The following is a 143,324-nucleotide window of genomic DNA, read 5'->3' on the forward strand; positions in this document are numbered from 1 at the left end:
GGCTCGATCAATGGATCAATGACTCTCTCATCATTGATGTTTCTCTCTCTCTCTCCCTCTCCTTTCCTCTCTCTGAAATCAATAAAGATATATTAAAAAAAAACACAAAAAAACAAAAAAAACCCCCAAAAAACCGTCTCTGCCCATCGCTGGGAGAGGTTGGCAACATACTGACAGTATTTAAATTTCTGTAGTTGAGATAAATGCTTGTGTGCAGACAGATGATGTTAGCACTTGCAGTGGGACAGTGAAAGAATGTCCTGGGCTTGGTAGGTGGGGGCAGGCTGTGCTCGAAGGGTCCCCCAGGAGTGGCCTCTGAATTCACTCACCCTGCAAACCTGGGCATTTCTTTCCTATTCCCACACATGTTGTGAAGATCCCAGGCTTGCTCCCTTGTCACCGAGCCTCAGTAAAGTCTGCTACTTATGACGTAATGAGACCTTTAAAAGGAAAACTGAATTTTTAGCAACTTTTCCTTTGTATTTTTCACTTGTTTCATTTACATTCAGAATCCCTGTAACCTGTCGCTTGCTAAATTATGACTCGATAAGTTATGTGTGGAAAACAAGAGCCACCTACGCGCGCTAACGTGAATGCCATTCGCTTCATCAGGTAAGTGCTAAGTTTAATTCCTTTTCTATTTTTTAACTTATTTTACCAGTGAATTCGATGACTGGGTTCTTTTTCCTTCCTTATCTACACTGACGTGAGGACACGTGGGACAGAACCGGGTAGCTTTTGGGACAATTAATTGGCATCAGTGTGCCGGGTGCAAGGCCCAGGGTCGTCCTTTCCTCAGCAGCATTGACGGAGGCCGCGGCCCCTCCTAGGACCTGACAGCTGAACCAGTAAACAGCCCCTCAGCCCCCCTCTTTCCGAGCGTCTGCCTTGGGCTGGGAGAGGCGAGTTACAGCTCTGACCCCTGGCTGCCGCCTCTCAGGGGCTCCCTGAGCCAGAGACCCGGCCCGGCCAGCGCGGCCACAGGCCAGCTCTGCTGTGGTCCCCAGGGAGTGGCTTATTTATGTGGCTCTCGTTGTTTTCCTCGGCTTAGTCGCCACACCCTTTGGGAGCCCTGGCCCCCGTGGCCACTGTTGTCCCAGGCGCTCACCTGGAGCCCTGCGGCTTCGCTGGTTGGGCCCCATTGTGAATGCCTGGCTTTCTGCGATTCGGGGGCGGGTAGGTCTCAGCCGCCTCTGTCTTTGGAACCATTGTAAACGCGGCTGGGAGGCGATGCATCGAGCACGCTCTCGGGGCGGAGGCCAGGTCTGCAATAAACCCAGGAAACCTACTGCTGCGACTCAGCTTTGAGGGGGACCAACGTGCTGTCCTTTCCAGAGGGTCGAATACACTAGATACCGGCTATAAAGTTTTATTGCAGAAGTTGAATTATAAAGGCAACCAGGAAGGAGGGTGTGGTGGCAAGTGGGATGTCATGTGGTGAGAATAAAATGCTATAGACAAAATAAAGGTATTTATTCACAGCTTTTAGGAGTGAGACAGCGTGACAAGGACACTGGCACTGTGTTCCCAGTGACAATGTCTTTCGGGCATGCTGGCTGCGTCTGTATTGTTGCAACGTGTGTACACTTGTATATGGATGTGTTTTCTTTACATAGAATGCAATGTATGGAATATGTAATATGTATAACATGCTTGTTCTCTTGACAAGGGCAGAGGATTGACCTGGAAATGTAGACAAGGCTTGTCTACAGAAGTTTGGGGGAGATATGTCCCTGCTCATGAGTCTTCCTGAATGAGAACGACCTGTTTAGCTGCATTATTAAATTAAAGAATTAAATATATGAACCAATAGAAAACTTTCTACAAGACGACCAGTTACCCAACATTGGCTGTGGTCCCCATCAGCCGTCAGAATCCTCTCTGCAGAGTTGGACAGCAAGGCAGCCGCGGGTAGGCCGAATGTGTGACGTCCTTTGCGGTTTCAGTTCCGTCTGTTCTTAAACCTGAATCACGTGAACGTTTCTCTCCTCCAACAACTCATGCCAATCGCAGCACTTACTAGAAAATATTTTTCTAATATTTATCTACCTAGTAATAGAAATGCTATTTATTGATCTAATAAGAGGAACGATGGAAAGGAGGTTTACCTTCCATAACTTCTACCTCCTTTTGCGACAGTTTCTTCAGACAGATTAGTTCCCAAACCCTGTTCTTACTCCTGCCCACCCTCCCTTTTCCTTGTGTCTTCCCAGCTCCTGTTAAACATCCTCGGCTTTATGTGCTCTTCCCGGGTTAGGGTTTATGTTTCTTCACCGTCTTTGTTTCTCTTTAAATCATTTTGTACTAATGTTTATCGAGGGTCTAATACAAAGTTCCCTAGAGCCACAGGCACACAGAGAACCACAGAGAACACAGGCCTTCCAGGGAGTTAGGCTGTGGTTCGGAGGCACCTGGGGGAGCAGGGGGTGGGTCCCAGGGAGGCAGAGGGGACAGAGGGCGCTGCTGTGGGAGCCTGATGGCCCATCAGAGGACAGCGAGGGGCTGGTGGGGACCGAAGACCAGGGCAGGGGGAGGGGAGAGTGCGCCCAGGACTGGGCCTGGCTGATGAGGGGAACAGGCCACGGAACCCGGTTTGTAGGTACGAAACAGGGTTCCCTTCAACAGGAGAGTGGGGTTGGCCAGGGCACCCAGTGGAAGGGAACTGGGAGAGTGGGGTTGGCCAGGGCATCCAGTGGAAGGAACTGGGAGAGTGGGGTTGGCCAGGGCACCCAGTGGAAGGGAACTGGGAGAGTGGGGTTGGCCAGGGTGTATGGACGTTCCTGGGGTCTGAATTGTTGGAGGTAACGGAACTGGGTTGTCAATAAGGGAGGCTTATGGGAGGGACGGGTCGGGGCTCACTGCAGGTTTCAGACCGAGTGGGGAACTTACCTTTCTCAGGAAGGGAAGTGGCCCAGTGGCCACAGTGTCCCCCACGCTGCCCTCCCAGTGTGACTCTCACTGGGGCCGTCCAGTCCTGGGTGTGGTCAGTTTGGCATAAAGTCAGCAAAAAAGCTGACTCCAAGTCTGGACGGCTGTTGTTCTCTCTGGGGACCTGGGCGAACATCCTTAACGGGCACCAGTTCTGCCCCAGCCCCGGGGGCTGACTTCATGGAGCAGTCACGGGGTGTCCTTCAGGTCCAGGGACATGCGCAGGATTTCAAAGTCCTGTTTACAACTTGTAAAGGCCCTGGGGCAGGAGTGTGGAGCAGGACTCAGCGAGACATGGATGCTGCGATCTGAGCTTGGGACAGAATTCCAGAGACATGTGAGGCCCATGGTGTGCTATGAGGTGGAAATTAAGACCTGGTATCTGTGCTGCTGTGACATCTGGTGGCATGGGTAGGCTCCAACCAACTGCTCCCTTCCACTCTGTGCCTGTGGGGAAGGGCCCCAGCCAGTAACTGTCCCCATCTGCTTCTCCCTGAGCAGTGGCTCCAGGTCCCAGGAGCCCAGACATGTTGAGTGGGGACCGGCACCTCCCGTCCTGGTGCTGCACAGCCCTGACTCCCGGCCCTGTGGCCGCCCTTTCTCAGGGCAGCCCGTGTGGCCTGGCCAGTGGGTGGGGTCCTTGTCCCAGAGGGAAACAACGGCTGTTGCTCCCACGTATCGGGCTGGGTCGGGTGTGGCGCGTCCAGCTGCCCCCTCAGGACGGACGTGGGAGGAGGTGCCGACCAGCAGGTGGGGGAGCCCGCAGACAGGGCTGTCCGAGCTGTTATGGGCGGTTAGGGTGAGAGACACACTTCTCACAGGCAGGGATATAAAATCCCACTCATAATTCTTCATTGATTGCATGTTGAAGCAATGTTTGGGATATATTATATTATATAAAATATTAAAATTATTCCATCTTTTCATAGCTTTCTAAAGTGGTTGCCAGAAAATTTAAAAGTGCCCTTGAGCCCCACAGTGCATTTGTCTCAGGCCTTCTTGGGCTAGTGCAGACACATGCGAGGTGTGAGATGGGGTGGGCCAGGGGCTCCCAGGGGACCAAGCACTGGGTCTGGGGGGGTGTTCTGAACAGAAGGGGGCTTGAGGGGCAGCAGGAGCTCCACCTGAGTGAGAAGAGCTCCACCGAGGACACGGGTTCAGGGTCGGCAGGTGTCTAGATGGGCTGCACAGAGTCAGATGGATGGGACTCAGGAATGGATTTGGGGCTAGGACACAGATTTTGATGTCACTGGTTCTGCCATCCTGAGCAATGGATACAAGTTCTAGAGCTGGAATGGAGAGTGAGTGGAGACGGTGGAGGACCCATTTCACTGAGCACAACACGGGCCAGGCTTTGGTGTTATATAAGATTTTTAGACAACAGTCAAATTTTTTTAATGGAAATTATTTGTACAAATGTGTTACCTCAGGCTGGAAGTACTGTGCATTTGCAATGATAAATGCAAGAAAAATAATGTTTGATATCAGTAGATAAAATAGAAAACCGTATATTGAAATATAATAAGATGTTTCATTTGTGGAAAGGAGATCTTACTAGAAAGTAGGTGAATTCAGAGATAAAGACCTGTGGGGAATTCAGAGAAATTTTCTTGTGGTTCTTACATATGTTGGGTCTTCAGGTGTGGATTTGTCATCAGATGCAGGGGTTCGTCAAGTTTCGTGACTTCCCTCTGGTTTGAGGAAGTTGCACGTTCACCCAACGGCCCCCATGCAGTCAGCTGGGTTGTGAGGCGAGGGAGAGAGAGCTCTGCGGAGAAGGTGCCCGGGAGGTCTAGGAATGGACGGGGTGGAGGGGACAGAGACCCCACAGAGCGATGGTGGCACTGCCTGCTGTGGCCTGAGCAACAGCAGGGGCAGAAGTTTACTTCTGGATAGTGACAGGAAGACAGTTTCCCATTTTGATCATGATTAGCTGTGGTTTAAGATCCACAGGAAGGGACAGTGGTGTGTGCCTTATACGTTGTTTCTGCAGAGAACATGACTCAGCAGGACCACACCGGCCCTGCTGAGTCATCTAAATAGGTCGCCTGACGACGGACACTTTATAGTCTCTATGTTATTAGATAAGGGCACTGGTTCCGCAAGTCCCACAAACTGCCCACGGCCGCACAGCTGGTGAGAGGCAGAGCCAATGAGACCCGACCCCCCGAGTCCCCTGCCGGTGACACGAGCCATGTGTGTGGGATTCATGGAGCATTTGCACAATGAACAAAGGGGAAGGAGAGGAAAACATCCACCTGCCAAGCAAAGCCTTGGGTGCAGAGGAGAAACCATCCCTCCAGCGGCCAGGCTGGCAGCAGCGTTTATTCTGAATACGTGAGAACCGACGACCCAGGTGCCGCAGCTCTCTCTGCCCTTCCTGCCCGCCCACTGCCCCACGGAAAACGCCCACGGGCGCGTGTGAGCAGAATTCCTCAGGCACGTCCCTGCGCTGAGCTGTGCCCCTGCCGCCCAGACAAGGCCACGGGCAGGCGGCCAGGCTTTCCTTTTTGAAATCATTGGCCAGCGAGCTGTTGCAGGACCTCCAGTGAGCAGGTGGCCGATACGGGATCTAAGCGCCGCAAACAGGCTTTGAGGACAGCATTCCAGTGACAGTTGTTGGTGTAATTAAAAAGTCAGTACTCATGGTGAACAGGCCTCTCATATCCTGGTAGAAGCACGAAACGACGTGAGCTCATGGAAGCGGGTTTGTTGAAACTGAGGAGAGTCGGCTCTTAGTGAATGAAGAGCTCTGACTGCTCTGTATTTTGTAGGAGAATACATTTTCTCACTAGCGTTCCTCCTCGGTGCTTACCTCATTTTCTTTGGGTCATTGTTTTAATACAAATAAAATTTGGTTCTGAGAGAGATTTGTAATATAATTTTTATTTATTTATTTATTAAATATATCTTTATTGATTTCAGAGAGAGGAAGGGAGAGGGAGAGGGAGAAAAACATCAATGAGAGAGTCATTGCCTGGCTGCCTCCTGCGCGCCCCTTACTGGGGATCGAGCCCAACACCGGGGCATGTGCCCTGACCAGGAATCGAACCTGTGACCTCCTGGTTCATAAGTTGATGCTCCATCAACCACTGATCCACCCCAGCTGGGCAAAGTTTTAGAGGCTGGTGTTTGATAAACAAATACTATATTACGATGTCGGCTTATCATTAAACGCCGCCCCTGTCTGTCAGCGTGGAGTAACAGTGACTAGATTTGTGAGACAACTGGAACAAGGGAGGGAAGGAAAAAGGAGAAGACACTGGCTTGCTTAAAGATTTTAGGAAGCTCTTTAAAATTTAGAGAAGTATGTCATTGCTGACGGGGAGATGGAATTTATTTAGAATTTTAAAGAACTACATACATTGATCTGTGAGTTTGTAATTCTGAAGTAGCCAGTGGGTAAACATTGAGAAAAATCAGGATATTCTTACAACTGAAAAATTTCCTGATTTATCATGTTTTCTCAGAGCCCAGCATCCCTCTAAGCAGTTTACTGTGAGATGAAGGTGAATTATATGGTTAGAGTTTATTTTGTTGTGTCCGCTGTTGGTCTTAGTAAGAAAAACGCACTCACTGATTCACATGAACAGGGAACAGAGCGGTTGAACTTGGGGGACTTGTGCTCTCAGGTACTGTGTGTGGGTGAAGGCCACTGTTACACCCTTTAGAAAAGGAAATGAGAAAGTATGTAAAATGAGTCATAATCTTTAAAAATCTGGTGATGAGCTGCACTTTGAATTCGGTGAATGTTGCTTAACATGGACAATATCTCTCATCTCATATAAATATATCTGATGTCCATCCCATTTGGAAAGAAAAACCACCTTAACTTCTAGCTCCAGAAAGAAAGAAATTAGAACATAAACTGGAGAAACTAGTGAAGCAATAAACGCAACGTCAGAGCTGTGAGCTGCGTGGAAGGCGCGAGGGCCCCTGGACCTGTAAACACATGGTGCTTCATCCCATAGCTTTTCAATAGCGTCGTTCCCCATGGACAGTGACGCAGTACACAGGTCCTGCGTCACTGTCGAGGTGGAGATGCCTGCATTGATGGGAGGGGTGGTGGGCTGGGACCCACGTGGAGACAGCCTTGCACACACTAGCTAAGGTTACAGTCTGCACTCTCCTCACTTTCCCCAAATCTCAGACAGATGTTGTTGGAACCACAGTGCACCCAGGATGCCATGCGCTGCGGGGACTCGCAGCTGGTCCCTCCCACAGAGGAAGACAGACAGACAGACACGGGAGGCTACAGCTTTACTTTTCAGCAAGCCAAGGGCGCCGATGGAGAGGCGTGGCTGGGAAATGCCCGTGGGCTCACACGATCACGACGGCCGCTCGGGGCAGAGCACGAACGGTCAGTCTCTCCCACAACAGAGGAAGGAGGGGAGATGGAAGCCCTTGATTGAGACCCTGCCTCACCACTGACCTCTTTACAACCTCGGGCCTATCTCTCTCCAAGACGCTGACTTGTCACTTGCACAGACTCAGGTTCTTGGTCACAAAGATTTCTGAAACCTCGTGGTTAACAGAGGAACAGGGTGGTGCGGGGATCCCCACCCTGGAACTAGGAAATGCCCCACAGTGTTCCCTGAAGCGCCCCCAGGGCCGATGCTGGCAGCTCCACTGCGTGCACATAGAGGTTTCCTTTCATGAAAAGACAGGGGGTTATTCACACAGTCCTCTCCGACACGCACGCGCTGAGGAACACGGGCGGTGCGGCTCACGGTCTGGTTTCACGGCGACGGGCGCGTGGCGGGCCTGGTCTGTGCCGGCCCTACCTCACCTTCTGCAGCTCTTGCCGCAGCCAGGCCGGCAGGGGCTGCCCGAGCTTGTGCAGCAGCTTGGAGAGCTCCACGTTGTGGTCTCGGTAGTAGCTGGACAGGAAGGTTCTAGACTGAGAAGCAGAGGGAGAGAGGACACTGAAGGAGTCACTGCTGGCTCGACGGGATTGTGCAATCTATTCCTCAAGAAGCTTTACAGTTCAGGCAGCTGTCAGTATGTGATTCTTTCTACATCGCCTCAGATTTCACTCATTTCTACCTTTTGAAAACATCTGGCAGAAGTGTAGCTTGGCCGTGGCTCAGACACCAAGAGGCCTCGTGTAGTGCGGGGTTGGTGATGTCCAGGCGGGGGAGACACTGAGAGATGGGGTCTGGTACTAAAGGAAGCGGGGTATGGGCCAGGTTTGGTACCAACTCTATAGACGTCAGCTAGGCAGACACACGTTTCCATTAAATGTGGTCACTTTCTGTAAAACTGGGCCGTAGCATAAAAACCAAAATTCACGATTAAAGAATTAACATGTAACATCACAAAAATATTGTCTATCTATATTCAGGACCAAAACAGATTTTGGAAAAATCATCACGAGCATTCTACTTCAAAACATTATAGGGTCTCGTGGAAAAGGTCATTATATGATGCTCCTCGAGGCTCTGCTCTTCCTGGTCAGGCCAGGGGCTTGGTCCTCACTCGGTGACTGGTGATAGCATAAGCAAGGATGACCACATACACCCATGGCCTTAGTGTATGTTTTCTTTTATTTCTGGAAAACAGTAAGTCTGCACTTGGGTTTCTCTCTGGCGGCACTCACCTCGCACTACACCCCAGTCGGCTGTGATGGAAGCCTGGCGATCCGCATTCTCGTTAAGTACAGGGACCACCCACCCACAGCTTGTTGCTGCCTGTCGAAGGTACATCACCCCTCTTAAGCCCTTCCCAAGATTTTAGCACAAATGAGTCTCTCTTCATAAAACTCCCTGAGCGGCTTGTGTGTCTCCTGTGGAAAGCTCCAGCCACCAGGTAATTCTCACGTCTCTTCCCCGGACCAGACTGTAAACACTTCACTTTCCTAATGGATGCTCAGAAGTAGTGGGGACCTTATGCTGATGTCTTATGGGTTAAAGTGATTTCAGAAACCCTTTTGAAATTCTCCAGTTCAAAGTTCTAGCTTGAGGACCTCGTGGTCCCCGTTTCCATAGCAATGCCCCCATCGCTCTGTCCCTCCCTTGCCGCCTTGCAGCGGGAGAGGTGCGCATGGCCTGGCTCGCCCGCCCGCTGCTTCCCAATCCCAGCGAAGCCTCCTCAGACCTGCTCTCCCACCGAGACACTCACTTCCCTGCCCCTCTGTAGATTGTATGGCTTTGTGTGTCTTATACGCCAGTGGTCAGCCCGGCTGGCGTGGCTCGGTGGCTGAGCACTGACCTAGGATCCAGGAGATCGCGTTTGATTCCCGGTCAGGGCACAGGCCTGGGTTGCGGGCTCCATCCCCAGTTGAGGGTGTGCAGGAGGCAGCCGGTCAGTGACGACCTTCTCGTCTTTGATGTTTCTCTCTCTCCCCCTCTCCCTTCCTCCCTCTGATATCAATAAAGACATATTTAAAACAAAACAAACAAACAAGAAACTGGTCATAGCCAGTTTACCCTCCCCCAGTAAAGCTGGGGCTTGACGGTTCCGTCCTGGCCCCTCTCTGATACTGCGACAGAATAAGAAACATACAGTATGTGTGGTCTTAGTCCTATTTATGCGCAGAGCTCCTGAAACTCTTGGAATTTCCCGGGTGAGAGAGACAAAGTTGTCTTTTGTTATGTTATGAGGTGGCTTTTGGTTGACACCCAAGGGTGGGGCTGGTGGCTGGGAGAACCACCCATGTGATTAGAAAGCAGGAACTTCCAGGCCCACCCCTGCCATCTGGGAGGGCAGAGGGGTGGGGGGCGATCGCCACAGCCAGTGAGTTAATCGGTCCTGCCTGCGGAATGGAGCCGCCACGGATCCCAAAGGAGGGGTCCCGGGAGCTTCCGGCTCGTGAGCGCGGGAGGTGAGGAGGGGTGGGGCACCTGGGGGGCACGGGAGCTCTGTGCCCCTTCCCCCCCGCTGCCTGGGCTCCTCTCCCATCCGGCCATTCCTGAGTGACATCCTTTGATAAAAAACTGGTGAGCTAGTGAGTAGCGGGTTTCTCTGATTTCTGTGAGCCACTCTAGTGAATTAATCAAACCCAAGGAAGGGTCGTGGGAACCTGACTTACAGCCAGGGGCCAGAAGCACAGGTGACAATCGGACTATGCAGGCCTCCGAAGTGGGGCTCGGGGGAGGGCGCCTTGTGGGACCGAGCCCTCTACCTGTGGGATGATGGTGCCACAGTGGGTGGATGTGGGACATCCGAGCACTGCCTGGTGTATGGGAGAAGCCCCCCGTCCTGTGCTGTAGGCTCAGCCCCACGCACGGCCTCGGCACTCGGTACATGCGTCTCATATGTAACTATAACGCTCACACATTTATCCACAGCTCCTGGCCAGTGACCATGTGAGTACTTTACACGTCTGGGAAGCGTTACTGTCCAGGGGTACTTATGCTCTAATTGCACCTGGATGGCAAACAGTGTCTACAGATATCTGTAGATCACGGTCTTGTCTGTCTGTCTGTCTTCTAAATACATGAATCTGCTGCCAGCAAAGGGGGGCGGAGGAGGGAGGCGGGTGGCTCTCCCTCGCTCTGCTCGGACAGGGCTGCGGGGGCTGTTCCACACTATTCCAAAACCAGGACCCCTTACCTCGGGGTCCATGGGGGGGTACTTCCGTCCTTTGCTCTTTCCAAGGCATTTGGTCTTTCCTCCTTCCAGCAGCTGACACCAAAAGCCCTTTTGGGGATCAAACCTACAAAAGACCAAGCATAGAAGCGAGAGTGAAGAATGAAAGGTTGCAGGCGACACAGGGCCTGGGTGAGAAAGCCTCGCCAGCGGGGCCAACGCCCCAGCACGCTCATTGCCTCCAGGTATTTAATTCACGTCTGTACATGTTTATTGAACTGACTTCAGAGTCTGAGATAAAAATAAACTGCTATTACATATTCTAGAATATTTGTACTGTGGTGAAAAAACATGATTATTCAGTCCAATCTTATGTTAAAATTATTAAGTTTCATGTTTTACTTATTCAGCCATAAATGACGAAGGCAAGATCATCAAAACTACAACCATCGCGAAGGACCTTCGGAATATTTATTTACTATTACCGTGATTTTCCTGCCTAAATGTATTAATAGGTTTCTCTGCAATCACTCAGGATATGCAGGGTGGAGCAAAAGGAGGTTTACAGTAGTGAGTACTCGAAACACAGATTATTCTTTTATCAGTATTTATTAGTGATTGTGTTATTTTCCATACAGACAGCTGTAAACCTACTTTTGTCTCATCCAGTATATTAAAGTGACTGAATGTAATATAAATACAGTTCTGTGAATATAAACATGAACTAAACAGTCTAATTTGGAAAATATTATTTTTTTTATAGTTCAAAATGTTTGTAGCTTTCAAGGAGAAAATTAAAAGTGTAAAATATACTGTGTTCTAGTTTGGGGACAGCGTGGGGCGCGGGTTGTACAGAGGGCGAGTGGAAGGCTAGAGAACTTCCCTTCTTTTGCCGAAGGCGGGTGATCCCCGCAGGTAGCTCGGGTCCCTGCGCTCTTAAAACTGTAGCATGGTTTTGCCCCGCGCTGCGCAAAGTTACAAAAGAAAAGAGGTGTGTCCACTTCATTTGTTTAAACTCAGAGCTGAGGCGATTCAAAATGAGTGTCTGTTTAGGGCTAACAAGACAGGAAAAATGAAAGCAAGAACCAAACAGGACGGGAATTTTAAATTTGTGGCTCTGGGACTTGCCGCACGCACGAACACCGGGAAGCCGTGCATTTTGTTGCTCAGCAGCTGTTTCAGAGGACGGGGCATAATTGGCTGGGACGTAAGTCCATTAGCTGCCGAGCGTTTCGTTGCCCTGGGCCCACCGCGTGACACTGGCGCACCTGCGCTCGCCCCACGCCCGTGAGCGCGTTTGGGGGAGAGGGAAATTCTCCTCACAGTTCCCTGCCCAGCCCGTTACTGGGACGTGATCCTTGCGGTCCAGCTTGTCCTGGTCCGTGTCATCAATTAAAATTAAATACTTCAAGGAACACAAGAGAAGACAGAGCCATTTCGCACCTGGGCTTTTCAGGGCGCTCCTTGCCTGTGCCAGTCCCGCCCGAGTCTCCTTAACCTCCCAGGGGCATCACTTGGGGCGGCCGTGCGGAGCGAGGGGGGAGCGGCTGCCGCCTGGGTGCCCCCAGAGCACCTCTGCAGCAGGGTGGGGCCCTTGAACTGCATTAAGGCAAAGGCAGCTCTGGCAGCAAAGCCTCGCATCTGAGGCCAGAGCGCCCCCGCTCTCAGGCGTGCGGGTCCCTTGCCGCCACAGCAGCTGCTGAGACGGAGCTCGCACCACCCGCGGAAGGAGAACCTTCTGGAATCGACGGGCCTTCTTCAGATCGGGTGTCATAACCTGGAGCCACGGTGTTCGCTGTCCTGGTCTCGGTTGTTGCAGCGGCGACGCCCTGCAGCCTGAGTCTGAGGAGGGCATATTCCTCCAGGTGACGGGCGCGCGGCCCCCGGCTGGGTTCGGTGGGCACGGGGCTGTGAATGAGATGCCGGCCTCTCGCAGATGGTCAGGCAGCTGTTAGGACAGGAACCGTTTGCCACGCGCGTTCTCTCGTTACATGGAACATCGCCGTGGTTATTAATTTTTTTGAGGGTGGGATGTGCTAGAAACCATATATTTTGTACTTGTTTGTAATCTCTTCTTTCAAAGCAGAACTTTGGCGGTTTATTGAACCATAAACAAGTACTTGTAGCATTTAGGAACCATTCCCTAAGTTATGCTGGGAGGCAGGGGGCCGCGCCCGCATCAGTGATGATTTCGGGCCAGGAGTCAGCGGCGCTCGGTGCCCTCGGTGCCCTCAGTCCCAGGGCTGCCTTGCGGTGGGGGCTCCATGCGCAGGTGGAAACTTCGTTAGGGCTGTTTCCCAGCACGAGGAACAGCCCGATCTTATCGCTGCTTCTGCTGCCCATCTGCTGCCCTCTCTAATGGCCTAATTGCCGACTCCCAGCGGCCGGGGACTGGGAAATCGTATCATCAGGCTTGTTAGAACTTTGTCTAATCGAATAGGCTCCGTTTCAGCCTGCGTGGGGGAGTTAAGTACACACACTTTCCAAACGTGTCCTGGCTTCCTGAAGGTTTGTTTCTGTGCGTTGTTTTGCTTGTTTACATTTTTTCCATCTTTAATTATGCAAGGACATGGTTTTAGTTTCCCAAGGTGACTGCGGTGATGTCTCCCACAGTCCTTTTGAGTGGAGCGCACCTTCCTCCCCTGGATCCGGTCTGTGTGGCTTGGGTGCAATCAACAGAGTGTGGCGTCAGTGACGCCCCGTGACCTGCAAGGTGAGGTCAGAGGAGGCCCTGGCTCCCTTGGACCACTCCCCCGACATGTCACTCCTCTCAGAACACAGCCAGCGTGCCGTGAGGAAGCCTCACGGTGAGGTGTCCTCCTGCTGAACTCGGCCTCTGATCTGTCCCCAACCAGGAGGCAGAGGTGAGGGAGACGTGAAGGAGGAGTTGGGTTCAAGGTGGCCAAGGTCCTGGACTCACCTCCTCCCAGAGTCACGTCCCTCTGCAAGGGACCTGGAAATGGTGAACGGAGCCTCCACCAACGGGAAGGGCAGGCAGACGGCCTCCTAGGGAAGGAAAACGCACCCTGGCCATCGCCCTGAGGTGACCGGAGGGGCGCCCAGCAGACAGGGGAGCAGGAGAAAGGGCTGATGATCAGGAGACAGAGCAGTGAGCTCACACGAGAGGGCAGCACACGAAAAAGAACTGAAAAAAGTGAAGGTGCCTAGGGGACCTCAGGGACCTCGAGTGGACTTAATTCACAGCAGAAAGGCCCCGGGCCAGGCGGCTTCTCTGACGCACTCTGCCCGCATTGAAAGAAGACACCGATCCTTCTCAAACTCTCCCAAGCCCTGAGAGGAGGGAAGGCTTCGGAACACACTATAAAGCCAGCGTCATCCTGGTACCAAGACCAGAAAGGGCTCCACCAAGAGAAACAAAATTCCAGGCCAATGTCCCTGGAGAACGCGGATGCAGAAATTCCCCCAAATCCTGCAAGACATGAAGGATCACACACCCGGGTCGAGTGGGATTTGCTCCAGGGATGCAGGCTGGTCTGACACTCGCGAATTAATATGACTACAAAGCACCACGAAGTTGCAGGATAGAAGCCTGTGGCATTTCTATACACAAACGATGGACCGCTGGAAAGAGCTCAAGAAAACAATCCCATTTACAATTGTATCAAAAGGAGTGAAATGATTAGGAATAAATTTAACCAAGGAGGAGAAAGACCTGTGCATTGAAAAAGTAGCCTCCAGAAGACTCCAGTCCCCAGACATTCAGGTCACACCCACATGCCCACGTCTTCCCAGTTGTGGCCCCAGGTATTATGAGACAAGCTGTCTCAACTCCCAGCCCACAGAATCCACGAGTCAATAAAGTGGCCGTGGTTATTGGCTGGTAGGTCTGGGGATGGCCCGTCACCCAACAACAGATTGCTGGACATTACGCCTGATTATATCTGATCTGGTTACCTAATTACATTAATACAGAATAAACAGAATGTAACCCTTTCCCCACTCTGCCCAAAATCATGCTCACTGTCACGGACCTCATGATGCCACCAGAGCTGTATCCGGACCCGTAATCCGCTCGGGGGAAGAGACTAGATCTTTTCGCTTTTGCAACCTGCATTCCTGGGACACCTTCTGCATGGGGTGGGCATGTGAAAAGTGGACTTAACCAAACCTCTGCTGGGAAAAGCTCACAAAAAGGCACCTTGGGATACACAGTGCCGCAGGGGAAGCTCTGTGAGCAATGAGGATGCGCCCTGAGTGCTCCTGAGTCGCATGGTGATGTAAATTCATAGCTGGTTAATGATGCTGTATACATGCCACCGGGGATAATTTATGATGGCAAGTAATGGAGATGCAGGCAGGCATGGGAACAGACTCACGTAAGTGCTTCGGAGTAATTATAATGAGGAGTCACTCCCAGAAACTTCTGGACTTCATCCATCACAGTAGCTGGGTCAGATCTCAGCTGCTGTCCATCAACAATGAGCAACTGCAAAGTCAGAAATAGTCGCTGCATGAAGAACAGAGCTAGAAAGTAGGCTGTGCTGTCTCCCCTGACCCTGGATGACACCAGTAAGAAAATATGCGCTACACAGAATACAATGAATGTTTACTATTCTGGTGTCTCCAAACGAACAACAGTTAAGATTTGCTAGAGGCATTACCTATAACCCTTAAGTAACTTGATTGTAAATCCGAAATAAACAGACACTCTCTTGATTTAGTGGTTCAGTAGAAACGTGATTCTCCGTCTGCTGTGCATTCAGACAATGATCCAGCCTGAGAGCCTCCATGCGCTAACCTGGAGCCCAGGGCTTAGCCGCAGTGGGTGTGTGGGTGGAAGCCACCCTCTGTTCTCCTTATAAACCCTGACAGGGAGCTCAGGTCCCGGTCCTGCCCAGACCTGGAATGAGGAGCATTTCTGCTCTGTCCCACGTTCCTAGAGCAGCTAGAACACCTCCCGCTGTGACGATCTAGTGCAGAGCTGCTGCTTCCCAGCTCTGGGGACAGGCGCGCTCGGGTAGGAGCATGTGTTTGCATGCCATCAGCCTGGTGTCGGGCTGGCCACTCTGCTCACAGTTGGGAGTGGTTGCCCGTGACCCATGGAGTCCCCTGTGTGAGGACCGACCCTTTGGGACCAGCCACTGTCAATAGGAAGATCCCAAGAACGTGTTTTATGCTGCTGACCCCATTTTAATGCTTTGATTGACCTTAAACCTGCAAAAACCCACCTTTCTGCCTTAGGCGCAATTTTCTCTGGTTATGAATCACTGTCTGTGGCCATGCTAATTCCCATTTTCTGTTTGTCAGTGCAACACAATTATGACATAATATATAAAAAGAGCAATCATTTCAGGACCTTACCTGAGAGGTCGCAAAGTGAGCCAGCCACCGTTCTATGTGGACTGCGTACCACCCCGGCACTAGGCATCGTCTCTGCAGAGTCTTCAGGTCGGGTGGGGCCCACTGCCCCATTGTAATCACTTCATAGAAATTGAACCTCAGGGCGGCTGGGTCTTCATGTGACCGCTGATGCTTCAATAGAGAAGTCGGTTGTACAATTAGTCTCCTCTGAGGCGGCACAGTTGACATGCGTGCATGCCTGATGTGTGTATGTGTGTGTGCCTCCTTCATTTCATAGAAGTAATAAAAACTATGGAGAAAGTGCTGAAACCCGGGTCATGGTGCTGATTCAAAGCAACGCCTTCCACATGCACCAGGCAGTGTGCAGACAAGCTCTGGCTGTCTGCAAATCTAAAATGTTTGGGTGCGGGGCAAGGAGCTGAGCGCAGGAGTTTGCTTATGGATCTGATGAGGATGTCGGGGGCCAGACAGAGCACCCTGTTGAGAAGGATTTAGGTTGGCAGGAGGAGGCTCACATGTCACTGAACTCGTGGTTTTGTCGCAGCTGCCTCTGTGGGTTCTGGCACTTGTCCCACATCCCTGTGTGGCAGGGCAACGCGGACAGAGGGGCAGACACCTGTCCCTGATGCTTGTCCAGGTGTCGAGTTCCTGTCCATGCTCCCACGGTCCTTCCTTTATCTATTAAGGGTCTCCACCTACGCCTGCTAATTCCCAGCACTGCTGCACGACTGTGTCTCAGCACCAATCTCTCCTCCAGCCATCCGGCCACTGCTGCTCAAGCTCAGGAGCCACAGGACGGTGAATGAGCGAGTGCAATTCACAAGCATCAGAGAACCGCGCAGAACTGGGAGGTCAGAAAGCTGGACACGGGCCCTGTCTTCAAAGGGGTTGACATTCCTCAGGGAGACAATAGACCAACAGGTGTCCTAATGTCCACATTTGACTAGAGGTACGTGGTATTTGCCAGGGATCTGGGTCAGTGGTTGAAGCTTTTGAGCTAACACCTAATGAGCGAGGTTTCGGTAAGCAGGAAAAAATCACCACCACGGAACTAAGAGAACGAGGGTGCTGCCGTAGGTGTGCGTGGGGGGCTGAGGGCGGGCGAGGGTGTGTTCATTCCGCGAGGTGTCCAATGGAGAAGACTTGCTGCGGTAGAAGGGGGGAAGCACATTGGGACGCAACACAACTGTGATAGCAGGTGTCATACGTGAGCTCAAAACACAGGCAAAGTGAAGGGGCTTAGGGAGCGGCCAGTGTTAGAGAGGCTGCCGAGGGTCTGCGCAGACGCTGTGCCGAGTGCAGAGGCCGCGCTTACTTAACAGAACGTGTGGAAACTACACAGCTCGGCAGAGAAACACAAGCACACTGCGTGCACGTCAATGCTGTGCTTAACCTGCTCCGCAGATTTATACCAGTTCAGCACCAGCTGTCCTTCATTTCCTGCAACTAAGAAGATTAGCATAAAATATGGCCAGAAGTCACAAAGGGACATGTTTTATAGAAAAATATCAGGATGCTCCTCTGCGAAGCCCATTATAAGAACGTGGGGCGCAAACTGCAGGGGCAGATGAGACTCAAGGGGCTTCTGAATTACGCCGCTTAGGGTCGGGCTCACGGCATCCACTGAGTGGACAGGACCAGCTGAGAAACGTGGGGAGTCTGGGAACCCTACTCTTAGCAGTGTGGCAACAGAAAGGGTTATGACAAAAATAATTCCTTTCAAACGTGTTTGTGTACTGAATTTACTTGAGGAGCAGGTGCAGGTTCTCTTCCACTGAGATGGTGTAACCTGTGAGAAAGACGTTCCTTGGACCCGGTGTGAGTGGTGACCCCATCTCCCGCTAGCAGCGTGTGCCCCACTGGCTCCGCCTTTGCACTCGGAACTTTTCCTGAGGGCTGAGTGTCGGTGCTTTTAAGGAGCAAGTTTCTCTTGCTTTGCCATATGAATTTTCATGAAGTGAGACCAGCACATTATTGTATTTTGAAGGAGACACTGACTCCCAGGTTCTAATTCTAAATTTTGCATCTTCCCCCACATCCAGCGTGTTACCTGGGCCCCAACCACTCACAACCCCAACTGGCAGTGCAGTTCTCTTCTGAGACTGTCCCTCGTTATTTGTTCTGGGTGATATGTGTTTATTGAAAATAATGAAAAGCTAAGAAAAGAATGAAGCGAAAAGTTACGTGAACAATTATCTTGCTATGTTCTTTAAAAATTCCCTGTCTTCATTTGGGCATTGCTCCCTGCACCCATAAACATACGAAACGCACTGCGGCGTGGGGATCCTGGTTCGTACGCAGCGCGTTACCACAGTCAACGCAACACCCCGACTTCGCGAGGCCTCGTCGCTGCCGGCAGCTCCGCGCTCCTCTGGCAACTCCATCTCCCCTTCCTCTCAAACAGCTGCCCCCCAAATTGTCCTCTTTTGCATCAGGCGAACTCACCCTCAGCTTCTTAAAGCAAGGAGAGGCCACCGCAGTCGCGGCAGTTTCTCTGTCCCAGACCTTCCCATCTCCTGGCTTCTGCCTCTGATCCCGACTCTGTCTCCAGTGGGGACTGTCCCAGCTCTACCGGCTCCACTCAGTATGACGCCGACTGTGATTCCTTATCACCATCTCCATCTGGCCACACGGGGGCCTCCCCACCCCACACCGTGACTCTCTCTTCACAGGGACACAGAAAGTGACAACCAATAGGTTTTGGAACTGTGGCCACACAACATAGGAAGAACTGGTGTCCCGCAGGCTGACGCACACAAGTTAGGCCCCGCTCATCGCGTCCACGCGCCAATGAAGAGACACCGAGCAAAGCCACCTGGCCGAGGACCTGCTGCATCGAGTCCCCGTCGGTGGCCCGGGTGGGGGATCTCACTCACCCGACCCTGTTTGCACCAGGGTTCTGTTGATTTCAGTCCTGGGCATTTCCTGGTATTTCCTACCCCCCGTATTCCACCTGCTGTCACTGCGCCACCTCCACCGCTCACGTTGAAACCGTGACCACCGCTTCCACCGCCCTCCTGCCTCTTACCTGGTACCAGGAGTATGCCCTGTCAGAGGGGTCGATGAGGATGGTGATGATCTTGGCCTTGGGGACCAGGGAGGCAGCTCGCCTGGGTGCCTCTTCTGAGTGGAAGTAGTTAGCGCTCTTTTCAAACAGAAAGTCGCTGGTGATGTTGGATGGCGTTGGGAAAAAGTCCATATACCTGAAGGCAGAGAAAGGCAACCTGAAGTGTAATATTCCCCTGCCTCACTAGGGCTATAAAATAACTTGTACACTTTTACATTCACTTCGACCAGCTTCTGATCCTTGGTGTTATAACTTCAAATACTGGCTATTCTACACACTCGGCCTTGTTCGATGAACCTTCCAGGGGAAGGAGTAGGGCGGGCAGGTGGGCTGTTAGGAGCAGAGGAAAATCCATTAGATTTAGATGCTGTTCTGTGCTATCAAATGCCAAATCCAGAAACATCAAGCTTACCCTTGGCAGACAGCAAAGGACACCAGGTTGCCTAGCAAATATTTTAAAACAGAAAATTTATGTTTGCAAACTCCTTACACTCAGGTTAAAGCCCACAAGAGGGAGACGTGAGTCAGGAGCTATAGGCGCCGAGCAGAAGGGGCCGGCTCCTCCGCAACCCCTGAGTGTCTGTGTCCCGTGGTGGGCCCTGCACTGTGAGCGTGGGAGCCGCTGTCTGTCTGGGTAACCAAGGAGTGTCCTGCCCATGGATCGGTGGCCCTGGGAGCGTTCCCCTGCCTGTACATCACGGAATCAGTGTTTTCAGAGGTTAATTCAGGCTTTAATTACGGAGCAACCCTCCCCAGCTCAGCACTGCCTTCCCCTGCATGTGCTGGAATGAAACGGAGCAGTGGGGAATGTGAAGGTGCCTGGAGGACTCCTGTCCCTCTCTGACGTTTGTTACGTTTCCCCAGCGTGAAGGGATGAAAGCTTCCCCCACATTGCTGCTAACACCCTGCGTTCCATTTAGGTCACAGACACAGTCGCAGCTCTGCTTTTAGTAACTTGCCTGCAATTCCAAATCCACACAGTCTTTTACAGCAGGATGGATAGTGTGGGCCTAGGTGTGAGGGGACGCGTCTCCACTGAGGGGGAGGCGGATCCGTTCCCCCCCGGCCCCACTCTAGTCCCAGATGCTCCGACAGGACAGGTTCCTGGGTGACAGTGACGGCAATTCCACGCCACAGGGGAGCACTGAGGAGACTGTTCCCAGGGGACAGGTGCCCTGAACACCAGCACCGTAATCTCTAGAAAATTGGGACAGAGCTAGGAAAAGCCCCAGAGAGCAGACCCGTTCCAATGCCAGGTTTACTCTATTTCAGTTCAGGAAAAATATTGTGATTTGATATATTTTCACAGTTTATTAAATGCAAAGTAATATTCCTTTTACACACTTGTGTGACTAGCATTAATATGGCTTTGGGACTGCTCTGTTACTGCCATGACAAATGTCAGCTTACATCATAGTACAACCTTCACAGTCCCTGTGGCTAATGAAGATACATGTCACAGCGTGCAAAATAAAACCACCTCCTGGCTTATGTGTTTCCTCAGGCATCACTCTGAAGACAAATTATGTATCTAGTTAAAAAAATTCTAGGCACAATGGAATAATAATATGCTTAAGGAGAATTTTAAATATCCTTATGAATAATTCTCATGAAAAATATTCCACAATCCTCTTTATTCTACTATATTAATTTACCAGAAAAGTATAATCATGGCACCATCCAAATCCAACTCCAGGCCACACTGATTAGGCACATCCCTGCCTTGTAGTAAAGGTCGTCCTAGAAGTTAATTTCTAATCCACTGCGGTGGACTGGAGCATAAGATGTGGTGTGTGGTGTGGATGCCACGTGCGCCCCGTGGCCACTCGGCTGCGTGTGTGCGCGCGCTGAAGGGTGTGCTGGGGGCTCCTCACCAGTCTATCCCCTTGTGGTAGTTGTTTCCATTAAAAAACTGCACCTCCTCAAAGGTCCGGGGGCTGGGCAGGCTGCCGACGATGGACGGGTGCATCAGGAGAAACAGGTACAGGGCCGTTGTTCCTGGCCGGGAAAGGGGGCGATGAAAGGAGAGAGGAATATTATTTCAGCAGGATTTCTGCCCCAAAAGAAATATTCAATTCTTTAAAGAGTCAAAGTAATTTCCTTCAAATCAGAGATATTTTTCATGTGATGACAACCTAAGTGTTTTTTATTAGTCTTCACGACTCTATCGGCCTCAACCCTCGATCTAATGTCAGTACTGGGCAAAGTGAACAGGCCGATGTACAGCCCAGGGAGCACGTCAGAAATTGGGAGCTCAGCTCCCTCCTGGGCCGGGCGAGGGGCTACAGCATATGGGCGTCCAGCACTGCACCCGACCCTGCTGGGTCCCCGGTGAATATTACGTTCAGGCCGATTAAATAAAATCAGACTATTCAGCAGGTGTGACTGCTTCTACTCTGTGCACATCCCTGCAGTAAAGACGGGTGACAAGTCGTGATCAGAAACACCTTCACTGGCCTCCCTGAGCTGGAAGAGTGTGGACGTGGGTCGCTTACAGCACAGGGAGGCAGCCCCATGATGAGAGAAGAGCAGAGAGCTTTCAACACGCGAGGAAGCGGGTGATGTGGGAAGTCAGGGAGGGCTCTCGGGAGGAAGTGCTTTTCCTAAGGTTGTACCTTAGAAACATAAGTGTTTCCAAAAGGTTAAAACGGGGAAAAGTTCTGGAAAGATGGCCACTTGAGCACCCTGCCTTGGCAGGATGGGGCAATCAGTCTGATGACGGAGCTGGACAGACTGGCCAATGGGCCCCTGAGAGGACACGGGGCAGGAGGCAGTCTCTGAACCTCAGCTGCATCTGACTGAGGTGAGACAGGCTACGGCAGAAAGGATCACGGAGTGCCAGTCCGCACGGCTCTCCAGACCAAGCTGCCCACTGGAGGAGGCTGTCCCTTGGTAACACGTGGGATCTGGAGACTTTGCTGGATTCACAGTCCCAGGAGAGCCGAGATGGGCTACATGGCTGGGCTGGCAGGACCACAAGGATGGCAGCTGAGGGCCTGGGAGCAAGAGGGGCACAAGAGAATTGGCATTTTTGTTCTAATACATCCCAGCTCATAGGGGCCAAGGCTATTGGGCCTCAGTGTTAATGAGCTCGGCCCCCATCTCAAGCCTCCCAGCTCTGTGCACCCACCCAGGTGGACAGGAGGCGGGAATAGTTAAATCAGGGTAACCATGGGTCTAAGGGGACTGGCCGCCAAGGAGGGAAGACAGTAAGACATGCAGGTGGGTGGCTCCTGGTGGCACAGGAGAGCACCAATTAATGAATGCCCTTGAGGAGATCTAATTACAATTCAAAATGACTTTTAAAAAGGAACAAATATGAAATAAAATCATATAAACTTAATATAAAGGCATCTAAGGAGTCCGAACAAGCTAAGAGCTGAATTAGTGGCCCGGAGGACCGAGCGGGAGGGCTTTCTTGAACATGCTGACAGATGCAGACATGAAGGTTGTGAGGGTAACAGCAGCGTGGAGAACTGATCTGGCTCGTGACTGAAAATAACAGGCGTCCAGCAAGGAGAGCAGGTGAGAGGACGGCTGCTCCAGGGAGAGGCCGAGTGGCAGCTGGGAGGGAACAGGGACTCCAGGCAGGTTCTTTCGAAGGATGTTTTAGGATGAAAGCTACATTAAAAGGTTTACCTGGTGATGAGAATGAAGCACGTGTGTGTGCATGTGTGCTACACGTGTGACTGTGTGCATTTGTCCTGTGTGTGTCTGTGCATGGGCTTCTGTGTGTGCATGTGCATGCATGTGTGTCCGTGCATGTGAATGTGAGAGAAAGGTTGATTGATTTTTGAGACACACAAGAGAGCTGAGAGTAGTGAAAGTTTAATATCCCTGAGATGTTGAGAATAGATAGATCTAGGGCAAAGACAAGGAAATATTTTTGAATTCTTGCTGAATATAGCAAGATGAGCACTTTTATAACTTCTCCCCATAGCAGGTACAAATGTTCCGTCACCCTGATGGTCACAGGACTGTGCCCAGGTCTCCCTTATACCCAGAAAGCCAAAGCCTGTGTGTTCTAAGCCCCTTGAATGCTCCAGGAACAGGAGGGACATCGAGGCTATGACAGAAGCAGAGACGTGAATGTGGCTGGACACTCAGACATCACCGTCCACCCCGGTCCCGGCCTCAGCATGTGGCCTGTGCAGTCACCCACTGGGTTTCCACCTGTCCTGACATCCACTATCATCCAGTGTCTGGTGTAAACACTTTGCGGAGGAAATGGTAAATCCTCAGGCCTCGGAAGATGTTGTAAACTTTACTCTACACACAATCAACCTCCTTTTAGTCTTGTCAGGTGAGCCGGTCGTCCTGAGAAATTGTTTCTGACCAGGGAGACACAGCCAACCTCCTGGAGGAGCTCGGGCCAGCGAGCTGTGCTTAGAATCACTGCGCTAACTTCAGCCCTTCAGGAAAGAAATCCTCTCCCACCCTGGTCACATCACAGTCTGGCCCGGAATCGGGAAGGGGCCTCTCTGTGCAAGGACCTCAGCGGACTAGAACCTCACTGAGCCCAGCCCGGAGCACCTTCCGCTGCCAGGCCCCTCCCATGGCCCAGCCACGGAGAAGCAGGGTGCTCCTCTGGCCAGTGTCACCTCACGACTCAGCAACAGCGGCCAGACGACAGCTTCACGTCTCATGTTTATGGCAACGTGCGCAGGAGCCACGGCAAGCGGTTTAAGGGCTCTGGGTGGAGGCTAGGCCCTTGGCCTTTACGTGCGCCCGCGCTCCGGGTGACCCACGGCCTCAGCAGAGCAGGATTCTGCTACTGAGCAGCAAGGAGGACGGGGACCGGGAGGCTGTGCCTGAGGCCTTGACATCATCACGGCCACATCCACGCAGCATGGAGGGCATCGCTGTCCTGTTTCACTTTGTCTGTCTCGGGAAAGTCACACCCCAGCTAAAACCTTTATCGTTTCCATCCTGGTAGGTCAAATATTAAAATCTAAATATTTAAGCTACTGTCTTCACGAACACAAACAGGAGGGAGGAAACCTCGCTGACCAGCTTTCCAGCGGACTAGCCAGTAACAGCGCTCGGTGACAAATGGGAGGAGACGCGCCTTTAAATCAAATCCGTAACAATGCTGCAGCACGGGGCTGTTTATTTTCTCAGTAGTCATTCCCGAGTTAGCACCACTGCAAGGGAGTGGGTAGAAAATTAATGCATTTCTAAAAAATTTATTGATTTGAGAGAGGAGGGAGAGAGAAGCACCGATTTGTTGTTTCAACTACTCAGGGATTCAATTGTTGATTCCTGCATGTGCCCTGACCGGGGTTGAACCTGCGACCTTGGTGCATCAGGATGACGCTCTAATCAACTGAGCTACCCGGCCAGGGACATAATGCACATTTTAAACAACAGCAAAGGTGACAGGTCTGGGAATGTGAGCTGCAGGTGCAACTTACTCTTGTGACACAATTTATGTTTCTGGAGGAAGAGACTTCAACACCAATACCTAACAGTCCGGAAATTCCCCGCAGCCTTTAGGGGGTCTGCTCGCTCGGGCCACCGGCGCCTCCGCCTGGGCCGGGCTTGTCTGATGAAAATTCTTCTCGTTGAAGCAGTGAATTCTGAATACAGCCCCTCAATAAAAACTTTAATTAATCAGGACGTGAGCACCATGTATAAAGCTGTCATATCACGAAGAGTATAAAATATTCTAATTGAAAGTGTCATCTAGTTGCTGAAATAGGTTCTCTCTCACACACCCTTGTCCTTCGGCGCAAGAGGGAAACGAGGAGACCCAGCGGGAAAGCGGTCGGGTGCACCTCAGGGGCCTCAGAAAGCAAGCCAGGCCGCCTGTCCACCTCGCGGCAAGGACAGCGGCTGACAAGGATCGCCTCAGCACTCGCACGCAGTGTAGCACCCTTTGAATCAAGCTCTTTTTAAAATACTTGAATCCAGGAATTAATTAGGCAAAGCCATAAAAAGCAGAAATTCAAAATCAGATACCAGAACATAAATTCAAACTTGTCAAAAATCTGACCTCTGTGCAAAGTTTTAAAACCGATCGTTAAAACTCCAGTCCCTGAGCTGGTTCCCAGGCAGCACCCGGGCCTCGGCGTAAAGCCGGCGGCGGGCAGGAGGCGCAGCGGCCGGGGGCCTGGGCGTCGGCTCCTTCACGGCGCAGAGCCGGCCCCGCACCGCACGGAGAGCACGGCCCATGGCAGAGAAGATGCCAGCAGCGCAGGGGCGCGTCTCACCTGTTTTCTGTGGCCCGATGACGAGGAATTTTGGTAAGTGGTCGCACGTCTTCTCCCTGGACCAGATGTCCTTGTGCCGCCTGTCGTCACAGGGGTTCTGCAAAGAGGAAGAGTGATGAAGCTCCGGAGCAAGACCGCCTGGCCCATCGTCGGGATGCTCAGAGGACAGGAGGGACGCAGCCTGGACCCCGGCCTGGGATCAGACCCCGTTCCCATCCTGCTTCTCCGATTCCCGGCCTCCCTTCCAGCAGGTGCGCCCGTGGGCACCCGCCTCTGGCGTGGCCGGGCTCCCGCCGCCGGGCCCAGCCCTCAGGTCTGTTCCCGCCTGGGTACCGCGCCCGCCCTCGCCTGCACCTGGCTTGGCCGCACTTTCTGGGATATCCACACTCTGCCCTAATCTTTCCCCTTCCCCCGGAGGCTGGGGGGCAGCCCTGAACTCCAGGCTTGGTCTCCTCTCCTCTCCTCACACTTGCGAACTTGACGCTGACCCTGCTGGTCCACGGTGTCACCCAGCCTGCGAGCCGATGGCCCCTGGAGTGATGGCGGAGCTGCCGTGCCCCTCCCTCCTGTGCCGCTGCGGGCGGTGATGGCGAGGAAGCGCCAACCCCGCGTCTCCATGGGCCAGCTTTCTACCTCGACCTTCCCTCCTGCTCCACCCCATTCCGTGGCAGGACCCACGGCCATCACCCGACCACGACACTCCTGAGAATTACAGGGGCCCTTAAATGACGAGAGCTCAGTGTTGAAATAGTCAGTGACGGGCACACGGGCTTCATTCTACCGGCAACTCAAAAATAATCATATTCAAAGCTCAGGTTCACACAATTCTTCTCAAAACCGTATGCCGGGCATTAAAACAATCCCATTTTTTAGTCCACATATTTAATGTGACGTTAAGTGACCCACGGTTCACACTGGCTTCCTTTACTTGGTTGCTCAGCCGGGCCTCCCTGCCGTCCCACGTCCGGAGACCTCAAAGAGTGACCGTGTTCAGTGTGACCTGACTCTGACTTTTCCATGAAGGTGCCAGCAGTCCTTTCCAGAGGTGCTTCGTGGCTCGTGAGCGTGCAGGGCTGACACCAGCCGCGAGTCCTCTGGCCACTGTGCTTCTAGCAGGGGGAGAGCTTTCTCTAAGTGGTGCTAAGCTCAGAGTAAATTCTGTCAAAGGGGAATATTTCAGTTCAATTTTTTTCATACTGAAATGTCTAGATATTAGAGATCAAATATTCTCACATTAATTTTCCACTTATCAAGTGTATTTTTTGAACAAACTTTTTTGTGTTTTTTGACAAATATTTTTTCAAGGTAAAACTTGTCAAATCAGTTTTAATTATGATTTTTTTGACCATTTTTGTCAAACGCAGGTTCTGCAGACCAGAGGCTTCTGGGTCACAGTCCATTCCCACTCCCAGCATAACTCCCTTAATGAAAGTGGGGGCTGAGGGAAGAAAGGCTCACGACGGTGACCTTCCACGGCTCAGCGAAACAGTGCCTGCCAACCCTCGTGTCCTTCGAATCGCCATTACTTCATTTGTTTAGTCTCTTCCCTTCTTGTTTTAAAGCTTTGTCTTATTTTTTAAAGATGGCAAGAAGCACCAAAGGGAAAATTGTTATTTAAATATATTTTTTCCTTAAAATAATATTTTTTCAAGAACAATTTTTCAAGCTAATTCTTGTCCATGTCCTTAAATAGCCTGAAAGGTCCTGGGTCACCTTCACACCCGGGAAGTTCCTGGCCTGCGTGTCGGCGAGGTGATGCTAGCTGGACACAGTGGGTAATGCGTGGAGATTACTCGGCTGCCTCAGTGGACACAAGCCCTCGGAGGTGGAGGCCCACCAGCGAAGTTCCAGAGCCCAGCACCTCGGCGTCCTCAGTGGTGCAGTGTCCGGCACAGGCTGGGGCATCCTCTCCAAAGTGAAGGCTGCGTCCTGTGCTTTGAGCTGAGAAAGCGTGGGCTCCACAGGCCTCCGGGTTTGGGCAGCATTTTATTCCTCTAGGGAATGCGCTGTGTCGCTGGCTGGACGATGCAGAGCTGCTAGTTTGAGTGGAACCCAGAACAAGGACCTGCCCACAGGAGGCAGCACTGAGGTGCAGGGCAGCCCTCCCGGGCCACACGTCACAGGGACCCAGGGTACCCCAGCTCTCTGGTGTAAACAGGAGTTTTGGTCAATCTTCAGGGGAGACTAACCGTGTGCACCCCTGGGTGCTGCAGCAGGGGTGCCGCCAGACCACTTGGCATTCTCCTGGGCCTGGAACACAGGCCACCTGTATGCTGAGCACCTGCCAACTTGAGGCCTGGATGACCTTGTGGACGGAGCTGGCCTCTGCCCACTTGTAGACAGTTGTGAGTGAGAACTACACCTGTTTTATTCAGCCGCCGTGTTCCTGGAAAGCCCTCATCACAGCAACCTTGCCTGCACCCTACCTAGTATTTCAAAGCATTTGTCTTGACAAGATGAGGAACTGCTGTCAGAGGAGAACAGCCACCGCGCATCAGGGAGAACATCCTGCTGCAGGGGAAATAACCCCAGCCCGGCGGGTGCCTGCTCCGCGGCGGGACAGATCCCGCAGGCACGGTCACGGCAGGTCACTAGGAGCCCGCTCACGGGCCTCACTTGGGGCATCCCTGCTCTGAACCAGCAACTGCCACCTGCCATCAGGGCTGCCACTAGATGTGCCCCCTGCCCCCCTGCCGCAGACACATGCAACCTGCCCTTCAGTCTGGAAATAATCTATTTTTCTGTGCAATGCTCTATATTTTTTCCAATTCAATGAAACTTCGCCAATTCTTCTAGCATAAGCTAATATCTACCCTAAACCTTCCCTATTTATTTTGTTGTTAAGAGTATGAGCTCAAGAGGAAGACTGCCCGTCTTAAGCAATTTTCCTAAATTCTCTGGGCTTGGGTTTCCTTCTAATGATTGCTAGTATCTGCTCATGACTGTTGAGGGGCTGAATGGGTTAAAATGATGAAACTGCTCTATGAGAGAGGTGCTTATTGTGAGGTCCCACGTTACCCCCCTTCTTTGTCCAGGTGAGGTAAGCTATTGGAGAAACAGAAAGACCCCACTCTTACTGATGGACAGGTTTGTTGCTGATGTGTCCTGAGGGCAGATGTCCATCTGGTCCACGTCAGAATGCACACACCTTGGGTGGCTGCCCCCCCAGGAGAAATATCCGTCATTGTCAGATGACTAGACTTCTGGGATGTATGAGTCCTGGGCGGGGAGGAGCAGGAGGCTTCTGCAGGTGACCCGAGGGCAGGGGTTGCCCTACAGGTACCCAAATACCTCTATAGGTTACTGATCCCATTTACTTCTCGATACACTTGCTGCCCGGCTCCTGCAACTCATCCAACTAACTGACATAGGACTTGTCATCCTTCAGGTCTCAACTTGAATGTCACCCTGTGCGAGGCCCTCCCCTGACTCCTGCGTCTATGACATTTCCCGTCATATCTTCACCGCATCTCAGTACCTGGGATTGTTTACCCAAGGATATGCTTATAGTATTTTACATAATACACGTAAGTAGTACAGTTAGAGTGACAATAATTCTGTCTCAACTAGAGTGAAGCTCTCTGACCGGGAGACCTCTTGTTGCTACAGTGTCACACAGGACAGGGCAGGCAAGTGAGGACGAGTGACTCATGGGCCGATGGGACAGACACAGTGAGCAGCTCCTACCAGATGGAGCATGTGCCAGCCCTGACAGACGCTGGCACATGCTCCAAAGCTAAGGTAATGTGGACCGTGGAGATGTTCCATTTCCCCACCTCCCACAGAGAACCGCTCGGCCTCCAGCGCCGTCTCGCAAGGCGGCCCGAAGCTGGTTCCCGCGCTATTCGCCCCGTCACTGCCTTGGACTGTTTTCCTCACACAGCACCTGCTTCCTTTGTGCAGAACCTTACTCCTCGGTGCATTTTAGATGTTAAGCAATAGAAAGGCAGTTGCCATGAGCTATGCTTATTGGGTTTCTTCCCATAGAACTCAACACAGAAGACACGGGCAGAGTCCAGGCGCTTGCTCAGGTGGTCTTCCTGCCTCATGAGGCAGGTGAGCCAGGCGCGGATGGTCGGAGCCCCTGGAAAGCCAGTCTTTTGTGGGTTCTTGGCTCCACGCGTGCAGCAGGCCACGCGTCTCCTCCACCGCCATCCACGTGTCTCCTCCACTGCCGCCCACGTGTCTGCCATTCAAAGTTGTGCTTGGAAGAAGTAAAGCATCCCCAGACCTGGGAGGCTTGACATCAGATGAGGGAAGACTTTCCTGTGACTGTCACACTCAGGACATTGCTAAACAGCCTTGTGTGCTGGCAGGTGTGACCTATCAGGTAGAGTCACCAGGATGCTAGGCTGTTATGACACTTCTTGAAAGCAAGCAACTAGGCTGATGCCCCTGACTTGTGCTCTCACATCTCTAATTCTCTGCTCCTCCCGCAGGCACACAGTGACAGACCTGCATTGTGTCTGTCACCAGCCCTGTGACTCGTGTATGTCATGTGTGTTCAAATCTCAGCCTTCTGAGCTGGTGTGGTAACTCACAGCCACAGTCAACAGTGGTGTGACCCTCCCAAGGTTGGCCCCCAGCTCTCTGTCCCACTGTGATGCTGTAGACAGGCAGGGAGGAGAGGGCCCAGTCCCTGCAAGCCCGTGGCCCCGTGCCAGGGTGCTTGGTGACAGTGAGGCCGTGTGACTGAGTGGAGACTGAGACGGCGCTACTCTGACAGCTTGAGAGCTTAAAGCATTGATCTGCGGACGTGTAGGCATCGACCTTCTGCCTGTCTCCATGTTGTGCTTTTGGTTTCTGTAATGAGAGTTTAAAAAAAGAGGAAACCCTATTCCTTCATGATTCTTTCATGATTGTTCTATCAAAACCAAGGGGGAGGTGAATTAACAGGAACCCGAGAACATAATTTTAAGAACCCCACACCCCAGGGGTCCATGGAAGGGGGTATACACTTGGAAACAGAGTCCTGTGTGTCATGGGTACCTATCCCCAGGTGACAGCTTTGAGGGTCTCAGCCTCCCTCAAAGTGAGCACAGACACGCTCCGATGGTCCTGCCGCGCTGTGGACGGACACTCCCGTGGCAATTTTTAATTAGGTGACAAAGCAGTTTCACATATGTGGCAGTTGGTGCTAATGAAAATTTACATAAGGAACTGAAGGAAATTAAATAGATGCGAAGTGTCGACAATAAAAATAAAGTAAAAAATAGATGCAAAAATTATCATTTTGCACTTTTTCTTTTTATTTGTGGTAATAAAAAAGTGTGAATTGAAAATCTAAAGAAAAATGACAGCTGACTTAGTTGTCAAGAGTGACGCGCGCTCAGTGAGATGCATGCTGACGGAGTCAGAGAGGGCCCAGGCATCGGACTGTGGGCCGACAGCAGACCCTCGCCGCCTCGTCTGTCCTGCTAGCTGTGCGTCTGTGTTTTCCACGACACTGCCTCGCTGTGCAAAGGGCGGGACGGCATGCTCGCAGCTGGGCTTGTCTGCGGTGTAACGTGGACAGGAGAGAAGGGGCCCGGGAGGGGCTGGCGAGCACTGCTCCCTGATCTCAGCCGCGCGCAGCCCGCCTCACTCACCACCGACGGTCTGCGGCATTTCCCTCCACCCGGCGGCGTGCCCGTGGCTGGGGCTGAGTGACGCCCCGTGACCCTCAGCCCCACCCGCTTCCTGTTCCTTCTGAAACACGTTTGAGGACCTGTGGCGTTTTCGTTACTGTGAGACGTTTGCAACCTTCTCTGCAGTCACGGGAAACCCCACAAACGACATAGTTCACGTAATAAAACGAGAGTCTTTAACTAATCATTTACCCCTGAGTGACTGAAATACTCTTATAATAAGCTGTTTTATTATGTGAAAATTTCTAAACTTATAAAAATGACAGCACAACAGCAGGAGGCTGCGAGCTCTCTGAAGCCCTTTCTGGTGCATCTTCCATTTGCCAGGCGCTTCCCGGGAACTTCCTCTATGACACTAGTCAAGAGCAAAGCTCTCGGGCCTGCAGATGTTTGATATCTGTGTCTGTGTCTGTCCCAATGTTTTCCGCAGCGACGCGGGTCCCTGAAAACAGCTCTGTTTCCTGTTTCTAACCTTCCTCTCCATCCCCAGTAAACGAGCGCCCTACTTCAGGCCTAACCGACATGCAGCAGCATCCTGGGGACCAGCTCCCACAGGAGCTGGTGCCTCTTTGATCGCATTCACTCCCGCACAAATAAACAGCGTCACTGATATCGAAACAATATCAACAAAACAACTCTCTAGTTCACAAAACTCATGCAACATTAACGAATACAAATTCTTCATTAAAACAGCATTTTCTCTATATGAAAAGAATCAAGCTTGGAACGTGGGCTCATTTTTATGTGTCCGCTGTCTGCAGCTGCTTTGAAGGCGGCTGCTGTTTCTTCTTGTGCCATGAGTTACAGACATCCCACAAATGAACATGTGTGGGAAATGAATGATTTCTCTCATGACTTGTCAATTTTTGAAGTGCGTGTGCACCTCTGAGGAACTGCCATCCAGGGGACACGAGGCTTCTCCTTATGAAATTCAGCATCGACTTGGCGGACTCTATGCACCATAACAACTGTGACTTTATCTATTTATCCATCTCTCTATACACCAAACGCAGATGGGCAAGTAAGGTATTGGAGGGGCGGAACGCCTGGTGGGAGGACGCGCTGGCAGGAGGCGGGCAGGGCCTAACCCTGCGGCGGTCGCCTGAACACGCACCTAGAGACATGCGGCAGTGAACCAGGCTGACAAGGAAAGCCCCCCGGGCGTGGACAGGAAACTCTCTTTGGCTCTTCTTTGCGTTCCCTAGAGCAGCTGCCCTGCCTCCCACAGAAGGATGCTCAGTCCACACCTGTTGGACGGATCCCCGGCTGTACAGACGGTGACATGTAGCAGGAACCGTGGAGTAAAGAGCAACACAGGCCTGAGGTTTTGTTTGTTGGTCCGGTTGGTTGGGGACCTTCGCGTCAAGGGTGTTGTTTGTGGTTTGTGTCTGTTTCTCAGTGACTTCTCAGGAGCGATGCTGCTGCTCCACTGCCCGCCGCTTGGCGGGGACCGTCCGACCGGCTCCCTGCAGCCCACTCAGCGATGCCGAGGTCTGTGCAGCCGGAGGCATAAAGAGCCGGGGGGGAGGCAGCCTTTCCTGACAACGGCTGGAAAGCGGGGAGCTTGCATCTCCGTGCACTGAGGGTGAGCTCCTGGGTGAGGCTGGGCTGTGTGAGAGCAACCCTAACGCTGGTGATTCTTTCTCTTATCCACAGAGCTGTGCCCAGTGAAGGATCGGTTAGATTTACAGGAATGTGAGGCATGGTGAAGACAGACTATGCTGAGCACGAGGCAAAAAAGCCTCTTCCCTTTTAATTTTTACCTTCCGGGCCTGCGCATCCAGGTCGAGGTCTAGTTACAGGGTCTGAGATTATGGCGCTTCAGTATCTGTTCCTCTAGACCCCCAGGTCTGGCCATTTTGGGGCGAGATGTACTCACCCTGAGAAGACACGAACCACAAACAACACCCTTGATGCAAAAGTCCCCAACCAACCGGACCAACAAAGGAAACCTCAGAAACACCCACCACAGAAAAATACAAACACTTAACCCATCAAACAAACAAAACATATCGCTGAAGAGAATAAAACCATTGGATGAGAAGTCTGTTCAGTGCTGGCTTTACTCTCTGCAGCAAAGCTCCTACAGCGACCAGGCTCTCAGTGTCTCACCCCCTCCCATGCCTGGCGCCCTGAGAGATGTGCCCTACCTGCCAGAGAGGGTCTCTCTGCTCCGGGAAGAGCTCAAAGTACTTGCGGGCCAGCTGCACAGGGGGCAGAGTCTGCAGCCGCAGGTTGGTCCAGCTCTGCACGAAGTTGGCCAGGTTCACGAAGGTGTATGACCCTAGGCGGTCATTCCCATAGTTTGATAAGTGGGTCATGAAAATGCTGATCTGAAAGATAAATAAGAATGGCCATAAAATAGCAGGTGCAAAAGCTCAAAAGTAGCAAAGGAGCTCTAGGCAGTGCCTCCCTAACCTTGGGATTTCAGGAGAAGTACAATCGTCATTTTAGCTGGTGCTATAGAATGAATTGCATCCCCTCAAATTCATATGTAACTGTATTCAATTCAATGTGACTGTATTCAGAGATTAGGACCCAAAGGAGGTAACAAAGGTTAAGTGAGGTCATCAGGGTGGGGCCCTAATCTGATAGGTCTGGTGCCCTTATAAGAAGAGGGTTCTCTCTCTCTTTGCCCCCCTCCACCCCCATCAGTGCACAGAGAAGAGCCCAGTGAGGACACAGCCAGCTGTCTGTAGTCAGGAAGAGAGGTCTCATTGGAAATCAGAACTGGGTTAGCAGGGCCTCAATTCTGGCCTCCAGCCTCCGGAGCTGGGAGCTGGAAGAAAATAAATGTCTGTGTTTAAGCCCCCCAGTCTGTGGTACCTGTTTGGGCAGCTTATGCAGACAAATGCTGGTGGGAAGCCACAATTTGATTAAAACTTCAAAAATCACTCTTAAACTCACTCTTTAAGATTGAAGTTGGGCTTGTCATTCCCTCACTCCTCATTAATTGTGTAGTATCACTTTCCATGTCAGTTTTTCCCCATTGTGGAATCAAGACCGTCAAACCCAATAACCTAATAACTTGCAGACCAGTGAGGACGCAGCATCACCGAGTTCTGAATCAGATAGCTCTTCCAGGCCTCTCCTGCTGTGGGCTGCACAGAGCCTCAAGGAGACCTGTCCCTCCGGTGTAATGAGGAACTTTTACTGCAGTAAAGAAACTGTGAATGTTTGCATGAAACAGACCACATTTAGCCAAAAACTCTTCCATACTCATTAATCCTCTTATAATTTTTCCTACCTCAATACTACTAGTTGTAAAAGCACATGATTTCAGTATTGTGCTTTTGTGGATGAGAGACCAGGGAGGAGTGGAACCTAGATTGGCTGCTGCTGAAAGAACATCAGAGACTGATTTGGATCTGGATATAATCCAGTATATAGACCATCGGGGGCCACAGAGCAGTGCTAATAAAGACAGAGTTCTATGCGACTAAAAAACCCCACACTATATAGAGAGAACTTGCACAATCTTGATCTAAATGGAAGAAGTGACTGCCCTAGTGGTGTGGCTCTGTTGTTTGGAGCTTTGTCCTGTGCACCAGAAGTTCTCGGGTTCCATTCCCAGTTAGGGCATGGGTTTGATTCCTGGCTGGGGCATGGACAGGAGGCAACAGATGAATGTATCTCTCTCACATCAATGTTCCTCTCTCTCTCTCTCTCTCTCTCTCTTCCTTCCTCCCTCTCTAAAATCAATAAAAATAAATAATAAATAAATGGCAGTCATCATCTTCTGCCATAATCATTATATGCGCTTGTTCCTCAGTCTCATATTGTATTTACATAGAAGTGCTGTTAAGATTCATTTTATTACATATTATTTATATCTATAAATAGTTCAGAGCAATTAAAATATTATAACTAAGGACTTTATTAACTTCATTAGAAAAGCAAAAGTAATATAATGTTACAAGAATAACATTAAAACAGATATAATCTGTGAAATTAACCAGAAAATAATCCTTCAGGTCAGTATGTAGAAGAAGGTGCCGTGTAATAAGCCTGTTTTTGTAGGAACGCTTCCTAACTCTCTCCAAAGGGCTTTGTGAGCTTATTTGGGTTATTTGGGAAATAAAAGTGGGTTTTCAGTAACCACAGCAATATGATGTCATTACGACATGATAGGAATGGTCAGCTGTGTAGTAATGATTGTGCACATGAAAGTTCTGTTCCCAAGACCTAGCATGTCATTGGATAGTTGCAGATGCCCAAAGAGTACACCATTGTCTTAATAAATAAAGCTCCTACCAGAATTTAGAACCAGTGCTCTGGCTGGGTCCTACAAGATGCAAGTTAGAGATGTCAGGGAGATTCTAAGATGGCTGTGGACTGAGTGGAAGCTACACTGACACTCTCCCAGGACCAAACTAGAATTACAACTAAAATAGAGAAAAACCATCCTGAATAATCAACTGCTACTGAAGACGAGCTGGAGAGCACCCTCATAACCAAGGAGGAAAAGAGGAGACCACATAGAGACTGGTAGGAAGTGCGGAAGCACCAGAGGGCTGGCTGGGCTCCCACAGGTAGCAGCTGAAGGTCAGGAAGAAGATCTCAGCTGTGGGGGGTTCCCACTGAGGACTCTGGGGCCTCAACCCCAAGCTGGGCTCCCCAGCCCAGAGCACCAGACCTGAGAAAGGTGCCCAAATAACATCAGACTTTGAAAAGCAGCAGGATTTCTGTCTTCCAGGGAGAGACGGCTAGAAACACAGGCACCTTCTTTTTTTTTTTTTTTTTAATATATCTTTATTGATTTCAGAGAGAGGAAAGGAGAGGGAGAGAGAGCGATAGAAACATCAATGATGAGAGATTCATTGATCGAGCCGGCAACCCGGGCATGTGCCCCGACCGGGAATCGAACCCCGATCACCTAGATCCCAGGTTGATGCTCAACCGCTGAGCCATGCCTGGCCAGGCAACACAGGCACCTTCTTAAAGAGCCAACACAGAAAGTTTTGTGTGCAGCCACTCATCTTGGGTTCAAGCAGAGGGAAGGCAGAGTGGACTGAAGCTGTGTGAGGACAACCTAGGGTTGTGGGCCCTGGAAATAGAGCTCAGAGGGCACTCCTCTGGATTCCTATGCCCAGTCATCATTACCCCACACTGCAGAGGAAGACATTTACCTTCCAAGCAGCTTTGACCTGAGGGGGAAGCAATTGCCCCACCCTGCTGAAAAACCTCTGGCTCCACCCTGTGGAGTTTCTACAGTCCGAGGCTCATTAAAAGACTGAATAACAACCTCTGGGTGCTTTGAATTTTTACCTGATCTTCTTCTGGACCCGGACCTTGGAAAAGCAGACCTTGGTGGACATCTTGGCCATGTCCAAACACACGCAGCCCCAGCAAAGGGAACCACAAGCTGTGGAGTGTGGAAAACTTCAAACAAGGTACTCAAGGCCAGTCACAGTGTCTGACATTGGCCTGCACCAGAAACCATCCAAAAGACTAGGAGTCCTAGCAGATCCACTTAATACATAGAAACAAACCCAAACAGACAGCCAAAATGAGGAGGAAAAAAAACAAGTCCCAAATGAAAGAACAAGAGAAATCTCCAGATGAAGAGCTACATGAAATAGAGATAGGCAACCTCTCAGATATAGAGTTCAGAATACTGATCATAAGGATGCTCAACAGCATGAGAAAAGATATGGAAACTATGAAGGAAATTAAGAATGACATAGTAGAAAGTTACAAAAAACAACACTGGAAGGAATGAACAGCAGATTAGAGGAAGCTGAGGATCGGATCAGCAAATCAGAAGACAAAGTAGAAAAAATCATGCAATCAGAAAACCAAAAAGAAAAAACAATTAAAAAACAGGAGGACAGTCTAAGGCAGCTGTGGGGCAACATGAAACATGACAATATTCACATCACAGGAGTGCCAGAAGAGGTCCAAAGTAAGTAAGGGTTAGAGAACCTATTTGAAGAAATAATGGCAGAAAACTTCCCTAACCTGGTCAAGGAAAAAGGCACACAAGTTCAGAAGGCACAGAGAGTCCCAAGCAAGAAGAATCCAAAGAGGCCCATGCCCAGACACATCATAATTAAAATGCCAAGAATTCAAGACAAAGAAAATATTAAAGGCAGCAAGAGAAAAGCAATCTGTTACCTACAAAGGAGCTTCCATAAGGCTGTCAGCTGATTTCTCATCAGAAACTCTACAGGCCAGAAGGGAATGGCATGAAGTATTCAAGATAATGAAAAGCAAGGATCTGAAACCAAGACTACTCTATCCAGCAAGGCTATCAAAATAAATGGTGAAATAAAGAGCTTCCCAGAAAAGAAAAGCTGAAAGGAGTTTATCACCACCAAACCAGCACTTTAAGAAATGTTGAAGGGACTGCTGTAATTAGAAGTTGAAATAGAGAGAAACATAGGCATAAAGAAATAAAATGGCAATAGATAAGTACCTATAAATAATAACCTTAAATATAAATGAATTAAAGGTTCCAATCAAAAGACATAGGGTAGCTGAATGGATAAGAAAACATGACCCAAATATATCCTGTCTACAAGAGACCCACCTCAGAAAAAAAAGACTCACACAGGCTGGAAAACAACAACAACAACAACTTCTGGAGAACTTTAAGGGGGAGGTCAACAGCAATACAGTCACAGTAGGGGACTTTAACACCCCACTGACTTTACTGGATAGATTTTCCAGACAAAAAATCAATAAGAAAATGGTGACTCTAAATGACACACTAGATCAGATGGATTTAATTGACATTTACAGAACATGCCATCGCAAAGCTGCTGAATATACATTCTCCTCAAGTGCACATGGGGCATTCTGAAAGACAGACCACATGTCAGGGCACAAAACAAGTCTCTACAAGTTCAAGAAGATTGAAATCATATCAAGCATCTTCTAGGACATTTACACCATGGAATACTATGCAGCTGTAAAAAAGAAGGATCCCTTACCCTTTGAGACAACATAGAGGGACCTGGAGAATATTATGCTGAGTGAAACAAGCCAGTCAGAGAAAGACAAGTATGACATGATCTCACTCATATGTGGAATCTAATGAACACCATAAACTAAAGAACAAAATAGATCCAGAGACATAGAAGCATGGGACAGACTGACGAATCCCAGAGGGAAGGAGGCGTGGGTGGGTGGGGAGAGATCAACATAATGTATTTGCATATATGCATAACCCATGGACACAGACAATAGTGGGGTGAAGGCCTGGAGGGGGGGTGTAGGGTGGAGGGGATCAATGGGTGGAAAAAGGGGACACTTGTAATACTTTCAACAATAAAGATAAAACAAAAAAAAAGACATTGGGTTCACCAAATGCCCTTTTAACTGAGGAAAGCACATCTCTTCTCTCCATATCCCACAGGAATGCTGACCGCACTCCAGGCAAAGCCTGTGAGAATGACTGGACACACTCCTGACCGCGGATGGGGGGAGCAGACACACTCCTCGCCTTGGATGAAGGAGGGAAAGTGGACATAAAATAATAAATAAAAGGTACATGGTGCTTAGCACATGGAGGCGCGAATCTAAGCCCTTTGCAGGATGAAATGATGAAACCCTCACAGCACCCAGCATGTGGTACAGATCCGGCCACGCTCACTGGTAAAGAAACTGAGGCACAGTTAAGTAACCTGTGCAGGTCCCGCATCCAGCCAGTGACAGGGCAGAATTAAAACCGTGCAGCTGGGGTTCCACATCTGATACCCGGACACTGTCGCCCAAACAGTTTATAGGGTTTGACTGCTCTCACTTTTTCCTTTTGCCATTTTGAAAATAAAAGACAAAGGGTATCTGTCTGCAGAAGAAAATGTAAAATCGATGTAAGTTTTTTCTTGTTAACTTGAAGGTTTTCTTGTTTTCTTTTAAATTGGAATGACAGAAGATAAATTATTTTCTGAGTCTTACATGAAAACTTCCAAGACCGTGAGTTACCATATCCGAGAAGAATATGCGGACAGGCTATAAATTTATCCCGAAGGCAGAGTCACTGCCATTGTCCTTTCCGTCCCTCTGTCCCCCTGGGATGCATTCAAAGCTTTTCCTTCCAAAGGTCAAAAGAGAAAGGCCATTTTCAAAAATAGTCTTTACATAGTGTGTGCAGATAGAAATTTAAATTAAATCCCCAAATGCTAGCTGATACAACTGTTCTCACTTGAGATTCATGTGGAATCACTGAACAGGCTCTGGGCACCTTGTCCAATGGCTGTCTGTCTGTCTCAGGAAATGCCCTTTCCGCAGGACTTAATTCCAGAGTTTCCAGAACACAACCTAGTGTCAGGACAAGTTGATGACCATGTAATTGCGATTGTTCTCATGAGAACTTTATAATCAGCACAAGACAGTGCTCATTTGATCCCAGTAACTAGGCATTTATCTCATGTCACGACTGTAATGAAGAAATAAGACCGTGCATGTGGTGAGGCTCGCGATGATTACAGTGTCTCAGGGCTGAAATTATTATGAAAAACCAGGCTGCAGGCGGAACGCCGAGTCATGCGATAAAGTCCTAGAAAGCTCCCATCTGCCTTCTCGTGTGTTATTTTAAGATGGAAATTTAAGGCACCTGTGAGCATCTAAAATCTGAGAAGAGAATAAATAAAGATTCTACCTGGAGCGAATTGTAAAGCTTACTTCTACACCATGGGCAGATACATATTAAGGCTTCATTAGGATGTTAACATAGTGCTTCTAAAGGGTTTCTGGCAGACAAGTTCTCAGTCCTCACATCCAGAACCCCTTCGGTGAGCTGCGTGCTGGAGGCAAAACAGACTTAGTGCAGGGCCAGTGGAGACCCCCCAGTCCAAGGGCCAGTCTGGGCGTTAGGAGGTTCTCAGCTGAGCAGTGTCTCATTCAAACATCCCCTGGCTGACAGAATCAGGTACTGTGGCCTGGACGGTGCCATCGCTGCTGCACGGGCACCGTGGCCCGGACGGCGCCATCGCTGCTGCACGGGCACCGTGGCCCGGACGGCGCCATGGCTGCTGCACGGGCACCGTGGCCCGGACGGTGACGGCGCTGCTGCACAGGCACCGTGGCCCGGGCGGCGCCATCGCTGCTGCACGGGCACCGTGGCCCGGACGGCGCCATCGCTGCTGCACGGGCACCGTGGCCCGGACGGCGCCATCGCTGCTGCACGGGCACCGTGGCCCGGACGGCGCCATCGCTGCTGCACGGGCACCGTGGCCCGGACGGTGACGGCGCTGCTGCACGGGCACCGTGGCCCGGACGGCGCCATCGCTGCTGCACGGGCACCGTGGCCCGGACGGTGACGGCGCTGCTGCACGGGCACCGTGGCCCGGACGGCGCCATCGCTGCTGCACGGGCACCGTGGCCCGGACGGCGCCATCGCTGCTGCACGGGCACCGTGGCCCGGACGGCGCCATCGCTGCTGCACGGGCACCGTGGCCCGGACGGCGCCATCGCTGCTGCACGGGCACCGTGGCCCGGACGGTGACAGCGCTGCTGCACGGGCACCGTGGCCCGGACGGTGACAGCGCTGCTGCACGGGCACCGTGGCCCGGACGGTGACAGCGCTGCTGCACGGGCACCGTGGCCCGGACGGCGCCATCGCTGCTGCACGGGCACCGTGGCCCGGGCGGCGCCATCGCTGCTGCACGGGCACCGTGGCCCGGACGGCGCCATCGCTGCTGCACGGGCACCGTGGCCCGGACGGTGCCATCGCTGCTGCACGGGCACTGTGTGGGCGCCCTCCTGGCTACAAACCTGCCAGTGCTGGTGTGTGGCCCGCTGACCGCCCTTGACCGTGGACTCTGAGTGGCTCAGCTGCACACGTCGGCTGCTAGAAGCCCTCTGGTGCAGACCGAGCCCTTCGCATCGGTGTTTCTGGACGAGAGGCTTGTTTAGAAGCCACGAGGCCTTTCAGAGAGTGCAGGGGGGGAAGACCGATTAGGAGTGGATGTGGTCTGAGTCATAAATAAGGGCAGTGCAAGGACAAGCAGTGTGAAAAAGTAGCAATTAATGTCTCATGAGCTCATGTGTCCCTAGTTTTTACAGGACCACGAGGCCCCTCCACTATCCAGCCCCTTTATTTACTTGGATTCTTATCATCCCTAAAGCACCGTCTAGAACAGGTGTCAACGTGCGACGTGGGCGCCTCTGTTTACAGACACAGCTCACGGGACCTGGAATTACAGGCAGAGCATTATCTCTCCTGTGACCCAAACCCGCAGGACTTCATGCCCAACGGACAGGCTCAGGACTGAGACATCAGGCTAATATCAGCAGGCCACCTGCAGGGCCATCCAGAGGGCCCCAAGCTCGGTCATCCCAGGCTGGGCTGCCCCCCCTCGCCCCAGCATCTACCTACGACCCTCCCACAACCCTCAACACTCTCTACTCTGTTATAACCAAACAGGAAACGAGTCTGAATTCTCCCTCTTGTCTGTCATGAAAACAGAAAACCAAACATGAAGGCTCTATAGTGAATTCTTGGTGAGAAACATAAAACGTTGTTTCTGAATGCCGGACGCAGTGTGCATGCACCAGATTTGGGAAGCTCATTACCTGTGGAATGACCTCATTAATGATGAATCCTAGACAAAATGTATTATTATAACAAATACAGACAGAAACCCTAGCTCTGCAGAGCGAGGGGGGACGCGCCCACATCAGGGCCGCTGGCCGTGCGCAGCCGCCGCCAGGGCCTCAAGATCAGCATTAAATATTAGCAGCTGGTTTCCAATGTCTCCTCTGTAGCTCTGCCAGTGCGCCCTGTTCAGACTAAGTCCACTGTGTTTAAAAGTATGTCCATTAGCTTGTTAAATTATTGATTAGGCTTTTAGTTCTCATAAAATGTGAAGCTAAGTGGAATACGGGGCGGCTCTGGCTTTCTCCTCATAGTTTCCCTATAAAAGGCAATTTTGCGTCTTTATGTCATTCTGGATAGAGGCTGGGAGCACAGGCGAGATACCGAGTCTGCGGGGCTTAACTTCCAGTTTGAATGCAGGTACACGTCCACGTTTCAGCACGAGGTGACCTTGCGGGAAACAAGGGCGCCCAAGGAGCCCCGTCTCAGTCCTGGGCAACCGAGGCCTCGGTTAACGCCGCGTCTGTGTTCTCAGTTCCCAAGGGGGAGGCTGTCTGCCCGAGCCTGACACTCTGCTAGCCGCTCTGAAAGGCGAGCGTTGGCTTGGATCCGCCATCGAGAGGAACCAGGTCCTGTTTCAGGAAAGTAACACGAGTTGAACGGTCAGCGGATGGTCGATCTTTTCTCAGCACGTTAGCCGTGGCACCCTAGTGTTACTTTATTTATAGAGCTCTGCCGAGTGGCTTCATGCTCGCTCCGGTTGTGTTGCTTGATTAGCTACTAAGAAGCCTCCCTGTTTTCGAGAACAGGAGTGAGAAGCACAGGGCCCAGGGGCTCTTTCCGAGGCTGAGCAGGGAGCCCAGGGAGCCCAGGGCGCTAAGTCGGGGTGTGAGACATGGAATCAGGGACCTCACAGCCCCGGTCCTGCCGAGACTCCGGCAACAGGCTCCTCCAGCTCCCTCTGGGTTCCCCTTGCTCTCCCTGGACCACCTTAACTACCTGGCAGGTTTTATCTGTAAGGACCTTAAGTTAAAACCAACAGCATTTCATTGTGTACTTTTTGTAGACTCTGTTCAATGTAAAATTTCATTTACATGTCTTAATTTTTTTTAGTAATGGAGAAAATAAAAATCGATATTTCAATAATGATATCTCTACACATAAACATTTCAACTGATTATAATGAACATTTCATATAATGAAGCGAGAAATGGTTTACATTTGGGAAGATTAAGGTGTTGCTTAATAGAAACGTGTCCTACAAACAGAAGCATCCCCAATCTTAAAGAACTATGTTTCATGGAGAGTAACAGAGCTTTCAAGACATAACCTTCTAAGAATTACTCTTAGATGGAGAAAGAAAATGAAGAGAAGGCAAGGAAGGGGGGAGAGGGAGGGAGGGGGGAAGAGCATAGAAGATTTTCCCGGGAGTCTACTTACTGCACAAGTCAGAAAGCACAGAGAAACGGCTTTGGGCTGCTGTCGTTAGTGATGCGGGTTGGTTTGCACGCAGACGGACAGTGCAAATAGGGAACCTGAAGCCAGAAGTCAGGGACTGAGGGCAGTCCCGCAGTCAGCTCCCAGAATCTCAGCCTTTTCTACCGTAAGTGAAGACAGGTCGTTTCCAGGCCTGTGCGATGCTCAGAGGGGCTGGGGAACAAAGCAGCCTGTACAGGACAACACGGCACAGCCGTCACCCTCCCGATGCACATTCAGCTGAAGGAGCCACCAGTGCTCACATAACAGATATCACTTAAAGTTATTTGACTCGTATCTCAGAGGTAATGTTTTTGTAAGCAAAGTCCTTTCCTTGTTCTACTGAAATCAGCAGCATACACCCAGCTTGTGATAAGGTGACTTCCAGGCCAACCAGGGAAACTGATCCTTGGATACCAGAGTAAAAAGCACGAGTTTTGATGCCCAATCCATGGAGCTCTGTTGCAGTCCTCATGTTATTTCTTAATAAATGCAAGTTTTGTCCACCAGGCTCACACGGGCACTGCAGTGAACAATCAGTGCAGGAGGAGGCTGTTATATGATCATTTCAGAAGGTGCCCCGAGTAGACTTTAGAAACAGATGCTGCTCCAGGGCACACTGCCTCATCTGCCCGCCCCAGCCCCCTCCCTCCCCAAGTCAGAGAGCCTCCCGCCCGGCCTCTTCCCCTGCACCAGCGCCTGGCAGGGTACGGATGTGCCCGTCACTCACTGCCCATTCCCACTCCCAGGTCAGAGGCAGCTCCGGGTCCGGCTGCGTGTCCACTGCCGTGGTTTCCCGAGACACCGGGCCCAGAGAGGACGCTCTGTGATTACAACTTACAAGCGCCGTGGTCCCTTGTTGGCACAAACACTGACCCTGTGGACCAAATCCTGTCTGAGTCAGGAGAGCAGGACTCATGGAGGGGAGGTCTCAGGAGAGGCCGGAGTTGTCCTCCAGCCTCATCCCCACCAGCATTTTCACTAAGTGTGGGGGGACACGATGCAGGAGCGTCCCCCAGGGAACAGCAGCGGCGGTTCCAATCCTAGAGCAGAAGCAGTGCTCAGGGACGGCTGGGATTCAGCCACTTCAGCCTGGCGTCTGAACAGCTCTCACGCGGTGCTCTCTCCCCTCTGCTACCCCGAGGGCGACCGGCCGGCTGGCCCTCGGTCCTCACTCTGAGCGGCACCCTCGCGGGCCCTGTCTCTGCTCTCCCGGGATCGACTCTTGCGGACTTGTCCTCCCAGCCCCCACTGAGGCGTTTCCCCCATCCGCCAGTCTCTTCGTTCTAAAGGAGCTTTCAGTTCACTGGCGCCTGGAGATGCTACACAGACTTCCACCCCCTCCCCACACCAAATTCTCTAAATCCCTTCATTTTCCCAGGCCCTGAGGCATCAGCTCCTTTATATTTGGCTTTGGTTTTGACCTTTATACCAAAGCTCTCTTCTGAGAGTCACTAATAACTTCCACATCCAGAGGTGCTCACGCCCTCGGAGGCTCAGCCCTGTGTGCAGGAAGGACTTCTCCTTTGACACGTTCTTTCTCTCCTGACGCCTTCCTGCCTGCACTGCCAAGTCCCAGGGCTCGGCGTCCACGTGCCCACCTCTGTCTCTGCACGATGCCCTCCTAGCGTCCCAGCCGCAGTTGCAGCCCGAGGAGTCGAGCCTTCCACTGAATGTCTTTAGGTCATCTCACAGGCTTCTCAACTCAGTTTTCTCTGCAAACCAGCTCCCCGTTCCCATCAGCTTGGGAGCTTATCTTTGGCTCACTGTCGCCCTGGTTCTCTGGGCCTGTCCATCAAGGCCTGTGGCCGCAGTTGTGGCACTTCCTTGCTGCAGCCCCGTCCTCCTGCTTGCTTGCCTCTCATTCTAATCTGCTCTCTTCGTGTCTCCTTAGCTTTACTATAAAATCTCCTGGCTGGTCTCAGCTTCGTCTTTCCCTCTGTAAAAAGTGATGTAAATGCAGCCACTTCCAAATGGCGCTGGAGCTGCCAACCCAGAGGAGCTGCCTTGCTCCTCAAGCTTCTGGATGTTAAACTGGGCAAAATGACCCGTGGGCGGGGGTGGAAGCAGCACTGTACTCGAACAAGCGTTTCCGCGGCCAGTGCTGAAATCAAGGGCATCCTCGGTTAGCCTGTCAGCTTCCCCGCCCCGCAGGACTGCCTTCCTCGTGGCATCAGCACCAACAGCACCCCCGTCCTACCGACACTGTCATTGCCACGTCCCTTCTCACAATACCCCGTCTCCTCCTATTCGGGACCCTGGGCTTCTGCCTCTCACTCTGGCCTTTTATTCTGAGGTGAACAACCCATCATTCATTCAGCACCAACTACCCCAGTATTCTCCGTGCTCAAGGACCTCTGCGTGTGTGCATGTGTGTGTGTGTGTGTTGTGAACTAAAGAGGGTTCTGTAATAAATGTGACAAGTTCAGTGGTGAAGGAAAGTAACCTCCCAGGCCGATCTGATCATAAATCCCTAACTGGGCAGGTCGTGGTGTGTGGTCACGCCCAGGCCTCTCACGTCCTCAGTGGAACTTTCATCTTTGCCCTAAGCCAGCCCTGCCCATTGTTCTTGTGCATCTAGCTTAATACACCTTTGAAAAGCCTCTTCTCCATGCCCCGCAGAGGGGCAACCACCCTCGGGGAGCACATGGCCTTGGTCACCACCTGTCTTCCGGTCACAGGGATTTCCCTGCCTGGTTCTCTCCCACCACCATGAATTTTTCCTTACTTTCCTTCCCTGACTCCAAAAGCATGAAGGGAACTGTGAAACTCATTCTCTGGAGCATCTGAGATCTTGCTCCCTGGCATGTGGTCAGTTTGGCTCAGACGAACTTAAATAAACTCTTATAAAGATTCTGTGCAGGTCTAGATGTTCTCAGCTGACTGTCCTGAGGGAGCAACGGGTGCGTGAGGGGCCAGAGGAGGCCTAGCCAGGGGCTGGGAAGCTGGAGTCAGGCCTGCGTCTCCTTCTCGTTTTTAAAGGGTCAAATCCCCTAATGGATAGTCGTCAAGAATCCAGTGTCTGGGATTTGATCTAACAGCGCTCAGTGAGTGTCTTTCTGATACAGGAGAGTAACCGAATGGCATGGAAAGGTTGCATTTCCACCTGAACTACATCTGAGCAACAGCACTCTTAGCCACAAAGCAATCCCCATTTCCCATTCAAGTCAAAGCACACCACACGTTTCTCATCTATTTTTCCTCTCACAACATCATTAATTATCTAAAATATGAAAGAATCTGGAACACTAGGCTGATATCCAGGTGTAGAAATAGGAAAGTTTACAGAATTTTCTTGTTATTAGCTCTACAATAGACAAGGTATTATAAGTAGTGTCTATTGCTATTACTTTCATGAACAATACATCTAACAAGATAATTTGGTATCAATGATCCATGCTCACTTTCTGTGCTTATGACACCAACCTGCTAAAGATCACAAACATATAAAGAAAACAGGAACGTGTGCTACCTAAATATTGACAATATTGATTCATCTGCTTTGTTGCAGAGATGTTAGAAACAGATGAATGTTAAAATAAAAAATTTTGGAATAACTATGTCGATACTTGTGAGATTTGTGACAAAAGGGATGTGTGCCATTTTGGTAATTTGTAGTGTTTTCTTTTAAAGGAACCAAATATAAAATATTAATAGCAAAAATATTAAATATAATTCCAAATAGACTGATGGGTATTATACAATATTCCCTTTACTGCAGGCTACACTTGTAGCACAGAAAATTCCAGATAATCAAAAAAATTGGAGACTTTGCTATCCTTGCCCACCTGTATAATTAACAGTTAATTAAAGACTGAAGACAGACCCAAAAAGGAACATTTTCCCTCTTTGGTAATAAATTGTAGAGTTAAAAATATTCACATACTCTTCAAGCTACTCTACCTGCACCGTCACACCAGGGAAACAGATGACCAGCTGAACACACCCACGGCTGCGACGGCTGGCTTGAGGTCACTCTCCTCACCTGCCTCGCCGACCCGATGGTATAGTTGCATGGTGGAAACTATGGGTTTTTCTCTATAAATCTGTCTATGGTTCATTTACAGCCTCAGCCTACCCATATGCCACCCTACAGGATTCTTAATTATGCTAATTTGTGGGAACAAAGCTTGTTTCCTTGGCTTATACAACCTGAGAAAAATGACACGCATAACGCTGACCTTCGGAAGCGACTGTGTGGAACACACACGCTGAACCTGCCCGGTGCGGACTCCTGTCAACTTCTCAGACACTCACAGAGAAGATTTAATCTCCTTTTTAATCAAAATCAGAATGTCTGTACAAATGTAGATAAAGGGTTTCGCTGGTCTTTGCCTTAGGTTAAGAATGCTTTTTAAGAAAAGTTATAAAGCACTGCAAAGAACTAGTGGAACTGAGATATAAAAAGATGAGTTGTTTCTTGTGAGGACTTTTTCTTTGTTTTCTTTGTCTAGCTCATTTCATGCAGTTTTTTAAAAAGACAGCTTATGATTCAAAGTGCTTGGAGATGATCATTACCACTCATTTCTGGAGTCCCACTATGTGAAACAAACCATGGAATTAATTCTGTTTACTATTCGGTCAGTTCATTAGAGGATATCATATTTTCAAATCAACCATTTTCCAATTAATTTAAATGGTGAACAGCATGGTTCCGATTCTGTTCTTTTCCATTTACTTGCATTAAAGATTCATTTTGGGTAATCAGAGAATTTCGTATCAGCTATGTTTTGCCTTAAAGGTTGGCTCTGACATGCTAATAAATTATCCCGCGGCCTGTGCTGGAAGGTAGCTGAATTTTGGGCTCAATAGCCGTCTGCCTGACATGCGCTCATTTATTACTATTTCTCCCGTCAGCCGCGCACTTGAGGCTGATTCTGACAGAGAGCTTTCAACCAGGGAACCTATTGGTTTACGTTAACGAGGAAATGGGGGAAGGCAGCCTTCGAGCAGGAGAAATTAGAAAAAGAAAAATCATGAACCCTGGATCAATTTTTCTGCGAGTCATAACATAATTAACTATGAAATATGAACTGAAAAGTATTATTCTCAGTAGACTGATGTTTTGCTTCATCTAGAAACCCCAGGTTAAGAAGGAAAACGATGGAGGATTGAAGCGAAAGATGGACAATCACACCCAGGAGGAGACGCTGCGCAGGAGGCTGGAGCCAGGACGCCAGGCGCATCAGGGGTCTGGATTTGGGAGATAAAGTCCCTCCGTGTGGGGACTGTAATTTTTCTATCGTGTTATCACTCCAGCAGCAGGCCTTGTGAAAGGAGCTGTTTGGGGGCTATTCTCCCGCAGATGCGCATTCTTCAGTAACACACCTTTCACTGCCAGTGTGACCTTTGAACCCTGACTGAAAACGCGGGCTGAGGATGACCCTCTGCCCCTGAGCCAGCGAACCCCGCTGCCAGTGCGGGCATGAGGCATCGAAAATGGCTCAGTCGGTAAGTTTCCTCGTCTTCATTGCGGCGCAGGAAAACCGCTCCTCCATCTACCTTGTCTCAGGCCCCTGGCTGCTGTGGACAATTTTAAAAATGTAATACTTGCCCTTAATCATGATGATTCTGCGTAAAGCGTGTTGAGGACGGGAGGAGGTTAGTGACCCACCCCTTCCGGGCCGGCAGGGCGTCAGGGTTCACCCGCTGCAACTGGGGAGGAAGCTGCATTTTTGACTTAGATCAATTCAATGTCCATGCAAGAATTTGTAAATTAAGATGTTACCAATTTCTTTGGGCAAATCCTTACTCATTAGTGAAGGCAATTTTATGAGTATGAAATTAAAAGCTTATTGAGGTGAGTAGCAAAATGTGACAGTGAAATGCCAGGAGAGCTGTTCGCATCTCATCTGAAATGCAGACTTTACTTTCAATTTGACATAAGGAGCTTGGCTGTCCAGAGAACTACTTGTGGTCGGTCAGCAGAAGGAATTGTTTCAGGACAGGCCACTCTGACTACGGCAAGGAGACAATACTTCGAGCTGTGCTCATTAGCTTATATGTTAAACATCTCTGAACTGGCTCTTTACCTTCCAAAATGGCAAGGGAGCCAGGGATGCTAGGAGAGCTCCTGGACATGCAGAGCTGTGGTCACGGTGACAGCCTGTGTCTCAGGCCTTACATGCTTTGGATAACATTCTTTCAGACCCACTCAAAGCTTGGGGAGGGACCAGGGAGGGAATAAACATATCCAGTGAGGCAGGAACTGTATTATGTGAGCAAAAATGGAAATCTCCTCCCAATCATCCATGCCCTTAGTTTCCTAAAATTGCCATTTTAGGAAATGAACATTTCTATTAGAAAAAAGACGCCCTAAAACATCACCATATTTCGATGTTATGACAGTCCCTCAAGGGAGCATTCTGGGTGCTCACTGGCTTGTTCTTTGTTCTAGAGAAAATGTGAGGGTTTTCCTTGTGACCACTAACCAGAAAGGCCAGAGTCTGGGTGATGTTTCTAAATAGGAGAAATAAATTCTCTATTAAATCTATCCCTTTGCTCTGTTGACAGGTCATTCAGTGCCATAACTTTATATGCCATCTTGATGCCACCGCGTGTCACCATTTTAGGACTGACCTGCAGGCTCACGTAGCCTAATGACTAGCAGTGTGGATGCCTGAAGCTTATCTCAAAATCAAGTTACCGATGACGGTGCCCCAGATAGCCCCTTCCCGGTGTCGCCCCTCCCAACACCCTCCTTAGTAAATGCTGCCATCCATCGGCCTCTTCCAGCTGACGCATCTGGGACACCGCCGACCCCTCTGTCTTCCACACGTCACATGGAATCCACCCAGTGAGATCCACTCGCAGCCACTGGGCCTCACAGTCCCCTGGGCTGCTGGCCCCCGCTCGCCAGGATCTCAGCTCCACCCGCTTCACTCCTGATTCCTCTCCATTCCGCAGTCAGACTATTTCTACTCAAAACCCCCAAAGGCTCACATCACACTTGTGTGCATAAATATAGCACTTTATAAAACTATAAAAATACATCTGTAAAAATATACAGGATAAGACGCAAAGTCCTTTCACGGCCTCCAAGGCATTGCAAGCGCTGGTCCCACGGCTGTGACTCCGCTGGCTCTGCCTCTGCCCCTTTCTTCCACTCACTGTGCCTCAGGGCCCAGAACTCTGGAGGTTCTTGAACGCGCCCAGTGCCAGCATCCCTCTAGCATGAGGAGTGCACAGCAGCGGCCAGCCTCAGGGCACCGCACGCACCCCCTCACACGCCGCGCCCCTCGCGCCCTCCCTGTCTGTCACGCGTGTCGTGGCTGTGCCTGCTTGCTTGTTCCCTGTCCCCTCCCCTGGAATGCATTTCCTCATATGCTCTGGGCTTTGCTGTTTCGCATTCCCCTGGCATGCCGTCCGGCACCCAGGTGCCACTCAATGACAGCGTGTGGGCTGAATGAACAGTGGTGCAAAAAGCAAATGGCCAAATGCCCCTTCCCCTTTCACAGAAAAATAGAGAAAATTTGTAAAAACATTGTGGGTATTAAACATTTTTCCCTTTGCAACCTCAAAATTGCTTTTCCTAAAATGCTAGTTAATGAAGATTTTAAACCACTTTCCCATGATCTCCTGACATAGTTTTATCATCAAATCCATCACAACTCATACAGAATTAGTATAGTACTTTAAAAGTTATATTAAAGTTATTGTTATATCCCCAGTTCCCTCTCTTAATTTTAACTTTCTAGTACTATTATTTACCCAGCTCAAGAAAGGGAATAAAGGGAGCTTGGAAGAATGGACAACATAAACTAAAGGTGGGTGAGCAGAGGAAATAGTTCCTGGGCCTTTGCTGTAGCCGGGACATTCTAATAAAATACGTTTATAAACATAACCTGCTACTGGTGGAACACGAACTTGGGTTTTGGCTCTCCAACAGCCAAACGCAACGGGGAGACACGTCAGCTGAGCAGGTTACCATTGCATGGGAATCGGCGACCTCTGCTCGAGAGGAGCAGAACTATTTCTGATACTAGCTTTTTTCAGGAATCTCTTCCAAGATCTTCAGAGAGATGGCTGCACCGATATGCCAAGTGGTGAGACCAATGCATGGCTTCGGAGAAAGTCCAGGGCAACGTGCCCACGGCGGGTTCGAAACAGCCGTGACGGGGTGATGGCAGTGGGAGGGCTCGAGAGGAGAGGCCGGGACGCAGCTCTCATCTCATCTGCCCTGACCCTCGAGGCTGGTGGCGAGTCTGGAGAAACACGCAGACTTCCCAGGACGCAGCCTCAGACCCCCGTGGATGCCACAGGGCCAGTGAACTGCGTGGGCACAAACTTGGTTTTGTTTCCTCACAGCTCTGTTTTCTCCCCACTGACACCCCGTAGATACAATGAGGTTGAAAACTCTAATTAGGAGTGAAGGTAAGTATACTCCATAGTAAACTCGTTCCTTCTCCATAAGCATTTATTTGTTAACAGTCAAAATGTGCAAAGAATCACAGCTTCCTTGTCATGACCTGGATAACAGGCTAAAAAGTTGCTTTTCTTAGGTGGGATAATGTCTTCAGGACAGACTTCTTTCAGTTTTTCTTTGACACAGAAAACACTTTATTAAAGACACTAAATGGAGTCGGTGTGTTTTTCTGAAATAAGTTCATTTAAAATCTCCTTTGCTAGTTGTTAATCTAACACTATTATTTTTATCAGTATGACGACTTTAAAAGTCAGTGGACAGTGTAATATCGCTACATGTTTTTTGTGGTCTAATAATATAATGATCCTAGAAGTAATGAGCTGAAGTTGCTCATTAAAGAGGACATGGGAGGGAGGGGAGAAGGGAGGGGAGGGGAGGGAGGGCAGGGAAGAAAGAGAGAAAGAGGAAAACGTGGGAAAACACAGTGACCACGGATTCAGAATTGCACTGTTTCCATGGTTACACATTTTTGAAGTCAGCTGTACAAGCCCGAGATGTCCATTCTGCACAGACGGCTCGGAGGGCAGGTGTCTGAAGGTCCTAGCAACCGGCCCAAACCACTGCTGGTCTGAGGAAGGGACACTGTCCCTCCTCCAGGACGATCTCCCCGTTGAGGGAATGGCTGGAGCATAGAGATGAGAGTATTCACTCTCTTTCCGGCAGGGCCCGCGGCAGCCGCCAGCACCGCGGCCTCTCCCAGCCGGCCTGCGGCCCTCTCGTGCGTCCCCTCCCCTTCGCTGCCCCCTTCGCGCCCCCGCAGGCCGACAGCCCCCCAGCTCCCTGGCAGCAGGAAACAGTCAAAAACCTGTGCGCTGTCCAGCCTGAAGGTGGCGAGCCCCGGCCCGTCTGGCCCCTCTGGCGTGGGGGTGCCCCGTCGGCGCCCCCCGCCTTCCACAGCAGCTTCCCCGCCGAGGCTGGGGGACGGCACCGTGCTGTCTGATTTTTCTGTCTCATGACAGCATCTACTGGGTGTTTAGGGAATGACCAGGGTGCCCGCAGCTCTGCGGTGGGCACGGCGTCAGGAACACGCGTCCACCGCACTTGGCCCGGAAGCTGACAGACTCGCTCCCTCCGAGAGAACGACGGTTCCCAGTCCCAGGAGGACCTGGGCACAGTGCCCGGGCAGGGGCTGTGCGCACAGGGAGGGGCCTGAGCGGCAGACTCCGGAGCTGCGCGGTCCTGGGTCAGTCAGCCCAGGGCAGCCTCCTCAGGGAATGAGGACAGTGACGGTGTGCAGGTCAGGCGGTCGTCGGGAGGGCTGGGTTAGGACACAGAAACCCTCCAGGACACTGGATGCAGTGGCCAGTGAGCGAGGACTGGTTATTATGAAAAGCAGAGCTCTGTCACAACGTGGGGGCGGTGCCCGAGTGGTGGCGTGGCACGGCCGTCACCGGCACCTCCCCGTCCAGGTGTGTTTCTAGGAAATGGTCACTAGGGGTCTTTCTCCAATTTTAGGCAGGTATTAACGAACCAGACTGGTAAAGTAAAGTGAAATATTACTTCAAGTCAAATTCGCATAAACTTTATCAAATACTTCAGGTATAGATTGCTTTCCGTAAAAATTATAAAGTTATCTGTGTGCCAAACGAGCAAACAATGACCAAACACCCACCCGGAGCTGCTCCCGTTTGCACATGAACATCTTACACCATTGGCCCAAGATGACGTTTAAAGCTCACGCCGGCGAGTACCCGGGGCGCAAGGGGCTTCGAGACTGATGGCTGAGCAGCGGCTCTGCCTCTCGGGTCCTCTCACCCCCCGCACCCCAGCTTCAACGGTGGGGCTCCCGTGACTACTGCTGGGTGCGGGACTGGGCCCTGCGGAAGGGAGAAGGGTGGCGAGCACGTGAGTCAGCAGGACGGTGTCGGACAGAGGAAAGTGTGACAGAGTAAGACTCAGGAGGCAGGGGGCGACCGGGGGACCGGGGAGGTCAGGCATCGCGCCCGAGGAGGCCGGTTCTGACCCGAGACCTGAGAGGCAGGAGGAATCGGCCCCCGGAGCCCAGTGAGGTGAGTGGGCAGCCCGAGGGCCGAGCGCCCTGTGTGTTCCGGGGCTGGGGCAGGAATGCGGGGGTGGGATGGAGGGTGTGGGTGAAGGCGGAGGGGCCTGGGCAGGGGGAGGACGCAGCAGACTGCGGGCAGGCCCAGAGCTGGAGCCGGATGCCCAGGGCAGTGAGAGCCTTGAAGGGCTGTGGGAAGGCGGGCGTGATGCTGGCTTTTAGCTGCCACTCTGGCTGCTCTGGGGACCCGGGGTTCCCCAGGAGGAACCGGGGCAGCCCCCGGGAGGTCACGGAGCAGCATCTCATAACGCGCTGCGGAAATGGAGGGGAACAAGCTCGAAGAGGGGAATATTTTGGAGGTGAGGTGACAATACTTCCTAGTGAATTTATTTGTCCCACACCAGTGAAGGAAGGTCTCCGACGTGACCGGGGGTTTGCTGAGCTCTAGAGTCCCTTCAAACCACAATCGGGGACAGTGACCCCGACTCGAGCCCCTCACTCTGCGGCTCACAGGTGGCGCCTTCACAGATGCGCCACTGCAGTCCTACGGCCTGCGCCCTGAAGATGCGCTCGGCAGATGGATCACTGCTGCTTCCCACGGGCCCTGTGAGGGCGGAACTTCCTTGTCTCTGAGCAGCGCAGAGCCCTCAGCTCTGTGCGTGAGCAGAGCCCCGGGCTGGCACCGAGCTCTGCACGAGATGGGGCGTGATGGCGCCGCGGGTGCGTGAGGACCAGAGCGGGCACCCGAAGGGACGGGCGGGAGGAGGGCCGCTCTGCAGGCCCAGCCCTCGCTCACGCTGGCTTTGCGTGGGCCACGCGTGGAGACCTTCTGTGGGGTAACAGGCCTGTCAAGGAGCGAAACCCCGCTATTCTGTGTGCTTTGAATGGCACAAGGGCCGCCTGAAACCCTGCGGAAAGTGACGACTGCGAGTCGGGAAACACCTCGTGCTCGGAATCTCCCCTTCGCGTCGTCTAAGCCAGTGACTGTCCTGTGGAGCTCGGGGCGGCTGTGTCACTGCTAACCTTGCGTCACAAGGACACACCTGTGCTTCAGGTCGAAGTTGGCTCGCTCTGGTTTAGCGGATGTTCTCGGGGACGGCACCTGTGTGCTGACTTTCTGGTAGGTGTGAACTCAGGTGCGGGCAGGTCTACAGCCAGGACGAGCACCCTGTCCCCTGTGCTGCGTCCTGAGGCCCGGCCCAGACTTTTCTATTTCATTTGTGCAGTTGGGTTTTTAAATTTTCTATTAAGTTCAACTTATTGGTCTAAATTATCTATTTATGTGACAGTTGGGAGATCTTCCAGGTCAGACCATCAATGTGTAGGCACTAAACACAGAGATCGTCTAATTCTATTCATTCATGTTTTGAGCAAAATGCACACAACAGTCAGTGTTGAGTCTAAGGCACTAATGACGCACCGCTCTCCCGTGCCCAGCAAACCTCACTATGAAGGAAAAACAACAAGGAAAACTCTAAGGTCGGCAGCACCCGCAGCTGACGGCCCTCTGACGGATTCCGGGGCACCTGGCCTGACAACACAGGCAGATGAAAACGCAGTCTTGCATTTGATGACTCAGTTTGTTTTCTGGAATAAACAATAATGATAGAGATTTTATCATCTAAAAATAGCTCAGGAAGCACAAAAAGGTGGTGCGACCGAGAGCATTTTCAGAGTAAAGCACGCGATGGACTGAAACTTCTAGTCGTGTCCAGGAAGGGGGGACAGTCAGGCAAATCCAAAAGTAAACCCGGAGTTTACAAACAAAAACAGCGTATAATTCTACTCTTTCCAAATAAGAATTATGTCCAAGTTCTTCACATTTTCTCTGAAAAACCGACACACTTCCCTTTAGTCTCATCTCCTGCTCTTTCCCCAGGTTCTGGCGCAGGGAAACAGTAGGACTTTCCTTCAGTATTTAGTCGCCAGGAAACAAGATAATTCGATTCCCCGATTTGGGTGCCAGACAGTGTAGTTCCACCTGCAGCCCACTCGGCTGTGAAAGTGGGGGAGCTCCCCTGTTTTCTTTCTCTCTCCTCACTGACCCCTTTCCTTCACTCCCCTACCCTTTGCCTTTGGTTCTTCCTGACAGTTTGGAGACTCATGCGGCTCAGCATGTGGGGGGCACAGGCCGTGCTGAGCCAGAATTTTCCCTTCTTCGGGGGTGACCCATTGAGCCACCAGGACTGCGGTCTACAGGTGGCTGGGCGAGGAAGACCCGCTCCCTGGACACAAAGGTGCCCGGGGAACAGCGCTGGGCGGGGAGCTGAGCGCACCTGTGGGGCCCAGGTGCCGGAGGGAAGGTGGAGGCGACGCTGAGGGGCCCGCAGTGGGGAGGAGGGAGTGGCAGAGGCAGGCAGCACAGGGGGCACGGGGGGGCCATACTGAGCCCCTCTGATACAGAATGTCAGCTGGACAACGAGTGACAGTTATTTGCTTTGCTCCCTGCCTTGCTGACCTTCCTCCCTCCCACAGCAGAATAAACGGTTTCCAACTGTCGACTTGCCCTCGGGCGACCCTCGGGCTCTTACTCTCACCTGCGCCTCGCCCGCTCTTACGGCTTCACCTGCGCCTGGTACTTCTGTAAAACCCAAGCACTCACAGTTCCAGAGCCTGCCAGGCTTATGTGCCCCGGCACCCGGGCCCCTCTCCTCTGCCGGGAGACCTCCTTCCTGCGGCCAGCCCCCCCAAGCCCGCCTGCCGCCCCGTTTGTCTGCGATCCCCGCCGCGGCTCAGTCCGAGGAGCAGCTCCCTGGACAGCACCCCGTGAGTCCCGACCGGCACACACTCACGGAGAAAAGCGCCCCGAGAAAAACAAAACACGTGAGGAAACGAAATGACTGAGATACAGAGAGGAGGGGGCTGCCCGCTAAGCGGCAGGTAGATGGCACGTAACAGTTCATTACGAATGAAGCACCAGGTTTCCAATGATCTTTATCTGTTATTTTTACACTTCAGATTAGATAAATCTCAAAGAAAAATGTAATAAATAAATATCAGGGCAAGATAACTTCAGTGACAGGACCCCTTGGGCATCTCCTGATCAGACTGCAGATAGAAATTATAAGACTTAAAAGAATTCCTCAGCGGGCGTCGCCCTTGCACCACCAGGCTGTGGGCTCGGCTCCGGGTCGGGCAGCCGTCGGGCTACAGCCTGACCCCCGGTCGCGGCAGGAACGGGAGGCGCCTGATCGATGTTTCTCCCTCTCCCTCAGATCAGTAAAAACGCATCCTTGGGTTAGGATTAAAAAACTCCGCAGCGGATGCCGGCGGTTTAAGTCCTTATGAGAATCCTCGTCAGGTTGGCACATCAGCCACCAACGGAAACACTGAGACGAGGAATTTGATCTCCTGAAATACGAGCGTATCAACATGGTTTAGAAAAGAGTTTATATTTTTATTTTCACAATATCTGACTCAGAGGAATGGCCAGGGAGAGTGAAGCAGTAAAAAACAAAGTGAAACAAAGTAAAATGACCCAAAATGGTCTTTGCGCCGCACAGCACCTAAAATGAGAACGGGGCACGAGCGCCGAGGAAGGGAGCTGCGGAGCGTGGAGATATTTAGATGCCGTCTAAGTGGCAGGAGAGTCCTGAACTCCTCCGTAGGATGAAAACTCACAGACCAAAAGGGCACACGCTTTCGACTTCAGGCTTGTGAACTCCCACAACCCCTGCTTTGGGGCTCCCCCACCAGCCCTCCACCTCATGTCAACAGTGAAACGGAGTCTTTTTCTTATTACCATGAATTCACTGATTTTGCTTCCACACTACCCTACCCCTAAGTGTCAAGAGCACTGTGGCCCTAACATTTATATACATTACATTCCTCAAGACAGAGATAGAGAAAAAGGCTTATCTACCGACGAATATCCAAATATGGGGTTGTATTTTCCGCTGTTGAAAATGTACTCGTGCTGACGAGCCGCTCCACCACCTCCCATACATGCTGCAGGAAAACTAAATTATCCAGTAACTCTCAACGAAATAGACTTCCCCAATAAAGTATTGCTGTTTTCATTTACTTTCCTAGGGAAACGAAATTGAAAAAAAACAATGCAATTTTACGACTTGCTCACGGTCTGGAAATACAGGGACGCAGACTGCCTTCCATCAGCCCTGGGCCCAGCCTGCGCCGGGGGAGCGCGCCTGACAGAGCTCCGCTCACAGAGGGGGCGTTCCGCTCTGCGGGCCGGGCACACTTCGCACTCGGAGCTACTCATTTCCAAGGAGTTCCACTGTGGGAAATTAGACAGAACCCGCATGCCCCAGACTCAGGCTCGGCGGGAGCACAATTTCAATGCCTTCTCCCGGCCCTGTGCTGACGGGTCCACCTCTCAGAGTGAACAGCACGATGCTCTCCCAAGAGCAGAGGCCAGGATCCTGGGACCAGAGTGTCCAGAGCCTGCTGGGATGGTGAGTCACTGAGGCTGGTGACTCGGTCCTTTTGTGAAGGCTAAGCCTGCAAGTCTTTAAGAAATAGAACTTTCCATGATCCATACCCTGCGAAGGGGTCCACTCGTCCCCGAGGGAGGCTGGTCTCCTGGCCGAGACCCAGCTCCCATACACTATCTGCCTCCAGGCCCCTGGCCAGGCAGGGCAGAGATCACACGGCAGAGCAGTGAGAACTGAATTGACTTTTAAGAATAAACACTGCTGAGACGCACGTACAATTCTCCTGTGACTGAGTTAGGAATATTAATATACAGGGTGGGGCAAGAGAAGGTTTACAGTTGTTCCTATGGAAAATAATGCAATAATTAATAAACAAAAATAGAAAAATAAACTGTTTCCTGTTCTCACAACTGTAAACCTCCTTTTGCCAACCCTGTATTATCATATAAAGAAGTATAGTTTGGTGAAATATATAACTGCTTTGTTCTGCATGCATATTATCCAATTGTTACAATTTTCAATAAGCACAGCATTTATAGAAAATCAAAATTGTAAAAGAACACCTGAATGCCTCCATATTAGTCATCAATCATCCCTTTTAATCTGTTCCAAACAGACTCGGGAGCTTTCCTGGGATTTGTTTGGCTGTGCTGCACATAAGATATGCTCTGAGAATGAGCTCCCACAGCTGGTCCTGCATTATTTCACCATGAAGGCAACTTAGAGCTCAGTCCAGGTTATTTCAGTCCGATGTTCTTCCCACGGCCGCCTTCTCTCTAATCTGCCTGCAGAGCCCCGGCTGATCCTCGCCCTGAGCCCGCCCTTAGACGCCGCAGCGCGGGTGTGGAAGGGCAGGGATCGGGAAACTCGCCCTGCAGCCCTGATGTGCACAGCCCGGCCCGCAGCGTGTTGAGAAGTATGTCACGGCCGCCCCGCTGTGCTCCAGGGTCAGCTTCAGGTCCCCAGAATCTGCAGTTGGCCCACAGACAGGCAAGCACTGGGGAGTCTAGGCCCCGCTTTGGGCTTGGGAACACGTAGTAGGTTTTCTGCTCCAGCACTGCCATTTGAGAGCATTCTAGAGTCTGAGCATCTTTAAACATATTCATTAAGAAAACTTAGCGAATTCTATTTTCATATTGTTCTTGTAACAGAAAAAGAAAATGAGTTGGGAGGAAAATTGCACCCGGGAGGGCACATTCATTTCCAGCTTCTGTAGCCACCGCCGGCACCATCTGACAAGACTCCCGGCTTCCTTCCTGTTGTCAGTCGCTGCATATTTTATAGGGTGGTGTCTGGACTTGAGTGATGGTGGCTTACCTGGTATAAGCTGTTTCACCTCACACATGATTAAATTATATTTCTTCCTGTCTGAACAAAGATTATATTGAAAATCCAGGAAGGATTCGGCACCAGGGAAATACACGTTAGTGTTTGACAGTGTGGAGCGGAGCAGGGAAATATCAATACGCGATGAGGTCGTGGCAGACCTAGGACTAGGAGGAGGGAGTTATATGAATGTTAAGCGACACATGCCTAGCTAGTCTTTAGAAACCCCATTCAAATGGCCCTCCTAGCATTTAGTTTTCAATTGCGGGATTCGTTTGGGCAAAACAAGCTGGCATCCGAGGAAATCAAGAAATCACATTCCTGGCAGGCTGCTGAATCAAAGATCTCATGTGCAACGATAGCCATTCATACCTGAGCGGAAAAGTGACACGTGCTCCGACTGGCATTTTCTGTCTCGTCAACTATTAGAAATTAATGACATCTCAGGATGTGTAAGAAAATAGGATGTCAGCAAGAGGCAACATTAAAAACACTGAAAATGCACAAGGAAAAAGTATTGTAGACTTTTGGACACAGAAAGGGTGCAGGTCTGTCTTAGGGGGCCACACGCATGAATGTGAACTTGACTTCGGAAGCTGCGCGCAGGGAGAAACGCGCTGGTCTTGAGTGACTGCGTGGCGCGCCCCTCTGACTGCAGGGAAGCTGGTGGACGTAATAAACCAGAGAAGCGCCCCTGGAACTTTTCAAGGATGTTGAATCCAGTTCTGTCCTGTGGGCAGAGGAACTCCCCAGGTGCTAAGAAAAAACTACGCAGTGTTGATTCTATTTTAACTCTATTTTAGCTCTGCAGAGGGACACGCCAGGACACCACCCATATACTTTCTGAGCTTTTACTGGCCTCAGAGGATGTGTCCATACAAATGACTCCAGAAAGTTCCCCCAGCTCAAACTGGTGTGTGCAGTCCGTCCGCCGTGTTTCTGCCAGCACATGGGTGACCGGGTGTCTTCCCCGGGTGCCCTGCCCCTGCATCTCTTCCGGCTCATCTCACCCTTTCATTTTTCTACAGGCAAGTTCACCCTTCCCTCTGACCTGACAATCACAGAGTAAACCCAAATCTATAATGTTGGTTTGCAGTATTTAAAATTAAACCTACTTCGCATTTTCTATGTTTCACAATGAAAGGATCTACCCTAGGTCTAAGCGGATCAGAACAGAATCAGATTCTTAGCATCAGATCAGACACTAAAAGCAGAAGATGCCATATTCCTACAAAATTTCTGCTTGGGCAACTTCAGTGACAAGGCACACGCTTCCTGCGGCAGCCCCTACGATTTCCCGGCAGGTTTAATCCATCCTTATGTGATGCTCCTCCCCACTTAATAATGAAGTTTTACCACTATTTTCTCTGAAAGCAATTTGAGGGCTTCCCGTTTCCCCTGTGAGGTTTTATCTTCCTAGACTTGGTCTGTCATTCCAGTGTGCGCAGGGAACGGGGTGTTAGCATCACCGCCGGCTGTGTGCGCTGTCTCCGCTCCCCGCTTCGCCCGTCCACCGACACCGTGAACCCCATCCTAAGACAGAAAGCTGTGGGTCGCCGGAAATCCAGAGACAATCACCACACAGGGAGGGGTCATCAGAGGGTGTCTGTAGTACTTTTAGGATATGAAAATGCTGATCGCTAACGAGAAAAGGAAGTTGGAATGGTCTTTACCCTCACAGCTCACGCACCAGCAGTGTCACATATCACCACGCTCAAGACCTGGCAGACCCCCACGCTCCTCGCCGGTGAGAGAGCTGGCAGAAAAGCGGTCGCCTCTCTGGTAATTTCATGGACAAACACATTTCCCCGATACGCCGGCTGACGCCTAACACAGTGTCAGCACAGGCCTCTCCTCTGGGAACTGGCTCTTTTAGCACGTGACTGCTCTTTAGGGTTGCATATCAATGAACTCAGGGTGCCGGCGCGCCTTCACACCCATGGACGGCAGGTGTTCGTCCTGGCTTGGCTGTGGAGCGACGCCCAGGGGATGCCTTACTCTGACAAAGAGGAGCGCGATGGCTGGATAACAGGGAAAGGAGGGAGGTGATGGCTGGCGTCCTGTCATTTTGTCTCTGCCTCTTTTCCCCTCTCCTTGCTCCATTCCTGCAGCTCATTCCCTGCCAGACTTGCTGGACCATCCCATGTGAAACAGTAGTTAATCCAACAGCCTCAACGCCCCTCCCACGTCAGTGGGGGGGTTCTGTTCACAGCCCATCACCTGTGGGCCTCTATTCATCATAGGGCCCACGGACAAAAGCCCTAAGGTTACACGATCTTTTCTGCATTCTTCACTCACTGCCATCTTTTATTTCCCTCACATGAGGTTCCTCACCTGGTGGGTGGTTACTTGTATGAGTCAACGTGACAGGTTCTCAGGGTGCTCAGACATTACACTGGGTGTGTCTGTGAAGCTGTTGTTACATGATAATAACAATTGAATTGGTCAACTGAGTAGAGCAGATTGCTCACTAGTGTGGGTGGGCCTCATCCAATCAGTTGAGGGACCAAATAGAACAAAAGGGCTCACTCCCCTGTGAGTAAAAGGGATCTCATCCTGCCTCGCTGCCTTTGAGCTGGGACATTGGGTTTTCTGCCTTGGAACTTGAACCAAAACATGGGCTCCTCCTGGGTCTCCAGCCTGCCGGCCTTTGGACTGGACCTGACCCATTGACCCTCTTTAGTCACCAACTTGCTGCCTGCAAATCATGGGACTTGTCCACTTCCATCAGCGCATGAGCATGCTCCTTATGATAAATCCCCCTCTGCCCATCCTGTTGGTTTGTTTCTCTGCAGAGCACTGACCTGTACATGTGCTAACTTCTGCCAAAGCAGCTCTGGATGGAGCCCATGCTGACGTCACTCATCAGGTGCATCTGCGCCTGTCTCCGGGAGGCCCGAGTGGCACATCACTAACTGCTACGGCTGCACACTGCTCGTGGGTTGAGCCACATCCCTTCTTGGTCCCGTATCTTTGTGGACCACTATCTGCCATGCTTAGGATGTCCTGTGTTAGCCACACTCCTGGCCATGCGTAGCGTTGCTACCCATGCTGGGTCTACCTGGGCCTTTGTCCCTCACTCAGGTGCCTTATTTTGAGTCCACTGTCAGTTCACAAGGATAAGCAAGTATAGTTTGCAGACGGACAAAAGGAGCCTCCTGCAAACGACCCTCTGCCGCTGTTCTGCTCCACCTGCAGCTTAGATAAATCTGTGCGGCCACGATAAAGGTTTTACGTGAGGTTCGTAGCAGTTAGTACTTTGTGTGGTTGCTAATGACGGGGTATTGTGAGGGGAGGTGTTCTATTACTGGCTCAGACAAAGCATCTTCACCCCACTTCCCTCCCCTGCAATCCAATTTACAAGTTTCATCTTTACGCAATGCAGGTATTTATTTAATTCCTTCAGGAATTGAAAATACCAATTATAACTAAACAATTTCTTTTAAACATACCTGGAGCGTCACTGCAGATGCTGAGCTACAGTTTTGTTTGAAGTGTGAATGAGTCTCTCTGAGAGTGAGCGTCCTTACGTTAAACACGGTGGGCGCTGGGTGTAAAAGGGGACACACTTGCTTGAGGTCTCAGAAACGGGGTTTTCATGGGAGGGAAGTCAGAGATCTGAAATAATCCCAACATTACCCTGTGGCAACAAATCCCCAACTGCTGTGCCTTCCCATATGTAGCAGGAAATGAAACTGCTACACATTGAAAGCTGAAAGGACACAAGTAAAGAAAAAAAGGGCAAATTCTCTCTTTGGTTCCAAATAAAATCAGTGGAGGTTTTTAAAACAGGCCTCAGATGTCCCTCATTCAGAAGACGGTTCGGGGCCACCTGTGTTCAACGCCCTCCTGCCCTGTGAGCATTTCTAGGGGAGGAACGAAGTGTGTCCACCAAGGTCCTGAGCCAGAAGCAAACTCAACTTATGAACAAAATGTGCGTCCCTCACGGTACTGTGAATGAGTGTACACATGTCTTTACTGCACCTGAAGGACAGAAGCCAACCATGAGGGATACGGGAAGTTTAATCGCTATATTCAACACTGTCTTTTAAAAAAATCGCTGTTTTCCTTTGATTTAAAATCATCAAGGAGTTGAATACTTTGGACATGTAGTCTAATTTCTCTCGTAGGGCTAGTATTTACCAACGACTGTTGTGAAAGGGTTGAGAATAGAGACAAGAGGAAACGCACTGGAAAATGCTGGTGCTACCGTAAAAAGCATAAACAATACATACTGGGTTCAGGAGGACGGTGAGGAATAGCTCGCCTCCGCAGATGCTCTTATCCAGCTCTTGGGGTCCTCCGGGGTACTCTTTGTAGAAAATAGTGTGGGTGAAGAGCCCGCAGGTCTGCCGAGGGAGGACCTGAGGGCGGCAAACAGGTGACGTGACTTCTCCAACCACCGCCAGCACCCAGGGCCCTGCCTGTCAGCGCGCTGCCTTGGTTGCGGAGGCTCGGGTCTCACCGCGACGCCGAGCTGACGACGGTGTGATTATGTACATATTAAGGAAGTTGTTACCTCCAAGCTGTGGGTGTGTGTTACGTGCCCCTGAGTCGGCGCCGACTCCTGGGGACCCGAGTGAATGACGCCCACAGTGTCCTGTCCTCACAGCCCTGCTCAGCCCTGGAGGCTCAGCCTGTGGCGTCTTCCATGGAGTCCATCCGGCTCACGTCTGGTCTCCTCTTTGCCCGCTGCCTCTATGTTCCCGGCATTATTGTCTTTCCCAACGAACCTGCCTCCTTACGTGTCTGACAGCTTCAGTCTGTCATTCTGCCCAGGAAGTTTCAGACTGCATTTGCTCTGAGACCCGCGTGTCCGTCTTTCTGGCCTAGATGTGCTAAAGCATTTTCACTTGGTTCTATAAAGCTCACCCACCAGCTGAGCTTTGTTTAAGGATTGGCAAAAATACAGGCCTTCTTAGGGTTAATTTAATTCAAATGTGGAGATTCTCCAAGGTTACATTGTGACATTAGGTGTCCTCTCCTGGCCTCTGGGTGACGGTCGGACAATCAGCTTCCAGCACGGCACCCCCTCTGCCTAGTTGTGTTTGTACCGCACTCTGAACTGAGATTTAATCACAGAAGTGGTCACATGATCTAATGATTGCTCCTGGCATGTTCTGTGGTTAATGCTGTTGTAAATCTGAATGTTCAACAGAGAAAGCAAATAAGTAATTTTATTCTGAGAATTTATTTTGAACAATAAATTACTCATAATCTAATGGAAAAATGCATCCAATTGTACCGAGTAGCTATAATTTTATTTATTCTCTGCTTAATTTTCATAATAGTTTGTATTAAATTCAAAGTAAATAAATGCATGTAATATTGGTTAAAAGGAATGTTTTCATTTCATAATATGTCACAGGGTCATGCCACCCATGGTCCTTTCCTCTGATTTGAAATTATAGGAGTGACACCCTTTATACCTCCTGGAGTTCAGTGAACACCAACCCCACCCTCTGCGTGATCGCTGATTCCATTAAATCTGAGTCTTCCAGCACCAACTTAGAGCACAACATTCACGTTTTATGATGAACAAATATTGAGCAGGTTTGCTTTTCCTTTGTTTTTCTTTTTAAATATCTCTTTATTGATTTCAGAGAGAAGAAGGGAGAGAGAAACATCAATGATGAGAGAGTCATTGATCGGCTGCCTCCTGCACGCCTCCAACTGGGGATCGAGCCCACAGCCCGGGCCTGTGCCCCGACCGGGAATCGAACTGGGATCTCCTGGATCCTAGGTCAATGCTCAGCTGCTGCGCCACGCTGGCCGGGCTTCCTTTGGTTTTAGATGGTTGATGAGATGTACAGAAGGACAGGACAGGCAGCTAATTCTAACAAGAACCTGAATAATGGATTGGGACCATGTCACTCTCTATAGGGGGAGAATCGTTTGTTAGCCTTGCTCTGATCTAGATGACTGATCCTGAGGACGTGGCTCAGGTGCTCCCAGAGCGATGGACACTTTAAGATGGCTATTTTATCTCAAAGGAAAGAAGACTATTTTTTTTCGTTCTAATGAATAGTTATAAATTTCCATCTAAAATTCATGTGGTTTTATTCCCATATAAAGGACTAATACGTCATTCTTGCATGAGATTATTATTTTTTCAATTATAACATCTGGAAAGAAAGTACACATATGCCTTTGCTTTTGTGTGTGTGAGGGAAAGAAAGACGAAAACGAGATGCCCTGAGGTGGTCCTCAGTGTCCGGAGCCACGCGAGCGGGGTGGAGAGACGCAGCCCTCGGGTGCTGTGTGGGAGGTGCTGTCTGCTGATCCTGCGGTGACGTGTGGGTGTTTCCTGACTTATGAACTCACACTTTGCCTGGGAAACTCAATACAACCACCCACCAAACAGACAGCAAGACAGTCCCTGAAGTGTAAGGGCCTCGGGCAAAACCAATCCTGAAACTACGGGGAATCGTCCATGTGAAAGCCATTTCCAGTATTTTGAGCTTGTCTGACGTTGCCAGGACCACCTCCCAGCTGAGGGAGCAAGCGTGCAGACCGTGCAGTCACGGGGGCCGTCACCACTGCCCATGGCAGGGGTTTGGGACGCTTGTTTGAAGGAGGTGCGCAGTGGCACACGCGTCCCCACCCGCCACGCGGCACACTCACCATGATGCCGTCGTGGATGAAGCCCTTGCGGTGCCGGGCGGGCTTCAGGTGCGGGTACTCCTCGGTGCTGGTCACCTGGATGCCCCAGACCTTCTTCCAGGCTGTGTAAAGCTGCATGTGCACCGGGTAGACGCCCGAGTGGTGCGGGGCCACCGCGTAGCCCATGTCGATGGGTATCCCGTGCTCCTGAAAGAAAGTCAGATGTCACCCCAGTTTGGTCGATGGAACTCGGTTACAATGTGGCCACAGCCTCTGCTTAGGACCCAGGGAACCCTTTGCCACGTGAGAAATAGGAAAACAAAGAGTTTTATCTTTCAGCAGCTTGTAATCTTATAAAGCTCTGATGGTGTGGCAGACGCAGCAAGTACTTTGGCCATACGGTGTGTGGGTGAGAGCAATTCTGAATGTTGAACGCAGAAAGTTTAGGGGAAGACAGGAATAAAACATGACCCTTCCTCATGCAGACATAGGAAAGAAGTGTGAGGAGTGCCCAACTATGAGAGATGCAAGAACACGGTGTGCGCGTGAGCGTGATGGTGTATGTGGCTGTATGTGTGAGTGGGTGTGAATATGTGTGGTGAGTGTGCGTGTGTGTATATGTGTGGTGTGTGCAGTTTCTATGAGAGTGTGAGTGTGTGTGTGTACGTGTGTGGTATGTGCAAGGTCTATGAGAGTGTGAGTGTGTGTGTGTACATGTGTGGTGTGTGCAGGGTCTATGAGAGTGTGAGTGTGTGTGTGTACATGTGTGGTGTGTGCAGGGTCTATGAGAGTGTGAGTGTGTGTGTGTACATGTGTGGTGTGTGCAGGGTCTATGAGAGTGTGAGTGTGTGTGTGTACATGTGTGGTGTGTGCAGGGTCTATGAGAGTGTGAGTGTGTGTGTGTACATGTGTGGTGTGTGCAGTGTCTATGAGAGCGTGTGTGTGTGTGTGCATGTGTGGTGTGTGCAGTGTCTATGAGAGCGTGTGTGTGTGTGTGTATGTGTGTGGTGTGTGCAGTGTCTATGAGAGTATGAGTGTGTGTGTGTACGTGTGTGGTATGTGCAAGGTCTATGAGAGTGTGAGTGTGTGTGTGTACATGTGTGGTATGTGCAGGGTCTATGAGAGTGTGAGTGTGTGTGTGTACGTGTGTGGTATGTGCAAGGTCTATGAGAGTGTGAGTGTGTGTGTGCATGTGTGGTGTGTGCAGGGTCTATGAGAGCGTGTGTGTGAGGTGAGTGCCTGTGATGCCGACAAGCAGAAAGGTGACTATAACCCACGCAGAGACAAGCCTTCGCTGTTTGCCTGGGTGGCCCAGGCTGACCCTGTCTGAGTGGAGTAGACAGGGTGCTCCGTGAGCCGCAGGCCGTATCTGCCGCACGCTTCGGGGGGGCACCTAGTGCCAGGTGTTGGGACGCAGCGGAAGCGGGAGGCGGTGCGTCTGGAAGCCGCTGCAGGGGGCAGGTGGGAGGCCTGGGCACCTGCAATGGCTCCCACGCTGGACTCACACCCAGGGCCAGGCCGCGCATGATGCAGTGATGTTTAGACACACCGAACAAGGGAAAAGGGAAGGCAGGCTCTCCCCCCTTGGTTTGGATGCTCACAGCTCACTCCGCTTTTAGGAAGCACACACTTTACATGAGATGCTTGCTTTAGGTAAACAGTACACTCTGAAGGTAACAGGTGTAAGTTGAAAACAAGAATATGAAAAAAATTGTCAAAGAATGGTATTATATTGTGAGGTTCATGCATTAGATCTGCAGTTTTCTAATTTTGTGTCTTTATATTTCTCCTTTAAGTGCTTCTCTGCTTTATAAAGACATCTTGTAGGATTGAATCTCACCCACTGAGGCTATAAATAACAACACACAGTAATATATGAGCTGAAGGAATCGATAAATAGCCCAGCATAGACTTGACAATTGCATTCACATTGTCTAGTACGAGGCGGAGTCTGGCCTGATGAGCAGGCGGTGAACGGGTCCCACAGCCATAGTGCCCGAGTCTCACCCACATGCAGCTCCGGGGATGTGCCTGGAGCCCCTGCCGCATCCCCACCTTTCCATCCACGAAAGGGCCCTCACTGCACAGCTCAACCTGCCTCCCCTTGCCAGGACTCTGCATTTTCTAACATCTGTTACAAGGACTCTGGAGAAAGACTGGGTTATGAAATCAATGCTACGAAATGAGCTGAGCCTCTCCAGGCACCGTGGAAAATTCCGTTCCTGGCATGAGCCAAAGAATCACATTTCCTTGGGAGCCGTTTTTAGGACCAGGTGGAGAAGTCCAGCAACAAAGCCACTGGGAGCGAGCAGGGGCGGCCACTCCCATCCCTGACATGTCCCTGAGGCCTGGTGCCCAGGTAACTGTCACAGGGGATGTGTGCCATCGGCAGCCAACGTGGGATGCCCTGGGTGTGAGGCAGACAAATGAACTTCCTGAAGAGGGAAACCTGGGGGCTCAGGTGCCCGAGCCCGCTGTCTGGGGGTGAAATCGAGCGTAGGCTGCTCAGAGATTTCTATTTGTAGGAAAGGGAAAAGCAGTGTGTTCCACTCTTAGGACCTCTCAGGCGGTTCACACTGAGGTGTGGACCAGCCGGGTACCGTTACAGAAAATAACAGCGGCTGCAGGCGTGAGCCTGACCGTCTTCACTGATCGCCCTGCCCGACCTTGTTTCTATCACTGTGGGGATCTAGCCCACATCTGGGCCTAAGACACTCGGTAGGCGGGTGACATCCTAGACACAGAGATGAAAGTGAAAATCAGGGAGAGAATTGAAATATCAAACATCTGTGTCTCCTAAGGGGAAAAAAAGGCATTTCACCCGTGACAGGTAGTAAAATGAATTGTAGGACTTTCATGAAAAACCAGAAGGTAAAAAGCAATTGACTTGGTGGGAGGAAGGCAGGGGCAGTGAAAGGGCTTTATTATATTTATTGATTTCTGGGGCTCAACGCTCTACTGCTCATAGGTCATCTTATCCCTCTGACAACTGGGGCTCAGTCAAAATAGTAAATCACGCCAGGTAATTATGAGTTTATACTTTCTCCATCTAAACGATAGCACAAAATGAAAAGTAATTCCCTAGTAAGTCCTTTGCTGCTAGGGAGGGGCTGCTGGGCAGAGACCTTCATTCTTTACTGTCCAGAGCTTAAGACGCCTTCGCACAGACAGCAACTGAAACGTGAACTGAGCGTCGCACGCACACGGGGTCCTGGCAACCCCCAGACGGGAAAGGCTTTCCAATGCAAAGATGGGGGTGTCTGGAAAATGCATACAGAGCTGTAAATGACAGAATAAATGAATTCTGACATGGCTTTTGGTATTTGTTAAAACAATGTCTCTCATAGGACCTAGAACATTCTAGATAAGCTGATGTGGTGCCACAAATGTTTATAGGGAGCTTAACTGGATGTCGTTTTCCCTATCACATTAAATTCCCAGTTGACTGGAAATGAGGTAATGTGGTAATTTACAGACTATAAAAATGGCACCATTCTTCAAAAACTAGAATGAAAGATAATTAGCACTCAATCTCTAATTGTAACCGGCGTGATCGCATGTGGTTTTTCTTTGACCATATCTTCTGATAATTGCTTAGTGCCGATCCTGGGGAAGTTTTCACATTCACGTTGAGCGTGGTCCCTGTGATCACCTGCAGGGTGGCCTAGATGTCACCGTCAGTGTGGAAACTGTGGCCCACAGGTGTCAGAGCCAGACAGCTCACAGGTGTTTACCCAAGTCTCCTGCGGGCTCACAGACTGAGCTTCAGCTTCTGCAACAACTCACTGCTACTGTGACCAGGTTCATGACCAAGTTCATGGCCAAAGGGAGTGGACGTCAATATGCATTCTGATGAAAAGTAGAGGGCACGCCTGTCCTTTCTGTTTTACTTGGAGAGGTTACAAAGCAAAATTCTCCATTTCCCAGGCTGCTCTGCAGCTCTCATTTTTGGTGCAAACACAGGTCAGCCAATGAGAAGGCTGTGGAACCAATTTCAGAGGGAGGAGTCGGGCAGAGGCTGACGTCGGGCAGCTCCTGCCTTCTGTTGCTGGCAGACGAAGTCTGGAGAACAAAAGGCTTTTTGGAAGCTGCCTCGGTGCCTTTTGCAGGGTGAGGTAGAAATTTCCTGCTCCTGCCTGTCACCCCCGGGGACCACCTCCATCTGCTCTGCATCCCCAGAGGAGCACAGCTGAGAATCCCTCCACCAGCCCCCCAAGGCCATGGACACACTTAGGTCACCAAACACTCTTCCTGTGGGAAATGACTCCCGCTGGCTTCTGTCTTGAGTTTAGAAACCTGACTGATACAGCCGGTCTTTGCCCCTTTTTAATAAGCATGAAAGGCTTGAGGGGTTCGGGTGAGATGCCAGTGGCTTGAGGAGACCGCTGAGCACTGCCCAGCATTTCCCGGGAACACTCACGGGTACAGGGCAACACCCACTGGTCTCGTGGGTCCTGGCGCGTTCCATGCGTGACTGTTAAACCGTATGTACTGATCACCCCATGCTCAGTGTACAGAGAAAATAAATGAGAGACAGTCTCTTTAAATAATAAATACCACACGTATTTGAGCAAGATCACCCCGTGGTGGAGCCACATAGTGTAGGCAAGAGGAGGAAGGGGGCGGATTCTATGGAAGGAGCACGGCTCCGATGCGTGCTGACTGCCAGGCTCCGTGACAGCTGGCACTTGCACACCCTGTCCTGAGGGTGACCACATCCCCACAAATGGGCAGAGACCTGCAGACATCGCCTCCTGAGCTAGGAGAACCACAGGTGGCATGAACAGTGCCTGGGTGCTGCATCTGTGTCGGGCAGTGATGGGTACTCTTTAGAAGACCTGGTGCCCTAGGGGCCCTGAGAAAACAGGAGGTGGGAATGGGGAGGACTGGGCTCATGGGCACGCAGGAGGCACCGCTGGATCTCCTAAAGCAGCTGCATAGAATCCGAAGAATGGGTAGAGGTCTTGATGCAGAGAGGAGAGAGGCAGGTAAGTGCACCATCCCGCGTACTGTGACCTGATGCTCACACTCCAGGGTCTACTGCTTGTGGAATGAGCCACCCTATATTTGGGGTGGTCTTATATTTCCCATCCTTAGCAGTGTACCTGGGACATTGTCAGTTTTTAATAAATATTGTTAAAGGAAATAACAAAAGATGTATGGACTAAATTCATCATAGATATTTAATAAATGAATATAAAAGGAGAAACGAAATAATGACCCGTGAATGAATGCGCGTGTAGGAAGTACGCTAAACAGGACCCGCTTAACTCGACTTGCCCTCCTAAATACACAACTTCAAGGAGTGACGCTGGTGCTAAAGAAAAAGGCCTTATTATCTGTTTTTCCTTTGGTAAGGGCTTGGGGTCGTCTCATCAGCTTTGAGGAGGACCTCGGGGCACTGATCTCCACTGTGTCTGGGAACGGAAATTGCCGTCTGTTCCGTAAGTGATGAGTGGTGGCTGTGCGGCCCGGTGGTCGGGTCAGTCCTGGCGCGCTGTGGACCAAAGCATAGTGAGGGGCGATGGTCTCTGGAGAGCGTGTGGCCCAGATGGGATTTCTCCTGAAAAAGAAACAGCACAGCAACCCCAGGGCTTCTGGTGGGAACTTCCCGATCCTGATGGGGCTATTTTGGGCAACGGCGACACATCCCTTTAAGATTCCTGACCCAGCTGAAAGTCTACTTTCTGCTTGAAGGGAACTAACAGAGAAACTGAGTCAAGCTCATTCCCACTGTCTAAAAGGTGGCTGATTGGGCACTCCTGTTGCTGACTTATCCTTGGCCAGAATTCTTACTTTATTGGCAACATACATGTTTAACACATTTCAGTTCATTAATTCCCTTTATCCGGCACATATTTTTTATGTTCTATAATGTACCAGGGGCCATTCCAGATGCTGAGGATACAGCAGCAAACAAAACAGGCAGAAACGCCATCCATTAGGGGACTTGTACTTCAGTGACGCGAGACCAAGATTATACAAGGTGAGCAGGTAAACTGCCTAATAGCATAGAGGGTGCCAAGAGCCATGAAGACAAAAGTGCAGCAGGGAAGGGGGAGGGGGAAGGGACGCGGGTCGCAGCACTAAAGAGGGGTGTGGTGGGGGTCTAATGGAAAGGCCCTATTTCAGCCTGGATGGGGCGGGCTCCGCGCAGCTGACGGGGAAGGTCATCCCGGGGCGAGCTCAGTACAGCGTCGCGCTCAGCTGGAAGGGACGCGGGCATTTTGGGGGAAGAATGAGAATTCAGCTGTTTTTGGAGCAGAGCAGCAGGGTGGGAGGAGCAGGGTTGAGGTGGAGAGCAGGGCCATGTGAAAGGCCTCACACGTTACTCACGGAACAACTCCAGGGGGCGCCGTTCACCTGCACCGTGCTTTATAGAGGCGGACAAAGAGCGTCACTGAAGGGAGGGAAAGGGTGCCGGTCCTTCAGGTCCTTACGCGTCGCTGTAAAGATGCTGGCGTTTGCCCTGAGAGGAGCTCTGGGGAAGTTTTGAGCAGAGAGGATGTGATCTCACCCATCATTCAAACAGAGAATCCTTCCGGCTGCTCTGCTGAGAGCCGATGGGAAGGGAGAGGGGAGGAAACCAGGCGCCAGTTCGTAGGGTACCGAAACTATCCGGGGAGAGAGCAGGAGCCGGGACCCGGGCGGGGGCAACGAAGCAGCTGAACGTGGAGCGGTTTATCCTGGGTATGTCGTGAGGGAAGAGCCTCGGGATTAGCTGACAGGCTGACTACAGGACATGGCAACTAGGATGTTGTTTCCATCAAGTGAGACGGGAAGGTTAAATTTACACAGGTTTCGGGGAGAAAGACAGGACACGTGTCGGAGATTAGACATCCAACTGATGTCAAATAGGATGTCAGGTAGCAAGTCAAATAGGTAAGTTTAACATTCAATGACTTGTCAACATAAACATTTTATCTAAAGCCATAATACTCATTATGATCACCCACAGAATGAGTGTGGAAACAGAGAAAAGAGGTTTAAGGGCAGATCCTTGGGCCACATTGTCATTAAGAAATAAGAGAGCAGAGAGCAATCCAGCAATAGCCTGAGAAAGGGAATCGCCAGTGAGATGCAGGGGCCAGGTGCCTACGAGGAAATGGGAGATGGTGGAGGCAAGTGTTTCCAGGGGAGTCTTGAGTTCCCCGGGTCAGATGGTGCTGACAGGCGATGTTTGGTGAAGCAGGGACTGCCCACGGGGACACTGGGTGTCCACTGCTGAGCTGGACGGGACAAGCTCTGTGGATGGTGAAGGGTGAGCGCATCAGGGTGGGCCTGAGAGGGGACAGGCGGAGCTGGAACGGAGAAGTGAGTGGGACAGCATCTCAGGAAGCTCTGCTGAAGGGTCTGGAGATGGTGCTGGGCTGGAGGGGAGGCGTCAAAGGGGACCACGTGCAGGCGGACGAACAGCGTCTGTGGAGGCGGGGTGCTTCAGGGGAGCGGGGACAGTGCTGCAATGACGGGACAACACCGAGTGTGGAGAATGTGGCCTTTTCATGTCCAGTTCTTTTATTCACTGATCTAACGCAGAGACGGAGATCGTGTGTCCGGCCCAGGCTGCCAGCACAGTGTGTGTTTAGGTCACTTTTACCGTATTCACGTTAATAGGTGGTAACCACGTTTCAAAAAGATGTTACTAAATAATTGGGGCCACTTGAGTAACTGGCTATAAGATTATTCTAATGACTTTACTTTTCGGTAGACACGTTCTCATGTTTCAAACTAGAACCAAGCCTCCAATTCTTTTTTGTTTTGTTTTTTTAAAATATGTCTTTATTGATTTCAGAGGAAGAAAGGAGAGGGAGAGAGAGAGAAACATCAATGATGAGAGTCACTGATCCGCTGCCTCCTGCACGCCCCCCCGGGGAACAAGCCCACAGCCCAGGCATGTGCCCTGACCAGGAATCGAACCTCCATCTCCTCGACCATTGCTCTGTGTTCAACTGCTGAGCCACGCCGGCTGGGCCAAGCCTCCGATTCTATTTCCATTTTGTCGTCATGAAGAAGCAGCAGTTGTAATGGGAGCCTTTGAGTTCTCCTGATCAATGGATGATTTTTCCATGGGGTGTGAGGACGGGGCGAGATCTGTGCCAGTCAGCAGGAAGGGCAGGTGGGAAACCACTGGGACAGTAAGACTGGGGCAAACTCGGGGTGCAGTATGAGCTCTGCACAGCATTGAGGGCCCACTGAAGACAGCGTCACGGCTTCAGAGCGAGGACACTTGAGGGCTGGCCTGGCCACATTCAGTGTCAGGGGCGCAGACAGAGGCTAGGAAAGATTTGGATTCAAATGGGGTTGAGGCTTCGCAGGGGCCTAGGATGAACCAAGAAATGCCAGGAGGCCAGGTGTGTTCATGGAAATGCTTGTGACGAGGGTTCATGGAAGAGCTGAGGAGGAGGCAGCAAGGGCCTGAGGGGGGGGAGGGGGCATGGAGGTGGCACCAGGTGGTCGAGGCAAATGCCAGACTGCACGTCAGCACCTCCCTGTCGCCTCCACTGCACGGAAAGGTCTGGTTTAATTGAGTAGCAAGAGAAACGGTCCCAGATATTAAGTATTTAGAGCTTCTAACGATGTCTTTAACCCTGGAGAGGTGATAACAGTCAAGATTCTTAAGCGTTAAGAGCCAGGTGGAAAGAAGAATTGCATTCCCATCCCACTGTGACATTGTCTCCACAGTTGCTATCACATAAAAAAGCAAAAAGAAGGTCCTAAAAATAATTTCCCTTAGTACACATCACACCATTTTCACTACATGGTCATCTGGAGTTTTGTCTCAAACAAATACAACCCCTAACTTCTCTTGCCACATCTCACCTCCACTCTCAGAACTTGAACATTTATACACAGCACACACTGAAGAGCTTATCTTTTTAAAATCTTCAACCTGAGTGCCTATGTTCATGGAATAAAGCGCTGGTGTAGGTCAGAAGTCAGGGCTGTGTATGCATGTGCGCAAATGTGCGTGTGTGTGCATGCGTGTGTACATGTGTTTGTGTGTGCATGTGTGCATGTGAGTGCACGTGCATGTGTGCAAGGGTGCATGTGTGCATCTCTGTCCACATGTGTGCAAGTGTGTGCGCACACTTGTGTGCGTGTGTGTGTGTGAAGTAAACAGGTTGAAGAGGCGACCTGTCCTTTGTGCCGGTGGCTAGAATGCCCTTCGTTTTCAACTTCAGAGCACACTCCACACTTCTGGGATGGTCCCAGGATTACACAGATGATGGCTGGGAATCGCTAATTTAAACGCATTGCTTTGCAGACATAGATTTGCACAAACTATTACTTTCTCTGAGCAATGGAATCCATTTCTAATGTTATTTTTGAGTCAAGCTGAGATTTCCCTTAGGAGTCATTCCCCCCCGAATGTCAGCTTAATGCCTTTATGAAAGGTGCTTTAACCATGTGGTGTGGGGCATGAGCCATCCCTCCGGTTGGCAGTCCTTCCCTGTCTGCCAAATATAGGCTGTTATTACATTTTGTCCTGGGACAACCTAAGCTTCTCTAAGCCTTAAAATAATTCATATCTGTGGTTGTCTTCAATTTTGTGGAAGCTTTACTACCATGAGAAATAGCTAAAATTTTATCAAACAAAATGTAATTTTATGTTAATAAATGGTACCTCTCTGTTTAAAAACTCACATAAATTATGCTCACTCAAGTAACTGCCTATAAAGGTGATTAAACTTCTATTGTTTTCTGTAGACATGTTGATGTTTCAAACAAAAATCAGACCAAAATATTGTATTTCCATTTTGTCACCGTCATGTTAAAGTGGCATCTTTGGAAATGAAAGCATCGATGCGGGTCTCATCTCTGAACGACTTCCCTTCAAGCACAATCCGGTTGCCCGAATCATCAAGCAGCTCTGCTCCCTCCCCAGCCATAGGCCTGCGGACAATTTCTCAGGGCCTCATACTCAGGGTGCTGCAGGGCCGATGGAGGGGCACGGAAGTGTCAGCTGCAGGGAGGTAACCGTAGAGTGAGGGAAGTGCTCACCAGGGTGGACGAGTGTAAGACAAACAGGACAAAAGAATTTTTCAAATTGAAAAATGCAAGAGAGAAAAGAAAAAAGAAACAGAAAAGCACATAACTAAGGTGTCTGATGGATTATCTAATTTGAAGAGTATATGCTCAGTACAGCAGGAGTTAAAGAATAAAATATCTCAGGACTCTTGGCTCCTGACTATTTCACAGACATTTAATAACTGAAAACAAGTTTGGTCACTGAAGCAATAAAATTAAAATCTGTCAGTGAAAGCTCATTATGCTATTATTGACTATTTTAAGAATCTACTCACAAAACTGCTATCTAATAATTGATTTATAAATAGGCCTAAAATCACTATCAACACCCCTTAAAGAGTGTTGGGGCATTACATTCAGATTCCTCTATATAAATATGCCTTTTATGGGTCTACAAATTGTAGACAAGGGGGCAATTTGAATGCAGGTAAAAGAAAAAGGGGAAACACTGGGCTTAAACTGTATGCCAGAAAAACAAAAATGAAGACAGAAACAGCCGATTACAAAAAGACACACCTTATTTTCTTATTTTTCTTGAGAAATGGTAAGTCTAGAGTTAGGCCGCTAGCTCAGAAGTCCGAGGGCCAGGAGTGAGGTCTCCGAGCCCCTTGGCCTCTCCTTGTCTGATGAATCCCTTAGTTCCAGACAATAGGGCCATAAACTGGGGGACAGAAACCATGGCCAGGGCAGAGGGCGGGGTCAGTGCATCTAATCTTCTTTCCTGGAAGTCTCAGGCCACAACTTTCACTTTCACCTTGGCTAGAACTATGCTAAATGCACCCTACCTAAAATAAAAGCTGAGAAATCAGGGCTTTAGCTAGACACTTTGGCTCCACAAGCAAACTCTGGATTCGTTCAGAAAAATATGAAAATGCGTACAGTAGCCCCTCCCCTTATCCACGCTGGGGGCAAGTTCCAAGATCCCCAGTGGATGCCTGAAACCACAGATAGTACCAGACGCTTTATCTACTATGAGTGACCACAGTTAGTGTAGAATTATGGATAGAGGGAGACTGTAGAGCAAATGTGAATGTCCTGTGTCTGTTCCCAGCCTGTGTGCCAAAGGTGCAAAAAGTCATCTGGTGGCTTTATCACCCTCCTCCTGCTCTTATTTCAAAAGGAATTATCATCTACTTCTTGAAACATGGAGAAATGATGGTGATCATGATGGTGGTCATGGTGATGGTGATGGTGCTATGACATAATGGTGATAACAATGGGCATGATGGTGATGGTGATGTTGGTGATGATGACGGTGGTAGTAATGATGATGATGATGGTGATGATGTTGATGGTGATGGTGGTGGTGATGGTAATGAGGATGGTGATATTAATGATGGTGATGATGATAGTGGCGGTGAAGATAGTGATGGTGATGGTGATGATGATATTGATGATGGTGGTGATGGTGATGGTGATGATGATATTGATGGTGATGGTGATGATGATGATATTGATGATGGTGATGATGTTGATGGTGGTGGTGGTGGTGATGGTAATGAGGATGGTGATATTAATGATGGTGATGATGATGATAGTGGCGGTGAAGATAGTGATGGTGATGGTGATGATGATATTGATGATGGTGGTGATGGTGATGGTGATGATGATATTGATGATGGTGATGGTGTTGATGATATTGATGATGGTGATGATGGTGATGGTGATGATGATATTGATGGTGATGGTGATGATGATGATATTAATGATGTGATGATGGTGATGGTGATGATGATATTGATGATGGTGATGGTGATGATGATGATATTAATGATGGTGATGATGATGGTGGCGGTGAAGATAGTGATGGTGATGGTGATGATGATATTGATGATGGTGATGGTGATAATGATGATATTAATGATGGTGATGATGGTGATGGTGATGATATTGATGATGGTGATGGTGATGATGATGATATTAATGATGGTGATGATGGTGATGGTGATGATGATATTGATGATGGTGATGGTGATGATGATGATGATGATACTGATGATGGTGCTGATGGTGATGATGGTGATGATGGAGGTGATGATACTGATGGTGATAATATTGATGATTATAATGATGCTGGTGATGGTGATGATGGTGAAAAATGCTTTTTGCCAGCAGTTTGTTAAGCATCACACATACATAGACATGTACACTCTCATCTAATTCTCACAAAAATCTCCTTGGTAGGAACTGCTATCATCCATCCCCATTTTATGTATTTGAAAATTAATGCACAAGAATTTTAAGTCATTTGCTAAGTTTACCCATCTAGTAATTGGCAAGATGAAAGTGAACCATGAGCTCATCTAGCACACTAAAAATTAGCTGGTGGCAGGCACAGGGCAAACCCACATCACAGGAGATTTTTATGTGTTAAACAGCTAAGGTTTTGTTTTGTTCAGAGGAACGTGACTTCTTCTTTTGTATTTCAGAGCAGTTCATTGTTCTGTGTAATATAAACAAAACTTAATATTTAGAGGAAATATTTATTTACGCTTAGCAATTAAACTAAATATTCACAACTGCTTTAAGCAGTTATTAGCTTATCTCCTGGGGGGATAAGCAACTGTCTCATGCATCAGCACTTGAGAACTGGAGCCCCTCTAGCTAATCTTAGAAGATGACTTAAATGCATAAACACTAAGAAGTGAAAGTGCATCCTTCAAGGCTTTTCTCATAAACAAAAGTAATGGTCACAGGTGCCCAGAGCGGACGGATGCGGCCTCGATAGACTCAGCGTAATGCACTGTGAGTGATATAAATAGTTCATTCCCTTCAATTATTGCTGCTCAATATTAAAGTGCATTTTGTAGGTGGTATTTATTCCTTTGAGGTTAGACATGTTCAGAAATAAAATAGCTGCTCGACAGGACGAAGCTGCTACAGCTAAAATAGACATTTGAGGGGTGAGGGGTGCTGCTGCCCTCTGCTAGGAAAATCACATAGATAAATATGTAGAGTAGACACTTTCTGTCTAAGGGAAATTCTTCCATCTATCTGACAATACAAGGCCAGCAAGTCAAGGACTTTCCACGACACAACACATGACAAGATAAAGTCATTTTTCTCTAAACCCATTGCTAAGCAGTATGACTATTAGTAGCTAATGAAATACCAAAAAGCTCGTCCTACTCCTTATGTTGTAGGTTGGTGAGAGTAGGAATTGTGAAACCTGGAGGCAGCTCAAGGAAGCAAGTTACGAGCTTTAGGAAACAATCTCATTCTACTCAACACCTGTGCTGTCAGCAGGTAGCTGAAAGAGAAACTAAAACAGTATCGCTTGCCATGCGATGCAGGACCACTCCGCATTTATGCACTCAATTTTCCATATTACCTTTAAGTCTTATACAACATCTACTCTCCATACAGAAAAGTCAGGCGGGAGCCCACAGTGCAGGAGGCAAGGGGCCAGGTGCCACAGCCTCGTTGGCTTCTTTAAGGTAGTGGGGGGGGCGCTTTGAGTCAAATGTGGCAGGGTCTTAGTTACAGGGCAACAGGAGCAGTGTTGAAGGGAACCGGCTCTGGAGGCTGACAGTGGACCTGGAGGCCGGCGGGCTGTTGGCACAAGATGTCAAGGTGTGATGGTTGAATCCACACTTCTGGCTGGTGCTGTGAGGAGTTCTGTGGATCCTCTCTCAGCAAGACAGCCATAACTGGTAAGAATTATTTTTAAAAAACTTCTAAAATCTTTGGAAAATTAACTAAGTACATATAGTAAATGAAGAAACATTTATTTAAGAAGATCTATTAAGATTTGTAAGAACTGTGAAAGTGTGTGCATTTGAGCCACGGCCCACTCCCTGCCCCACTCGTTCCAGCTTAGAGTGACAAAGTTTCTATCCCAGGTGGGTCCATCCAAGAACTCAGGGGCTCCTGTCTCCCTAGCTCCCTGGGAGGGTGGGGCCACCAGCATTTGTCGCCCTCTGGCTCTATTCTAGGAAGAGCAGCTGAGTGGTCTGGACCTTTCCTCCCCTATGAGGCCCCGTCACAGAGCAGGGGACCAAGATACAGGGGACTAAGAATGCTGGTCTCGTGGCCTGTCCTGGTTCTAGCTCACAGTGGTAGTTCTAAACCAGGGGAGGAAGTGGACAAGACCAGAGGCCACCACCCCACCCAGCACCCTCTCCTGAGTCTGGGTGTCACTTTGAGAGAAGAGGCCCTGTCCCCAGGCCCAGGTCTGGAGCGATGGTCAGAGTCTGCCCAGGGGAGAGGCAGGCCATAAGAGACAGTCGCACTTGCTGCAAACGCACAGCTGTACCTCGGTGACTCAGCGAGGCCATAGGCACAGCCGCCATCACCAGCGGCTCTCTCTTGGTTTGAGTCCCCTGTGCGCTTAATCTCACTGCCACACTCTTTTTATTGTAAGTTAACCCTCCACTCAGCTGACTTATTATGCCGGTCGTTATGATGCTTAAAGATTTTCCAGTGTTGCTCTTTGGTGAGTTTGGGTTTTTATGAGAACAATTTAAATGTGAGCACTTTTCATATCAGGAATATAGTGTCTAATTATGAAAAAAGTTATAAAGTGTTTTGAAATGGGTGCAGAATTAAAAGTAGGATTTAGAAACTACACCTTTAGTCAAATCCTTCAGTTACTATGCATGTGAAAGACCTCTGACCAGTCGATAAAATGTCAAGAGAAACTCGCGGATATTGGAAAGTCAGCAGCGCAGGTACCACGTGGCCCTTTCCTTGAGGATGTGGTCTCCGGCCAACAGTGACCAGGGAGGCCGCTCTCACCCAAAGATGCCCCGGGCTCTGCAGGCGCAACTTACAACAGACCACCACTTACTTTCCCTAAACCTGCTGTACAGGAAAATAGATGCTTCAGGTTTGTGCTGTTTCAGAAGCAGGCGTCAGCAAGTCAGGACGGACTCTGGTCCCTCCTCACCGTGCCTGAATGCCAGCCAGTGTTTCCTGGCCTGCCTGTGCTCACCTGCGCCTGTCCTCACCTGCGCCTGTCCTCACCTGCGCCTGTCCTCACCTGCGCCTGTCCTCACATCTGCCTGTCCTCACCTGCGCCTGTCCTCACCTGCGCCTGTCCTCACCTCTGCCTGTCCTCACCTGCGCCTGTCCTCACCTGCGCCTGTCCTCACCTCTGCCTGTCCTCACCTCTGCCTGTCCTCACCTGCGCCTGTCCTCACCTGCGCCTGTCCTCACCTGCGCCTGTCCTCACCTCTGCCTGTCCTCACCTCTGCCTGTCCTCACCTCTGCCTGTCCTCACCTGCGCCTGTCCTCACCTGCGCCTGTCCTCACCTGCGCCTGTCCTCACCTCTGCCTGTCCTCACCTCTGCCTGTCCTCACCTGCGCCTGTCCTCACCTGCGCCTGTCCTCACCTCTGCCTGTCCTCACCTGCGCCTGTCCTCACCTGCGCCTGTCCTCACCTGCGCCTGTCCTCACCTCTGCCTGTCCTCACCTGCGCCTGTCCTCACCTCTGCCTGTCCTCACCTCTGCCTGTCCTCACCTGCGCCTGTCCTCACCTGCGCCTGTCCTCACCTCTGCCTGTCCTCACCTGCGCCTGTCCTCACCTGCGCCTGTCCTCACATCTGCCTGTCCTCACCTGCGCCTGTCCTCACCTGCGCCTGTCCTCACCTCTGCCTGTCCTCACCTCGGCCTGTCCTCACCTCGGCCTGTCCTCACCTGCGCCTGTCCTCATCTGTCTGTCCTCACCTTCACCTGTCCTCACCTCTGTCTGTCCTCACCTGCGCCTGTCCTCAACTGCTCCTGTCCTCACCTCTGCCTGTCCTCACCTGCGCCTGTCCTCACCTGCGCCTGTCCTCACCTGCGCCTGTCCTCACCTGCGCCTGTCCTCACCTCTGCCTGTCCTCACCTGCGCCTGTCCTCACCTGCGCCTGTCCTCACCTGCGCCTGTCCTCACCTCTGCCTGTCCTCACCTCTGCCTGTCCTCACCTCTGCCTGTCCTCACCTGCGCCTGTCCTCACCTGCGCCTGTCCTCACCTGCGCCTGTCCTCACCTCTGCCTGTCCTCACCTCTGCCTGTCCTCACCTCTGCCTGTCCTCACCTGCGCCTGTCCTCACCTGCGCCTGTCCTCACATCTGCCTGTCCTCACCTGCGCCTGTCCTCACCTGCGCCTGTCCTCACCTCTGCCTGTCCTCACCTCTGCCTGTCCTCACCTCTGCCTGTCCTCACCTCGGCCTGTCCTCACCTGCGCCTGTCCTCATCTGTCTGTCCTCACCTTCACCTGTCCTCACCTCTGTCTGTCCTCACCTGCGCCTGTCCTCAACTGCTCCTGTCCTCACTTCTGTCTGTGGTAACCTCCCAAGCATTGCTTCCATTTAGTGACAAGTTCACAGAACTGAATGGCAGCAAAAATGTATGACTTATTAAAAGGAAGAAAATTTTATAAATACAGGGTGGAGCAAAAGTAGGGTTACAGTTGTTAGTATGGAAAATAACACAATAACTAATAAATAATAATCCAAGGAAAAACTGTGCTTCATGAGGTCACTGTAAACCTCCGTAGCTCCACCTGCATTCCACCGCCCCTACAGCCACACGAGTACAGTGTCTTGTAGAAACCCACTCCTGGTTGTCCCTGCTTATTCTTAGACTAACACCTCCACATGCACACACGTGCACACACTCACATGGCATGAGCGTTCATGGATGAAGCATGCATACACATGCATGTGCATGCCAACAACCCCCCACCTGCACTGCACCCACACAAGCTCACGGATTAGACACACACATAACCCCATGGCCAACCTGCAGCCACACTGTGCGCCAGGGTCTGGATTAAGAGCGATGACGCTCTACAGTAAAGGAGCTCCTCTGATGGATACACGGTAAAGAAACAGTCTCCCAATGTGTTTCTCTTACGACTTTTAGACATAATACAACAGAAAACAAAGTCTGTTCAAAGAGAATTCAGAGAAATCCTACAAATGAGACCCTCTCGACTGACTGACCAGCGTTGAAACGTCAGCGAAGCTATGATGTCATTCCAGTCATCTTTTTAAACACTGAGAACAACTGTGCTTCTCACTGACGACCCTCTGCCAGCCATGGTCCCACAAGGAGCCCTGAGGGATGTCAGGATGACACAGAAAAGACTTAAACACTGGATATTTTTCAGTATAAACTGGTCATTTAGTTTGAAATCTCTTCCCATAACTGCTTCAGGTGCAGCCGGACGAGCATTTCAAGACGTTCATTCCGCATGTGGGACGACGCTGGTGACGGTCGCAGACCTTCAGAAGCGGAGTCGATCAGGAGTGATCCGGCCCAGTGCTTCAGGCTGGCACATGGGCTGATGTAAATTAATTATCTAAAAACCTTGTAGTTTAGTGAACGGAAAGGAGAATCATTACCATTTCAAGGAGAATGCTGAGGCGTGAAGACACTGAAGGACTTGCCTACTGTGTTCATCTTACTGTGCGCAGTCAGGCCCACCCTCAGCCCCCAGGTCTCACTGAGGGCTTCTCACCCCCACCCCATTGTGATGCTGCTGACGGTGGTGTCATCTGGACATGGAGAGCTAATTTAATGAGAAAGGGGTACCTCCTGGTTCTTGGGCTGCACACATACTATCACCCCATGTACAGTTAAAGGCGAGGCTCTGAATGTTACCTCTTGGATGGTCTCGGACTCCAGAAGGACCATGTCATTTCAGTGCGTGTGTTTAATGGACTTCGTTTCAGTTGTAATATTTTGACTATGCAACAGATAACCCAATATACTTTTACAAAATATATTTATAGGTCTCCATCTAGCTCTTGGCCACACTGACTTAGCAAATGTAATTGTTCCGAATGGACTTTAAATGGCCTTCAACATTTCATTACAAAGCAATTACACCAGAGTCTTCCCCAGGGCTCAGCATGGTTTTCAAAAAGAAATTAAACAGGTGAGATCAACGGTTGTGAAATATCATCTACCTTCCCAAAGAGCGAAGCTTTAGAGTGGGTGTGAGGCTCCAGGCAATCAGAAACAGTTTATTTTCAAGGTAGCCGCACTGAGCATTCAGCACGCTACTCTGGCAAGTTTATTTTTCAAAAAGGAAATATTTACTTAATTTTACAAAGTTCTGAGGCAGTACCAAATTTGTTCAACATTCCCTGAGAGTAAGTAAATACATTCTTGTAAATCCACACTTTGAAAAATATTGGGCTTTCTAAAGCAAACAAACTGCATACTCGTCTGGGTTTGGAAAGACCCTAATTCGTTAATTAACACCTACTGCGTGCTTGCTGCAAGTGGGCACTGCTCTAAGCACATTATTTGCATCCTGAAAACAATCCTAGCAGGTGGTTACAGACAGTGAAACTGAGGCACAGAGAGGCTGAGTCATATTTAAGGTCAAGCAGCCACTGATGGAAGCCAGGATTCAAACCCTGGCATCAGGCACCCTGTCCATGATGGAAACTGCTGGTTGCACTGCCCACATCACAGTAAGGCTCCCGGGTGGGACTGTCACAGGCAGAGACCGCGGTGAGCCATTCGCACCCTCACAGGTGCAACTTTACAATATAGGACTCATGGGGCCTGAGGTCTATGCCTCCTAAGATGCTTTTCAGCAACCACACAGTACAGAGACCAGCTAGTGTTAACTAAACATGTGCAACAGGTTTCCCTGGGGGCGGGGTCCTTGCTGGCTGTCCCCTGACACCTGCCCCACTCCGTGAAAACCTGAGGCAGTGCATCCGAGGGTCTTTCTGGGAAAATTTATCTTTCATTAGGTTGTTAAAGAAACACATGCTTTACTTAATTATAGAGCAACCTTTCTGGGTAAAGGTCTAGATAGTAACTACTTTGGATTTCATGGACAGATGGTCTCATTTGGATGCCCGACCCAGCCTGGCTCTTGCAAAAGCTGCTGCTGGCAACAGAGAAAGGCGTGGCCGGGTTCCATAGCACTGTTTATGGATGCGAAATTCGAATTTTACAGGACTTACATCACAAAACGTTGCTGTGCCTGCGATTGTTTTCCTTTTTAAATGACTGAAAACCCAACAAAGAACAAAGCTGTCTCACCCGGGGACGAGAGCGAGCATCAGGCCAGTTTGGTCCAGGAGATGCAGACTGCCCCGCCAGGCTCGAGCAGTGGCCTGTGGTCGCAGCAGCACCCGAACGAAAAACGTGACATAAATGGAGCCACTTTAAAATGAGCTGGAGCTGCCCTCCCAGGGGGCCCGCCATGCACGTCTCATGCCTCAGACTCTGGGATGTTAAAACAGGCAAAACCACCTTTCCCTGAGCCTGAAGCAACCTGTGTCCCTAAGAACTTTGCAAAGATAGGAAAGCAGATATGATGACTACAGGCTGACGACTGAACCCCGAGAAAGAAGACACCAACTAAGAAGGGCTCCTGGTGGCCAACTGGGCCCAAACTAAGCAGCAGAGCCCAGCAGCCGTTTCCACGCAGGCGCCTTTCGCACAGGGTGCACTTCAGGGGCAGCCCGCAGAGCTGCCCGCCGCGCCCTGCCCCAGCCGCCCTCTGCCGGACCTCCTGCACTCCGGCCGCCACCCACAGGCAGGCTTCCCCATCCAATCAGAGCTGCACAGCTCCGACCAACCAGAGCAGCTCTATCCTGACCAATCAGGACACTGCCTTTGGACCAATCAAACCTTGAGGATTTGGAGTCCTCATTTGCATGAGGACGAACCAATCAGGGCCCGGGGTGGGGACTCTGCTTGTCAAGCCAGGTGCCCGGGCCCTGGGAGCACTCTCTCCCCCGGGAGGGAGGCGCTGCCTGCCTGGCGGGGCTGAAGCCCGGAGCTGACCGGCTGGGGCGCGGGCGGAGCGGGCCCCGGGAGGAGCGGGCCCCGGGAGGAGCGGGCCCCCGGAGGAGCGGGCCCCGGGCGGAGCGGGCCCCCGGAGGAGCGGGCCCCGGGCGGAGCGGGCCCCCGGAGGAGCGGGCCCCGGGCGGAGCGGGCCCCCGGGCGGAGCGGGCCCCCGGGCGGAGCGGGCCCCCGGAGGAGCGGGCCCCGGGCGGAGCGGGCCCCGGGCGGAGCGGGCCCCCGGAGGAGCGGGCCCCGGGCGGAGCGGGCCCCCGGAGGAGCGGGCCCCGGGCGGAGCGGGCCCCCGGAGGAGCGGGCCCCGGGAGGAGCGGGCCCCGGGCGGAGCGGGCCCCGGGCGGAGCGGGCCCCCGGGCGGAGCGGGCCCCCGGGCGGAGCGGGCCCCCGGAGGAGCGGGCCCCGGGCGGAGCGGGCCCCGGGCGGAGCGGGCCCCCGGAGGAGCGGGCCCCGGGCGGAGCGGGCCCCCGGAGGAGCGGGCCCCCGGAGGAGCGGGCCCCGGGCGGAGCGGGCCCCCGGAGGAGCGGGCCCCGGGCGGAGCGGGCCCCCGGAGGAGCGGGCCCCGGGAGGAGCGGGCCCCGGGCGGAGCGGGCCCCGGGCGGAGCGGGGCTGTCCAGCCCCGGAGGCCTGGCCCAGGGCTGCCGCTCAGCCCTGCTGCTTTCACCGCGCTGCTGCATCACAGTTGAGCTGTTTTACAATGAATAATGTTTCCTCCTTCGTCGCACCAAAAATTGGGGCTTCCTATTGGTATTGAATTGACGCCAACTGCCACTGGTTGACACAATCACCAGACTGAAAATGACCACCAAAAATGACCACCTTAGAATTAGCCCCCTCTTTTAGCTTGTCTGCACCAATACTGATGTAACTTCCCCTTCCTTTATCATAAACACTCCTTGCCTTTGTCTCTAATTGGAAGAGTCCTTAGGCTTCCGCCTGAATCAGAGCTTCCCCAATAGCTATTCTTGCTGGATCTCAAGTAAATGCTTGATGCCTCTCACGGGCTTTTATATATTTTTTCAGGTGAACATGCATCATGTCACAATCTGTTGGAAATGCAAACTTGTAGGCGCTTTGACAATGAACTGAATCAGAAACTGCAGGGGTGCTGTGGAAAGTCTGTGGGTGCAAGGGGACCAGCTAAGCACAGGCACCACTGGCCTGGAGCCATCAGGCTAGTGACTCCCCAGCCACCAGCCTTGGTCCTGCAACGATGCTTTTTGGGGCTAATTCTAACACAGGCGCACTCACCAGCGCGAACTCCTTGTTGAGAATCATCTGCTCCACCAGCGAGGACTCGTTGTGGAAGAGGTGGGGCTGCATGTGGCTCCACATGTGCGGGAACCACCAGAACTCGGCCACGGACCCCAGCAGGCGGTCGTCGCCTTTGTCTTCCTCCTCGGTCCCTGCAAAACATAAGGTTAAAACAGCTCCAGTGAAATTTCCCATTAGCTTAAAGGTTATGTTTGTCAGATGTTTGTTATTTGTCTTATTCCTGACACATAAATCCAATTTCGTGTTGTCTAATGAAAATAATGACCGTGCTCTAAATTACAGCAGAGGCCAGGGGCCTGGGAGGGCGTGAGGTGGGGTAGGCGTGGCGCCCCGGGGCAGAGAGGTTTAATTTAGGGCTTAGTGGTATTTCGTCACTGACATTGTTGAGAATCAGAGCACAAACTTTGTTTTAGACTGTTTTCTTTCCTTTTAAAATCAACTGATAATTCTGCCCTTACTGCATGCTGCAAGTCTAAAATGGAGCTTCAAACTTCACTGATGTTTGTTAATATTTTTGATTACAAAAATAAAATGTGCTATTGAAGAGAGATGAAGAGCACAGACTAGTGACACATAACCTCAAAAACAAAAGCAAAACAGACCAGCACCGAGGCGGCCTTCCAGAACAGGCCGCTGGAGACACTTCGGAATCTTTCTTTTAAATCATTTTCTGCTTATTTTTTCAAAAGCTCATTTTGCAGAAATACTTTTGTCTTTACTTTTTTAACTTAATATTATGAACATAAACATTTCCCATTTTGATAAAAATAGTTCATAAAATGTAAATAATGAATCTATGAACATACTAGAAACATAATTTGAAAATTTTAAATTAACATTAATTTCTCATTCTCTGTTAGGAAATGTTAACAGTGTCCAGTGCATAGGATAGAAACCACTGTCATGCCAAATTAAAAAAACAAACAAAAGAAATCGGAAATAACATAGTACTCAGGGTTCACCAAGTGGCAGCTGTTCAAGGATATCTTGACTGTACGAAATAATTAGTGTGTACAATTTTACAACATTCAGTTCTATTTTCCAATGTTCTGAGTCAATAACATGAGCACTGATTCCTCTTTAGTCTCTAGATACTTAACCAAACAAATAAAGCAAAACAAATCCTGGCTTATGGTGCGAGGTGTATTTACTTGGTGTACTTTTTACATGGGCTGCTTGGTTTTATATTCTTTACTTAAATTAAACAAATAAATACGAAAGGTGTTTTCTGAAAGGAATCTTCCCCAAACGCTCTGCTGTGTGTCCTGCAGGAGAGCTCGCGGTCGGGTGCGATCGGCGCGGGACCAGAGTGCCTGCTTCTCCCCCCTCAACGGTGTGGTCTGGGCAAGGCGCTCCTCTGAGTCTCGGTTGCCTGGCCTGAAATCGGGCTATAAACGCCTCGGGCGCAGCATCTTTGGGAAGGGCCAGTGAGATGAATTTGTGAAGGACTGAACACTGTGCCTTGCAGACGGTAGGCACTTCGTAAATACTGTATTAGGATCTCTTCTTAAAATAATCCCTACTGGTTTATACCGGCAACGTTCTAAATTTATATATTTTCAAACACTCTTCAAGGAACTGCCTGCCTGGATTATTAGTGTCTGACCATCAGGGATGGGATCCTTTAGCTCACAAGGGGTCGGCCGCTCCTAGAGTGTGAATAGTGAGTAATTTAATTCGGTCTGCGGGCTGTGGACGTCAGAGCTTCGATGTCTGCTGAGGGCACGTGGACTGCTGTGCGCGGTACAGTGTGTGCTTTGCTCCCGGGACCACCCTCCAGAGTCCTCCTGTCATTGCTCCCAGGACTGTCCTTGGTCCGGTTCTCAAAAGGAGCGAGCCCCAGGCTCAGGGTGTGGCGCGGCCACTACTATAAAGGTTGCAACTATACGAAGGGAAACAGGGGCTTTGGACATGATGAAGTCCTATGGATAAGAGGAGCAGACAGAGTGCTTAACTTTTGTTAACTTTCTCTAAAATGTTAGTGCTGCAGACTTACAACTCATTGACTTATTATTTTTATATTAAGAATGTCAATTATTGAAATCGAAGAAAAGACGAGTTTGTCACTTGCTTAGGTGGACTGTGAGCACGAAGTGGTTTTGCTGTGGGCCGAGTGTTTCTGGTGGCCACAGTCTAGCACCTGAGGCACAGGCTAGAGCTGCCTCCTGTCACATGCAGTGCGAGTTGAGGCTCTGCCACCGTCCCCTGTGCCGCTAGCAGAGGGTCTGAGAAAGGCTCGCGGGCCTTCTCCACTCCCGGACGGCTGCTGGGAGCGGGGGGAGCGCAGATGCGCCGCTGAAAGAGGGTTGCACAGACTGGGGACCCAGCAATGCTTTGCCCTATAAGATCCTATTAATTTTATACTAGAGGCTGTCTTGGTTTATAAACCCACCCCTGGAGGTTGAGAGTGATGGTTCCAGCCTCTTTCTTTCACTTTGAGGATTAACTTCTCACCAGCCCTCTTACTTCACACGGGTCACCCAACTCAGAGCCACGCGCGTGAGCGCCTGCTCCCAGAAATAGCTCAGTGACAAACAGGTGTCAAGTCCTCTGAGGGACTCGACTTGCAGAGCAGAATTTCAGACGCTGGCAAATACAACTGAATGAAAATATTAAATTTTCATTCACTGTAAACATATTTTTCACACATGGTTTGAGTTTAAGTTACAGGTGAGAATAGAGTGTGCAGTTTACACAGGCTCCCATCTAACACAAGTTACAGACCTTTACAGTGTCTGTGGCCATGTTCACGTCTAACCTCGTCCAGACTCAAGTCTGCATCGTTACTAATTAGAAATATAGTATTTTTGTTCTTATTTAAAAGTTATTTCCTTTTACTTTTTTTGACTCCCAGAAAATAAAGTGTTTCAATTCAGAAGTAAAATATTGAAGAATTCATTTATTTTTACCACTTTTGGAGAAATTTGTGTTATGAGGTAACAGTATGTTTCTACAATTCTTCAAGTCTGCCACGATGAGAGTAATTTTAGCAAGACCTGGCTAAAGGTTAATTTCCATAAGGCATCGCTGTGACATTAGAATAAAATATGTAAAATCCAGTGTCTGCATTACTGCCTTTGTACAAATGTCCGCCTCATAGTTGCTCATTATGTGTGAACACTGTAATTCCTAAGTGACAGCAAGACGTTCCTAGCTTTCTTTTCACACTGAACCTGACAAGGTCTCATACAGTTGGGGATAGAATAAACTAATTTTAATATTATACTAAATAAAAATAACTGTATTGTGGTAAAGATTAATTAAAAGCCACCTATATTTCCAAAATTAGAACAGAGACCTTGGAAGTGTTGGCTGTTTACTTTTTTGATCATATTTGACTGTTGTACAAACATGCTTCTAAAGGTCACACTAAGAAGCACTTTCCCAGCACTAACACACGGTGCTCTGTTCTGGGGAGGAGAGCGCTTCGCTGTTGCCATTTTGGAGATGCGGAAACCCAGGCACAGAAAGGTTTAGAAACCTGCTTATGCTCACACAGAGCTGGGATCTGAACAGCAGCAGTCTGCTTCCGATATCTGCTCTCAGAACCAATACCTTACTCAGGAAAGCAAAAACAAAAAAACAAAAAACAAAGCAAAAACGAAGAAATGGAATTCTTTTATGTTTGAAAGTTAATAGTTTTACATAAAGGGTTTTTTTATTGTAAACTGAGCTCTAACGAAAAAGACCAATATGAATCCAGTTTGCAAATATTCTTCCTGCAGTAACTGATTGTGTCACCGTCAGTGCAAGACTAATCAGGAAGGGCAGTGACAGTCACCCCCAGAAATCGCGTCCTGCAGGAAACACGGGCAGTCCTCCCGCCCGAGGGCTCTCCCTGCTCTAACGTCTCCACTTCTCCACCCAGCTGCCGTTGTGCGACGGCAGCCAAGCTTTAATAGCTCCAGACCAAAATATTTCACCCCAAACTCCATGCTTTTATTTATTTTGTTTTCTATTAATCAATGGTATGTCCTTCGTTCTTCAATTTGGTACCCGAGAGTGATTGGCTTTTAGGGAAGGCTCAGCGATGTGTCCTTTGGGGGAGCTTGTCTTTAGCACACGAAGGACAGGGAAACTGAGCAGGGAAGGGTGCATGGGACATGCGGGAAGAGAAGCGGGCGAAGAGAGGTGGCATCTGCCCTCCTCACACTGGGAGGATGTGACGAAATGCCTTCAAAACAGGGGGCTCGTCACTCAGCAGCACCCAGGGCACTGGGAAATCAGATCATCCCTGGAGAGGACAGAGACAGTCCTTGTGACAAGGCCACCTCCTCATGGTTACACAAGGCAGCCAAGTGACAGCTCCAGGCAGGAAAGTGGCTGGATGGGGGGAGGCGTGCCCTCCGCTGCGGGCAGCACCCACTCCTAACTCTGCTGCAGTGAATTAATGTGGACTAAGTATAACATAACAACACACCCTGGAAATACATTCTGAACGCATTTCATAGAGTAGCAAATCAATTAAAGCTTCATATCGATGGGAAGGAAATTAAGCTCTGAGGCCTTACAGATTTATGCCTGTCACTTAGTCTCCAACGTGCACTGTCACCATAGTGCGATGGAAGAGTGTCTATTCCATTACTGTTGTTCAGTTAATACCAGCAAACAGAGTCAATGAGTTTCGTTTAAGGGATAATTAAAATGTATTTTTTGTATCTTCATCGGATACTGTCGCTGTGATATCCTCCTGTGCCGTTGGTCTCCTAGTGGGCATGTGCTATAAACATGTCCAGTTATAAATAAGAAATGAGGAGCGATAACCTCCACCAACATTAACTCTAAGACCAGCACGCAGAATTAGCAGGCCTGAATATGAAAAGTAAGTAAAAGTGGAGGCACTTTTCCAGATATATTTTAGCCCAAAGGATGGCTTTACTTACACTATCTGGCTATTTAAAACAAAATAGTATTGTTTGTGTGTGCTCCCAATAATAGCATTTTTTTTCCACGCATGAGTAGATGCGGCCGTAGATGCCTGTGCTTTACGACTTCACAGCCAGAGCAGCTTAGGCCTGAGCTCATTTCTTGAGGGGCCCTGAGAAGATTTACAAAACCAGGTCTGTGTGCGGAATGGTGAGCTGGAACTGCTCTGCCTGTGCAGATATGAAGGCAAGAATCTCTCTCTGCAAAATGCCCTTTTAAAATATGCAATCATTTGATTTATCAGCTGGTTTAAATACTAATTTTCCTTCCATTACTGTAAACAGATTTACATGTTTCAAAGCGGGAGGGAAAACGCATTAAAGAAAAGCCAGTAAGACATCGCCGCTTCAATACTCCAATAAATCACGCTGAGCCTCTGGAAAATCACTGTAGAGCCTCTTTGGGTAAATGAGCTGCATTTATGATAATTAAAGATACCTTTGCATGGGATATTTTTAACGAGTCAACAAGCAGCAGGCATGCACAGATAACACCACGGGGTGTCCTCAGGGAGACACTGCTGTGCAGAGCCCTAAGGGACGCGTGCGTGGGCTCACGCTGAGGTGCCGATGGCCACGGGCAGTGGCTTTGCCCTGGGACGGTTCTCACACGCCACGGGTGCCGTTTCTGTCATCATCATGAGGCAATTCCTTTTATGCACATGGCTTTCTCTGTTCCACTGCTACACATTTTGATGCTCATACTCAGAAAATAAAAGTCCATTTCTGGAGGCGAAGACGGGCCAAGGTGGGAAATATCAGAGCACGGCCTTGTGCGTGGACACCAGCCACCTGAGGACTCGTGGAGTGGCGAGACCTGAATAGCACAAGTAGCTCTCTGGCTGGATGGAGATGGAGAGAAATGCAAGGCCTGACTGTGATGTCTTTAATGCACGTTGGGCCGATTTATTGATAATATCTTTAGGGAAATACCCTGTAAGGGAAGGTGAATTAGGAAGGATGACCTTTAAAACTATTACATTTCATTGAGGCTATAAAATTCCTCTCTTATTAAAGAATGTTTTCCAAAGGAAAATAATATTTACAAAACTGTCTGCTACCTCGGCTACCTGATAATTTTAAAACAGTGCCTGTTATTATTATTACAGGGTCCCTGTCACCATCTTCGCCGTCACTGTGCTTTCTACCTCTGCTGTGCTGCCTGGGACTCAAGATGCACAAAAACACCTAGCACAGTGGTTACGGCTTCTCCTACGACTTGAAAAACCCAGTCCCTTCCTCTTTTGCCCTTGATTCTAAAAGTCTTTGCTAAAGTAACCTAGCATATTGATTTTGGGCTCGGCTGCTCATCTAATGCACCCACGTCTTCCCCGAAATCAGTCTGGACATTCTGTTCGCCTGCTTATGACACATTTACAATCCGCTCTCCTAAGGATACGCAGCTGCCTGAGAACACCACGCCCCTTCTTACCTGTGTGGTAAAACTTCCCTGAAAATCCAAGGTTGAAGGTAAAATTTGCAACCTGAGTGCGCAGTAAATTTTGAGTCTCTAGTAAGGCCTGAAATAAACAAGAAATTAACATGATTTTAGAAAAATAAATATGAAGCTTTGGGATGCCTCTTTCAAATGTGTAGGCATGAGTGAAACAAACATGAACTCTGTGGCCTGGGGGCTTTCCATGGGGATGTCAGTTGCTGCTCCTATTTCAGGTACGACAATCGCTATTGTTGCCACATTCGTGGAAGGTCCCCAAACTCAGAAGCATTTAAGGTGATACTCTAACACAGCGCTGAGGTCTCTGTTCACTTCTGAGTGAGACTTCTTGAATTCCAGATTATTATACTTATTTTGTTGGGGAAACCTTTCAGAATTACTGGATCTAGACAAGTCCTGTATTTGTCGCTATGGAATAGGAAGTTAACTCTTTTAAGTTGAGATTTAGTATTTTACTTAACTGTGCTACCACCCCCATCGTTTTAAAGACGTAATTGTTGAGTTTAAAGCTTTGGATTTTATTTTACAAACTAAAGAGCAATGTCTATTACACAGGGTGTGGACTGCAGATCTTGAGCCATGAACAGAAAGGGCAGGTAGGAAGCAGGTGATCAATTTTAGAAAGAGAAAATCTCTAAGTGTGGCAAAAATGTCCCTAGTTTCTCGAGTTGTAATTAATCCATGTCAGTTGCTTGATTGTAGACAGGATAAAAAATCACTGGTGATAATCTTAGGGTCAGACCTAGTCCTGTGAATTTTCTGCCAGTCCTCCCATGTCCACGGTGCAGCAGAATTCAGAACTCTTGCCTCCGTGGGTTTTTTACTTTGCTTATTGATTCAGATGCTTTTTCTGCCTTTCTATAGATTTTTAAAGAGGACTTATTTTGTTCTGATGGAAACGAGACACTCATTTCAAACTAGGGATATTGATAAGATGGACTCCCGGTTACTGCTCTCCATGGGTAAGGTGAGCAAAGAGCCAGGGGTGTAGACGGTTTCTGTTGAGCATTATGGTGGCTGAGCACTTGCTTCAAAATTTGTGAACCTATTTATTTTCCCAGAATCAAGAGGGTGCTCCTGCCAATTAACTTAATTAAAGAAAAAAATGACTAAATAACTGACAGGTTGATGAGCTACATGGTCAGTGATTGTCCAAAATCACAGTTATCCTGGATGTAATCCTGACCACTCTTGCTTAAATATTGTCCATTAAATAGAAACAGAAAAAAATAGAACCACTAGGTTGGCTCAGTCACATGAAATACATATTTTCAAAAAGAACAAACTCAACATTAAAAAAGGGTGGAGTTGAAAATAAAGTCTGGTGAACTGCTGGAGCTGGTAGTAAATGTGGTAGAATGTAGCCTAAAATGAAGCCACCCTGCATCTTTTTCTCTTAGTGAGCCCCTTCTCTGCTTGTTTTATCACAATCCTTGAGCCTCCAGATCTTGAAGTAGTTTTTTAAAAAAATTCTCCTTCCCCTGCTCTCCTTACCTCTCCAGCCCCATCCACTCAGTGGTCTGAGTCCTGAGCGTCATTCCTGACCCTGCATTTGTTTACTGGCCTCATTTTTACACCCAGTTAGTGTTTATGGCAGACACAGGCAGGGCTGGGTTGACAGCAGGCCCTGTAGCTGCACCCTGCTGCCGGGAGGGGGAGGAAGACGGTCTGTGCCTGGGACAAATGCAGGGTCGCCGCTCTTAGGTGGTGCTACAGGAAATCTAGAGCCAGCTGTGGCCCAGGTGATAAAGGACTTTAGTGACTCTGGGTGGCCCATCCATTGATGCTTTCCCGGGTGATCTAGTAAAGGTCCAACAGTCTATCAACTTCCTTCTCTTTAGCATGCCTGTCTTCTTCGTGGGCTCTTAAAACATCCCAGTCCACCAACCACACTGCAGGCTCCATTTCCAGCTCTTTCGCTGCACCTCAGACCCAGCATCCAGCTAACCTCCCCCCACAGTCTGCGCTTCTCCTCCAGGTCACTGGGGAAGGACTCTCCCTGTGGATCATCTCACCCCTCGACTCTCTCCCCTGCCTGTGAAATGGGATAACGGTGTCATCGCCTGTCTCACACTGTCACCATTACACGGTAGCAGGCATGTGACGTGGTTGGCTCAGTGCCCGGCACAGAGTAGGGGCTCAGTGAGTGCTGTGAGTGCTCTGCCAGCATTCTCCCCCCACAACTGGGTGTCCTGGGGCCCCACATTTCCAGTTCAGAACCTGCATCACCATTTTCGCCCAACCACCCTGCCCTGGGAGCCTACATTTCCCTGGCCTTTCACTCTCTGTTCTCGGCCTGGAAAGCCTCCAGCTGTCCCAATCCTGCCCCCTTCAAAGCCTCCGACCTCCGCCTGTCTGTATGAAGCACCCAGGTCTCAAGGCTTCTCCTCCTCCTCTCCCCAAGTAAGTCCCACATGATTTTGGGGGGACGTGCACCCTTTTCCTGTTCCCTCATCACTTCGCATCTTTTCTTCCTTCTAGTCCATAAGCACCTGCAGGTGATCAACCCTGACTTGTTTGTCATATCCCATGTTGTTAAATATATTTTCAGATATGTGCAGAGCATTCAAAATATAACTGCATAGCAATAAACTGAATGTTTCATTGACTTTGATTAGTAACAGTTATCTGATGGTAAATGTTAACCGTGGTTCCGGAAGGATCCAGATGGGCTGCTGCGTGCCGCCAGCCAGTGCGCTTGCAGCAGGGATGTCCTACGGTCTCACATGCTAGATCGCCGGGGAGACATGCTTAGGGCGAGGGCGGAGGGCCTTTCTCCCCCTGGTGCTAATTAGCTCCATGCAGAACATGCCACCTTCCCATTGTCACAGCCTCTCATCATGGAATCTTGACTAAGGTGGGAGTAAAAATGACAATTTCTAGAAGTAAAAACAAAACAAATGGATAGAATAACCACATCCTAAGAGGTGCCAAACTTTCCTCCCTTAGTGGAAATAAATGCTCTTTGCTTTTCAAAATTCAAGGAGAGAAAATTTCCATGCTGAAGGAAGAGACACAAATATTAATGTGTAGACAAAACGACCCGAGTTATCTCTTTAGGTCTCCCTGAGATCTCTTCACTGGCCTTAGTTTACAACGGGGAAATGGGGCAGAAAGAGGCCAAGTCAGCTGTGGGGGCATTGGCGTTAAAAAGCATCTGAAAAACAAAACGGATAGGTGTTGCCCTCCTGGGGTTTACATTCTTTTTAGAAACTGAGTGATACACATGGCAAATCAAATAATTTTCTAATTGCAAATTGTTATTAGCAGTGCAAAAGTAATTCTTGTATGTGCTGTTATTGAGAATAACACAGATTACCCGCATGTGGGCAGGGAGGCCTATGAAGGTCTCTGAAAAGTGGCAGTTCAGTTGCCCTGTGAGAAGGGAGAGGTGGCCATGCCCAGGACGGGCTCTGGCAGCAAGTGCCCCAGGCTAAAGGGCCAGGGACACAGGCAGGTGCCAGGAGGACCTTGGCATCTTCCTGATACGCCACCTCTGCCTCATGTCATAGGGCCACAATTTTCACCCCTGTGCCACCAGATGTTTAGAACATGCGACACCTGAATATTGAGTCAGGGCACTGACCTCTTTTCCCCTAGATTGTCAAATAAAAAATGACAACAGCCAACACAGCAATAGATTCCAGTGTGAATGAATCCAAATTATACTTATTTTGTCAGATTGGAAAAAATATATTTTTGGTGTGCCGCAGAATTTTAGTGATTTGTTTATGTGCCGTGAGATGAAAAGTTTGAAAATCACAGTCATAGAGAACGTGACTTACATTTCTAGCGGGTTTCTCTGCCTGTTTGGTGAGAGGGGCTTGTGGAAAAAGGGACGCAGAAACGGGAAAATGATTTAGGGGCCTTCGCAGTATTTCCAGTAAGAGCAAGCACGGGCGACCGCTGGCGGCCGTGGGAACACGAGAGGGACAGTGTGACTGACGGCCGACGTGCACCAAGTGGCGCCTGATTCCATCACTGACATGCAGGGTGGGGGCAGGGAGAGGGGGACTATTTTGAGGGAAAATCAATCCTTTCACGGCTACAGGAAACCCCTGTTCCCCCAAGAGGATGACTGAAACCTGGAACCGGGAGGCGGAGGGCACAGCCCTGAGCATGGTGCCCAGCCTGCCCACCAGGATGGCGGGGGAGCTGGGCAGCTGGTGCCAGGGTGGCAGACATGGGGAAGGGGCGCAGGCTCGGAGCACAGCCTCAGATACTGGAAGGTTCCACACTGATGCCCATGAAGACACTGGGAAAGGAAGAGGGAAATGGAAACTGGCTTCATCTTGTAAAAGAATATCACCTCGTATCATCTAAGTGAGGAGCTTGCGTTTTCTGTTTGATTATCAAGAACAGTGAGGTTATGAGTCACTGAGCTGAAGTGTGTTCACGGTGCTGTTGTGCTGGGTGGCATTGGCCACATGCTCGGTGCCTCTGAGCTTCTTCCTGGTGGCTCTGGGTGGGTTTGTCTTGTGCTCTGCACTTTGGTACCAAATTCCAACCTCTGAGAGTAAGTGAGATGCATTCGGCTTCTGCTTTCTGAGGAGCAGACTGGCTCTCTCCCTGGCATCATGAGATGTCTTTCAGCGTGGAAACATGGCCAGCCCTTGCCAGCCCCTGTTCCTCAGTTTCTCAGCTCCAGCCCTGCAGGTCCTCTCGAAGTAGGAGCATTTCCTGCTCCTGGTTTCCACTCTTTCCAGGTTCTACCTAAATAACTGGAATATTGAACCAAACACTTGCATCAAACAGGAACTCAGTGTTACCTGAACCCCTGGTGCCTCCGAGCCTGGTCTTTAGTTGCATTATTTAATTTACTTTTCCTATAAGCTTTGCTCCTACATCACATCATGGCACACAGAAGGTTTTGAGTTGTAAAAAGATACATAGGTATTGTAACCCCAGAGTTCTTGTGCTTCCCAAATCCTGACTCAGGACTTAGATCTGTGAGCTTGGAACATAATTCCAGGCTCAAATGTGTGGGGAACCCCCTGCACTGTCATTGGTTCACCTTCACACACTGATGTCTTTAGTAGGAACGCTTTGTATCTGACTTTCTTTAGCTTTTCCCACAGACTATCAGCCAGCACCAACGGTACCCGCCGCTTGCCTGACCTGGGGGCTCGCTGTCTTAGGAGAAAACATGAAGTGAGTGGCCGAGCCCTGGGAGGGAGGGTCCCGGGTCAGGCAGCCAGCCGGCGCTCCGGCAGTGGGCCCGGGCCAGCGGCTCTGCCCCCCGCAGTGCTGCCCCGTCGCGCTGGGCGGTGGGCCTCGCATGGGAGCCGGGCCCACGGGGCTCCCGCCTGGCTGCTCTGATGCCATCTGCAGCCACACGCCCTGGTCCCACGCTGCTGCAGGCCCGTCGCGCGCGGGCGTCCACTGTATCAGGGCTCCACTAAATACTGCGCTGTAGTCGCTGCCAAACGTTTCTTGAGCACAGGTTTCTGTTCCGTGGGCACAGCCCCGGCTCTTCCGTGCACCTTGGAAATACAGACCCCGGGCTTCGGGGTCCTGGAGGCGTTGGAGGGCCTGGCACAGCCCGGCAACTCTCTCCACGTGACCTGGAACCTCGGCTGGCTGGGGGTTCTGTAGACGGCAGGTACTCGGCCTTTTAATTGCAAATTTTCATTCAAGATCAAAACAGCTCTTCCTGGCGCACGGCCACCAGGCTGCCCCAGCAGAGGCTGCAGGCCCACAGCGCTGGGGCCGGCGCGCTGTCGCCCGCTTCTGGGCCATTCCGTTCACAGCCTCTCCACCGGGGTACAGCGGCCCTGGGGGACGCCGGCGGGTTTCCAGCGCCCGCGGAGGGACCCGCCCACGGGACCGCGTGCTGGGGCGGCGCCTGTCACGGACGGGGCGGGACCACGCGGAGGGACCCGCCCACGGGACCGCGTGCTGGGGCGGCGCCTGTCACGGACGGGGCGGGGCCGCGCGGAGGGACCCGCCCACGGGACCGCGTGCTGGGGCGGTGCCTGTCACTGGCGGGGCGGGACCACGCGGAGGGACCCGCCCACGGGACCGCGTGCTGGGGCGGTGCCTGTCACGGGCGGGGCGGGGCCGCGCGGAGGGACCCGCCCACGGGACCGCGTGCTGGGGCGGCGCCTGTCACGGGCGGGGCGGGGCCGCGCGGAGGGACCCGCCCACGGGACCGCGTGCTGCGAGCCCAGCCTCGCTAGTCACGGACGGGGCGGGCCGGCGCGGGCGCAGGGGGCTGGCGGGCTGGGGCTCAGGCCCCGGGTGCGCACGGCTCCCCCTCCTGAATCTGAAGGGTGCCTGTTTTTAAACATATAGCTGGGCTAACAGATGAGTGAACAGGCGACATCGAATAGAAATTTGTTATTTACCGCCAGGGCCTACTCCATTAATGGGGGCATGGTAGCTTAATGGTTTAGGCTTAAAGTATCATTCTATCAGAATGTTGACATATTTGGATAAAAGGACAAGAGTGACAAACTACAAAATTTAAAAACATCCCCCTGACGACTTAAAAGAGAAACAAAAAGATTACTGATAATAGAACTGACAATATCATGAGTAGAGTTTGTCCTTCAGTCACGGTGACCGCGCGACTCCAGTATTTAAGAAACATGAGTTTATTTAACAGGTGAGCTGAAAGAAGTGCATTTGCAAGTGACCGCCTCTCCCCGCGGGCTTCCAGGACCCGTGCTCGTCTCCTAAGGAGCCGCCGCCTCCTGCGCGGCCGGCCTGGGTCCCGCACCCCGCGGTGCCCCGAAGAAGCTGTGAAGCGTTCCTGGGCTGATTGTCACGTTGTTTACCGTATCTGAACAAGTCCGGGTTCGTTACCTGTCCCATGCTCACCCTCATGAGCCCTGGGGGTTTCCCAGGTGTTCAGCTGGACACATGGAGACACTGTATCCAACCGCCTGAGCCCGGCGCCTGTTTGCTGCGCAAGCCCGAGCGCGTGGGAAGGTTCCCCTGCGCCCGGCGGAGCGCCCGGGCCTCGAGGGGGCGCCAGGCCCGGGAGACGGGCTCCTGCCCGCGGGCGCCCCCTCGGCGCGGTCCTGCCTGAAGGTGTCGTTCACACTAATGACAAAACAGCCGGGTACCACCCGAGAGACCCTCCAGGCTGCCCGCTCTGCTGCCCAGGGAGGGGCCAGAGCCGCAGGCCCCGACGTCGCGCGGGGCACACTTCGTGGGCGTAGCCCCTGTCCCCACGCGGGCCTCGCGTTCCCACGCTGCGCAAAGGGTCCCCGAGTCCCTGCCGCACGGGCGCGCTGCCCGGGGCTATTTTATACAGGGACTGCTGTCGTTTTAGGAAAGATTCTCGAATGAGTGCAAGGCGTCGCGCACATCTCCAGGGAGCCTCCGAGGGGCTGACGCTGCTGGACGGACGGTCTCGGCCCGGGGCTCGGCCTTGAACGGAGTTTGTTCCAGCGGCCGAAACGCCTGCTGCTCCGGACGTGAGGAGGGGGCGGGAGTCGCGCCCAGGGCACCGCTGCGGCCCCGTGGGGACAGGGGGGCCCCGCGGGGAAGATCAGCCCCCGAGGGGGCGGGGGTGCGGGCGGCGGAGCCCAGGGGCGGGGGCGTGCGGGGAAGATCAGCCCCCGGGGGGGGGGTGCGGGCGGCGTCCGCGGGGGGCAGGTCCGGGAGGGCGCGGGAGGGCGGCTCTGGGCTCGGCGTAGATGGACACTCCGAGCGGGCGGAGCGGAGGCCGCGGGCTCTGAGGCCTCCCGCGCTCGCTCCCGGCGCCGGGGACCCCTCGGGACCCCAGTCCCTTTCTCCCCCAGGGCTGAGTGTCTCCTCGGAGCCTCCTGTCACTTAGGGAGCCCGCGCCACCCACACAGAGCGGGCGTCCTACTCCGTTAACGTTTCTCCGCAAACCACACACGTGCATATATTGTTTCTGTTTCCATGGCTGCGCAAGGTGTGGAATGAAAGCAAGCTTTTTCAGATATTCAGAGAAAAAATGATGGGGAAGGTTGATCGAATGAAAATATTGCTTCAATGATGTTTAATATAAGAATTATATTAGGTACATGCTAAATGCAGAGCAAATATACTATTGAGACAAATGTCTAACCTGATGGGAGGAATTCGAACCCACAGAGAATGGAAACATATTACCAGTCTTTTAATGTACATAGTGTGGGACAGATACTAGCCATTAAAAAGAACTTACACTTTCCACTCACTGGACTGTTGAACGGACACTCCTAATTGTTATTTTACTAACCATGGATCGTTTAACATTATAAAAATCTTACAAAGCATTAGAATTTGTTGAAACAAAAGTCCTCTGGAGTCGCCCTTCTATAAATGGAGTAGCTCTTGAAAGTCATTTAAGGAGTCCCTTTCCTGAGGATATTTCATAGACGACAGGGACGCATCATTCCATTCACTGACTCTGCTCTGACACCACAAATGTCTCTCACCGTGGCCCGAGGGAGATGGAGCCCCTTAAAACACTCGCGCCCCGTTCTGCATTGTTTCAGGTTAACCTCTGGCATCACCTTTGGAGAGGGGCCGTCTTGATTCCTCCTCCTTGCTACATCTATTAAGCAAGACACATATTTTTCTACACATCCTCGCTAATTACTAACGTACCCCACGTTTACACAATACACTTTTCACTCAATTCCTGCAGTAACCTTCCATGACTAACAGGAAGCAGTTTGCTTTCCTCTATTAGGTGCGTTAACACGTCACACCCCAGGTGTGGCTGGTGGCGGACACTGGAATCCCCTCGAACGTGACGCGCAGACGCCGGGTCCACACGAGGGTTATGTTCTGTGCTCTGTGCTCTGCACTGTGAGCTACTAACGAGACTTCAGCGCTCATTGCTCGGAGGCCCGAGCACTGCCCTCGTTTTTAATGAATTCATTATTTGCTGTCTTCTGAGAGGAAGACGACAAATTGTCCTTTTAATTAAAGGTCAAAACACCTCTGGCAGAAGCCAGGGAGAGGCTCTCAGCCCGAGTTGGAGGTGAGGGATCCCTAGCAGGTCTCCCTGGGAAGCAGAGGCGGGAAGGCTGGCGCAGGCGAGCTTTCTCAGGAACACAGACAGACAATTTCTGGAGACGCAGGGGCCCCTAAATTTTAGACAAGTGAGAACACCGCAGCAGGAGAGCTAATGTGCCTGAGATTGTGTAAAAATGAAATCAGCCCAAGTAATGAAAGTGGCGTTACTCCTAACCAAAGGGCGTGTGGGTCTGTGGATGCGCAGGGCTGCGGGCGCAGGGCTGGTGGTTCGCGTGAGGAACGAACTACGTGCAGGGTTGGGACACACAGGCAGAGTGACAGCCAGGAAACTCCTCTCAAACATCCTGTCCCACCCAGAGTCACAATGAGGAGTCTCAGACATCCTGTCCCGGCGTGTGAGGCCCGGGCACATCGGTGTTGGGGGGCTGTTTTGAGTGATGTGGAGGAGCATGCTCGCTCTGAGGGACTGGCTCTAACCGGGAGCCCCCCGCCTGTCAGCCGCTGTTGGCACCTGGGGTACCTCTACCCACGGGGCAAGGGGGCTTAAACACAAACAGTCCTGTCCTAAAGAGAGTAGGACAGCTGCTGCTGATGTACATTTTAGCACAAGTAAAACGAGGGGACTCAGCATGGCAGGGAAAGGCACCCCGCACTCACGCGCAGGGCTTAGAGTGAGCCAGCAGTCGATTTGCTCCGAGGACTTACACCCACACCGCGATCACTCCCACCCTGCGCACTGCTTTCTAATGACGATCTAAACCTTTCACAATTTATTAATGTGTGTTTATTTAGGCATCTGCCTTCAGTAACTTCACATTTATGTGTGAAATCTGCTCTGTGCCTTTTTGTGTGTCCAGCATTGTTCTTGGCTTGGAGAATATGTATTTGTCTTCAATGCTTTTTATTTTAGAATACTTTTAGATTTACAGAAAGGTGCAAGGGTGACATGGCCAGCTCCAATGACTGCCGCTCGCTGCATCTTACTAGGGAGGTGTATTTGTCACAACTGGCGATCTAATATTGACACATTACTAACTACTCTACACTTCATTCCTACCTTATTACTTTCCTTTAGTTTCCTTTGTGTAACTTACTCTCCCTCCCCCCGTTCATCATCCAGGGTCCCGTCCGTATCCCGCATCACACTCAACTGTGTGTCTCCTGAGGCCCCTCCCTGCTGTGAGACTCACTTTTTCTTTTTCTTTTTTGAGCAGTTTCAGGTTTACAGAAAAATTAAGCAGAAGTAGAGTCCCATACATGCTCTCTCCCCCCTGCTCTCACACAGATTCCCCATTTGTGACAGTGAATGACTGTGGATACGTTAACTAAAGTCCACAGTGTCAATCAGGTTTGCTCCTCGGACTGTGGATTCCATGGGCTTTGACAAACGTGGACTGTCATGTGCCCACCGTTAGTTTCCTGTAGAACAGGTTCCCTGCCCCAAACCCGCCAACCCCACTAACTACCCCCCACTCCGGGCAACCACTCAGCTCTTCACTGTCTCCACAGCCTTGCCCTTTCTAGGATGTCACTTAGTTGGAATTATACAATTAAACAATTTTCAGATTGACTCCTCTCACTTAAATATGAATTTAGGATTCTTCCATGTCTCTCTGTGACCTGAGAGCTCATGTGTTTTTATTGCTGAATAGGTGCCAATGTCTGGAGGCCCCGTGGATCGATTATCCACTGGCCGTCTGAAGGACGTCTTGTTTACTCCCAAGTTTTGGCCTTCTGAATAAAGCTGCTATCAACATTCACGGGCAGGATTTTGTGTGAACATAAATTTTCAACTCATTTGCATAATTACCCAGGAGCACCGCTGCTGGTTGGCAGTGTAAGAATAAAGTGAGTTCTGTAAGGAGCACTGTCTTCCCAGAGGCTGCACCACGCGTGTGCCCACCAGCAGTGCGATTCCTGCTGCGCCACGTCCCCCAGCACTGGGTGCCACCGGGTTTTAGCTTTGGCCTTTCTAACAGTGTGTGTGGTGTCTCACTGTTGCTGTAATTCCCCAGTGACAGACGGCGTGGAGCACCTTTCCTGTGTTACTTGCCTTCTACTGATCTTTGGTGAGGTGTCTGTTCAAAGCCTTTGCTCACTTCCCAGTTGGTTGTGTTTTCGTATTGTTGCATTTTTAGTGTTCTTTATATATTTGGATGCAAGTCCATCAGATACACACATTTTACAAATAGTTTGCTCAGTCTGGCTTGCCTTTTCATTCTCTTAACAGTGTCTTTTGCAGAGCAGAAATTTTTAATTTTAGTTAGGTCCTGCTTATTGATTTTTTTCTTTCATGGATCATGCTTGAAATAAAATTTATTTGCTGTTTGGACCCAATATAAAAGTAAGATAAGAGAAGACATTGAGATAGGTGGTGTTCTGAAGAGGGTTGGAAGTATGTACTCTTCAAAAAACTTTAATCTTTAGAGTTAGAATAATCTGGCCAGTGTGGACAGAGCAGTTGGGCTGTTATGTAGGGTTTGGGCATAACGGGCCATGAGGCAAAAAGAGGTTATTACAGTGATGTCTACTTGGACTTTGAGAGCTTAGGTGGTGATGGCAGTGGATGGAAAGGAGGAGACAGATGAAGCGCCCTGCAGAGGAAGAAAACACAGGACCTGCCAACTTACTCATCTGCTAAGAAGCAGACAGGAAACTGAGAGAGCTTTGGGCCCCACGAGAAAATCAGGAGCCTGTTCACAGACAGACACTCAGGTTAAAGACACCACCTGGTGTGGATGGCAGCATCGCCGAAGAGTTAATGGAAAAGATTTTAACTGAGTTTAAATAACCTGAAAATGAATTAAGCATGTGCATAAATGCAGGCATATGTTCCAAATACAGCACAGGATGAGAGTTATAACCAAGCTGAAAAAATAAGATTCATTCGGACATTTAGAAACATTTTGAAGTTACAAGTATGGATGGATTAATTTGTAAATACAGAAGTAAATTAATGTTTATTTTATGATAAAAATCTATTCTCATTTATAATGTAAATTGTTTGGATGATGTGGACCTGTGGCCCCACAGTTGTGGAGAGCGGCTGACCCTGGAGGCTGGCCGGGGCTCGGGCAGGAGCAAGGCTGTGCCCTGGGGACCCTGGGGGACCTTGTCAGGCCGGGGCAAAGCCGTGCCTGGAGACAGGTTCCCGCCCGCTGCGGAGGCTGGCACGCGGCCTGAGCACAGCTACGCTTGGGTGCGGCGTGTCCCGCCAGAGGCCAGGAGGTGCGGTCAGCGGGCAGGCGCCAGCTTCCATGTGCAGTGGGTGCCGCGTCTAACAGTAGAGAACCCCCAAGATTCTGCCCGGGCGCAGCAAAGCGGCATGTCCTGAGGAAGCTTGCCAAGGGGTGGTTTTCGGCCCTTTCAGCTGCCCGCAGTTGCCATGAAGAATTGTTACCTCGATGTGTATGAAAGACGCTGAGCTTGCTTGGGGTCCCTGCCTCTCCATCTGAGGGCAGTGCCCCCTGGCCCCAGCTCTAACTGTCCTATGTCTCTGTGTGTTTCTTATCTCCCGTCGCTCCCTCTCAGGGTCCCCCACTGCCCCACACAGGTCGCAGCACACAAGGATCAGCGAGTATTTTGAGAATACATCCTTTTATGAACATTTAGTTTTATAAATTATATCCTGGCACATCCATAATCATTTACGTCCTATATCAAATATGCAATATAGGAATGAGCAAGTGAGGCGAACACTGTTTTAAATTTCTTCCATTCACTCACAGCATCGCACCTTGTGCCGACGAAGATCAGCGTCTTAACTGCGGGCTGAGTGAGCAGGTCGGGCTGCGGAGACCTGTCTGCGGCCTGCAAGGGGGCGCAGTGGCGGCAAGCAGGAGTGGCAGCTGCCCTGCCCTGTGCCCTTCCCCGTGGCCTGTTTAACTGGCAGCCTCTCCGAGGAAGAGACCCACTGAATCTGTGAGGGTTAATTTAGTTAAACAGAGCACACGATCTGTAAGTTGCTGCAGAGATGACAATAGGTAGCAATGGCAGAACTGAAGAGCGCAGTGAGGGTGCGCTGTGGACCCTGGTCCCCAGGACGCTCCACCCCGCCCCAGGGATGCTGTGCACGTGGCTGCAGATACGGGGCTGCCTCAGAGTCCACCGAGTGGGGCATCAAGGTTCATCTGTACTAAGTGGTATTTTACTTCCAGATGAATATCAACCACCGTCCTAACAGTTCATCCCCTGCTTGTCAGACTTCCTGGGGGAGTCAAGGTCCCCCTGAGGCTAAGAGCTCGGGCTTCGAGGCTCATGCATGGCTTCACAAACAAGGTCTAAAACTCACCTACTTATGCCTTGTGCCTTAGCTGACACATCTGAAGTGAGGATGCCACATACTTGGTAGATTTATGTGTCGGGAGGAATGATTGAGGTAACATATAAACTCCTCCCAGTATGTGGACAACGTGTGGCGCAAAGAACACCTTCATCACCGTGAATTGTTGCTGTGGTTGCTACAGGACAACAATCTGTCTGAGGTCCTGCAGATTCCAGAGTGTGTGAAATTATGTTAGTTCCAGAAAGCAAATGTATACACAGGGATGGGTGAAAGTAGGTTCACAGCTGTGAGTATGTGAAACACAGTTTATTCTTCTATTCTTATTTGCTAATCATTGTATTTTTTTTCCATACAGACCACTGTAACCTACTGTTTCCCTCTCATATATATACTCAGTTACCTGGCCTCACTACCTGTTTCTTGTCAGACTTAATATCTGTCTTCTAAGGTGTGTGGTCCCCTGGGCCAGCCCTAACTGACTGTCCTCTGGGGATCCATTAGAAGATTCCTTCCTCTCTCTAGAATATTAATTTTCAATGTGATAGAATGGATTCAAAACAATCCCATAAAGTGAATATTTATAAAACAAGACAACTGTAACCCAGTCTGTTTTTCTTGGAAGAAGCTCCTGGTGAAAGATTCGGTATAATTTGTATTTTGAATGGAATGGGAATTGTGTCTGCTGTTTCATGTAATTACTTATTTTGAATAGCTTTTAGCTGGATAACAGTGATTTTCTTGTTTTCAGAGGAGAAAACAGGGCTCTAGGTTTGTTGGAGCAGCCCTGGTAGTTCATTCTGGGGCCTCCTTCCAGGTGGTCATCAGACCCAGTGGGGTTCAGGACAGCACCCCAGCACACCTCCATGGTAGGGGGAGTGTTTGGAGCTAAAGGAACTGAGACCCTGTGGACTCGAGAGAAACTTCTGCTTCCCACCCCCAATAGCTCCCCAGAGGGATTTAAATCAGGAGCTTGGCCAGGATCACAGCTAGAACCATAAGTGACTTCTCACCTGACTCAAAGGCAGGCGGCCTACTAACTACTGAGCATGTGCTCTCCCCGCAGGGACCCTCTGAAGCCCCCACACCCACCTCATCCCTGCTCACAATGTCACACATTCCTCTTTCCCTTTCTGTCTCTGACCTCTCTGGGTATGTGGGTTTTCCATATATACACATGCATTAAATTTGGTCATTTCCTCTGTTTTGTTTTTTTAAATTTATTTTATTGTTAAGAGTATTACAGATGTCCCCCATTTTCTCCCCTTTGCCTCTCTCCACCCATCTCCCATCCCACCCAAGGCCTTCACCTGTCTATTGTCTGTGTCTATGGCTGTGCATATATGCCTATAAGTTCTCTTCCTGTCCTCCTTCCCGCCTTCCCTCTGAGATCCGTGAGTCTGTTCTAAGTTTCCATGTCTGTGGTCCTATCTTGTTTGTCAATTTATTTTGTTCCTTAGATTCCACATATGAGTGACATCATGTGGTACTTGTCTTTCTCTGCCTGGCTTATTTCTCTTAGCATAATACTCTCCAGGTCCCTCTATGCTGTCCCAAAGGATATGAGCCCCTTCTTCTTTATAGCTGCGTAGTATTCCATGGTGTGAATGTCCCATAGCTTTCTTATCCACTCATCTCCTGATGGGCACTTGGGCTGTTTCCAGACCTTAGCTATTGTAAACTGCGCTGCTATGAACATTAGGGGTGCCAACTTACACCATACACAAGAATAAATTTAAAATGGATAAAACACTTAAATGTAAATCTTGAAATCATAAAGATCCTAGAAGAAAACATAGGCAGTAAAATCACAGACATCTCACATAGCAAAATTTTCATCGATACATCCCCAAGGGCAAGAGAAACAAGGGGAAAAATAAACAAATGGGACCACATCAAGCTAAAAAGCTTCTGACCAGCAAAAAAACCCATCCTCAAAATGCAAAGGGACACCCGGCAAGGTGTGGCTCAGCTGTTGAGCATTGGCCTAGGATCCAGGAGATCACGGTTCGATTCCTGGTCAGGGCACATGCTGGGTTGCGGGCTCGATCCCCAGTCGGGGGCGTGCAGGAGGTAGCCGATCAACGACTCTCTCATCACTGATGTTTCTATCTCTCTCTCTCCCTCTTTCTTCCTCTCTCTGAAATCAATGAAGATGTATTTTTTTTTAAATGCAAAGAGACCCCACTGCATGGAAGAACATATTTGCCAATGACACATCTAATAAGGGGTTAATTTCCAAAATATACAAAGAACTCATACAACTTATCAAGAGGAAGACAAACAACCTAATTAAAAAATGGGCAAAGGACCTCAATAGACACTTCTCCAAAGAGGACACACAGATGCCAAGAGACACATGAGAAAATGCTCAATGTTGCTAATCATCAGAGATGCAAATTAAAACCACTGTGAGGTGTCACCTCACACCTGTCAGAATGGCCCCATCAACAAGTCAACAAACGACACGTGCTGGCGAGGGTGTGGGGAAGGGGGAGCCCGGTGCACTGCTGGTGGGAATGCAGACTGGGGCAGCCACTGTGGAAAACTGTGTGGAGGGTCCTCAAAAAATTAAAAATAGAGCTGCCATTTGACCCAGTGATGCCACTTCTAGGAATATATCCTAAGAATCCTGAAACACTCATCCGAAAGGATATATGCACCCCTATGTTCATTTCCTCTGCTAATCTCTCCTGTCTGCTTGACCAGCTGAAGGGACTCTGAGGGCCGAGGGAAGTTTCTGTGCCCCCGCTCCCCGCCCACACAACAGCCGCCTCTGCAGCCTCCTCCAGCCCTCACACACCACTCCCTACCCTGCTCTTCACTTGCTTTGTTTTCCATAGGACGTAGCAATCATATTCCATATGATTCACTTGTTTATTATATATGGTAACTGTCTCTCCTCACCCCCCCAAATGAGGGTAGGGAGGGTTTCTTTTCTGTACTCTGATGTACCCATGATTGCAAACAGTACCCAGAACATAGAGTCCTCAAAAAAATGCAGCAATGGGTGGTGCTGTGTTTGGAACTGAGGGGAATGAATCACTAAGGGCTGGGTGCTCAGACTTCAGAGCCCCAGGGTGAGGACATCTCCAGTGCGGCCACCTTTACCCTGTGCTGACGGAGGTGAACAGGGGGTCACGGTCGAACACACGCCATGCCCCCGTGGTTACTGAGCCATGGCCCACAGCTGGGCCTCCTGGTTTAGATAATCAGGTGATAGAGTAAGACTGCAAATTGAAGAACACTTGAAATTGTAAAAAATAAACTCCTAGAATTAAAAAAAGTCATTGGCGTTCAGTTTTCCTGTTAGTCAGCAAGCTGGGCTAACCGGGTAGTCATGATCCACTCACCGGAAAATGCAGAGCAGAGTGGAGGAAACGGCGCCGTTTCCACAGGTTTCTTGAGCTGCAGCGGAAAACCCGAGGGCGCCGCCTGCTCTGCCTGCGCAGGTCGCCTCGAGACGCGCCTGCGTTGCTCTGATCTGTGACGACTGCAAGTCCTTGAGCAGCACCACGCGCACGAATCGAGCGGCTGCTCTCACCCGCTCCTGTCCTGGGGCCGCAGAGAAGCGGCGCCTGTACCGCTGCTCGCTTCCCGGGGTCCCCGAAACCGGGCGGGAGCGTGCAGCGAGGACCCTGTTCATGACCCGGTCCCACGGGCGGAGCCAGAGCTCCAGCCCCGCTAGTGGCTGTGACATGGGACCCGCAAGACACAACTTAATGTGAACTGTAAAGGGATGAGCATCATGATCATCTACATTACTGGTTCATTTTCAATACACTGATACCTCTGCTATTTTCACTCAGAGCGATAAAGGTGACAGTGTGTTGACACCTCTTTTGTATGAAGTGACTGTTATCACCGCAATTCTGACACTGAAACACGTCAGGCTGAATAAGCATCTAAGTTAGACACACAGACAGTCATTCCTGTCACCCAGCACATCCCGCCCTGGCCCCCAGATACGATCAGGCACCAGGTGATACTAAAGATCCTGATGTTTCTGTGGGGATTTTACTTGGATTCTCCAAGGTCCTATTCCCGATACTCATTTTAATCGGAATGCCTTTGTTTTTATTTATTTCCTATATTGTGTATTTGATTTCTATAGATGCCTTTAAAATTTTCTCTGTAATAATAATTTCTTCTATAATCTCTTTTGTGCACTGTGCAAACACTGTGATTACTGTTTTGCTGCATCGAAGGGACAGTGGGGTGAAGATTTAAAGCACACGCCGAGATTGTCCCCATGAGTGCGTCTTCTGAAACTTGGTTTTCTACCCTTGAAGTGGGGATAAAAAGGCCGACTGTGAAGGACTGATGGGAGACACAGATGAGATAAACCACGGAGACCTGCCTTGTGCACGTACTGATTCATGTGGTAAGTGGTAGAAAACTGGAATGACCATAGGTCGCTAATTTCCCACGGGGAGCTCATGCTGAGCAGAGACCAGGCTCCGGTTTCCTGAGCCCTCGTCTTGCAGCTGTGCTTTCCATTCCCTTTGTGTCTGACTCCACGTTGCTTGGTCTGAGAACACCTTTCACAATATGGACGCATTTAAATAACAGTAACAGGCAGGAGGTATCCTAAGGGCTGGGTCTCCCCTCTCCTCTCTGTTCCCAAAGCACCCTCTCAGATCTGCGGGCACCTGCCTACTCCCTCCCTGGACCTGTCAGAGCTAATCAGCCTGGAATCAGGTAGAACCTTCCATTTTCATGATCACAAGCACCTTAGTTATTTAAACAAGGCCAATATTAAGCATCCAATTTTCATTCAGAACGCATCCCTCCACCGTAGACTGATACCTCAAATGACTGGCCAGTATGCGTCTCTGGTTCAGGCTGAATTAGAAAATGTCCCCAGAGAATCCCTCATGGGCTCATAGGTGCCTCCTAGACCACAGTGAAAAAAGAAGTCCCATTGAGAAGAAACAACGACGCTTTTTACTTCAATGCATTCTTAAAAGTCGTGACTCTGCCAGGGGCTCGTCTGAGCAGAGGCACCAGGCGTCAGGACCTCACGAAGCCCGTGCTGCACTGAGCAGCCCCTCGGCCCCGGAGCTTGTGCGTCCCCTCGAGTGTCCCCCAAGTGTCCCCTCTTGTCCAGGCTGACGCTCGGACTTGGCGTTGAGCAAACTGAGTCCTTTCCCCAGCTCTGCGCTTCGCTGACCTGGCACTTCCCCTCCCTCCGCAGCTCCGTGTGTCACAAAATGACTCTTCCTCCAAATGCACTAAAACCTGAACCCTCCGTCCGTCGCGCTTGTCCTGGGGCTTCCTTGGGGGGCAAGGTCTGTTTCACGGCGTTTTCTTCCTTCTTGTTCTCCCAGCCTCTTTAGCCCTCCGTGTGGACCAAGGGGGTGGCGTGAGGGAAAGGGAGACACGCTCGCTCTCCAAGTCCCCGAAGACAAAACAGGTCTGTCAAAGAGACGATGACATTGTCAGAATTCATAGCCTCGGCTCCTCAAGGCGTGACACAGCTCACTGTTCCTACGGGGGCAGGATTTCCCAGGAGGGAGAGCACAGTGCCCACGACCGAGCCCAGGACCGTGCCCAGGACCGCACCCCGGCGGCTGTGCGGTGACGCAGTCCCGGACCACAGCTCCTGTGGGAGTTTTCTTGCCTCCTGCAGGGCTGCCAGGGCTGGCCGGGGGCCAGATCGGATGTATCTTCGTATTTCTTACACAAACACATGCCCAGGGCCTTATCCGCAGTGCAGTCCCTGCAGGTGGTGACCAAGTGACTCCAGAACTCCACTGGATTTCCGAGCACCCCAGAGAAAGATCACCGTAAGGGGTGTTCTTTTTTGCCACTCCAACCATCCAAATTCTGGTTTTAATAGAGCGTGACAGCTCCCTGGTTCCTGGGGTTGTAAACCTGCAGCCTTTCAGAGACGATGAAGGGCCAGTTGGAAGTGAGTCTGCTGGAACCTACATGAGTCCTGACAAACAGGTGTCTGCAGTGTGTCGCATGGGCAGGCATCTCCGATTCCCTCCAGCGGTGACGGGGGAGTGAGACCATGGGACCGAGGTGTCTGAGCTGGCTGTGGACTCGGCACCCGGCATTAATCACTTCCGCCAGCGCTGTCACCCTGGCCTGCTCTCCTGTCATGTCCCTGGGCCTCGGAACTCTTGCAGCTTAGTGTTGGCTTTGCTAAGAGCAAGGACAGCTGCTCCACATGGCCACTGTCCCTGCTGTCCCCAAAGTGAGCCCCTCAGTCTGCAGCCTCTCCTGGACGTTTCTTCTCAGCTTTTGAAAACCTGCTGTCGCGGGAAGGCTCACTTCCAGGTTAGGCGGCAAGCTGAAGTGGCCCCCCAAGTTCGGAGGCCTAGGCTGTGGCTCCAACGAAGACCCATGACCTTCTCCCAGACAGTGGGCTCTGGGAGCACACCCTCCCCAGAGGGGTCAGGGAATCACGTTTCTGCGAGAAAGGCGGCTGGAGCCCAGGCTGGTGGGCCTCGCCACTCTGAGGGACATGCTGACAGAGCGAACTCTGGGCGGGCCACAGTCCCGCAGTCACGGCATTATTCTGTTTAACTCGAACTTCCCAGACTTCATCAAAGCGCTGTTTTGTGGTCCTGCCCAGGAGTTGCCTGTGGCATATGTTTTGTCCTTGTTTGAGGGTCTCTTGCTGGCTGAGAAGGTCTCAGGCTTGGAGAGGAGCGTGGCTTGGCCTCTGATGAGCCACCTCAGTGTCAGCCTCCCAGGAGCAGTGATTCTGCCCCTCCGGTGGGCCTGAGCCCTGGTCGAGGGGAGAATGCGTCTTGCTTAACTTTTGCTGTAACCACATGCGCTCAGGAGAGTCGGCTTCTGAACGCAGAGTCACCTCGGGTTTGTTTTCGGCTGTATCACGATGCTGAGTGCAGCCTCTGGTATGGGGTGCCATCTGCATGTCGGTGAATGGACAGATAACACATCCATGTCTCTGATTTGTGTTTCATCAAGATATGTAATCACCTGCTCATTTTTGCAAATGTGCTTACAGGTTGTACTTCCATAGAAACTAATACGTCATAAAAAACTAGCTTCTATGAGCATGTATTAAACACTGCATGATACTAAGTCATTTGCTCTGTACCAGTTGGGCACAGTTAGTCTTACTTCATTGTACAGATGAAGAAACAGGCTCAGAGGGGCAGTAAGTATATCGCCCAACGCCAGGATTTCATCACAGGTGGTGATGAAATCGAGTCCCTGCAGGCTCCCTGGACTCGAACCCCGGTTTGTTAAGTACTACTAGGTGCCCACTGGGTGCCTGCTCACCTCTCAATGCCATCATCTGTAAAATGGGACTCACGCTCATATTGACCCAGTAGTATCTTGGGAGGAATGACTGAGATGCTACACAGGAAATGCTCGGGCTTGTTCCTGGCACGGACAGTGCCCGATGGAGGGGAGTGAGTAATGTCACCAAGATACATTGAGACACCATAACTGCCGTCTGGATATGTGTCCATTCAGCAAGCTTCCTGGACACCGGGTTTTGGCAAATGGGGAAGATTTAAAGCATAGTACATGTATATGAAGAACAGTTATCCAGGGAGACAGCAGTGCAAGCGTCCTTTCTTTCTTTTCTGGATAGGAAGCTAGAAGTTATTTTTTAGGCAACGGGTAATCAGAGATTTTCCAGGAAGACTATTGCGACATGGGCTGCAGTGGGAAAGAAACACTATGGGGAGGACTCTTAACCTCTAACCCCTCACTGCCCTGATGAGACATTTAGGAAGCTTGCATCTGACACGTCTGGAAGGCCTTGGTGGAGGTGATCAATTAAAATACCTGCACTGCCCTGGTCGGAGCACCAAAGGGTTGCAGGTTCAATCCCTGGCCCCACTGGGGCGTGTGCAGGAGGCAACTGGTCTGTGTGTCTCTCCCATATCCCTGTTTTTCTCTCTCTCCTCCCTCCCCTTCCTCCCTTTTACTCTCTCTAAAAATCAATGGAAAAAATATCCTCCAGTGAGGATTAACAAAAATAAAGAAATAAAATACCTATACTTATCAATCCCCACTCTTCCAGTCTTAGTTTAAGTGGCAGCGTTGCCATCTCTCAAAATCTGTAATTAAGTATACACTTCAGATTTTCTTATCAACAGTTATAAATACCTGTCGTTCTATGTTGTAATGCAACAACAGAACATAAGGTATATTTTAAAGTATTAGAACATAATTTTTTAAAAAATATTTCTTTATTGATTTCAGAGAGAGGAAAGGAGAGGGAGAGAGAGAGATAGAAACATTAATGATGAGAGAGTCATCGATCGGCTCGAGCCTGCAACCCGGGCATGTGCCCTGACTGGGAATCGAACCCCGATCACCTGGATCCTAGGTCGATGCTCAACCGCCGAGCCACGCCTGGCCGGGCAGAACATAATTTTTAAAAGCTCTATTTTATCAATCCAATTCACTTCTAAATATCATGGCAGCTGGATCCTGGCTTTAAATGGGAGTTGAATTGACTGTTGTCCTAAGTCAAAGGAATGATAACATGAGGGTAAAGTTAATTACGTAAACTGTAGACAATGTGGGGAAATCAAGTATCTTCATTTCAACATTTTACCTCATTTCCAAGTAATTTAATCTCTCACTTCTCTTATATATGGCCTCGTGCAACTATCTCCTTCTTAGAAGTCTGCTAAGAAACCAAGTATCTGCAGTAATCAGCTCATGATGATAAAACTCAGATGCAAAGGATCTCAGGACATTTCAGCTCCTTTCAAGTGTGCGGTGAGAGCTGTGATTAGTGCAGCTCCATGTGGACTGTCCATCATTCTGAGAAGGGAGGCAAGTGAGATAGAACAAGCCCAGAACTCCTCCTGGCAGAAACGGAGAGCTCAGTCTTCACTGTCCCAGCGTTGGCCTGACACTCGTTTTATGCAAAAACTCTTGCCCTTTTTCAATTTTTCTGTACCCAATTTTTAAAATCCTTCTGTCTTCTAGGATCTCCCTCTTTCTTGAGCCTTCACTGAAATCCTCCAGCGACCATAGTCTCTGGTTTTCTCCTTGGAGTGGTCATATTTTCCTGCCCCTCATTCGTCTCCCTTGTCCCAGCGAATGGCGACCCAGCTCCTGCCCCGCATGAGGTCTGGCTGGTTCTTTGTGTGGCCAGGTCTCCCCCAAAGGAATAGCAGGCTCTCAGATGAGGCCGGCCAGCCTCTCCAAGGGATTTAATTATTCAGTGGAGTGACCCCCACACTGACCCATCAAAGTGATGTATGGAGAGCATGGACATTAATTTCCCCATCTCGACCTCAGAGCTGTCCTGCTGCCTGTTTTTCTTAGAATCTAGTTATAGACCTACAAGTGCTTCACCAATTGTTTTTCCTTGTGTATTAGATTTGTGTGCATAACAGTATTGAAAACTCCTGTGGGGTTGCAACCAAAAAGAATATTTTCACAACATTGCTCAACAGAGCGCTGGGCAGTCTTGTTACCGTTAACTTGGTGCTCAGCTTTCAACCATGACTTAGAGTTTTCCATTCCCCTCACGAAATGCAGGTGTTTTCCTGTCTACTGCGTGCACGTGTCCAGGGTGCCCATCAGGATGGTGCCTGCAGGCCGCACGGCCAGCGGTGAGTGCAGGCGAGTGGTCTGTGTGTCTTGGGTATCAGAGAGCAGACAGACTGCTTCTGCCATCCAGGTATGAGGCTGCTAGCTGGTGACGCGGCGGCACTAGGGGTTGACAAATGTTCATGACCCGTCATTTCACAAATCACGACAAAATGTTTAAGTGAGAGTCATCTGCTTGTGTGGTCAGCAGGTGGCTGGGCATGGAGGAGGCTGGACCATGGGCACCTGGAAGGGGGCGGCCCAGGACAGCAGGCTCTGCTCGCTCCTACTTCCCAGCACGAGGCATCTTGACTTCTAGAAATTAAGTCAAGTCCTATCCTATGCCTACCTCTATGGATCTCATCTACTCAGCCTTTATTTATATTAATTGAGTAGCTAAAAATGAAAAAATTTAAAAATACAAGCCATTGAAAATAATCTGTACTAACAATGCCATACGGCACAAAAAATTCACTAGAGGTTTTTAAATCATGATCACACTTCAATATTAATGCATATTCTGGCTTCATTTGTGTGCTGCCTACTAATGATGAAAGCAGTAAATAATAAGAGTTCCAGAGGGGATCTGGGAAAGACATGGCCTCCAGATGGAACAGTCGGTTTCAGGCCCAGCGAGCAGCTCGCGCCCCAAACGCAGAGCTGGGTGCCCCGCGAAACACAGGCAGGGGCGTCTTTCTGAGCCGAGGTAGAGGAAACCCAGGGCCACTTGTCATCCTGTAAGCTTAGCTGGCCTTGCGCTCGGGCTAGGACACTGTGTCTTCATCTCCTGTGTCCCACTCATCACTCCTCAGCCCGCCCCGCCGCAGTGCCACGGGAAAGTGCGGCAGAGGCTGGTCTGTGCCACCAGGTATACTATTCATGTATTGTATGCGGCGTGTACGCTATTGCCACAGTACTTAATACTTCATCCTTTTGGGGGCTAATTGGGCATAACATTACTAGAGTTATTGCTAAATTGGTGATGGGAGGAAAAGGGAAAAATAGTTTAACCTTTTTCACAGAAAAACTAAGCTACAACCTATTTAACTATGAGATGATCAGTCTGAAATGTGGCTGAATTCGCAAGGTTGACTAATTTTCAATCTTACCATAATGGGAGAAATTTTCTTCTAATTTTAACGAGGACTGATTGTTTAATTTTAAATTGCTGATGTTTAATTTGATTAATTTGAAAAGTTTGCAGCTTTTAATTTATCATTAGCTTTATAAACATTCACTGAACACCTATATGTGTTTGGTGTTGAACTGCCTAAAAAAAAGAATTCATTTATCACTCCTTCTATTCACTTGTTTACTAAATATTTGTTGAACATGTACTTTGTTCTAGACACTAAGGATGCAAAAGATATAAAACCAATGACCTCTCATGCTTTCATTACCATGAGGACACAGTACATAGACCTGAAGAGTAAATTATATACTATCACAGAGGCTGATAAGGGCAAGTGGCTGCCTGCTGGGCGATTTCCACTCTAAAGCGGGTGTTCACCGCAGGCCTCGACAACAAATGAGATATAAGCAGCTCTCTGGGTGAGGTGGGGTAGCGACCATGGGTGCATCCGGCAGAGGAAACACCAAGCATGGGCATCCCTGTGGAAGGGAATGTCGGGGTGATGCTGGAGGCGGTCGAGGACCAGCCAGGAGCCCAGCATGAGGGCAGAGGGAGGAGGGGGAAGACAGTTGGGGTACATTCTGGTCCTGACTGAGTTACAGTCCAGTGGAAAAAAGACAGAATATTGGTATCTGAAGTACAGCGCAGGACCCGCTATATTCAAAGTCATCTTTGGTGTGACCGGGCTTCTGTATGAGACCAAAGCTCCCTGGAGGGGTCATCCACTGAGAGCACATTAGCCAGATGAGAGGGCGGGGAACCCAGGAGGGGGATGCGAACACGAAGGCTTGGGGAGAGGAGCTCCATGTGACTGAAGAATAGCTGATCAGAAAATGGTAACAGATTTTCTGTTACAAATGAAAGGATTTGAATTTCTGTCCTCAGAGACTGGCATGAAGGGCGTGATGGAGAAAACTCAGATAACATTCGTTGCAGATGGGCAGAAGCTCCGCCGGCACTCGGGCAAAGAGAGGCCTCCGGCTCCGGCGTGGGGAAGCCTGGGCTGGGCGAGGAGTGGGGAGACATGCAGCCCTGCGGGGGCGCAGCACGCAGGCCTCAGGCACAGGCCGACGCGTGCGGGGAGGAAGGAGACTGCCGAGTTCACGCCTGTGGTTTTGGTTTAAACACATGAACGAGCAGGAGTGCTATTCATGGGCAGAGGAAGGGCGATTTGTGGAAGATGCTGGTTTCATGACGACATGCTGAATTTGAATTGTTTGAAGGACATTCAAGCTGAGACACCACAAGTGGCTTATGTAAGAGGTATATAAGCAGAAAGTCTGGAGCTGTCATGTGTCTGGTAAACTTGAAACCATGGGTTTTAAAAAAATTTACAGAGAGAAGAGCAGATTAATAGTCCAGATGGCCAATGAGAGCATCCTAGTGATACTTGTGGCCATGGGACATGAATGGAGGAAGAGAGGCAGCCAAGGAGACTGCTAAGAAACAGCCAGAAAAGACAAGAGGTGATGATGATGATGATGATGATGGTGGTGGTGGTGGTGATGATAGTGTTGGTGATGATGATGATGGTGATGATGATAGTCATGGTGATGACGGAGGTGATGGTGAAGGTGGTAGTGAGGGTGGTGATGGGGCTAATGATGATGATGATGCTGGTGATGATGATAATGGTGATGGTGATGATGATGATGAAAGTGATGGTAATAATGATGATGGTGGTGCTGCTGTGGTTGATGGTGGTAGTGATGGTGATGATGATGGTGATGATGATGGTGGTGGTGATGGTGAAAATGATGGGTAGAATCAAGACTTACAATTTTGAGAGTTTTAAAATAAGTTTATTTAAAATTTACTAATGCACTTGACACCTGTTAAGGCATTTAGTCTTGCAGACATTTTGTATGGAATGAACTGCTATACAATCTACATCTCAAGAAATGGAGGTACTGATAGTTAAACTTGTTGAGCCAGACACTGCTGTTAATCCCTTATACAGAATTTAATTCTTACAACCACACTGTAGAAATAGTTATTTTCACCCCATTTTACTTACATGGTAATTGGGGAATAGCAAGTATAAGTAAAGTTGCTCAAGGTTACAGAACTAGTAACCACAGGCAGTCTGGATCCCCATCCCAAATGCTTAACCCCTGCATTGCTGCTTTTGTGAAATGGTGACATAAACACTTGCTTTCGCCTTCACAGGATGGATAGGACAAGGACAATTTCGATGGAGTGATCCTGGCAGAGCACAGACTCTAGGCATAAGAATTCAGCCTGTGTGGGGTTTGGCAGGGAAGGGGGGGACTTGAATCAGGAGCTGGGGGTCTCTGGGGATTGAGAAAGATGATCTATTTGCTGTTCGCTTGTTTGTTTAGGACAGCAAGGCAAGTGGAGAATTCCAGCAGAAAAGAGGACTGATGACCCAAATCAGAAGTGCTAAGGGAGCCAGGTACCGGGAAGGTGGGGGAGGGGGGTATGGCGCCAGTCAGAATTCGCCAGTCAGAAACAAACAAAACAAGTTCGTCAATGGACATCTCAGCTGCTAAGGACAACAGAAGACGGCCCGGGACACCGAGCACTTCTCCTATTTCTCTGGAGACGAGCGTGGCTGTGGCAGTACTTGGAGGCTCTCCACTTTTATAAAGATTTGGGCCTGAAGGAAAGTTGGCTCGGTTCTTGGGTTAACTTGAGGTTCAAGTGGTCAGGACACTAGGATAAATTGCCTTTAAATCCACCACAAGATGGACCTTAAATTCCTTCATTTTCTTGTTAGTTATATTAGAAACCTAGGGAATGAGCTAGAGTTTAAGGGGGTCGTTCTAAGGTTTCCAATCAAAAGAGAATCTCTGAGTTGGCCTCAAGATAGCCTCAGAGCCCGGCCGGGCGCGGCTCAGCGGCTGAGCATCGACCTAGGACCCAGGAGATTGCGGTTTGATTCCCGGTCAGGGCACGTGCCCGGGTTGCGGGCTCGATCCCCAGCAGGGGGCGAGCAGGAGGCAGCTGATCAATGACTCTCATCGTTGATGTTTCTCTTTCTCTCCTTCTCCCTTCCTCTCTCTGAAATCAATAAAGACATTTTTAAAAAAGCCTCAGAGATATGACAAGCTCTGAGAGATCTTTCTGGAAGTACAAGATGGGGCATTTAGAACTGTCTTCTCAGGCATTTTCATACCTTATAGAATTTTCATCATAGACTCATAATATGTACTATGTTTCAACAGGGCCTAATAACAACTATTAAATCATAAATATGCCATTTACCTTTGCTGTATTTCCATGTAGTTAACAGTGACACATATTCATAGCCTGTTATGATGAGACGATTTTATGGTTCTCCAGGGAGTAACTTTGTTCACTAAGTCCATATGTTTCATATTTTAGATTTTCCTTTTACCTGGACTCATCCTTTACTCAGGAATTCCTCCTGATTTCAGTGAAAATTTTAGATGGTAACCTTGACCAGAAGCGGTTGCATTTGCCTCTACTTAATTTACCTTCTATATTTACTTGACAATTGTAAGTGACAGCTACATTATGTGACTGTTTTTATGACACTGGGCCAGCACACATACCACCAGCACAAGCTCAGAGACTGCCGTCTTCTGGGCTCCTCCACATGCATGTCAGACACTGCTGTTCTCCGGGGCCCACAGAACTCGCCTGCTCTCCTCCCATCGACTCCAGGGCTCCAGTGTTTAGAGATGAGGTCACAGTGATTTCCTTGGTCTTTCAGTGCTTTGCTAAATAATTTACTAGAGTAACCTTGCAGGAAGGATTGCTAGGGGAAAAATTTATACGATGCTCTGAATTAACCACTCGATTGCTCCTAGACAGTCTATTCTGGACATATGAGTCACTGACACGTAGGACAGTGTCGTCAATATGCTGCGAGAATTATTTCACTGGAAGCAGATAATGAAACGAGAGAAAGAGAACTGAGTTGGGGGAGAACTTGTGCTGGGCTGTTGTCTCCAAATCTGTTATTAAAATCTTTGTATGGAGATCAGACTAATGCTAACTCTTCCAGCTGTGGTCCTGTCACACACACCCCACCCCCTTCTCTCACCTGCTGCACTCTTCGAGAAAGCTGCTGTGTACTTTAAATACAGTAATATTATTTGGTTATTTTTTCAATTTAATGAATTGGCTCCTACAGGGTATAGGGAAGTTTTTTTTCACTTTTAAAGGGGATGTAAGTTATAAAGACCTAGCTTCATAAAATGTGTGTGTGTGTATATATATATATATATATACACACACACATATATATATATCAACAAGCAACACATACATATTAAGAACCTGTTGAGAAATGAACATATAAAAGGGAATATAACTTTTACAATTATACACTATATAAAACAAAGAAGCACATGATTCACTGATGAAAAAAGAGATAAGGGGCTAAAGGGGTACAAATTTTTCGTAAGGGGCTAAAGTATATATTTAAAATCCCGTGAATTTTAAGACACATTGATGACCTATGAAATTTTCGTGCCGTGATCTTCAGTTCTGGCTCTGAAAGGCAGCTTAAATACAGGCAGCAAAATTAATTATGCGATTGAAAATATATGAGTCAATCTTTATACTAAGAACCATATGGGCAAGCATGTGCTCCAATATAAAGGGTTTATTTTACTTAATCTGGGTGAACAAATCCCAGTAAGATAAGCAAGTGAGGCCACAGACTGTGATGTTGGGACGGTAGTTCTGTTTTGTAACATCAGGCAATAACACCGTTGATTTAGAGTGACATTGAGCTGTAACACCAGGTCGTGAAAATTTTAAGATGCGGTTCAGTTTCCCATCAGATAATCCAGGTGTTTGTAAGTGGCAGCTCCCATGTATCAGCGATAAATGTAAAACATTAAATTCTGCTGGTTGTAAAAATGGTCTCAGGAACCCCCAGCTTTAATGGGCATGCCATCTAGACTGTAAAGTCGATGAATTACCATCGTTTTTATGATGAATACCATTGACGTTTAGTCAATTGTTGCTTGTTTATTAGTTTGTCTTTTTGTTTCACTTTGTTTTCTGAAATACCAGATTAGCTCTAAGACTCCCACGGATGTTCTAGGTGGACATTAAATCCCCCCACTTGGTGCACCTCTCCCCAAACTTTTCCTCTTTTGTTTTGCTATTTATGTATCCTTTTTGTAAACTCTTTAAAGAACTATAACAATTTTTCCTAAAATTAAAAAATGATATGTTTTTTATTGTAGACATGAAAAATTAACTCTCGACGTATCTGCAACAGAAGTCACTTAGGACCAGGTAACTGTTATCAGTTAAGCACGTTATTTCTGATTTCTGTTCTGAGTGAATCTGAGTTCTTTTGCCTTAGGAAGATACGTTGGAACATAAACTAGAGTAATTCTGCAGTTCTTCAGAAAGATAAAAGTTTTAATATTTGTAATAGACACCATATTACTAATGATTCTGAGATGAGTAGACCTTAAAGAAATAGATATTTATGATTATTATCTGACATTGTTATGTCTGCAACACATTAAGTTCTCACTTAAAAAAGAGGGTGTCTAAGTTCACGGTGGTAGGCTTTACGAGGGACCCCAGCTCCTGAAGCTAGCAATCACTTTAGAAAAGCAGGGGTGTGTGGAGCTTGCAGGATAAATAAAAAGTGAAGCCTTAATGCAGCAGCTGTGAAAACAGGAAGTTTGATGGTGGGTGGAGCACAGGAAGGAGGGTTACGAAGCAGAGGGGAGTGGGTAGGAGAGGCAGGCGAGGGGCTCCTCAGAGCGCAGGCGCAGGTCGCGGCCTGAATGGCGTGAGGTTGGGGTGACTGCTCCCTGCACCTGCAGGCAGGTAACCGATGAACAGAAAATACTCCACAGACCAGGAATCCTATCGGGGGACGAGACTGGAACGTTGTGTCTCACCATGAACTTCTGAGGGCAAATGAGTGGAAATAATGTGGAGAATTCTATCATTTTCCTTTTTCCCATCAGCTTCCAGAAGTCCAGCACTGTGCAGCTGCGGGAGAGGAAAGGCCGTGTAATTGCACAAACAAATTAAGCCGTCGTTGGCGTGACAACCCCACAGCACAGGCCCCCTCGATGGTCACTTTCTGCATCGCGGGGCTCTGAACAGGGATGAACGTCACCGCGGTGCTAAGCAATAGTAGCAGAGCGCTGAACGGTGTCTGAAGCCACGATTTGTTTCGTTTGTAAGCAAGCAAAGGACAGCAGCTTCCCTTTTCCAGAAGGCTGGGTCGTGCGGAAAGAAGGCAAGGTGCACGGTGACCACCTTGTGTGTCACCTGATGTCCCAGGTCCACAGCAGCCAGCGTGTGAGGCGTCGGCCCCGGGGAGCCGTCTCCTGGGAAGCTCCGCAGCCCGCCATCCGCTCGGGGGGTGACAGCAGGAAGGGTGGGAACAAGGAACAAAGCGCTTCACGGCGCAAGGGCTGCGAACGGTCCAGAGAAGGCAAAGAAGCCAAGGCAAGAGGCCGACACCAAGGCAGCAGTGAAGGGAACGCAGGACGAAGCCCTCACCAGGCCACTGAGAACCAACACGAAGAGCCCGGAGGCGCACACAGGGCAGGACGGTCCCCGGGGGCCCGCTGCCCGCTTTCAGGGGGAGCTGCGCCGCGGGGATTTCGGGCGCTCCGTCCGTCCGTCTCCGCAGCCCTCTCTCCAAAACCGTCTCAGCCTCCCGTCCGCCCGTCCGCTGGCCACTCCGCCAGCCCAGCCCTGCCCTGCCTGCCTGCCTCCCGGAGGCGGCCTGGCCGGGAGCCTGAGCGGAGGGCCCCGGGCGAAGGTCAGGGGCCTCACCTACTGACCCCTCGCCCTCGGGTCACTGTGTGCAAAACGTGTTTTTAGACATTTTATGCCAAATATAGAATTGTGGGCACATGACTAAGCTTGTCCACAGGGCTTGTCCAAACAGTATATATCACCAGGAAAAACGCTTTTTAAAAAACCCTCCATAAACATAAATTCCTTAAACAAGGACTGTACACTTATGTGAAGACCATAAATTACTTAGAAGGAAGGAGCTAGAGCAAGTGACCTATGACCTGTCCCCAGAGAAGAGAAAAGGCGGCGGGTGGCCCAGCCTAACCTTGTCCTCTGAACGTTTGGGCACGCTGATGGGATTTGCTAGAAGGAAGCGGATTCCTGAGATTCACACCCTGGCCCAAGGTGACTAGAGGAAATAGGGCTGGCAGCTAGCTCTGAGCCTGGCCCCTGAGAAGATCCATAATTAGGAAATCCTCAGGTTAGAAACTGGGCATATTTCATAACTTAAGCCCTGCCCACTGCGCTAGGGACCCCAAAACCTCCCTGAGCCTCAATCTATTGGGCCAGAGTGGCACATCCAACAAGGGAAAAAGGGGCCTGGAGGACAGCCTTGACTTCTGACAGTACCTGTGAAAAAACACAATGTACCCTCAAATATGAATTTAAAATTGAAGGCTATTATTGAGAGTTCCTGAGAGACTTTCAACTTCAGGGTGAATTTCAACTTATTAGTGAGCGTCCATCCCTGTAATTTGCCCTTCCTAATGGCCACAGTGAACAGAGAATTTCCCCAGATGCCCCACTGGCCGGCTGTCACATGGGCAGCCTGCAGCATGGTCCAGTGCTCCCCTGTCCCGTGGCACATTCGTCACCACAGACAACATGGGGTTTGTGTGCTGAGACGTAATTTAAAGTGACGCCTGAATGTACGTGTGTTTACCCTCAAGCTTACCCGTCGTGGATGTACTTCTGAAGACATGCTTGCCCCAGGTGTTACCTACGCGATATGGCTCACTGATGAGGACTGTGTAAATTCTGTAAGAATCTCCTCTAGACGGATCTATTTTCTCAACTCTACGTCAGGTCTGTTCCTCCCTCTTAAACGTCCCTCAGGTTGGTAAGTAACACTCCTGTGGCCACTGAACTGGGCTGTGCACCTGCGGGCTGAGCAGGTGAGGCCTTTCAGCTTTGCGAAGGTCACAGTGGGCAGCTCCGTGCACCTGCTCCAGTCCACATATGTCCCCGGAAGCCCCTCTCCGGCAGGACTTAAACTCCACCCGCTCCTTCTCTGCCCTGGGTCCTGGGTTTGCTCCCTCTGAGGGCCACGTGCCTCCTTTGCGATCAGGGAGGGAAAGGACATGCTCTCGGGTAACTTGTCCCCAGAGCTGTGGGGCAGCTGGGGTGCTGGGTTTGGGGGTGGGAGCCGCGTGTCTCAGCCCCGCGCCGTCTCTGCTCGGGAAGGAAAGGAGCAGCCTGCATGCCTGCTCCTCCCGCTCTGAGGATTCCCTCCAATCGCTCGTCGGTCCTTCCAGTGTCTTAGTGACTGAGGAGTTTCAAGCACCACGGACACAGCTTTTTACTTGTTCCTTTGTAAAGCCTTCGCACACAATCTGATTTTGTAATTTCATATCTACTGTGTCTTGGTATCTTGTTGGAAAATTAAATTTTAACATGTTAAACACCTTTTTGAGCACTTCATCTTTCCAGCAGGGGCTTTCCTAAGAGCTTCCCATAAATCAGTCCACGACTCCTCACAATCACCCGAGGGAGAGAAAGGATCGTCTGAGTCGCGTGGGCACTGTGGCGAAGGGTGAAGGCAGGCGTCCGGGGAACTCGGGGCTCGGGAAACACAATCAGCAGAAAGTCTGGATTAGATGTTGGAGGCGATGAAGAGGGTCAGCACGACTCGGGTTCTTAGCTTGAGCGTCTGGTCGGATGAACTTGCTACGACGAATAGTCTTTTTAAACAAGCGCTTCGTAGAGGGTGGGCCTGATGGGCAGCTTTGGCCGGGGGCGGCCAGGGGGCGACCTGACAGGCGGGTTGGTGTTAAAGCTGATCTAGGGAAGGGGGTGGGCACAGGCGCAGGGTTGGGGCACATCAGCTCGCTGACACGGTCTACTGACCAACCTCACGTGTAGGAAAGGGCAGAATGAAAATGACGGTGGGCTGAGCTGGAGCCAAGGAATATGAGACACAAACGAGGGAGAGGAGTTGAAGAAGGAGCGGCGGGAGCTGCAGGAGAGCCAGAGGCCGCTGTGTGCCGGGATGGGTGAGAGGAGCCGGCCGCAGGGGGCATCTCTGCGTGTCGGGGTCACGTCAGTAACACAAGGACTGAGGACGGCTTAGGGGCAGGGATGTGGAGGGTCTCAGGCCTCGGCCAAGAGCAGCTAACAGAGCTGAGGCAGTGGCAGGGCACCGAGCGAGGCCGAGCACCTTGCTCGCCGGGTGAGCGCCCTGCGGAAAGCACGCCTCGTCGAAGTCGGCGACCGGAGGGGGCGTTATGGAGGGCAGCTTACAGAAATGACGCGGGCCGCGGAAAAGCTACTGAGGCTAACACAAAGCTAGGAGGTAAAAGCGCGCTCCGTCACCACTCCCAGGCGCCATCGTGACGGGCTGGACACAGACCCGAGAGGAAAGGCTCTACGCCGAGGGGGCGCCTGACAGAGGGAGCGTCTCGGCAGGGTCTCGGGGGCAGTGGCTGCCCCAGAGGCCCGCGTGCACCTTCATCTCTCCCCCCGCGCGGTCTCTGTAGGTCACGCCGGCAGAACTCACTGGACACTGCAGGGGGCGAAGGCTCGCTCAGAAACCGCAGGACGGGCCCAGCTGGCCTGGCTCAGCGGCTGAGCGTCGGCCTGGGATCCAGGAGATCGCGGTTGGATTCCCGGTCGGGCACATGCCCGGGCTGCGGGCTCCGTCCCCAGTTGGCAGCGAGCAGGAGGCAGCCGGTCAACGACTCTCATCATTGATGTTTCTCTCTCTCTCCCTCCTCTCTCTGAAATCAATAAAGGTATATTTATTTTTTTTAAAAAAGAAACTGAAGAAGAGATAGTGACGTTGGTGCCAGATTAGATAGAATTCATCATCTTCTCTTTTTTGAGTCTGTCTCAAGAGTTAGAGCTAAAATTATGTTAGACTGTACAATTAAATGATGCAGTGATGTATCGCTTTTGAGTGGGATGTTTAATGCAATCAACTGGCACATATCACATATTCTCACAGTCACATTTGTTCTTAAGTCTCTGGCTGAAGCTCAGTCCACTGGAAGAGCATGTGGCAGGCAAGGGTTTTCACTGTTGTAGGAGTTTGACCTTTGGCCAAAAACAATCAAATTCATTAGTTGGAAGATGAATCTTTATGTCCATTTAGTCTCCAAAAAGATATGTTTTCCTCAACTGCCATAACCTTTGCCCCTATAATACTGCTAATTTTGTAAGCAAACATGTTTCCTTTGAATTTACATTTCTTTGATTACTGGTAAACGATTACATACCATTTTAAAATATTTACCATTTATGTTTATCTTTTATTTTTGTCTCGGTATTATCTTTCTAACTTTATCTGCAGGGACTTTCAGGGGCCTAATCTTGCTGACCTGTTAAGTTTATTTTGAATGTAAAAATGTTATCCATCTTAAGTAGTTAAATGCGTTTTTATTTTTTAATAAATGTATTTCTTCTTTATATTGATGATTAAAAAAATATTCAACTTTTTAACTACGGGTCATTTGGTGCACTGTGTAGGGTGGGGGTGTCCAATCTCCCACAATGAATCCTACTTACTTACTGGCACAGCATCTACCCAGGGGGAGGGTGCCCGCCCAGCAGCAAGGATGCCAGCCCAGGGGCGAGGGTGCCACTCCGTGTCTATTTCATCCTCATGAGCACAGAGAGGCTGCGGTGGCGATACCAGCATCAGGCAGTCTGCTCGGTCTCTGGGGGGCCTCTGAACACCATTTCTCAAGCATTTCCAATTGTTTTTTTAATCTTTTAAAAATAAGAAACAAACTTCTAAAAAGCTATTTTAGGATTAATGTAAACAACAAAAAGGGAATTCTTTAAACAGCAGTTGCAAAATTACTTAAAATTTTTGACTAGCTGTGAACAGTGCCATGGAGAGGCCCCGATGGTCTGACCACAGGTCCCCTTCTCCTTCACTCAGGCAGAGAAGGTCCCCTCGCCCCACGTCACCCTGATCGCCCGGCCCAGGCCAGGCCTCCTGCTCCCTGCCAGCTTGCAGAAGGGCTCAGACAAACCTGCCATCCTCCTGGGGGAGCCAGGGGCACCCCGCCTATTGACACCACAGATCTCCCACAATCGTGGTGATTCACTCTGTCCTGGTGTGGCCCAGTGTGGCGTGTGGTGTCCCCTTCCCTAGGCTGTGAGCACAGAGGACCAATCAACCCCTACCCATCCATCTCCTGTGTCCGGTGTCCCCTGTCCGCCACCCCCGCATCCCGGGGTGGGATTCGGCCCCACAGACAGGGTGAAGAGCGGGGGACTCAAACCCTCATCAAATGTACACATGATTAAAAATTATCACAGCAACTTAAATCACAGGTGAAGTGCTCACATAATGTAAATGGAAATGTGCAGGAATCAAACTTTGATTACTTTCTTCTAAAGATTTATGCCTTAAAGTGACTGGGAGAAAATACGCAGAATGCCACCTTGGTAACTGACAGCCTTACACATGCTCCTCAAATGCAGAAACGCTTCCCAACCCCACATCCTTCCCGTCTGCCTCCCTCCCGCCCCCAGTCAGGACCCGAGGCGTCTGGGGGAAAGCTCGCCTCACCTTCTCCCCCCGCCCCCGCACCCCTCACACCCTCTCACACGTCCTACCCCAGCGCGGCATCTGCTCCCCAGAGACCTCCACCGACACAATAGTCTTTGGAAGACTGGGTTATTGTTGGTCTGAATTTTCTCTGATTTTTTCCAAAAACTGCTGTATCCAGTTGCAGAAAATAGTAAAATTGTAGTTCATTGTTTTGCCGCCTGATTTACTTGCAACTTTATCTGATGTCATCCTGGTAAGTGATGGGCGACACCGTGACAGGACTTGCAGTTCTGTGGTAGAAACAGGACCGTGAGCGCTTCAAACAATAAGAGTGCAAAACGGAGGAGAAGCGGTTCTGCCCGGCCGCCTGTCATCACCTGAGGCCCACGGAAAACCAGCGCAACGGGCGGCGGGGAGGCGGGGCGCAGCTGCAGCCGCCCGCAGGCCCGCGGACCACAGGACCCGAGCCGTGCGCTCCGGGAACCGGGGACAGGGAACAGGGACGCTGCCTGGGACGGGGCGGGGCGGGGCGGCAGGGGGAGCAAACCAAACGTGGGCAGGTGTGGAGAGCGATGAGTAACCAGTTGTGGGAATATAATCCATAGTCAGCATTAAATGTGCAGACTGAAATACATGCCATGATGTTTATATATTTTTTAATTTTAATATTTTTAATCCTCACCTGAGGACATGCTCTCACTGATTGTAGAGAAAGCAAGAGGGAGAGGGAGGGAGGGAGAGGAACATGATGTGTCGCCTCCGGCACACACCTCGACGGGGCACTGAACCCACACCCTGGGATGTGCCCTGACCAGGAATCAAACCCACAGCCCTTTGGAGCACGGCACGATGCTCCAGCAACTGAACCACACTGCCCAGGGATGAAAATTAATTTCTAAAAAAGAAAACCATAAATAGTAAAAATAAATGAGAGAGGAATATAAGTGGGTATCCAGCCAGAGGTGCCACCACTCAGTGCTACCCGGTGGGCCTGAAACAGCAGCTGTGTGCATTTGAGAAGCAGAAGCACCCAGGAACGCGTCCTGTCAGTGACAGCAGCTATATGGCAACTCCGAGGACGCTGGGCTGGGTCACGGGCGCGCACGCAGTCATCCGTGCCGCCGCTGTGCTCAGGGGGCGCCACTCAGCACTGGAGGGAGGCACAAGTGAAGCCTGTGGCCAGTCTGAGCCAGCAGCGCGAGCCTGATGCTTAAACAGGTCATTTGTTCTCTACGCAAACAACGAGCATCTTTAGGCGTGGTCTGTGGCCAGGAAGTGACGTGGCATCTCACAGGACAGGGCTCTTTGGCAAAGTAACTGGATCCAGTTTCAGGCAAGACAATGGATAAGATGAGACGAGAGGTCTATGAGGCTCCAAAATAAACCAGTCAAGTTGAAATAATCTGAGTATCAAAAATAGATCGTAACTTCTTCAATGGGATTAAATATATACATACATCTGTATATGTTTAAATTCATTAACTAATAAGGATATCGAGAACAAAAGCAAGTAACCGCCCACAGCTGGAGAATCCCAGCTGACCAGCACCCTCTCCCCGCAGCTGAGCTGTGAGGGGCCCAGCGGCAGGGAGCCTGTCCCCACAGAGGCCCCAGCCAGCGGGGCAGGGCGGAGCCCAGCTGCCCCTGCACAGCCCCTGTGAGTCAGCCGTCTCGCATTGATCTCTGACAGCGGGATAGCCAGGCTTCAACTGTCTCCTGGTAAAAGAAACGGCTCTCTTTTTAAAAAAAATAAAAAAGATTTTAGAGTAAGAGGAAGGGAGAGGGAGAGAGAAACATTGATGTGAGAGCGAAACATCAATTGCCTGCCTCCTTTGAGCTCTCTGCTGGGGATCGAGCCTGCAGCACAGGCATGTGCCCTGACCAGGAATCAAACTGGCAACCTTTCGGTGCATGAGACATCGTCCAACAGACTGAGCCACACTGGCCAGGGCGAGACACCCCCCTTTAAAAGGGCTCTTACTTAAATATTGAACCTGACTCTCATCTAGGCTCTAGATCCAACTCTGAGTTTACAGAGAAGGCAGGGTATGCTAAAGATAACTATTAGACAAATTATTTAACAAATGATTGTTTTTTTCTTGGACCTCATTATTATTTACTAAATATAACTTTTTTAAAACATGCAATTATTTATCAAGTGCCTCAGCCTTCCAGGAGAACTTTCCCAGTTTGCTGAGGAAATTCGAGCAGGTTAACCAAACGCTCAGTATGGAGCGGGTGTGACGCAGCTCGCTCAGGGTGATTGCTGGCTCGCCCTGCGCTGACAGCTGGCTAATGACATTCCCCAAGAAGGATTACCTCTGAATGAAAGTGTATTGCTCAAATATGAGTGTAAAGAAGAAAGATTAAATGTCTTGTTTCCAAGTTAATTTAATCACAGAGCTTTGATATCTATCTCCTTTCCTCTCCAAGAAGGTTACTGATCATTTTAACCAGAGCCTGGTGTTCCATTTATTTCTTCCTGACACATCCTGTTACGTCCTTGTGAGATGTCTGAGCTCCTGGACATAGGCCTGAATTTTCTCCACGGGCGCAGGAAACACGTGACCTTCAGATATTTGTGAGGGTGACCTGAGAAATAAAATCCAGGTGGCACCTTCTCCGGATGAGGCAACGGCTTCTGCTGAGTGGCCTGTCATTAGCCATTTATTCATTCAGTCTTCCTATATTTATCAAGAGTCCATGACGAGTCCACTTCGGGGGTGCTGGAGACAGAATGATTATGTACTAAGTTTATCTAACAAACGCTTCATAGCACTCGTGCCAGGTGGGCTGGCAGACCTGTGACTGACAGCAGAGAGGCTGCTCCAGAGGCCGTGGGAGGTTCCCTGTCCTTGAGCTCCTGGTGCTCCTAGGCCACAGTAAGTACCTCAGAGTCCCAGTATTATATTTGTAGGCTCTAAAACTTAACAGCGGTAGTGTACATGGTGGCAACTACGTTTCCCTCAGATACTGAAAAGACCTGGTAGCACTCAGTGGAGCTGACCTCTGCGCAGGGTGCCTCGGTAACAGGTTTGGGAAACACGCATCCATTCTTTAACCAGTGCGCACACTGCCACGCATACAAAGCAGTCCCTACCCTTAGGCTGGGCTGACCACAAAGAAACCAAAATACCCTAGCAGTTTAATTTTTAAAAAATCAGGGAATATATAAAGAGAACTATAACTGAAAAATCAGAATAGAATTCCCGTGGAGGCCCAGGCCCAGAGCACCGCTCTCGCGGGGTTCGCGCCCAGGCCCGCGGTCTAGCCGCTGGCCCCCGGACCACCAGCCAGGCTCTCATGGGAGCAAAGCAGTGAGGCTGAGAAGGGTGGGCGCTTACAAAACAGCAAAGCTGACGCCAAGTCCGCAGTGAAACAGGCTTCAGCTGCATGCACTGTGCTGAAAGAGGAAACGGACCGTCACTCGGTTTCCACTGTCCTTCGCCGTCTTTATACGAGGCACGCCGGTGAGCACGGGTGACGTGCGTGTCACCTGGGCCACATCTTTTGCAGGAAAAGTGAAGTTACAACTACTGTTTCCGTGTTGCATAAAGGCGGCGTGAGAAAGTGAGATTAATTGGAAAATAAGAGTTTACACAAGAGGGGTGAACATCTGCTGGAGTTGGGGTGAAAGAGAGAGAAATATGGGGCTTTCCTTTGGGAATGACAGAGCCTGAAACTGAGGTTACGGGAAAGTGCCCAGCGCCGCGCTGCTGCCTCCGAGCGAAACCATCACGGCGGCCGCGAGGGAGGCGCTCGGCTCCCCGCGGCCTCAGGCGCGCACCTGCGTTTACAGGCGAGGCTCGGGCCCAGCGGCTCCACGCGAGATGTTTGTGCCCAACGTTCTATGAGGAAGGACCAAAGCCTGACTTTTCTGATCATTGGGGTCATTGCTTTTTTTTTTATTTCTCCCGAAGCAACCTTTTTTCAATACCTCACTTTCATGTTATATATTCTTACCAACTCCCATAGATTTCAAATGTTTCCTCCTATGAGAATGCACATGATGTTATTTCTTAAATTTTTACAGGAAAACCTACGGATAATACCTTGCGTCTCTTCTATGTCCAAGTCCGGGGATCACAGTCCTTGAATGTGTCAGTATATTTCACCACCATTAAAACTTCTCTGAAGCATCAATTACAAATATTGCAAACTGACCTCCCAGAAGCACATGAACAGCTAAGAGACCACTTAATCAATCATAAGCCATACCTGCTACTTGGCATATATTGCTTTCAAAATGGAGCCCCCCCGTTCATAACACAACCCTGTTGGTTTTAATGGAATGGAATACTCCAGAGGCTGCCTGGAGATATTTATGGGGCTCATGGTCATGGCCAGGCTTTAGGGCCACGGTCCTTGTTTTCACATAATAGTGATGTCATTTTATGGGAAACTTTGCTTTCATCTTTAGCAAATCAAGCAGAATTATAGTCTGTAATATCCCAATCATGCCAGGTTACTGTGTCCACGAGTCTCAGCAGGTGCTCCTAGGAGAAGACACGTCCAGTCCGTGGGGGTCATGAAGGACTCACAGCCTGCGTTTGCATCTCTCTCCAAAAGGTGTGGTCAGTCACAATCTTGAAATGTTATACTACACTAAATCCTCATGGCTTTAGAAACAAGGAGGTATGTATTTCTTGATAACATAAAGTCTCCTTCAAATGGGAAAATGTTATGGGTTCATAAGGCACAGAATACTATTCTGGAAGCCAATCCCAAATTAATCAGGGGAAAGTGGTTTCTTAGAGTGATGTACTTACTGTGCTTTATTTAGATCATATGCATTTTAGTAAAATTGTTCTAAGTATTGAAATAAAAATGTAATTTCAAGTGAAAAAATTCTTACAGCCAGAATTCTTTTTAAAATTGCAAGATTTCACTGAGCTAGGCGTTCACTGGCTTCCCATATTTACTGTTTTCCCCGTGACAATATGCTAGCATTCATATTTTCTAGTTTTATTAAAGTCTTACTCACTCTCATGATTTTTAGTTTTAAATGTATTCCCAGCAGTTCACATTTCAGAGCTTCTGCACACTGTTGACCTCAGTTCGCATGAAGCATGTGCTCCTGGAGGTTGCATGTGAGACTGGTCTCTAGCTTCCCAGACGCTGAGCACTGGCCTGAAGTTTACATGGCTGGGCCCTGAACACCCTCCTGCCTCAAGGCTTTCCTGTTGTCCCTGGTTGTTCCACGAGCCAGCACTGCTGCTGGCTGTCACTCACGTGGCACTCACCCCCTTAAAGTTTGCCCAACTCCTCAAGACACACAGCGAAAGGTAGATTTATGTTTTCATCTTGGTATTTTGCCAGAACACAGTATTTCACTCATTCATTCATTCATTCATTCATTCATTCATTCAAATATCCGGCGAACCCCCTGGACATCCTACGCTCTGGCAGCTTCAGTCTCACCCAGTGAGCATGACTGTTAAGCATCTGCCCCGACAAAGGCACTCAAGGAAGAATGATAATTCTTTGCTGTGATTCTCTATGTAGAAAACCCACACAATAAATGCTGGTGTTAAATATAGATGCAAACCACGTTAAAGGTAAAACCAAGAATGTTTTATATCAAAATCTCATTGTATTGATTAAACAAAAGACATTGTTTATAAGGAAATGAGGAATAATGATTTATCGGGAAGGTTAAGACCTGGCAAGTTTACATTCAATGTTAGAGCCACAGGAGAACCACACAGATACAGAATCCTGCAGCCACAGGGAGGCAGGATGGTGCCACGCCACACGCCTGCACACACATGCACAGAACACCCGGGGCACGGGATATCCACCCAGGGTGCATAATACCCAGGGCACGGAACACCTACCCAAGCACATAACACCCACCCAGGGCACATAACACCCGGGGCACGGAACACCTACCCAAGGCACATAACACCCAGGGCGCATAACACCCGGGGCACGGAACACCCACCCAAGGCACATAACACCCACCCAGGGTGCATAACACCCGGGGCACGGAACACCTACCCAAGGCACATAACACCCACCCAGGGCGCATAACACCCGGGGGCACGGAACACCTACCCAAGGCACATAACACCCAGGGCGCATAACACCCGGGGGCACGGAACACCTACCCAAGGCACATAACACCCACCCAGGGCGCATAACACCCGGGGGCACGGAACACCTACCCAAGGCACATAACACCCACCCAGGGCGCATAACACCCGGGGGCACGGAACACCCACCCAGGACACATAACACCCGGGGCACGGAACACCTACCCAAGGCACATAACACCCAGGGCACATAACACCCGGGGCACGGAACACCTTGGGCACGGAACACCCAGGGAGGCAGACAGCAGCAGCTGAACTGAGCCCCTTTCTCTGTCATTTGCGGTACTCATGTAGGGAGGTTTTTAAAAATTAAAACCCTGGAGTCCTTAGGCTTATTCTAGTGAGCATATGTATACATACTGCTGTGTGTTATTCCAAGTATAATCTTTAAAAAGTATATGCATACTTCATAAAATAGAAACATGACCACCAATCTTTTTGATTGTATGTAGATTTAAATTGACACACTACATGACAGCTTTATGTTTACAGGTATTTTTATAACATAAAAATGATTTAAATTATCACTGTGGTTCATAACTGCTTTTTCCTTAAAGGGACCAATGATACATTAAAGTGTGAAAAACATTAATAGGAACATGACTAATAATATAACTAATGGCAAACTGCATTGGGATTACAGCGTCAGCTTAGCCACCCCCAGCTGGCCTCTGAATTCCTAGACACTGGGTAAGGCTGGCAGTGATGTCACCAGAGTTAACTGCATTTCAAAGACTCTTCATTTGTCTCCAAGGTTCTTTCCAATTTAAGTTTCTCATCCAGGGAGCAGTTCGAGGGATTTGTGGCTTCATAAAGCACCTGAAAGGCCATGTCACTGGCCGAGGGAAGTAAACCGAGCGTCCGTCCCCTCGCCTGCCTCTGATAGCACTTGCACCCCACGTTGTGACACCATAAAGCCAGGCTCTTCCCCAAGTTCTGGTCGTCTCAGGGAATAAATGGTCTCTGACGGAAGCACAGCCTATAGACCTTCAGGACCATGGATCTCACATGCATATGATTTCTTTATTTCCAAACACTAATTGCACTTCTTTTAAGAAACGTAAATGGTAGGAGAAGCCCGTCACGCCTCTGGGTGCGGTGCTCAGACACCTCCGCTGGGAAAGCTGTTCCGCAGCGGCCCTCCTGACAGCGCGGCCCAGGGGAAAGAGCTGCGCCACTCGGGATGCTTTTCCTGCTTTTTTTCTTCTTGGTATTTTCATGCTGTTTTCCTCTCTCACATGCATACTCTCTCTCTCTCACACACACAAACACTCAGGTATTTTTAATTACCTTTAGAAATTAAAATTTTAATCTAACTGAAATTGGTACACCCCATAGTTCAGGCAGCATTTATTTCCCTGAGGACTCAATGTAAGTAAAAACAGATTTGTCTTAAATGTCCACGCTAGTGTGTGCTAGTGTGCCAGTGTGTGCGAGTGTGTGCTAATGTGTATTAATGTGCTAATGTGTACTAGTGTGTGCTAATGTGTACTACTGTGTACTAGTGTGCTAGTGTGTACTAATGTGTTAATGTGCTAATGTGTGCTAATGTGTAGTAGTGTATGCTAGTTTGCTAGTGTGTGTTAGTGTGTGCCAGTGTGTGCCAGTGTGTGCCAGTGTGTACAGTCCAGCCTAATACCGTGGTCGTCCCTTCGTATTTGGTTCTTCACCGCCCCCCCCCCACAATTATTTATAAAGAAATGTCCTTAGAAAAGGGGACACAATACGCCATAAAGATGCCCCCATCGGGGATCGGTTCCGGCACATCTGGGCTCAGATGAGGCCGGCTGCCGCTCTCGCTGTCACGGTGATACCACCATCAGCCAAGTGTCGTGGCCACACCAGCGGCCTGGTGGACGGCGCGCCCCGCCTGGGCCCAGGCCTGAGAGAAGCACGGTGGCGGGTGGCGGGTGGCGGGTGGGCACTGCCTGGCTGCGGGTAACGAGCTCCCAGACAGGAAGGGCTTTGGGACACGGGCGCGTCTAGGTCCGCGTTGCCAGGCGGAGGTCAGGTCGGCAGGTGCTCAGTAGGAAGGGGGCAGGGGGCCGGCCCACTGCGCTGGAGCCACTGGCACCAAGGGGCATGTGACAGTGAATCACCCCAGAGGCCGCCGCTGCTGCTGGTTTCTCTCTGCAGACGCCCCTGGGGGCAACCGCATTAAGGGAGATACAGCTGTCCACAACCTCAGCCCACGAGGCACAGACTGGGGAGCGGGGGAGGGACAGCTGGGCGGAGAGCTGTGCAAACTATTCTTCAGAAGAGCTTATTGACAGTCCAGTGTTCTCAGAGCGGTGGGAGGAAAACTGAGGGGACAGAGGGGGGCGAGGAGAGGAAGGGGCAGCAGGAACCGTCTCAGCAGCGCCGCAGGCCCCGGGGACCTGGAGAGAACGCCAGGGAAGGGAGCTGCAGACATGGAGGCGGCTCAGGGGCTGAGCAAAAGCTGGCCTGACGGCACTGAAGTTCAACTGCTGTTGACATGCAGAGCTGCAGGACAGCCCCCTCTGAAACCGCCAGCCTCCATTAGCATCTATCATAAAGTGCTCTGTCTACGTGGTATTTGGGGAATGTCAGGAAAGTGGGCACGAGAGTGGCCTGTGGAGACAGACCACGCAGTTCTGCTTCTGAGTCACTCTCTGACTGCGTGACTTTAAATAACTCACTCGTCACTTACAGTCCCATTTTTTTTCTCATCTTTAGGTATCATTGTAACCACTTTAAAATTACCAAGATTAGGGAGAACATAAAATACCAATCACAATGTATATCCTCAAAATATATATTCAAATATAACTTTTCACATTATTAATAAACAGCAAGAAGATATTGTGGATGCTTTCCTAAAGCTTTTTCATTCATGGTTTCATTTTTGTTAATTTATAAATATGTTTCCAAACATAGACACATATCTTCTTTAAAATGTTCTGTTTTGCACCAGGTCTACTTGTTTAAAATAGAAGGCTCAGGTTGGGTGTTTCTGTGGAGCTTGTGTCGGTGGGATCCCTCCACCTCCCTTCCAGCTTCCTAGAAACACATCCTCTAAGGAGGTCAGCTAATTACAAAGATTTGTTCAAGTTAAAACATAGAGATAAAAGAATGACAATCTGTAAATACAGAGATTAACGGGAAAATTCCAGATGAAAAGCTCACACTGAGAGGCATGCAGAGGCTTGAGTGGGAGTTAAGCTCTGCAGCCGGGCCTCCAGGATTCGGAAGACAGCTTCGCTCCCCGCTGGCTCCAAGACCTCGGCAGAGTTACTTACACTCAGGGCGTCTCGGTTGCTTTTTGTGAAAGCAAATGCTAGAAGCACCTGTGATTTAGATTGTTCTGAGGATTTGAATTAAAATCTGCAGGACACTGAGAATCAAGCTTGCACAGAGTAGGTAGTAAAATAAGTATTTTTTTATTACTGTTGCTCTTGTGCCTATTGTTCTGCTGTGAAAAATGTTCCTTCGGCACTTCAATCCCACTTGTTACTATGGCACCCTTCCTATTTCATTTCTCTTTCAAATTATCCAACCACAGTCAATATGCTAAAGCTATGTTTACATTATAAAATACCTGGGGAAAATTTCAAAACTTTCAAATCCAATCTCCCCCCCTTCCCCCCCCCCCCCCCGCCGAAAACAGTTGCACATAGGTCTACAGTTTACATTTAGCACACAAGCTATTTACATATTTCCATTTAGTCCTATGAGGCTATTTTTTTGGCTGATTTAATAAGCATATAGATTCAGCCACAATGCTTGAAAGAATGCCTTGGATACCCAGATACAGCATTGTTACTTGTGGCCATAATTTTGTGCATAGTTCCGCTGCACACACACAGCAGAGTGGGCACAGTCTAGGTGTGAGACTCTTACTTATCCAGTGCTTCACGTCTCTCATAGGGAAGCAAGTGATACGAGTGCATATGGTTGTGAGACTCTTAAGTGTGTCCAGACTATTGGTGATTAGTGAAACTAGCAAGCACATGCATATGTGTGCTCACCTGCGTGTGTCTATATGTACATATGTGTGCCTTTACATACGTACATACAGGGCCCTTCTCACCTGTTTTTTCTACTTACTGGGCACAGGAAATGATACGTTTATCTTTCGTAGCCATCCAGGCACCAGAGCCATACTGCCACTTTTGATAAGTGCTTGAATAATATTAATGATCTTAAATTGTGTTATTGCCTTAAGTGCTTATTCTTGGACTTGATTTGAATGGCAAAGCAGCTCCAGCAATACCACTGCAAAGGAAATGTAATGTATTTGACAACTTCTCAAATGAGCTAGATATGCAAGTAAGGTCCTTAATTTTTCTGTAACAGTGGGGAATTGTAACCCACCCACCATTCTCTGGACATTGTTTCTCTACATGCTGACTCTAACTAATATGTAGCCTGTAGATAAGCAGCATGTTTGTATAAGAATCCTAGGAACTAATTTCAGAAGATATAGACTCTGACCTTCAGTCACTCCAATTCCAGGAGATTTGCTGACCTTCAGCCATAGAACCAGGATGGCATAGAACCCGGAGGGGTAAGACCAGGATGGTGCACACTGGACCATCACTCAGCCCCTGATTGGTTCGAGGTCCTTATCAGAATGGACTGTGCTTGTCTGCAGGTAGATAACTTTTCAACCCCCTCCCCTTGATTTCTTTGTTCTGCTTTCCCTCTCCCTCCTCATAAAAATCTCTGCCTGCACAGAGAGGGGAGATGGGCTCTGTGATAAGAGTCCCCCATCTCCCTCAGGTTACCAGTAGTCTAATAAACCTTTTTCCTTTTTCACCAGCATCTGTCTCACAAGTTTGGCAGCAGAACTTTGGTTTCTGTTACATTCCCAAGCCCTATTTTCCAATGTGGGACACAACTCTTTTTGTTTCCTGTTAAATTTTACTACTTTGCTCTGACATTGAAAAGTGGAAAACATCTGTAACACTCTCAACAATAAAGGTTAAAAAAAAAATCAATAAAACATAGTTTAACTTTGCCTCTTTCCACCTGTATTTTTCTTTCTCTCCCTTTTTTGTTTATATTGAAATCGGGATGTGATTGTCTATAGCAGAGCACAAAGCTTTGACTTGATTTCTCCTGCCTTGAGATAAAGCAACAACACTTGAATGAAGCATTTTCAGAACCTGTTTAGATTTTAAGATTTCTTTTAATTCCTTTTTTTCTTTCACTAGTAATGGCACAAAGAGAAATTGTACTCCACAGGAACTTTTTTTTTTAAGTAGAGCAGTAAGAAAGCCTTAGAATTAAATTATATAAACCTAGCAGGTAGCAAAATTAATTGTGCCTTTTTATTTTAAAATATGGTCTCACAGAGTCAGAACAGATGAGTAGCTGACATGGTGGAAAAGTTTTTAAGTCGCACACACACACACACCACATTCTCTCTTTCTCTCTCTCAAAATTAGGTTTTTTGAGGTAAAGAACCAAGAACTTTGTTGTCTATTACCACATAGCACTGAATAGAGAATTATTAAAATCTTTCTTACTGTGAGTAGGAGTTACTGCCCAAAATATAACAACTTCATCCCAACAACCAAGATAAAACAAACCAATCAACTAACTTCTCCTGATTATAAAAGTGAGAATTGGTCATAATGAAAGAAAGTAAAGAGATCAGAAACTGACAGGAAGGGATATCAGGGAAGGTATGGATGAGTAACGTAATCTTAGGGAATAAATGAAAGAGGCATTTTGCCCCATTGCTCACAGAACCCAGCCTCATACCTACTGACCTCAGTGTCTTGTTTCCACCACACTCTCCCCTTCATTAGAGAAGGGGTTTCACAGGACACCTTTGATCACAGTCGTAAGTAATATTTCACAGTGAAAATCAGGGTACACACAGAGGTTCATGGACCAGGGACCGCCACAGAAAATCATCAAAGTTCCAGGCAATACTATTGACCTCTAAAAGCCAAAGATTTTTCCTTATGAAACTCTTCTAAAAAACTTTCGTATATCTCTTTTATTATTCGAGAACAGATATATTCCTTATCTCCCTTTGCCATTTTTCTAATCTATCACCACCTTGTGTTTCCCTTGAGCTCCTTTCTTAACCAGGGGCAGCTTGTGCAGTTAATCCCTTCGCCAGCCCCAGAAATCAGTCACAGGGTCCATTCTCTATGGTTTTCGCCTCATAGTAACTAAGGAAAACAAATTCTACAAAGGCACGTAGGACAAGTTGCAAGAAATGCTGAAACTTGTGGCGGCTGCTGGAACTCACTTGGTTTCATTAGGCCGGCCCTTCAAAGCTGCAGAACAGTGACTACTCCACTCAGGGGTCTCCTCGGGCGCCCCACCGAACCTCCAAACCCTGCTGCTTCAAGTGCTGTCTCTTCTGTTCCCTCAGGTGCCTCCCAACGCTTCCCACATAAAATTTCCTTATTGCTGACACCCTATGTAGTGAGAAGTGACAGATGCCACATGGTCACAAATGGTGCCTGTCTGGGTACATGAGTCATTCAAATGGATTCATTTCCAGCCAGAGTCAGCCTCGACCGCGGACCTTCCTGCCCCTTTCTGCAGAAGCTGCTGGTCTTTTGTCCTTAGGGTGAGCAATTCTCAGCAGGGACTTCCTCATGTCTCAGTTTAGTAAAACTATATGAGAGACAGAGATTTACTTGTGTTTGTTGTAAGTGACTATAACTTCTTTTCAACTGTGAAAATACAAAATGAATTTTATTTTGAGAGGTCTGCATAAAAGCCTTAATTGCAACCAAATACATTATTCCCAACAGTCTGAGACATTCAAAAGCAAATTTAAATTTAAAACAGCTATGCATAGAGGAGCTAAAATTTCACTTTCAACATTCAAATAGGATAGGAACTTAATATTCGAAACACAGTTTATAGTATAAAATGTTATGTCTTGAGTGTGGGGAGTAACAGGGAACGAATTGTGATGGTCCATCTAAGTGAGTATTAAGCTTTGTTTGGGGGCTGGCATGCACTTGTGAATTTACATAGGAAGAAGTAAAACTTTTTCTAGCACAGTATCTCCTCGGAACAGTTCCCCACACACGCTGTTACTTTCTCTTCCGTTGTAGGTCCAATGGAGCATTTATAAGAGTGAGGGTTCCTTACAGTCATTAAACAACTTAGGCAAACCATGACATATAGAGTCAGCACATTTTATCAGTTAAATTATTATTTTAAAGCCCTTATTGAATACATTGAAATAGGATTTTGGAGTATTGCTCTATTAGTAAGAATATGTAAAATACTGCAAAGGTTTTAACGATTCTCCTTGTATATGAAACGACGCACTCGGGAATGTGATGGTGAGAGTGAAAACGCCTATGAAACTTCTCCATATTCATCTCATGTATGACATGTGCATCACCTGTCGTGGCTTATTCTGGAATATTCGATTTAATATAAAATGATGAATTTAAAATGAGCACCAGAAAACCATTTACTTATTGAGTTCAATTCCCTTTGTAAACATGATTGAAAAGTAAACTGAAAAAGTAAATGGAAAAGAATGTACAAAATAATTGTACATTATTACTATAATATAGATGAATAGATAGATAAATAAATAGGTTTCTAAAAGAAAAGTTAGGTTATTCAAGGACAGAAAGAAATATGTGCTCAGACAACAGCCGTGTCATGTCCAGACGTCCTGACAGAGCAAAGGTTTACTTCTCTAGTTTGCGTGCACCGGGTGCTCTGTTCATCGCAACCTACCCCTAAAAAGAAAAGTAGGTGGAGCAGGTACGTGGTACAAATCTCATAAAGCATTTGAATATCAAGTATCTTTTACAAAATATTTGTAAGTTATTTGTAAGCAAATAAAAACACTTATATTATATTTCACCTGTAATACATTCTGGCTTCGAATCAAAAGAAAGGATGCCTGACAGATTAGGCCTGGTCCTTCCAATTACACCTCAGAAATTTCAGGAGAGCTTGGCTTTGCATCGCTAACACTTATATTTTTATGCAAATTCAGTATTTTTGAATGCATTTTCTATAAATTTTATTTATTCCATTGTTTTGGATTATAATTTTTTAATAATTATTACCATAATATTTAACTATCTTAATACGTTTTAAGTTCAGCAAATGGTTACTAAAAGTGTTTGGTTACAGCCACTGTGGAAAACAGTATGGAAATTCTTGAAAAACTACAATAGAACTACCCTCTGATGCAGCAATCCCACATCTGAGTATAAACCCAAAGGAACTGTAATCTGGACCTCTGAGAGATACCTGCACCCCCACGTTTGCTGCAGCATTAGTCACGACAGACAAGATATGGAAACAACCTAAATATCCATCAGTGAATGGAAGGATACAGAAAATGTGCTGTATGCACACAATGAGATATTACTCAGCCTGGAAGAAGGACATCCTGCCCTTTGCAACAACATGGTGGGCTGAAGGGTATCACGCTAAGTGAAATGAGCCAGACACAGAAACACAAACACTGTATGTTCTCACTTACACGTGGAATCAAAATAGTCAAACTCATAGAAACAGTAGAATGGTCGCTGCCAGGCGCTGCGGGGAGGGGCTGGGGATGGAGAGGTGAAGGTCAAAGGGTACAAAGTTTCAGTCACACAGGATACATCCGTTCTGAGGATCCGCGAGACAGCAGAGCTGACAATACGGTGTTGTAAAAAAAAGAATAAAATTTGCTAAGAGGGTAGATGTTAAGTGTTCTTACCATCACAACCATAACACTAGTACTAGTACTAATACTAATGCTATACCATACTACTAATACTAATACTAATACTAACACGGTGAAGGAAGTGGGAGGAAACTTTGGCAGGTGATGGGCATGTTTAGGTCCTTTTGGTGGTGAAGGCTTCACAGGTATATACATATTCCCAAACTCATCCAGTTTATACATTAAATATGTACAGCTTTTTACATGTCAGTCCCACCTTAATAAAGCGGTTATAAAATTTAAATATCAA

General features: G+C 49.6%; 1 protein-coding gene across 1 annotated transcript; it reads right to left on the reverse strand.

Annotated features, from left to right (window-relative positions):
• Positions 1-7,173: 7,173 nt before the first annotated feature.
• On the reverse strand, positions 7,174-92,951 carry LOC308556615 (bifunctional heparan sulfate N-deacetylase/N-sulfotransferase 4). The gene is made up of 12 exons (XM_081136022.1): positions 92,870-92,951; positions 86,489-86,643; positions 65,474-65,659; positions 63,085-63,213; positions 32,837-33,019; positions 25,060-25,156; positions 20,722-20,845; positions 18,809-18,983; positions 15,781-15,951; positions 14,796-14,905; positions 10,483-10,585; positions 7,174-7,828 (listed from the first exon to the last, which is right to left on the reverse strand). The coding sequence occupies exons 2-12, from the start codon at positions 86,570-86,572 to the stop codon at positions 7,709-7,711; spliced, it is 1,482 nt and encodes a 493-aa protein (XP_080992148.1). The 5' UTR covers positions 86,573-86,643; positions 92,870-92,951; the 3' UTR covers positions 7,174-7,708.
• Positions 92,952-143,324: the final 50,373 nt, after the last annotated feature.

This window comes from Miniopterus schreibersii, assembly GCF_964146895.1.
Source record: "Miniopterus schreibersii genome assembly, chromosome: 4".
NCBI lineage: Eukaryota > Metazoa > Chordata > Mammalia > Chiroptera > Miniopteridae > Miniopterus > Miniopterus schreibersii.

Bases quoted from the DNA above. Each gene is read 5' to 3' on its own strand.
- LOC308556615 (XM_081136022.1), bottom strand. From the start codon at position 86,572: ATGTGGAGCCACATGCAGCCCCACCTCTTCCACAACGAGTCCTCGCTG. The intron at 15,952-18,808 runs GTAAGAGGCAGG...TCTCTATTGAAG, and splicing joins GGGCATACTCCTGGTACCAG to CATCAGCGGTCACATGAAGA. The intron at 14,906-15,780 runs GTAAGGTCCTGA...CTGACTTTGCAG, and splicing joins CTCACTTTGCGACCTCTCAG to TTGCTCATTGTTGATGGACA.